Below are 143,319 nucleotides of genomic sequence, written 5' to 3'. Positions count from 1 at the left end.
GGAGTCGGTCGACCGGGAGGCCAAGTTGACGGACGAGGTCTCCCGACTTATGGCCGAACTAAAGTCGGCCAAGAAGGAGGCCAAGCACAAAGGTCGGGTAGTGCGTCGTCTTCGACGCGAACGGGACGGTGCCACCTCCGAACTCCAAGGGGAACGTGAGCAACTTCGGGCCAGCCTGGGGAAGCTCGCGGAAACCGAAGAGGATTTGTCCATCGCCCAAATCGACGCCGAAATTGCCAGGGCCGAGGCGGAGTTGGCGAAGGAGGAGCTGGCCCACACTGAGGACGAGGCACGGTCGGCGAGGGAGTCGGCCGATCGTGCGGTTGAGGACTTCCGGGCCTCCGACCGGTACAAGGAGGAGATGCTCGAATCGGGCTTCGCCTCCTACCGGGTCGGGTTTGAGGATGGTCGGGATGCCGTCCATGCCTTGTACCCGGAGGTGGACGTCAGTCGAGTCGTCCCGCTGTTCGCCGAGGAAGGAGCCGAAGAAGAAGGAACGGAAGAGATGGCCGACCAGCCGTCGGGAGGCATCGTCGTGGTGGAGGAAGCCGTCCCGGAGCAGGTGCCGACCGAAGTTCCTTTATCGACCGAAGCTCATCTCTCGGCAGCCGATCAATCGTTGCTTATGGCCGATACGTCGATCATCCCTGATCCTCCGTCGGTCGAAGAGATCGATCAGGACGGGTGATCGGCGCTGCCGACTATCTTTATTTTGTCTTTTTTGAAAATACATGTAATCGGGCTTCGGCCCGACTTTGTAATGTTTTTTGATCAATGAGTGAAATTGTCTTCTCTTTTGCTTCTTGTTTGCAATGTTTCTTATCGCTGTAATGTCGAACCCTAGTCGCCAACTTAGAGAAGTCGCCAACTCGGGTAAGTCGGTAGGAGTTAACCGGCTTGCATAGCTCCGAAGTAGCTTGTGTCCCGACTTTAGGTCGGTTCCCAAAAATTGTAGTCGCCGTTCGGGCGCATCTGTCAAGTAGGGAGCCGACCGAACCTAGTGAAGGTTCGGCGGCCGGACCTCCGTAGGTGCACTTAGCCGGTCATCATCCGACGCAGTGTCGGGGAAATGATAGTAAGTCGGGTTTCGCGTCTTTTGACAGACGGTGGCAAGCCGAGTGTCGTTCAGCCGGTCGTAGGTCGGTCGGCGAGTGGTGGGTGCGACTAAGGTCGCGTCATATGATAGACGGTGGTAAGCCGAATATCCCTCGACCGGCCGTAGCCTGGTCGGAATGTCGCGGCAACAGCCGCGTGGGCTTTTAGCCTTTCTTCGGTTGGGGCCCGATCGATCAGTCGGCCGATGGATATGCCCGAAAATTCGACCGTAGAAGGAGTATAAACTCCCGTCATCGTAGATGCATCGGTCCGTGTAAGGGGCCGATGTGTCATCGGTGCCAGGTCCGCGTCGATGCGTCGGGGCTGAGCGCCGATCAGTAGTCGAAGGGTTAGAACTCCGATTTTTCAAACCGAACTTGTATTTACAGAATTCACTGGTAATACAGCTTCAAGTTGTCGGCGTTCCAAGTCCGGGGAATGGGCTTCCCCTCAAGGGTCTCCAGCCGGTAAGCCCTCGGCCCGAAGGTGTCAGCAACCTTGTAGGGTCCTTCCCAGTTGGGAGCCAACTTCCCTTGGTCCAAGGGCTTTGACACCTCCGCCTTCCTCAAGACTAGGTCGCCAGGTTTAAAGAGCTTCGGTCTGACCTTGGCGTTGTAGTACCGGGCGACCCTCTGTCGGTAGGAGGCCATTCGAATTTGAGCCTCATCTCGCAGTTCGGGGAGAAGATCTAGGTCGGCTCTCCGGCTTTCGGAGTTGTCCGGCTCGCGGTACTGCTCGACCCTTGAAGATGGCAGGCCAATCTCGAGCGGGATCATGGCTTCTGTCCCGTAGGCCAAACTGAACGGCGACTCTCCGGTTGGGACGCGGGGGGTCGTTCGGTAAGCCCACAGGACGGAGCCCAGCTCGTCGACCCAGAGGCCCTTGGCTTCGTTCAGTCAGGTCTTGAGTCCATGGAGCAGGGTTCGGTTCGTCACCTCAACCTCGCCGTTGGATTGTGGGTGCCCGACTGAAGTTAGTCGATGACGAATGTGGAACCTGGCGCAGAAGTCCTTGAAGTCTTGGTTGTCGAATTGCCGTCCGTTGTCGGTGATGATGGTGTGCGGCAATCCGAACCTGAAGATGATGGACTTTTGGACGAAGTCCTCCATCTTCCGCTCGGTAATCTGCGCCAAGGGCTCGGCCTCGACCCACTTCGTGAAGTAGTCGATGGCGACAACGATGAACTTCCTTTGGCCCGACGCCGGTGGGAAGGGGCCGAGAATATCGACTCCCCACTGAGCGAAGGGCCACGGAGCGACAATGGGAGCGATTTGGCTGGCCGGTTGGCGCTGAATATTGGCATACTTCTGGCATGGCTCGCACCTTCGGACCAACTCTGCCGCATCCTTCCTCATGGTCGGCCAGTAGTAGCCCTGTCGTAAGACCTTGAAGGCTAAGGACTTGCCCCCCAAGTGATTCCCACAAATTCCTTCGTGAACCTCTCGGAGGGCGTAGTCAGCGTCGGTCGGTCCCAAGCACCTGAGCAGAGGGAGGGAGAACGACCTCTTGTAGAGTCGGCCGTCCATGATCACATATTGCGACGCCGACCATCGGAGTCGCTTGGCCTCCGCGGGATCTTCGGGACTGGTCCCGTCGGACAGGTACCGGACGATCGGGTCCATCCAACTTGGTTCGGATGTTAGCTGCTGCACTTCTTCGACCCGATCGATGCTCGGCTGTTGGAGGTTTTCGACAAACGTCCGACCCAAAGAATCATAGGCCGACGTTGCCAATCTGGAGAGAGCGTCGGCACGGGCGTTCTCCGTCCTGGGGATGTGGGAGATCTCGAAATGCCCGAAGCTGGCCACGAGATCCTTTACCTTCTGAAGATACTTGATCATGGTCGGATCTCGCGCCTCGAAGTCGCCCTTGACCTGCCCCACGATCAGCTGAGAGTCGGAGAATGCCCGGAGGCTGTTGACGCCCAGTTCCTTCGCCATCCTCAAGCCCGCGAGGAGTGCCTCGTATTCGGCTTGATTGTTGGAGGCCTTGAAGTCGAACCGGAGGGCGTATTCGGTGACTACCCCATCCGAATTCGTGAGCAGGAGCCCGGCCCCGCTTCCCTGAGCGTTGGAGGCTCCGTCGATGTGAAGTACCCAGGTGGAGATCGGGTCTGGAAGTATGGTCGGAGCCGTTGCGCGGAGACGGTCAGGGCGAAAATCATCTTTTCCGTCTCCGAGTATCTTGCTTCGGCGCCGTGGAGCACTTTGCTGGTGTAGTAGATGGGCTGATGGGTTCGGCACTCGTTTTCCCGAACGAGCACCGAACTGATCGCCTCAGAAGATGTGGCCAAGTAGAGATACAAGGTCTCCCCGACCTGCGGCTTTACGAGCAGCGGCGGGGAAGCTAAGTACCTCTTCAGGTCTTCAAAGGCCTGTTCGCATTCATCCGACCAAGAGAAACCGTTCGCCTGGCGCAGGGTTTTGAAGAACGGGAGGCACCTTTCAGCTGATCGGGAAATGAATCGGCTAAGAGCGACGATTCTCCCGTTCAGTTGTTGTACCTCCTTCTTGGTGTTCGGATGACGCATGTCGAGGATCGCCTTTATCTTCTCGGGGTTGGCCTCGATCCCTCTCTGAGAAACGAGGAATCCGAGGAACTTCCCCGAGGTCACCCCGAAGGCGCATTTGGTCGGATTGAGCTTCATTCGGTGTCGTCGAAGGGTGCGGAAGGTCTCCTCGAGATCCTGAACATGGTCCGGGATCTGCGTGCTCTTTACCAGCATGTCGTCCACGTACACCTCCATGTTACGCCCGATCTGGTCTTTGAAGACCTTGTTGACGAGTCGCTGGTAGGTGGCACCGGCATTCTTCAATCCAAAGGGCATCACCCGATAACAGTAGAGGCCCTTGGGGGTCACGAACGCGGTGTGCTCCTCGTCTTCAGGCGCCATCCGGATCTGATTGTACCCGACGAAGGCGTCCATGAAGCTGAGCAGTCGAAATCCGGACGTCGCATCCACCAGCTGGTCGATCTTCGGGAGTGGAAAGCTATCCTTCGGGCATGCTCGGTTGAGGTCGGTATAGTCGATGCAGATCCTCCATTTCCCGTTGGCTTTCTTGACCATGACGACATTGGCGAGCCAATCGGGATACGTGGATTCCCGAATGAAGCCTGCTTCGAGCAGCTTGTCCACTTCTTCATCAATGGCCTTCTGCCTTTCTGGGGCGAAGGACCTTTTCTTCTGCCTCACCGGCTTCATTGTCGGGTCGATGTTGAGTCGGTGAGTAATTGTTTCTGAAGGGATGCCCGACATATCCGCTGCCGACCATGCGAATACGTCGGCATTGGCCGTCAGCAGCTCCACCAGTTGGTGGCGTTCGGTGTCGGGCAATTGAGACCCGATCCAAACTTTTCTGTCGGGATTTTCTCCTACCGGGATCGCCTCGAGCTGCTCGGCCGGCGAACCCCGCTCTTCCTCCTCCCGTTGATCCAGTTTGTCGATTGTCAGGGGATCCTTCGTCTCGTCGCTTTGGGCGGAGATTTAGAAGCATCGTCGGGCGAGCTGTTGATCTCCGCGCATCTCCCCGACTCCATTTTTGGTCGGGAATCGTACAAGGAGATGGTACGTCGAGACGATCGCTCTGAGGGCGTTCAGTCCGGGTCGCCCGAGTATGGCATTGTAGGCCGAAGGAACTTGGACGACCGCGAAAATGAGGGAGACCGTGCTTTGCCGTGGTTCGGTACCGACCGTCACGGGCAGGGTGATTTCTCCTTCTGTCGTGACGGTGTCTCCGGCAAAGCCGATCAAGGGCGTGGAGACCCCACTAAGTCGATCAGTCGGTAGTCGCATTCGGGAGAAGGTCGAGTAAAACAAAATATTTGTCGAACTTTCATTATCAACAAAAATTCGTTTTACATCATAATTGGCTATTGTCGCCGACACAACAACAGCGTCGTCGTGGGGAGTCTGGATGCCCCGAACGTCGTCTTCCGAGAAGGTAATCACGTCGTCCGGGCGCGGCTTTTTCGTCGGCTCTCCTCCTGCAGACGTCCCCGGGCCCAGCCGCTTGGAGATCATGTTGATGACTCCGACCGTCGGCTGGTTAGTCGGTGCCTCTTCAGTCGGCTGGGGGCGTCGATCGGCAGTCGGTCGGGTCAGCAGACCCTTTCGGAACTTGCCGAGATACCCCCGGCGGATGAGATTTTCGATCTCATCCTTCAACTGGATGCATCGCTCGGTGTCGTGGCCGTGGCTCCGATGGAACCGGCAGTACTTCCGATGGTCGAGGCCCTTTGCCTTCAGAGGCGGAGGCCGTCGCAGGTATTCTTCCCCTTCGATCTCCATCAAGATCTGCGCACGGGGAGCGGAGAGAGGAGTGTAGGAGTCATACCTGGGACGCACCGACCTCGGAGTCTGTCGGCGGGGTGATTTTTGGATCTGTCGGGGAGGAGAAAGCCGACTATCGGCCGGGGGCCTGCTTGGTTCGGCGGGCTCTCGACCTTTTCTTCGCTTCTCCTTCGGACCCCTGGGCTCGACCAGGTGTCGGTCGGACGCTCCTTCGTCCGCGCGCATATACTTGTATGCGCGCTCCAGTAGCTCGGCGTATGTTCGGGGGAGGGTCTTGTCCAGAGAATAAGTAAATCGGGACGACCTCAGGCCCCGCTTCATGGCTGAAACCGCCATGTCTTCATTGAGGTCCCGGACCTCGAGCGTGGCCGCGTTGAATCGCGCCACGAAGTGTCGGAGCGTCTCGTTTTCCCCCTGCTTGAGGGAGAAAAGGCTATCCGACGTTCGCGGCGGCTTTCGGCTGGTGCTGAAATGGGCCACGAACGAGTGCTCGAGCTGCGCGAAGGAATGGATACTGCCCGATCGAAGACCGGAATACCAAGCCCTGGCAGCCTTGTGAAGTGTAGCGGGGAAGCCGATGCAAAAAAGAGCGTCGGTTGCCCCTTGAATTGTCATGAGAGCTTTATAGCTCTCGAGGTGGTCGACTGGGTCGGTGGAGCCTCGTATGGCTCCACGTTCGGCATTTTGAACCGACTGGGAATCGGCTCATCGAGGACCAGTCGAGAGAGAGGCTGGGCGGTCTGGAAGTCGACGTCGTTCGAAGACTTCTGGCCGTCCATCTGCAGTTGGACGAGCCGACGGTCGATCTCCTCGAACCGTCGCTCGTAGTCGTCCGCTCGTCGATGCTGGGAGACCCCAGGAGTGGAGCCTCCGGAAGACTCTGAAGGAGAGGCCGACGGTGTGCGCGGCCGCTTTTCCTTCCTCGCCCGTTCCAACGGGGAAGGAGAGGGCCGCTGGGACCGTCGGTCGTCGCGCCGAGGTCGACCCTCCTCCTCCCCGTGGGAGCGCTGTCAGGAGCGCTCGCCTGGAGGCGGCAGGGGTCGGCGCGACCGTCGGCGGCTGCTCCTGGAAGGCATAGGTCGGGCCGCCGGTTGCTGCTGGAGGCTTTTGACTGCGTCGGTCAGTACGGTCATCTGCCGTACGATGGCCGCAATCTGGGCCTCCGTAGTCACTGCAGGGCGCGGAGAGCTAGGCTCCGCCGCCGGTGGTGGTGGAGAGGCCTCTTCCCGGCGGGAAGAACGCCTTGCCGACCCAGTGACTCTCGATCGTTGAGCTCTTGTCTTTGTCATGCTGTCCCCTACCTGGCGCGCCAATCTGTTGCGGCCAATCGCCTCGTCGCCCGATCGCCGGGAAGCGTGCACCTGCAAAAGGAAGTCCGCACTGACCGGAGGCGGCTCCGGCGGGGACCCTCCGACGGTCAAGTCAGAGAGGTGACTGGGCAACAGTGAAATGCAGACAGAGAGCTCTGAGAGGGAGAGAGAGAGAGAGGAGCGAGCCTGCGTATGTGGGAGAGACGGGCGGATCGATCCTTTGCACTGTTGCCTTCCCCGGTATATATAGTGGAGCACGGTATGGCGCCGTCATTAATGGCGCGGACAAGTGAGGAACTGTCAACTCACTGTAGGCTGTCAGAGCTGCCGTGAAAACGTCATGTCGCCGTGTAGCCGTCTAATCACCAGGGTTGACCCGGCTCTCGGCGGGACAATGCCCCTAGGTAACTGTGCCGCATGTCCGTGTCACAGCTGACAACGTCTGGCGGCCGTACGGCGGTTGGTGGAGTCGGCCGACCCAAGGTCGGTGGCCAGCAGAGTGGCGTCGGACTCCTCCGTCGGTCGGCGAGCTTCAAGTGGGTCGGCTACCGGACCTCTGGGTTCAGTCGGTCGGGAATGGACCGTGGAATGGCCGTGGTTAGCCGCTGATGGCGTCCGTTGGCCTGTCGCCCGACTTACGATCGGCCAGTCAGAGCCGTTCGTCGGGCCGTCGGTTAGTCGGTCGAGCTGTCAGCCGGTCGGGCCCTCCGATAGTCGGTCGGTTGGTCGGACCGCCAGCCGGTCGGGCCCTCCGATAGTCGGTTGGTCGGTCGGTCGGTATCCCCCAACAGAGTGTCATCTCTTAATAGATGGAAAGAAAAGTGCAGGTTGCTTAGTCCTTTTCTATGAAATAGAAAGCATCCTTTTGTTAGGTAGAACAAAGATGTGCAGAGGACACAATATATTATAATATATATATATATATATATATATATATATATATATATATATATATATATATATATATATATATATATATATATATATATATATATATATATATATATTCGTGAAAGGGAGGCTAAAGTGGAAAGTGGAAACCACCCGCAGAACCTTTGAGATAATTGAAGCATGAGCACTTAAACATAATAAGAAAGATGCACAATATATAACTATTGTAATATGGACATGTTACATTGATATATACAAATAAAATGTTAAAAATACCCATCATTTACTTAGCCTAATGAGCCTATATCTGAATATTTGTTAGTTGGTTGAGCCAAGAACAACCTTTTAATTTACACCAAACTTGGATGGCTCAGGCCATTCTTGTTTTAGGTTGGGCTTAACTCAGATCAATTTGTCTGGATTCCTAGTGGACTACATGATGCACCAAAGCTTTCAATCAACCTCCTTGATCTATGGATGATTGATGACCTCCCAATAACCTTGATGTGTTAGCTAATTATACAAAAGAACTACAACCTTGGTATCCTAATCAGCTAGACTAGTTGGCCATTGAGTGTCCTGATTGATTGACTGCAAGCAATTAATGATATACTTCCAAAGCATAAGACGCTAGCTCTGCTCGATCTTTTAAATCTAATACCGGTCCATAAATATGTAACAATATGCTGTATCAAGGGTGTAGGTATGACCGTTAGAGCTTCACCCTTGCAGCATCGACATTATTGATATCCTTCCATTATTACTATATTATTATTATTATTTTGAGATAAAGAGAGGTTAGAACCATCCATTTTATTGATAGTGTCGTGGGAGGATGGTACCTTTAGTCGCATATTATTTGTGAGTCAAAGGGTACTCTGGCTCATATAGGGATGGGACATTCTTTCCTCTCAGTAAGGCATCTTTTATATAAGACAAAATTATGTGGTACTTGACACGGATCAAAGCAGATAATATTTCGTGCATATGGACATAGAGACCGATCCATCTGAACTCTTGACCGCAACATTATATCTGTTATGAGTCAAAAAAGACTGGTTTATATGGGAATGAAATATTCTCTCCCCCCAATGAGGTATCTTTTATACAGGATAAAATCTTGCAGCACATGATATGAGCCAAAATAGACAATACCTTGTATGTGCGGATGCAAAGACCGATCTTAGAGCTAAGCATGAGTCAGATTCGATCGGATTGAGAGAAAATTTTCATCCAACTGAACCCAATTAGGTTGAAAAAAATTCAACCCGCTGCCGACCGTTTATCATATGTGTATAAACCGTTTGAAATCGAAGTAAACAGTTTGTAGTGGATTCGGATGGATTGTATCGATGTAGGTTCAATATTAATCCAATATTGATTTTAAGTCCAATGTTAGCCTACTTAGGCTTATTTACTTTTTTTGATCAATTTAATACAAAAAAAAGTCCTAACCTTATAAGTTATAAAGTTTGAGCTTATTTTTGAACCTTTACAAAATAAAATAGAAAAAAAAAATTTACTCATCTGAAAGCAATTACATCTGAAAACTTTCACTTTAGAATTATCTTAAATCGATGTGCTTCTATTAACAATTCAAAATCAATATTCTCATGATTTCAAATGGGTGATGCGATGTTTTTTAGAATAAAGTATTGAAATTTGAATGACACCGTCTCAAAATAAAAATGAGTTTGTGAAATACTACATCGATTGGGTTCGGTTTAATATAGGTTAAAAGTGTATAAACTGAATCCAACCGTAAATAATCGATTGTTTACAAACCTCAATCTAATTTCATCCGATTTATATCTTTCAACCAATCGAAACCGATGTTTATTGGATCAAATTAGATGGATTTTTTCGAGTTTCGATTATTTGCTCAGCCCTAACTGATCCATCCAACCCATCTGAGTTTTTGACCGCAACAGATAGATTAAATATTTATAGAACTATAAGAGAACTACATGACTAAATGAGGATCACAAAATATTTTCAAACAATCAAAAAACTTTCTGCATCGACCACATACAACCTAACTTTCTCGAGAAGATTTTAGAATTGCGTTCTTACCAAATCTCCCAATAAATAGTTGGGAGATGTTCTCCCATTATTGCATTGACATTTTTGATGGTGTGAGAATATATTTCTAATCCCATACACTAGCTACCCAAAGCCAACCCACTCAAAGGGAGAAAGTGAGAGAAACAAATGCATCAGTCCGAAAGGCATAAAAGGAAGACAGGATTGGAGCAGTATAATGTTCTCCTTTTGCCCGAGTCCTTTATCCAAATAATTTTTAATTTTTTTTTTATAAAATTAATATATTTTTTAACTTATTTACAAGAATGATGCAAAATCATATAACGCCATTTCAAATGATATTTTTTTGATAGAAAACGCCATTTGAAATGACGTTTCTTCGCTCTAAGTCATCTCCTCCCCCATCCTCCGTGGAATTAAAAGATCCAAAAAAAATCCTTCGTGGAATTAAAGGATCTAAAAAAAAAATCGTAATTTGTAACGGTGCTTCTTTGAAAGCGCCATTTGAAATGGCATTTTCAAAGATGCCAAATGCTGTTTTTTCTGCCCTCTTCGCCCTCTCCAAAAATCCATCTAATGGCAAAAAAAAAAAATGGTTGGTGACTGCACCATACCGTATGGTCTGATTCATGTCGTTTATCTAAAAATTGGTCTGAATTGTGTCGGTTCTCCACCGGCACCTTAACCTCCCTACTTGGATCTTGTATTCTAATAAAATGAAGATGCACATCCCAAGCAACTCCTTCTTTCTCCATGCCTAAATGTACCATCCTCAGAATCTGCACCAGGATCCAATCGGTGAATCATACCACTTGATAGTATCAGGATAGAATCCACCCATCTAAGGTTTGCAGAATTTTTTATTGATTTATTGTTAATTTTAAAATAATTTATAAAAATAATCAGAAGAAAGTCGTCCTATGATAGAGTGACTTTAGGTACCACCTAACCCACCCCTCATGCCATGTGGGAGTGCTCAATCAGTCAGAAAAAGTGCCGATGAATTAGTCAGAAAAATCGTGGTATGAAAAGACGACTCTATAATAGGACGACTCAGAAAGCCACCCTAGGGCGACTTTGTGACACCCTCCCACATATCCTCCCAGCTCTCATCCTCCGGTCGGATCCCAGCTTTATCCTTCAGTTAGATCCAACCAGCTCTTATCCGATCGTCTTTTGATAGGATCCTCTCAGCTCTCCGAGTGATCAGATAGAGCCGCTCTACTATATGGCAACCTACTATTGATGTGCACTCATCTCCAAGATGTCCAACCAGTGCTCGTCATGGATGTGCAATGATATTCTGATGTTCTGATGTGCACTAATGTTCTATGTGCACCGATCTTCTTATTCTTATTCTTATTATTCTTATTGCAATATTCTGATGTACGCTTATGCTTGCATGTTGCAGGCTTCCGTGACTTGGCTCTCGTGACTTGCTTGGCACTCGGATCCGTGACTCAATAGGATGTAGGCGTCTACATCCAAATGTAGCCGCCTATATCTCCACGATTTTAGGCGACTACATCCGCTCCGATTGTAGGCACATTCTTCCACCGCTTTTATATATTTCCAAGTTTGGAATATTGATTCCTATTCATCTTCTTTTCCTTCTTCTTTCTCTTCTATTTCTCTCAGAATTCCTAGCCAAAAATCTCCTTCCCATCTTTTTTTCGGCCAACCTTTAACCTCCTTGCTACTGATGGCTCCAAAGATGCATCTTCCCAATACCAAAAGCAAGTAGAAGTGAAGAAAGCAGCAGAAAGGGAAGGGGGAAGAGAAGCAAGCAAAGCACCATCACCCTCCTCCTTCAAGATCACCTCCTCCGAGAACTCCAGTAAGTGATAAAAATATTCTCTCCAGCCATATTATTAATATGAACTTTTTAAAATCAGATAGATTTGAAATTGCAACTTAATTAAAGCCATGGGATGAAAATTTATCTGCACTCCTGAACAAAAAGAGATTTAGCAATTATGTATCATATAGTTAAATATATCTCATTCAACCTTTCAAAAATGATAATAAAGATTGTGCAAAAAGCTGTGGGTAAGGCACAGACGTCTCTACCTTATGTTTATGCTACTATAATGTTAGCTCATATTTTTAAACATTACAGAGTAAGGATTCTTAAGGATTTTAAAATTAGGTAGAGGTAGCAATTTGTTGAAACTAGTTGGGCACAATTTGTGACTATTTACCATTATGGATCCTAAAAATTTTCTAAGTCAGTAAGCTAGCACCTATATGGAGGGCTATATAAAATATATATTTTCTTAAAATCTGACGGTAATTGATCCTTGGATGTTAGTGAGTTATAAAATAATTTTTAATAAATTTTGAGATCCTTTAATCTATTCGTTTGAAGAAGAAAAAATTTAAAAATTTTGGGTTTGAAAAAAATTTAACTAAAATCCAAGTTTTGACTTTTTATTCTTAACGATTTTAATTTTTTTGATATTTTTATTAATTTCAAACAGGAGTATTTGCTTATGTACATTTATGTTTTAAAATTAATAAAAAATAAAATAACGAAGACATTAACTTAAAATAAAAAAATATAAATAAAACATAGACGCAGACATCCACACAGAGAGTATTATATTAAATTAAAAAAATTAAAAAAAAATGTACCTAAATTGTAGGTGCCTACAATCCAATGTAGGCGCTTACATTAGATTGGAGGCGCCTACAATCCAGGAGTTTTTTTTTAAAATTTTTTTAATTAAATATATATAATGATATTTTATTTAAAAAAAATTACGTGTGGATTGTAGGCGCCTACAATCCACAAATACTTAATTTTTTTTAATAAAATATGATTATATATTTAATTAAAAAATTTTAAAAAAATTAGGACTGTAGCGCCTACCGTCCTAATTTTTTTTAATTTTTTAATTAAATATATATAATCATATTTTATTTAAAAAAATTAAATGTTTGTGGATTGTAGGTGCCTAAAATCCAGATGTACTGGATTGTAGGCACCTGCAATCCATATGTAATTTTTTTATTTTTTTAAATAAAATATCATTATATATTTAATTAAAAAATAAAAAAAAACTCTTGGATTGTAGGCGCCTACAATCCAATGATAGGCGCCTACATTGGATTGTAGGTGCCTATATTGGATTATAGGCGCCTACATTCCAAGCACTTTTTTATGTAGGCGCCTACAATCCACACGTAATTTTTTTTATTTTTTTAAAATAAAATATATAATTAAAAAATTAAAAAAAAGTCCTTGGATTGTAGGCATCTACAATCCAATGTAGGCGCCTACATTGGATTGTAGGTGCCTACAATCCAGATTGTAGGCGCCCACAATCCATGCATTTTTTTTAATTTTTTCAATTTAATATAAATTAATCTTAATTTTTTTAATTTAATATAAATTAATTTCTGTGTCTCTGTCTTATTTATATTTCTTTGTGTGGATGTCTACTTCATCTTATTTATATTTCTTTATTTTAAGTTAATGTCCTCATTATTTTACTCTCTATTAACTTTAAAACATAAATATAAATAAGCAATACCCCCCATTTGAAATCAATAAAAATATCAAAAAAATTAAAATCGTTAAGAATAAGAATTCAAAACTTGGGTTTTAGTTAAAATTTTTTTCAAATCCAAAATTTTTAAAATTTTTCTTCTTCAAACGAATAGATTAAAGTGTCTCAAAATTTATTAAGAATCATTTTATAACTCACTAACATCCAAAGATCAATTGCCACCAATTTTGATTTCAAGAAAATACATATTTTATATAGCCCTTTATATAGGTGCTAGCTTAGTAACTTAGAAAATTTTCAGGATCCATAATGATAAATAGTCACAAATTGTGTCCAACTAGTTTCAACAAATTGCTGCCTCTACTTAATTTTGTTGATTGTTCGCTTAGAATCCTTAAGAATCCTTACTCCAGATATGAGCTAACATCATAGTAGCATAAGCATAAGATAGAGATGTGCCCTACCCACAGCTTCTTACACATCAGAATACTGCAACAAGAATAATAAGAATAAGAATATGAAGATCAGTGCACATAGAACATTAGTGCACATTAGAACATCAATGCACATCCATGACGAGCACTGGTTGGATATTTTGGTTGGACATCCTGAAGATGAGTGCACATCAATAGTAGATCGCCATATAGTAGGGCGGTTCTATCTGATCACCTGGAGAGCTGAGAGGATCCGATCGAAAGACGATCGGATGAGAGCTGGTCGGATCTGACTGGAGGATAGAGCTGGGATCCGACCAGAGGATGAGAGCTGGGAGGACATGTGGGAGGGTGTCACAAAGTCGTCCTAGGACGGCTTTCTGAGTCATCCTATCATAGAGTCGCCTTTTCACACCATGATTTTTCTGATTGATTCAGCACTTTTTCTGACTGATTGAGCACTCCCACATGGTGTGAGGGGTGGGTTAGGTGGTACCTAGGGCGATTTTCTTCCAATTATTTTTATAAATTATTTTAAACTTAATAATAAATCAGTAAAAAATCCTGCAAACGTTAGATGGGTGGATTCTATCATGATATTATCAAGTGGTATGATTCACCGATTGGATCCTGGTGCGGATTTTGGGGATGGTACGTTTAGGTATGGAGGAAGCAGGAGTTGCTTAGGATGTGCATCTTTACTTTATTAGAATACAGGATCTAAGTAGGGATGTTAAGGTGCTGATGGGGAACCGACACAATTCAGATCGATTTTTCGATGAACGACATGAATCAGACCATACGGTATGGTGCAGTCACCAACCGCTCTTTTTTTTTTTTTTGCCATTGGATGGATTTTTGGAGAGACAGAAAAAATACCATTTGGTATCTTTGAAAGCACCATTTGAAATGGCGCTTTTCAAGAAGCGCCATTATAAATGATGATTTTTTTTTCTGGGTCCTTAAATTCCACAGAGGATTTTTTTTTTGGTCGTGGGAGGATTTTTTTTTGGGTCCTTTAATTCCACGGAGAACGAGGGAGGAGATGATGTGAAGATAAGAAGCGCCATTTCAAATGGCGTTTTCTATCAAAAAAACGTCATTTGAAATGGTATTTTATGATTTTACATCATTTTTATAAATAAATTAAAAAATATATTAATTTTATAAAAAAATTTAAAATATTATTTAGATAAAAAACATAAAGTAGGGTAGTAAAGTGAAAGGTCATGTATTGTTGGCTGAATTTTGTTAAGGTCAAAGGTGCTTCTGAAAGTTGGATGGATTTCTGACTTAAGTTCATATGCTTCTCCCTTAACATTGTTTTTCTCCCTCCGGCCCTAAACCCATCTAACCTTCCCATGCATCCCCATTGAAAAGTCCCTTCATAAGCATGTTGCCTTATGGCTGGCCACATGACCATGAAAACTTTCCTAATTATGTTTTGTTCCTAATCCAAATAATACCACCATCCTGATACTCTTTTAGGAGGGTTGGTTCTGTATGAGGCACCAAGTCAGCCTGCTTGTGTTTATGATTAAGTCAATGCCACCTCTTGTGAGGTTGGATTGGTTACAGGACAAGCTCTTACTTTGTTGTTACACATACCGGACTTAACGCATGACCAGTGGTTTTGGTTTAGACTTTAGAGACCTGAAGTTGATAATATATGTTGGGTTTGTCAAGTGTGTTGGGGAATGTAAGCATAGACAAGAGCTTACGGAACCTAACTGTTTAGATATGGCATTAACAAGCGGGCCAGAAAAAAAAAACTGCACAATCCTTTATGGAACTACTTAACTGAAAAAGCATACACATGAAGGCTCTCTGCTGAATAGAAGTTGGGCACATCTTTTTCTTTATGTATAATTTAACCGTGTTCAAAAAATTTTCCTTTTCTTTTCTTTTTTCTGAATGTATTTGTTAAGACAAATGATCATGTAGAGTGCAACTTGAGTGATTTACTTTGAAGAGTATGCTATTTTGGTCTAGTAGATAATGTTACCATAGTATCTGTTATGCTGTTTTACAATGTGTGTGCCATTTCTCTAATTTATTGGAGAGGATGAAATTAAATTCCATCGATCAACAAAGTGATATGAATTTAAATTTACCTTATCCGGTGGTATAATGCATATTAGAGATTATTTTGCTGCAAACAAATGTCGAACAAATATTTTTAAACTCAGATGAGTGTTTATTTGTTTTTTTTTATTATTATTATGGATGTATTCAACTTTGTACTTTCTCTGTACTAAGATTCAATAATTTTAAGTATTATTATTAGTTGACAGCTATCATTTTATCTCCACTTGCTAACCTATAATATAGTCCATAATTTTTGTCATATCGCTCTTAAACATTATTTCTAATAATGCACATGATTGATATCTGAGAGCCTGAGACCACTTAAGTTGCTTGACCTTATTAAGAAATCAAGAGGAACCCTATGTGGACTAGCAGTGATATGCTCTGGTGCAAATTAATGACCGGATGGAGTATTGGAATGGTGACTAAATTTCCTAATTATGCCTGTGAAAGAAAAACTAGTCATGCATGAATGTATATGTTTTATATCTGATTCTTTTTACAAGCAACCTCAATATTTGGTGTTTTTTTCCTAAACAATTTTCTTTTGTTAAGTAGGCGTGATGCTCAACTCTTGTCATTGATAAGTATGGTATGTCTTCGGTTAAACATTTTTATAGGAGATGAATAAGATTGGTACATGTTTTAAGTTTGATTCTTTTTGCAAGCAACCTAAATATTGGCAATTTTTCCTAAATAATTCCCTTTTGCTAAGCACGTCTGATGTTCAACTCTGGCTATTGAAAAGTATGGTATGACTTATTTAAACATGTTTTGTAGGAGATGAATAAGATAGATGCCTACTCGCAAACCAAGGTTGATCCTTAGTTGTTTCTGTCTGGCCTAAAGACTCGCCTTGGGGTAAAAATTCCTTCTAGAATATCTCACCCTTAATTTTATATTGATAATGGGGAAAATTAGGAAATCGAATTGTCTGTAAGCTAGCTGACTCCTTTTCTTTTTCCTCCTCCCAGATTGCATGAAGAATTCTTCTCGTCTTCTGCAGGTAAGGTTTTGAAATACTTCTCATGGTCTGCATGGTTTACGGTGTCACCAGTCACATGCATTATATTTCTGAGACAAATGCAAATAAATTTAAACTGTTGGTTTCGAGTTGTCTAAACTTTCCAATAAGGATTAAATTAACTATTGTTTTTGGCGAAAGAAAAGATGGAGTGAAGAAGAACGTGTGGCAAAATCTCCATGTGGATGCCAAATATATAAATCGCAATCCTTCAATCCTGTATCTTGCAAGACAAATGGCCATAACGAGCAGTTTTGCTCATCTTAATTATTGTCAAATGGAACTGTTTCCTTCAGCCATGTCATTACTGTTCTCAGAATTGGTTAAATGATTCGTGCTTGATGCTGATGTGATGATGTTGACAATGCAGGTAGCAGCAGAATTTGAGTTGAATCCATGGTAGTATAGCATAGTTCGTGGGAGCTACTTCAGACATATAAATGATCTCAATAAATAATGTCGGTGTTTGCAGTTTAGGTATTCGCATACTAGTTGGAGTACCCGTTTGCGGCCTTTGCAATATTGTCATCATGTGGATGTCCTCTTACGTGGTTTGTTGTCTGCGAATGTTCGACAGGTTGCTTGATAAGTAAATAAATAGATGAAACATGTAACCAATAGTTTTAATAAAATTAGACGCAGCTCTATTCTATCATTTCTGATGGGCGTTTGCACTTGTAATCTTCTAGTGTTTTGAGGGAAAGCATGTGGTTCGGAAAGTAGTTTCTGAAATATTTGCACTTATAATCTTCCACTCTTTTTGACGAAGTCTGTCGGAATATTGCCGGCTTGCAGCAGGGCTCATAATTGCATCATTGAGCTGGTACCTGAGATGATGCACAACCTTTACCTGGATCCTTTCAACATTTTAAGATCTTCTATATTTGCTGCGAGCCGCGCCTGACCCCACCCTCTTCCCCACTATTGACTGTTTCCTTTCAACTTTTATTTTCTCCCTCAGATGCCAGTACGAGCGGAGGATTGACGCAGCATCAGTCGGGAATGAACCATTGCTGTATCAGAATTTATTCCGCCACATTATAAGTGGCCAATAAAAAAGTGACCTTAATAGTTTTTAAATTTTCACGGTTGCCATTAACAAGTTTTAATCCGGCAAATCTGGCACAGATATTTCAATTACCTGTGCAAGCGCTGTGGTAACGGGAAACTTAAATGTTTTGCGCTAGTCTCTCTGCTGATAGGCGGTACACTTCGTGAATATTTTACCAAAAATAAAAAAAAAAAAAAAAAAAAGAGTCCGGTTCGGTCCGGGTTCGCCGTAGCTGTCACAAGCGAACCTACCGGCCCGCATATCTCCCGCGGTCCTACTCCTACCTGACTCCACGTTGCTGCCCATCTCCGATGTTATATCTGGCAGGCTTCGTGCTTTTCCTCTACCGTTCGTCCTTTTCTCTCTGGTCCACAGCACAAACCCTTATCTAGAGTTTGTGGTCAACCCAAGGCCATGGCAACGCCGACGACGAGGTGAGTAACTTCCCGAACTCTCCAACGATTCTGTGTTCGGACAAGATTGTTTCTTGGAAGTTTCTCTTTTGATTGCCGAGTTTCTCAGTTCTGATTGATTTCAGTTGGCCTGTCTGTTGAGTCTTTTGTGCTTCTCCTAAAATATTTCGATCGTGCTATATGTCTTAGTTTCTTGAAGGAGGTGCTTCCCCCTGTTCTGGATTCTACTTCCCAGCCACCAACTCTCTTTGATGGGACCACCAGGTAATTAACATATTCTTGTCCACCATATTGCTGATCCTTATCAAATTTATGAGGAATTCTAAGCATTTTGATTTGGATTTAGTACTACTTATCGTTTACCTTTATGATTTTTTCTCCTTTTTCTTTTTTTTTTTTTCCTCCTCCTTGTGGAAGGAAGGCTCTATATGTGTTACACTTGCCCATTTGCGCAACGCACCTGGATTACTAGAAACTGTAAGGTATTTCCTTGATTTATGCTACTGAAAGTGATGGAATTCCCTGCTTGTAGAGTCGAAACGTGTTCTTCGTCATGATCACTGGAGATAGGTTTTCCATGATTGTTTTTGAATCGGATGTTGGAATTTTTTATAGGTGTCTTCTCTTTTATGCTTTTTTTTTTAAAAGAAAAACTGCTGTTATGGGAAGCAGGGACTGCAGGAAAAGATCAAGTTGGTTCCAATTGATCTGCAAAATAGGCCAGCATGGTACAAGGAGAAGGTTTACCCCCCAAATAAGGTTCGATGCTTCAATATCATGTGCTTTAATACTGTAGTGTTTCATGAAACTTATGTCTGATAAATGACTTATGCCTCTGATGTAAAACATAAATTACGTGTTGAAATTCTTGAACATAGCTTTTTGCAATTTCCCATCTGCATAAATAAAATTTTATTCATCATTGGTAAAATGATGTGACCAGTTTCATTGATAATTGTTTCCTTTTCAAGATTAATAGCTCAACAGAATGCAATTTCCAAGCTCTGCAAAGGTTAATTGGGTTACATCACGGTCAACCTGGAAATATGTTTACGTATACTAATTAAAATGTCAACATTGGTACACAGGTACCCTCTTTGGAGCATAATAATGAAGTCAAAGGAGAGAGTTTGGATTTGATAAAATATATTGATGCTCATTTTGAGGGCCCTGCATTGCTTCCTGATGTAAGTGATAACCGATACTGATCTTGGCAGCAGCCACTTTAGTGATAAGTTTGCTTATTGCGTGATCTGAAATTTGTAGGATCCTGCAAAGCGGCTGTTTGCTGAGGAGCTGTTCTCTTACGCTGATTCTCTTAACAAAATTATGTTCACTGCATTATCCTCGAAAGAAGATGTGGGTGATGAAGTTGGTGAGATAGAACTCTTGTAAACCTTTATACACGTATTCCTGCAATGAGAATTCAAATGGTTATTGCTGCATGTTGATTTGCTTAAGCCTGTGTTATTAGGTGCTGCCCTCGATAAAGTAGAAGATGCCCTTTCCAAATTTGATGATGGTCCTTTCTTCCTTGGCCAATTTAGTCTGGTAGGTAACAAATCCTTCGTTAGATTTTTTCCCTTTGAGCTCCTGATTGGTGGCATTCTCTTCGTATTTATCCAAAGAAAAAAAAAAAAAAAACATAAAAGGCTGCTATGTCTTCATAAAAAGAATGTTTTCTGGCAATATCCTTAAACTATATAAAACTGGCTTAATTTCCCAATTTTTCAATTCCAAAATAACCCCAATCAAATAACTGTAATTAGCTTTCCTTAAAAGGTTCAAAGTATACTAGACTCCTACAAAAGAATGGATTCTAATATTGTTAAACTTTGAGAAGGATAATCACTCCAATGAGATTTCTTTCTTAAAAGATTTAAAACATGTTACACTTCTATAAACAAAGGGATTCTGACATTGCTTGACTTTTGAGGATAAGAAATGGACAACTAGATACAGTATGCAAGAAAGGACCATTCATGCTGACTTCTGAACCAATAGTTCAGAGAAAGCATGAACCAATAGATGAAGGTCAGATATAATACATTGGAAGGAAAAAAATTATGAATCAATCATTTTCAGCTATTTTTAGAATTTAAATTTTTATTTAATTATCCTAGATATAGAACCTTGAGCAACCGCATGCATCTGCACTTGCATTATAAGTATTCTTTAAATAAAAGAAAAGGTGACGTGATTCATTTTCCATTAGAGACAATCAGAAAGGTCTAGAAAAGTCTAGCAAATTTTAGGTTTGGAAATTGTTGACTCGAGAATCTTTTCCATGCTATAGTATCATAATTAGTGATTTATTTACCACTTCTGATTGATCAGCTGTGACTGCAACTAAGATATGTCACTTGACATTGAAAGCCTGGTGATTATTTGTTTATTTGTCTATTCTTTTCATTTTATAATCCAGTGATGATATTGTAACTTTTGGACATGTTATACAAGGCTATATTCACATTTTTTACCTTTTCCCTTTGATGTATTCTAAAATTTGATTTTTGGCTAAAATTTACTTTTTAGGTTGATATTGCATATGCTCCTTTTATGGAAAGGTATCAGATTCTCTTTTCAGATGTAAAAAACTATGACATCACCAAAGGAAGGCCCAAACTGGCATTATGGTTTGAGGTAACAAAAATTCATGCCAAGTGTAATGCTTATGTTATGGTGCTATTTTCAGGTCTTTCTTGTCATGTTAAAATTTGTGATGATGGTATGATATTACATTCTAGTGAACTGTGACATGCGACAAGCCATGAGTTTCTATGTGGTAATTAGTTGCCTCCAATGGAGTTCAACATAAAAATATGAATGCATTATTTAACCTTCTGTTTGGTACGAAGGATGGATTAAAGAAACGATGGATAAAAGAGGAAGGATGGATGAGGGAGAGGATGAATGGATCATCCATCCATCATTTCATATGTTTGGTGAAACATGGAAGGATAGATAAACATGATTCTCTTCTCTATTTGGTACATGAGAAATGAAGGGATGATGGATGATATTTATATAATATTTTTACTAGATTATTTTTTGATAAAAATATTATTATTATAAATTTATAATATTTATTTATACTAAAAAAGTAAACAATATATAAACTTATAATGATTATAATCTATAATTATATAAATAACTAATTAATTGAAAATTTAATTGAATAGTTAATTAATATTATACAAATGGTTAATTAGAATAGTAAAAAAATAAAAAAATAGAAGATAATTATAATTATCGATATTATGTACTAAAATTAAAATAATTAGTAATAAAATTTAATAGTATATGATTAATATTATATAAAAAATATATATAAATAATATAAATAAAAAAGTGAAGAAATATTATAGTTTTGTCAAAAAATTACTAAGGGATAATTTTGTCAATGCAAAATCCATTCATCAATGCTCCATCCATTCTTTCTTGCATCCCTTTAATTTGGAAGGATGTAAATTGGTAGGTCGGATGGATAGATAACTCATTCTTTTTCATCCATCCTTTCCGTGGCTTTTTAAACCAAACAGTGGATGGAGGTCATCCATCCACCCTCTCATGACCCCAACCAAATATAGGGTCAGAGGGTTTGTGAAAATTCAAGCACTGAATATCCTTTCTCTTGTATACCCTCTCATTCACTTTCTATTCTTTCCCATTTAAGTCATCATATTGGGATGTTTTTCATTTTGAAAGACTTATGTCAATCTACCCACTTACCCAAACCAATTTCTACTAGTCCAAAGGCTTTAATTATGGTAATCTTTTGTTATAAATATAAAATTTTGGAAACCATTGCTAATCTAAATGATGGTCATGGAGTTGTGCCATTATCTTTCAGTCTGGTAGTGTCATAGCTAGTGCACATGAGACTGATGTCATAGTACGTCTCCAACCTTTGCCTATGATTACGCTACCTTGTTAGAGAAATTGAATGGTGTATGAAATCAACTGGGAGATTAGGTAGTGTTCTTCCAACATTCTTTTGATCAATGTGTTCTTCCAACAATTAGCACAGAATATCTCTGTCCAGCTGATTTGATAGAGAATACTGATGTTGTCAGATATCCAATATATGTAGGGGAACAGAAGGCGTGTAGAAGGAAATATGGTATAATTTGACTATCTGATGAGTGAGCATACAGACTATCTTATGGACTTCTATCACTTTATTCTTATTTTACCATCCTAGACAGGTTATTCAGAAATATTTGTTTTATGTTTCAATTTCTTCCAATTTTATTCTAATCAACCTTGCCCTTTAAACATTCTATGAGTATATTATTTGGTTAATGAGGATTTTTAAAGCTGACCCCGAATTGTTGGAATAAGCTGGATGGTTATGATTATGGTTTTTTACTGATTGTGTTGCTCAATCATTGTTACAGTGGACATTTATTGTTAACTTCAACTAAGCATTATTTTAGGAGTTGAACAAGATTGATGCATATGTACAAACCCGGCGTGATCCTCAGGAGCTACTTGCTCACACAAGAAGCGGCTTGGGGTAAAACCTCTCTATAGTATCTCATTTTTTGTTTAAATTCATGTATTCAAGAAATTAGGCTTGTTGTTTCAAAGTTGGATAATTCTTTTTTATTTCCTCTAGCAGATTGCATGAAGATTTCCTCTTTTGCAGTTAATAAGGTAAACTTCAGCTTCCATTCTATCTGCATGGAATTTGTGTATGTTATGTGAAGACTCTTTCATATGTATGACTGCATATATGGAGACAACATCGACCTGGATATGTTTCGATTTTCCAAGAAATTGTAACTTTCTTTAGTGCAAAAACAAAAAGAAAAGAAGAAGGAGAGTAGAAAAAAATGTCTCCGAGCATCTTCATGTGCAAGCCAAAACATAGAACAATGTTACAAATCTACAAATAGGTGCCATGTTTAATTTTATCGTGATTAATTTCTGTTAATTGTGATAACCAGCTCCTTATCTCTGTAACTATAATGCCAGTCTTTAACATTAAAATTGCTGCTTACTTTTTCTCATGGTTGACTTTACAGTCCTTGCCTGACATTGATGTGACCTTGATGCTTGTAGGTAGCACGTATGTAACTTTATATATGGTTCGTGGGGGTGATTGCAGAAGCACCAGTGTTATCTTTATATCAGCCTATGCTTGTTATAAAGTGTAGCCCTAAGTATTGCTTGATATGGATAAGACTTTGGTTTGTGCGAAAAATTTGTTGCCTACTATTAATCAGTGGAACAGATGTGTATCTTTACTGTGAATAAGAGTGCGCTTTCTACTATTATAGATTTTGTTTCTTGTGCATATTTTCTGCTGGGCTGAGTTCTTTCCCTCATCTGCCAGTTAGATGAAAAATGAAGTTAATTTTCACAATGCATGATAGAGGATTGCCATTAGAAAAAATATGCTAGCATGTTACACTGCCTTATATTAATGGGTGGAAGGATCGAACCGTGAAACATTATGTATTCTTTTCACTGGTATTTCTGTTAATAGGGCTTGGTAAAAAACATCAAAAACAATAATACTGACATTTTGTGTTTATGTTGATTGATTAAGTTCTCAAGCCTATATCAGTGGCCTTGATTAAAAATAGATCGTGGAATATAAATGGCTTTTGGTGCCGATGAGATATGTTTGGTTGTTGCCAGGCATTTCCAGGGAAAACACAGCATCGATTGCACGTCTTACAGATGAAACTGTAGGCAGGATGCATGGCAGAAAGCTTGACCTATGTTAACCCAAAATGGTGTCGACGATGAGCATTCGACCTAGCCTGCTATCCATCCACTACGTTGGAGTTGGACATCATCAAATATTTCTTGCCTTCACTTTAGTAAGAGATCCTACCAATTTGGAGCAACTATATACCATTTAAATTCATCTTAAGTCTGCCGTATCTCTATAGTTTAGATGACAGTAGTAGCAACTTACGAATATGCAGCATGTCATTGCCCAATTTGATGCTTGTACACCACTGATTTTTTGATGGTCATGGAAGAACATAGGTGACTCTCCCCACAAAATTTTCCATATGGTTCCATTCTATTAATTTTGATGCACACAATGGCATGCCAGACGTCCCTCCTTCCATTGGCATGGGTGATGGACTATGCCATCACTTTACGTACTGTAGATTTTTGAATGGTAAGCATTCTCGAAGGTATTTCCAATGCTCAACAAAGAAAAAAATCATGCAAACCAAATGCAGGAGTAGAAATGTTAGTCCATTGGTAACTGGTCTTATAATTGGCTTGTTCTAGTTCTGACGTGCTAAACCCACCAAGTGCCCGTTCCATAGAAAATTCCTACATCATGAGAATTATATATACTCCCATCCATCCCGCAATGGTCGGACGCCCAACTAAGCTAACACCACACAGCAATTGCAGTCTTAATCGCCACCTACCTCGTTAACTGCCCAACTAACTTCGTCAATGAAGGAACAAAAAATAAAAGAAAAAAAAAAAAAAACATTCAAGAAAGAAAAGGAGAAGAAATTCACCACCCTGCCTTCCCCTCTAAATCTTGTAATGGTCACCATTCTTCCAGTGTTAGCAACCAGTTGATCTCCATTCCTCTCCAAAGGCAGCAGGATGGGCCATGACTCTGAGAAGAAGTCATCATTAGCTCATGATCAATTTACCAGCAGCGGCCGAGGCTTCCGAAACCTCATTGCATGCAGCTTCGTCCTCCTCTTCATCAGCTACATTCTCCACTCCTCTAATTATCTCCTGACCAACAAAACAACAGAATGCTCCACCAACTTCTCCACTGCCATATCTCTATCTGTCGAAAACGCCACGACAAGTATTGACATTCCAAAAGAACAATCCCAAATCCTACTGGAAGAACAAGAACTGGTGGCAGAAGAAGAACAAGAAGAAGAAGAAGAAGAGACTGGTCTCAAGCACATTGTCTTTTGCATTGCTGCCTCTTCTCGCTTATGGAATCAAAGGAAGGAATACATCAAGCAGTGGTGGAGGCCTGGAGTGACCAGGGGAGTGGTTTGGCTCGACAAGCCGGTGAAAACTTGGAGCAACAAGGACTCCCACAGATCAAGATCTCCAGCGACACGTCCAAATTCCCCTACAAACATGCCATGGAAGTCGATCAGCTTTGAGGCTATCGAGGATCGTTTCAGAGACTTTGAGGCTGAAGATGGACAATGCAAGGTGGTTTGTGATGGGCGACGATGACACGGTGTTCATCGTGGAAAATGTGGTGAGGGTGCTGAGGAAGTATGATCATAAGCAGTTGTATTACATTGGCAGCTCGTCGGAGAGCCATGTGCAGAACATATTGTTCTCATATGGGATGGCATACGGTGGTGGGGGATTTGCAATCAGCTATCCATTGGCAGTGGAGTTGGAGAAGATGCAGGATCGTTGCATGCAGAGATATGCTGGCTTGTACGGCAGTGATGATCGAATTCATGCCTGCATGGCGGAGCTCGGAGTGCCACTCACCAGGGAAGCAGGATTTCATCAGGTACCACTAGAAGTACACCCGAAAGCATGAAGATGGTTTTACTCTTTAGCAAAGAATCTTTCAATCAAATTTAAATGAGTCTCCTGGAATCCAAGTTAGAGAGTTGAGGAAATCTCTGAAGTAGAATGGCATTTGTAGTAGATGATTGGTTTAATTCTAAGCCTCAAGATGTCAAAACTATAACTTATCATCTGAACATATAAGAGGATCTGAAACTGAACATTGTCTGAGTATCAACCTTGCATGACTGAAACAATTTCTTTGTAGTTATTAAAATTCTACACTAGATAGATGATCCTAAATAGCTTCACCTTTTTCTTCCAGTTGAAAAGACCAAAAATTAACAAGCTTGGAAAGCAAGAGAGATCACTAAGCATGTTGCCGCTATTCTAGATCAGAGGAAAGAGAGTCATAGGTTAGTATGTACCTTGTCATAAAATTATTTTTTATACAGTATAGCTGAATTTGTTGGTTAGGCAATGATAAAGCTTGCTGTAAACTGTATAAAAACTAGAAGATATCAGCCTGTTTCGCATTCAATTATGAAGAACTCTAAAAGCCATCCATGTTCTTGATTTGGTCTACTACTTTTCATCCTAAGGATTTTCAAAGTTGCTTATGAGTTATTCTGCATCATTTCATAAACAGATGGGATTAAATTGGCATTCTGTACCAAGACTAGACTTCATAGAAACAAGCAGTAGAAAGTAGAAGCATAACCACAGGCACATTGGCACACTAAACATTTGTATTCTGTTTGTCAGAATGAAGACATAAGAAAAGAGAGATAAATCGAAGACAGACATTGTAATTGCATTTGAATTAGGAATTATATTATCAATGCATATGACAGGAATTCAAATCTCATTATCCAACTATGTATATTTACATTAGAAGTTCCAGGATTGGTAACATCTGCCTCCTCTGTGCAGTATGATGTGTATGGGGACCTCCTGGGACTGCTAGCTGCTCACCCGGTGGCACCACTTGTATCGTTACACCACCTCGATGTGGTAGAACCAATATTCCCTGGTATGAAGCGAGCCAAGGCCATCCAGCATCTCCTACAGTCTGCTAATCTTGATTCAGCCAGCATCATGCAGCAGTCCATCTGCTATGACAAGAAGCACTCGTGGTCGATCTCGGTGTCGTGGGGCTATGCCATCCAGGTCTCAAGGGGCCTCATGTCACCCCGAGAGCTCATAACCCCTGCAAGGACATTCTTGAATTGGTACAAGAGAGCTGATTACTTTGCTTACTCTTTTAACACTAGACCAGTTGCAAGGCACCCCTGTCAGCATCCCTTCACTTACTACATAAGCAGCGTTCGCTATGACAATTCTAGGAAGCAGATCATAAGCAACTACTCCCGGCAAAGACGGACATACTCTTGTCGATGGAAGATGCCTTCACCTGAAACTATCAACAACATTATAGTTTTTAAGAAGCCTGATCCCCTTCGGTGGAAACAGGCAAGTGATGCAGCCATTACATCCCTGCTTCTCAGCTTCTTTCAGTATTAAAATAACATTACTTTAGAATTATAGAAATTAAGATTGATATACAGATAACACCAATGCTAAAGCTCACATGATGCTAATTGTCTATTACTACAGTCGCCAAGAAGAGATTGTTGCAAAGTGTTGACTTCTGGAAGGAGATCTACCATGCACATATTAGTCAGCAAATGCCAACCTGATGAGCATCCGGAACTGTAGAATAATAGTAAGAGAATTGTATAATTTTATGATTTTTTCTGGCTTAGTATCTGATTGAATTATTGGATTGTAGCACAACTAGAAGTTTTGCTTTTACCAACCTAATGAATGTTTTTAAGTATAAAGACCCTGAAGGAAATCATTCTGGCATGATGAAGCATGCAGATATATCATGAAAATTACTGCTTGCAGACTTGCGTCCAAAAATAAATAAAAATAATTATTTGAGCTGTTTGAATTGTTACTGCATGTGTTCATGAAAATTACTGCCGCGTTCGTGATATGAAATTTGGAGCTTTATAACAAGTACCCTTCAGACCGTCAGGCAATATCCATGACCAGACTTTGTATTTATCTACAAAGGAATAGTCATGTTTCGTACGCCCACTCTATTGCAATGGAAGATGCTGCCACTTCCCCTGATGCAACCATTTTAGCGGAATTCAAGTCAACCAACTTAGAAGGGTGAGAATTCCTCTCTCTTCCCGAGGGGAATGAAAAGCTTCATGTTGCATTTTGCAAAACAAACTATAGCCAGTTCAAAAATACTTACTACATGCACACTTGCAGGATAAAACCCAAATATGTTAAGACTGCAACAGGCTCTCTCTCTCTCTCTCCCTCTCTCTTCTTTTGACAAAAGCTGCTTCCCCATATCTCAAATTCTTTTAGCTGAATGAAAGAATTTGTCATATTTTCCATCAATGTGTAGGATATATCAATGGAACAAAGTATTTCATGGATAAAGTAATAAAAGCACCTGAACATCTCTAAGATGGAGAATTATGTTGAGACCGACCTAAACTTCTCGCTTAGAAAGAGAGAGTTGTCATCTTCCAAACTTGTTAAATCCTACTGGTACAGCAAACATGTAAATCCAGCACAATCGAAATGTAAACCAGGATCTTAGGAGCAAGGTACCACCTTAAAAATAGTCGTGACACTGATACAGGGATTATAACATAGTTACATATGTGAACTATCATCTCTGTCCTGATGTAAATGGTAAAGGAGTTGCTACCCAGTGCAAGTGCTTGTTCTCCTATGAAATACTTTTTCTCACGCCATGGAAAGCGGAGGGTCAGCCCCTTTAGCATTGTAATCGGTGGCATAAACTTGTCCATATTCGCCTTTAGGATCCTTCTCATCCAGGTAATCACCTCTGGCATTGAGGGTCAGCATCTGGCAGACAAGCCACATGAGGACTGCATCAAGGGAAAGGAAGGCAGCACCACCAAAGAGGCCAGTCTTGGCAGTGGGGCACTGTGTTTTAAGATCATGGTGAATGTTGTGTACACGGTTAAGGCCTTCAGTGATGGTTGCCCACATCATCATCCCCATTGCTAGAGCAGACAAGATCCTGATTGCACAATACTTCCAGATCAGAAAGAATCATAACCACAGCTATCATATCTGACAGGTAAAAATTTAAAAAAAGAATAATAATAGAATATCATGAATTCATGATAACATGAGCATTCTAGGAAAGAAGGTGAAATGAAAACACCAAAGGCCAAAATGAATCTGCTCATAAATCATTGATGCTTACTCAGCTTTGAGGCCACCAGATTCAGCATAACAACTTCAGGATGCTAGTTAAGCAGTCTTATAAGAAAACAACAACACAATAATGAAGAAAATAAAACAGACAAACACCATTACAGTCTCTCATTTCTAGGAGCTAAATTGTCCAACAAGACAAAAAAAAGGTAATGGCATTTGGTACATGTAATTGGCATATAAAATGCAGGAGATAAATTTAAGACATGTACAGAACTCAGAATGGAATGCATTAAGTTGGTAGATTCTCAAAAATATGCAGACAATTAATATGAAAACTGACACTAGGATTAATTGGTTAAAACAATCAAACAGTTAAAACTTTACGCTTCCATCAGTGATACCACTAGTATCTGTATAGCCGAATAAGGTATTTTGTATAAATTTGAGTCAATATTCAGATTCTATGTTTCTTGCACTTTGTGTAAGAATGGACCAGCAGTAGCACCAAAAGCTGGCGAAGAAAACTTACTCTGCAATAACAAAGAAAACAACCAATGGAGTGCTGCGGAACAAAGCCTGCTGTGGAACAGACTTCCCTTTGTATGGAAAATAGACAGCTACATGACCCACGATAACTGCTAAAAAGAGCATGACAACAGAAAAACTTCCCAGCGCGATTGTTGGATCACTAGAAAACTTGCAGATGACTACACCCTTTCCTACAATTGGGGTTCCATATGGAGGCTGTATGAACAAAGAAGCAATAGTATAACAATCCATTAAAACTTGATAACAGACAAAAATCAATGAACAGATACATGCTACAAAACATGGAACTGATAGTTCTTTGAAATAATTTTTTTCTACAATAATTATCTATAACATAGGAAAAGCTCAACAGGACAGTTAGTAGAGCACAAAAGGAGACAATAGAAAGAAACTAGTTTAAAACAAAAGGAAAAATGAACAGATGAAAGATATTAGAAGCTCCAAGTTGAGTGGTTGTAAAGAGTTTAATGCAGATGCATTTTATCAACCTGGAATATCAACCATGAGATGCCCGTAGTCAGTCCCTAAAGTGTCAGATCAAGATTTTCATTAAAGCTCGGAACAGACTGACCACATCATACCATAAAAGAGAGTTTAAAGTCAACGAGCGAGCTTAGTAAATTACATTGTTTCCTAGTATTCTATTAACCAGAGAGACAACAGTTATAGCAAGAAACATAAATTCATCACACTGTGCAATTGTTTGACTCAGCAACAGAACTTATGTATCTAAAATTATACTTCCATCATTTTGAGTGTGACTATTCATTTCTGTGTGTATGTAAAGAAATTTTAGATTTTTGTACATCCTGGAGTATCTCCATAACAAGCATAATTATAAAAAATCACAGCTCTAGTAGCTATAATGTCAATGTCTACAAGCAGTCAAATTTCACCCGTGAGAAATTCACTAAAATTAGCCAAATAAGGTAGAAGAACGATAAACCTTTTTATTTTCTGCAACTACACCAAATATGAAGGAGAGGGCCCCAAAGGAGGAGACAGTAAGAGCAATTTTCAAGGTTTGGTTTAAAGCCATTGCTCCAGAGGATAACAAAACAATACTCAAATAGAGCCCCTGAAAAAAAAAAAAAAATACAGAGTTATCAAGAATTCTATGGTTCGTAATTCAATCAATAGGGAAGAAAATCAGTGATATCATATTATCAAACAAAAATACGAATAATTTTTATCTTGAAAAAAAGCACCCAACAACCAAAGTAGTTATGCATCATCCCACTATCAAAATCATACAGTAGCATCTTTCCAACATATGAGGACATCCAGTAATTATATGCATTTCTTTCCAATGGTTTTGTCATAGTGAAATTTTAAATGGGTGCAGTGTTTGTTTGAATGAGTCACGCAAAATGTAGAGTTTGTTCCAAACGATATTCACAACGGCAGGAGATCATCAAAATGTTCAAGTCCGACAATTTTCTCAGGTCACAGCTGGATTCTGCCATAACCTCATCAATCCACTAGAAAAGTTTAATCTTTCGCCCCTGGGGACACAAAAAAGGTAAAAAGAACGTTTTTTTCTTTCCAACTTTAGCTGAAGTTATGACTTATGAGAGTGTTTGTTTCCAATACAATATGGAAAAGAAAAAGCTGGACTGATCAATCAAGGGAGCGCAAGTATCAAAGCTGACTCAAAGAGACCGCTGATAAACCACAACAAAGACTTACCAAACCTGTCCAAAACTCTATGAAGTCAATTTCTCGATCTAAACCAAAAAAAACAAGAGGAGACAGTCTGTCGATAATCATCAGAAAACCATGAATTCTAGGAACATAAGTGAGAAAGAAACCTAAAAACAGATCGATCCGAAAAACAAAGAAACCCCGAATTGCCCCAATCAAAAGAAAAGGGTGTATTACCACCACGAGTACGAGCCAAATCCTAGTAATAGATGACGAGAAAAAACAGGTGGAGATTCCTAAGCTCTTACCTCTCCGATTCTTCACCCAAGAATTGGAGCAGGAAAGGGTTGAGAAGAATAAAAATGGACGGGCTTCGGACTCTTCTTATCCCAGTAGACCAGCAATCAGGGATAATTTCGTAGATAAAGAGAAATGAGGGTTTTTTTTTTTTTTCGGAGAACATGGAAGGAATCGCCGGAAGGGCCGCCTTACAATACCGCCTACACCAGATCTGGATTCCCTACGCCGTTGACTTCCTCCCACCTATCCCTTGCTAGTATTGTGCACGTGCAATGCACGTGACTTGGAAGAGTCCAAGATACTAAAATTAAAAATAAAACAGTGTGAATATCAGAAAAATATTAAAATAGTAAAGTGGAAATTAAGATGGAATCCAAGCTGGGTATTGTCTGATAAATAGTGGAGTCCAAACTGGGTTTAAGAGTTGATGGAAAAAGATTCATTATAATAATAAGAAGATAAGTTGCAATAAAAATAACTAAATTGCACTGATTTAAGCCCTTCTTCCAATCACGTACATGTTCTTGACCGTTAGATTGATAGACTTAATATTCTAATCTAGTGCTGTACATGGTATTACATGGTGATTAGAGTCGGAGTACATTGGATGAACGGCAAAATGAAATAGATTTTTCGCTTTATTTCGTTGGGCATCAAAAAAGCTGTCATCGATCTAAATAATACTACAGCTCTTATGCCGTATTTGGTTGGGGTCATGAAAGAGTGGATGGATGGGATTGAAAGGTTGGATGGCCTCCATTCATCATTTGGTTCAAAAAGTTACAGAAAAGATGGATGAAAAAGATGGATTGTCCATCCACTCTGATTTACCATTTTGCATCCTCCCAAATTGGGAGGATGAAGGAAAGATGGATGGAGCATTGAATGATGATTTTAATATTGAAAAATTATCTCTCATTAATTTTTTTGATAAAAATATAATACTACTTTTTCATTAATATTATTTATATATATTTTTATATATACTATTAATTGTATACTATTAATTTTATTAATTATTATTTTAATTTTAATATATAATTTCTATAATTATAATTAAATAATTAGATTATCTTTTTTTCTCTATTTATTTATTATTTTAAATTAACTATTTATTAATATTAATTAACTGTTTAAATTAAATTATAAATTAGTTAGTTATTTATATAATTAATTTATGAAATCATGTATTAAATTAAATATTTATATAATTTTTAATATAATTTTAGATTATAAAAATTATAAGTTTATAGATTTTTTACTTCTTTAATATAAATAAGTATTATAAATTGATAATAATATTAATTTTATTAAAAGGTAGTTTTGTAAAATATCATCCATCTTTTTCTTATTTCTGCTATTTCAAATAGAATAGAGAATTATTTCCATCCATCCTTTCATATTTTACCAAATATATGAGAGGATGGATAGAAAATCCATTCATCCTTTTCTCTATTCATTTTTTCTCCTCCGTCCATCCTTTTTATAATCCATCCTTCGTACTAAACAAAGGGTTAACATAGTAATAATTAATCCTCTACTATCACATCCTAGAAACATAGTACTAGTCATTAATGGGTCATTGGTTTGTCAAACATCAAAATCTTATCTGTGATTAGAGGAAGTTAGTGGAAAGGCACTTCTTAAATTTTGGACCTTTCATGCTGTATCCCATTAAATCCCAAAAAAATTACATAAATTAAATTATTTTTTGATATTCCTTATTTTCCATCTTAACTTATCTTTTCACTATTTAGGAAAAAGCTATCCTCTAAGATCAAAGATAGAAATTATTGATTAGTGGGACTTATACAAACAAATAATGGTGATTAAACTTAACTGGTGAAAAATTATAAAATATAAAATATAAAATTTTTGTAAAAGATGAATAAAGAACTAGAGATAAATCTCCAACTCTACTTTCAACTCAAGAGCAACTCTCCAAATGAGTTTTATGTAAAAGTATCTACTCATTCCAAACATAAGTTAAAAATAACTATCTATTTTTAGTTGAAATTATTCTTATATCCTTATACCCTTTAAAATATTGCAGTATTACATTATCATAGTACGGTATTTCTTTACAATAAGATAATATTACATTATATTAGTATAGTATTCTTTTATAATAATACAGTACTGTTTTATTATATTATATTATATAGTATGTTTTATAATAAAATAGTATTACATCATATTAGTGTAGTATTTCTTTACAATAAGATAGTATTACATTATCATAGTATAATATTTTTTTATTATAGTATTACTTTACAATAATGCAGTGTTGCTTTATAATAATGTAATATAACTTTATAATAGTATAGTATTACTTTATAATAGCATAATGTTATTTTTATTATAGTATAGTATTATTTTATAATAGTATAATATTATTTTATAATAGTATACTATTATTTTATAACTGCAAGGATAATTCGATCATTCCATCCTATTTGAGTAGTTGCTTTAAGTTATGTTTCAAATGAAAGAATTTTTTATTTGAAATTAAAATGGATAGCTATTTTTAAGTTTAAATTTAATTAGATATTTTCCATTAATTTTTCTGAAGATGAAAGTTTACTTGGAGGTTATTTTTGTTTTATTGTAAGGGAGGGGAAAGTAGTAATGCAATATTTATTAGAGTACAGATAAGAAAACAGAGGTAGGGATGAAATTAGATTTAGATGGTTGAAATTTTCCGAACGTCACGTCGAGCAGGGCTATGAGAGCGCTTATAGAATGCGGCAAATTTTCTTCCAATAACAACCTTATCACTGACTTTGTATGCAATCTTTGCCTCCAGTAGAGGTTTTCAATCTCCTCCATGAAATAGATATCCATTCATGAATAAAATAAAATAATTTTTCTGATTAGGATATTCAGCTCACACTAATACAATATGAATGCATCTAATAAATCTGAAAATAAAATACCATGGAAGCCGGTCTTTTTAGGCCAGCAACTGGACAATGTGATTTTTAAAACTCTCAACCAATAGTTTTGTAAACTTTGAATACTTCACCTTCAATGATGGATAGGGATGTGGTACACATCTTTCCTAGGATCCGAAGAGTATTTGTTGCCTTGTTTTGGAGTACTACAGGAAAAGAGACCTTGTGATCAGTAGCATCAAAGAGGTAAAATTGGAGGAAGGGACTCTTATGGTCACGTCCAGAAGAGATTGTTATGTTGGTCGCCCCCTCCCTTCTTTTTTAATAACAAAAAAAAAAAAAAAAATTGAAAAATATATAATAATCAACTGCAGTCATTTGAGAGGTTGGTTTAAAGATACTTCGAGCAGTGACCGTCCGTGATAAAGATATCCAGTAGATGGGTTACTATATTGCCTGTCGACGTCTTAGCATGCAGCCATTCATCTTTTCCTAGTCTCTTCCTTTGAGATAGTGGATCTTCTCCATACGTTGGTTCTCTCAATCAGCATTCTTTATTATATTTTTCATTTTTAAAATTTCGTCATAAGAAAACAAACAATAAAATCTATGTTTTATGGTGGAAATATAACTTGATATCGGATAGGGACAATGAACGTAGTTTAGGGTGCCAAAGGCCTTGGTTCTTCATCCTTTCAAATAGAATTCACTCTGGTTGTTCATGTCCTTTTCTTTTCTTTTCTTTTCTTTTCTTTTTGTTTCCCTAAAATCCAGTTATTCACACAATACTCCATGGAAGTCATGACGTTGAATTGGTGCAGCCATGTTGCTCATAAGCAAGGCAATGTTGTTTCCAGTGTAACTTCTGACGCAATATTTCTGGCTTATTTAGAAATGAAACCAGCATATGTTAGGCCATCAACTTGGTAGTCTGATTAAGAAAATTACTTTGATACTTTTTCATCAACCTCACCAGATGATTGCATTACCGTCTTTTGACCCAAATTTGTGAGGATTGTTGGAAGTCAATCTTGAGCAAACTAGATTTTGTGTGGCCCTTTAGATGTTATGTCAGAAATAGGATTTATCTTTTATGGAGTGTCATCTCTTAATAGATGGAAAGAAAAGTGCAGGTTGCTTAGTCCTTTTCTATGAAATAGAAAGCATCCTTTTGTTAGGTAGAACAAAGATGTGCAGAGGACACAATATATTATAATATATATATATATATAATATATATATATTATATTATATTTTTATTTATTTATTTCGTGAAAGGAGGCTAAAGTGGAAAGTGGAAACCACCCGCAGAACCTTTGAGATAATTGAAGCATGAGCACTTAAACATAATAAGAAAGATGCACAATATATAACTATTGTAATATGGACATGTTACATTGATATATACAAATAAAATGTTAAAAATACCCATCATTTACTTAGCCTAATGAGCCTATATCTGAATATTTGTTAGTTGGTTGAGCCAAGAACAACCTTTTAATTTACACCAAACTTGGATGGCTCAGCCATTCTTGTTTTAGGTTGGGCTTAACTCAGATCAATTTGTCTGGATTCCTAGTAGACTGCATGATGCCCCAAAGCTTTCAATCAACCTCCTTGATGTATGGATGATTGATGACCTCCCAATAACCTTGATGTGTTATCTAATTATACAAAAGAACTACAACCTTGGTATGCTAATCAGCTAGACTAGTTGGCCATTGAGTGTCCTGATTGATTGACTGTAAGCAATTAATGATATACTTCCAAGCATAAGACGCTAGCTCTGCTCGATCTTTTAAATCTAATACCGGCCATAAATATGTAACAATATGCTATACCAAGGGTCTAGGTGTGACCGTTAGAGCTTCACCCTGCGGCATCGACATTATTGGTATCTTTCATTATTATTATTATTATTATTATTATTATTATTATTATTATTATTATTATTATTATTATTATTATTTTGAGATAGAGAGAGATTAAAACCATCCATTTTATTGATAGCATTGTGGGAGGATAGTACCTTTAGTCACATATTATTTGTGAGTCAAAGGGTACTTTGACTCATATAGAGATGAGACATTCTCTTCTCTCGATAAGGCACCTTTTATATAAGACAAAACTATGTGGTACTTGACACGGGTCAAAGCAAATAATATTTCGTGCATATGGACATAGAGACCGATCCATTCGAGCCATCCGAGCTCTTGATCGCAACATTACATCTGTTATGAGTCAAAAAAAACTATGGTTTATATGAGAGTGGGATATTCTCTCCCCCCAATGAGATGTCTTTTACACAGGATAAAATATTGCAGGACATGATACGAGCCAAAACGGACAACACCTTGCATGTGCGGATGCAAAGACCGATCTTAGGGTTGAACACGAGTCGGATTCGATCAGATTGAGAGAAAAATTTCATCCAACCGAATTCAATTAGGTTGAAAAAAATTCAACCTGCTGCTGACCGTTTATCATATGTGTATAAACCATTTGAAATCGAAGTAAATAGTTGGTAGTGGATTCGGATGGATTGTATCGATGTAGGTTCAATATTAATCCAATATTGATTTTAAGTCTAGCGTTAGCCTACTTAGACTTATTTACTTTTTTTTTATCGATTTAATACAAAAAAAATATCCTAATCTTATAAGTTATAAAGTTTGAGCTTATTTTTGAACCTCTACAAAATAAAACAGAAAAAAAGAAGATTTACTCATCTGAAAACAATTACATCTGAAACTTTCATTTTAGAATTATCTCAAATCGATGTGCTTTTATTAACAGTTCAATATCAATATTCTCATGAATTCAAATGGGTGATGCGATATTTTTAAAATAAAATATTAGAATTTGACTAACACCATCTCAAAATGAAAGTGAGTTTGTGAAATACTATATCGGTTGGTTCGGTTTAATATAGGTTAAAAAGTAGGAACTGAATCCAACCGTAAATAATCGATTTTTTACAAACTCAATCTAATTCCATCCGATTTATGCCTTTAACCAATCGAAACCGATATTTATTGGATCAAATTAGATGAATTTTTTCGAGTTTCGATTATTTGCTAATCTTAACTGATCCATCCAACCCATCTGAGTTTTTGACTGCAACAGATAGATTAAATATTTATAGAACTATAAGAGAACTACGTGACTGAATGAGGATCACAAAATATTTTCAAACAATCAAAAACTTTCGGCATCGACCACATACAACCTAACTTTCTCAAGAAGATTTAGAACTGCGTTCTTACCAAATCCCCCGATAAATAGTTGGGAGATGTTCTCCCATTATGGTATTGACATTTTTGATGGTGTGGGAATATATTTCTGATCCCATACACTAGCTACCCAAAGCCAACCACTCCAAGGGAGAAAGTGGGAGAAACAAACGCATCGGTCCGAAAGGCATAAAAGGAAGACAGGATTGGAGCAGTATAATGCTCTCCTTTTCCCCATCGCAGTGAGCCCAAGGACAAGACCACTTTGGGAAGCAGTGGAAGTGAAGCACAAGCGGCAGCATCGCCACCTGGAGTGTGACCTAAGCCAAACTTCCCTCAAAACCCCCACTACCTTGGCTCACTTGCCACCGTAGTACTCCGCTACTCCTATTCCCTTTATCGACGCTGCCATTTGGGCGTCACATATGACATCTTATGCAGGGTGGCAGGAGGCATGAATGATGGGTTCGTTATATGTGGAGGCCTTTCTCCATGGGTGATTTGACTTACCGATGGGATGGCAATGCAGTTTGGCACAGTAGTATATCAGATGATGCACGGCTGAGATTAGCTGTTCCTTTCCCTTGATGGCACGGCACCCATCACACAATAATTGGGAGCTCAGATTTGGAGCAGCTGGGTGGTTCTCTAAAGGCATGGCATGGATCTCGTACTCGGTGCATACTGTGATGAAGCTTTTATCATTCCTCCAAACGTGGCATCAGGATACCAACAAACCTGATACAGAGAAAACTACCAGGCAGTCATACAAAGACGTCCCCTTCTAAATAAATAAATATACGAATATGGGCATGGGTATGAATGCGCATACAAAACCAGCATTTTATATATAGTTTCCACAACATTGTTGGTAACTTCATAATGGTAATAGTTAGGGAATCTTGGATTTGCTTGGCATGATTCATAGCTGTCTGTCATGACTCGTAGCTCCATCTCATTGACTTTTTTGAGAGCAAATATGCTTTCACATGAACAATGGAATCCACTTATATGAAACTTTTAACTCATGCTTGTGGTGTCTTTTTGGGCGTGCTCATCCAAATTCATTGAATGTCATGATTGAATAATAAGAATCATTATTATCTATTGTGAGGAGCTATATACAGATATGTATTTAGTCCCATATTGTTAGTATACTCGAAAGATCTTGAATATTCAAAAAAATTTAATAATAATTTTTTCTTAATTTTTTTAATAAAATTTTGCATCATTACAAATAGTATCAAAGCAGATCCAAATCATACCTGCATTTGATAAGAAGGTGATGTAGTATGGCTCTTTTTGGGGCTAACCATAAGCTATAGGCCAATTGTGTTATTTGCGAATGGAGACCAATTATGATTTAGTCTCGTGGCATGATGAGAATGCTAAGGTTTAAAAGGGAAAGCATGTGAGATTCATAGTAAAGCATTTTTAATCCCATATTGATTATGTGGGTGAGTCCTAGTTATCACATCTATACTTATAGCTGTACTATAGAGACTAGTTGCATCTATAGTTTATAGCTAAGATACAATCTTAAAGTTAATATAACCAATACCATTTTGAAATTTAGAGTTTGAATCAATTTAATGGCACAAACACTAATAAAATTACAAAATCCAAAGCTTAAACAATTGTAAAATAATATAATCACTATCATTGCATTGAACCAGGTTATGTGAACAATAGTGATCCATTACCAAAAAAAAAAAACAATAGTGGAAATCAATTTATCATGGGAAGCTTCTGATAGCAGAAAACAAGTTTGGTGCTGGGCTTCCATGCGTTCACAATATAACACATATGTTGTTACGTTCTTCAGTAATCTAAGACCTCGAGACCTAAACCACACATATATGTACATAAAACTTTCCCTTAGTCTTGCTTCTCTTAATCAGACACCTATAACTAGGTCTTTGTTCTAGACCTTTCATATCATGAATTCCCCAAACATTGCATTGCTTTTAACTCGTGATTGGGTTGGCGTGGAAACCAGCAAAAAGTGGACACAGCGGCGAGCACTGGACTCGTGATCATAGCATGGCTGCGGGACCCGTTCGGAGACGCTTTGAGCTCGTAAAGCGATGGTCCCCCCAATAGCATGTGCTTGGGGCCCACCTACCTTCACGTGATATCATTTTGGCGCCACACAGAAGCTATCCCCTCCTACTCCCTTGTCCATGCCCGCCCCCCCCCTTAACCGCTACCAAGATCTCGGTGCAATCTCTCTCCAACACATTGGACCACGGTTTGAGAGATTTTGGATGGGTCCTAGTTACATCTTTCACTCAAAAGGATGGTTCATCTTCTACAATGTCGATCATTAAATTAGATTTTATACAAATTTTAGAGCACTCTAAACTTATTTGTTTGGCTTTTTGGCACAGATCTCTGGATGATCGTTGTGCAATCCAATGGTGAATTCTATTGAAGGAAGATGAATTTTTTTTTTCCATCCCAATCCATTTTGGACATCTCCTATGACAATAAAAAGTAGGATTCTAATAATAAACCACTGTTGTCTAATTTGCGTAGCCAATAATTAGATATAAGAAAAAATAATTATTCGACATATTTATTATGCCTCTGAATAAAATGATAAATTTAATTAAATTTAAATATCTAGGCCAGCTATTTATATATAGATAATAGTTTATTTTTCTTATTATTCACTATTAAATTCGACATATTCAATATAGATGAAAAAATATTAATATATATGGATGACTGTGATTTTAATCGAAGAGATGGCATGAAATGGAGTCGACAAGTGATAAGGGAAAAACCACTTCTATGACGTGCTTCATGTGAGGAGTGGCCATACAAAAGCCAAACGTCAATATCATACACACTAAAAAATAGTTTTGTGATAATAATTAATACTAATATGATAAGGGCCAATTTTATTTCCAAATATATGCATGCTTGACTGCACTATATAAATAGCAATCTTAAAGAGGTCTAATTTTCACTTATAACAGTGCAATTCATAGCTTCCAACGAAGTAGGTAAAACTCTCTTTACGACAACAACGATAGCGAGTTCTTGTCTTCCAACTCAAGCGACCGAGCACCCTCGTTCTCTTAATTGTTAGGCTTTTTGATGCTTTGCAAACCTTTGGTCCTCCAAAAGCTTCCACCTTCCCATGTGGTGACAAATGCTAGCATAACCACCGAACGGGGAAACGTTTGGTGCGTGTGGAGGGGACGTATGGGCTGCCCTGCTCATAAAGCTGGCCACAAACTGTCCATGGCATTACGTAAAGAAGGGTGGGGACGTGAACGAGAAATATTTGATCCCGAGCTAAATGCGTGGAGACATGTTTAGGTATATACTGTGTTGCTTATTTCCTTTGTAATGGTTGTTGGGGACGGAATTAAGCCAAGGGACTTGAAACTCTGGTGTTTTGTCTCCCAAACAGCAGGTGGGTATGTTTCTGGCATAGGGTAGTCCTCAAGGGAACTAGCTGTCTTCCATGTTATAGCTCCCTTCCTATCTAACCAATTTGCTGGTTGGTTAGGCTAAGGAGGTGGGGCTTGGATCCAATATTATCATCTTTTCGCCAACATGATATTAAGTGCATGGTTTGCATGCTCATGAGTGGAAAAGTTATCGACTTTATGTAGCCAAGGCAAATTCAAATACAACTTGGATAAAAGATTGCAGCACTGTTGCTGAAATTAATGGCCTTCATTTAGATGTATACTCTTGAAAAATGTTTGTACAGCAAAAAAAATTTAATATAAAATTTTAAGACTTGAGATGCACGAGGATGGAAACTTGTAATGATCTATTTTACTATTAAATAAAACATTTGATAGTTAGCATGGAAGGGTAGAAATGAGAATAAATAACTAGGATGGATTATGGAAATCTAGACTTGCAAATATATGGGACAAATTCTATCATTCAAAAGGTGTGATTCTTTTGAATTCAATATCATCCAGCAATACCCATTTATGTTTAATTATGTCATTCCTTCTAGGTGAAAAAAGTTAAACCTGTTAGAGAGCAACCTTCCATGGAGAGAAGATCTCGAGCAATCCCGTTATTTTATCTCATTAAATAGTGTTTGGTCATGGGCTTTTTTCATATGTTTAGGTATGCTCACTTTCAAAAATGTAAATTAGGATCTATAAATAGAATGTGAATTAAAAATATCCATACGAATAAATATTTTTTCATGAAAACTGGTGGTATTTGAGATTGTGAGCAAATGGAGAAGGAGAAAATTATACTTACTAGTTGTTGTAATATATATCTTCATCTTTGTACAACGCCGACAAAATTAGAACACAAGCATCTCGACTAATAAATATGCTAATGGATTTACAAAATGAGTATCTTTATAGGGTGCCCATTTCGTACACAAAAAGTTCGCCCAACCACATGGCAACGAGAGATTGGTGCTTTTCATGAGAATTATTGCGATATACCAGGACGGTTGATTGTGTTGTTGCCAGGCCAACATTGTACGCCCGAGTAATATTTTGTGTCAGAAACGGGTGTTTCAAAATACTTTCCTCAGACATTACGGAGGCCTGCCAAAGTAGATAAAGGTAAGCTGGTCTCCAAAAACAAAGTAGAAAAATGAATGGCTAACAGCTTGAAAAAAAAATGCTAATCTTTGCAGAAATGATGCCTTTGTGGATTATTTATGATTCGTATCATGTTGTTTGTCCACTTGCAAGGTTAAAATCTCTGGAATCTGGTTGTTAATTTAACACAACACGGGGATCGACCATGTAGTGTTTGCATACACGGTCCTCTAAATCAAAATGTTCCTTGGAAATTTGAAACAAAAAGACACAGTAGCACTTTTATAACATCTAGCAAGTCCAACGAACATTTAAAAACACAATGAAGTCACTTTTTCAAAGTTCAAATCATTACCCAACCCCTCTTCTATACTTTCTCCTTTCAACTTCTTTGCTTAAATTAATCTTCAATTAATACAAAGTAGTAGGAAAAAGGATTTGGGTTTGGGCCCCACCGTTCTTCTACTATGGTTATTGTCGGATTTTCCACAAAAGCTCCAACGGTCAGATACGGCTCCCTGACGCCGTCAAATTTTTGAACCCCACCGCCTTGAATTGTAACGGCACGGTACTGCTGAAAGTAGTAGCTCTCTCCACTCCTCTGGATTATATCTCCGGTATTTCTCCCCACTCCCTTCTTCTCTTTTTTTCTATCCGAAATATATTTTGTTTTTTTTTTTTTTTAAGTAATCTTTATAATGATCGGAAGCGCCATTAAGATGACTCTATAAAGCAACCAGGAAACGGGCCTCTTCTACCAGAAGTCACCGGCGACTCCTGCGAAGAACGGGATTTGGACATTTCTTCTGGATCCGCAGCGCCGCGCCGATCGCCGATCTCCGACGGCCGGCAGTCGATTCGCTTGGTACTTTCACCTTCCTTGCCTCCTGGTCGTCGTCTCTTCCACATTCTTTTCTCACTTCGTTTTGGCCACTCTTGGCCTTCTTCTGTCTCGCTTATGGTTCCTTGATTTAGTGATTTCATGAAGAGGGATCTGTCTTTTTGTCTAAGTTGCTCGGCTTTCGCTTTTTTTTTTTTTTTGGGTTGGATTTGAGCTGGTGATTGGGGATCTTGGTGTTTGAAATGCATCTCGATTGCTAGATCGGAGACAGGGTTTCTTGGTTGGGTCGATTGAAGTATAGGGTTCAAGAATTGTGGGGTTCTAGTTTGGAGATTGGATGGAAATTTTACTGTGAGTTGTTTCAGTGTTTTGTATGTTGGATATTGCAGGTACTTTTGGGTTTTCTAGTGCTTGTTTGGTTGTTCTTTGAGTTCCGTGGGAATGGATAGCTCGCAGAGGAAAGCGGGGATGATCCCGATGTCCCCTTCTCAGACGCCGAGGTCAAGTGAAAAGCTGGGAAGGGATCTCCGATCCATCGATGGAAATGGGAATTCCAACAGCAAGTATGATAAGGACAAGGGGGTCAATGTTCAAGTCATTCTCCGCTGCAGGTATCCAGAACTGATATGAGAATGGCCAAAAAAAAACACGATCCTTTTTATGTCTTATCTCTTAGTTTTTCTTTCTTTATTCATGTGCGATTTTGGTTGTTCCAGACCTTTGAGTGATGACGAGATGAGGTTGAACACGCCGGTGGTGATATCTTGCAATGAACATCGACGAGAAGTGACTGCTGTTCAGAATATCGCCAACAAGCAGATTGATAGAACCTTTGTCTTTGACAAGGTCTAAAATTTTTACTTTTCATTTATTTCTTCAATGTACCTTTTTTTTTTCTTCTTGTTTGAAATGGAAATTAGGTCAAAGTGTTAAGTAACTTTTAATTCTTTATAGGTTTTTGGCCCAACATCCAAGCAAAAGGATTTATTTGATCAAGCTATCTCTCCCATAGTAAATGAGGTTCTTGAGGGTTATAACTGCACCATTTTTGCCTATGGTCAGACAGGCACTGGAAAAACTTACACAATGGAAGGAGGAGGAAGAAAGACTAAGGTAACTTACGAGGATAATATAGATTAGTCGAAGCCAATGATCTTTCTTCTAGTTTCTAAATTAACTTTAATTTATTTTGTAGAATGAAGAATTTCCAATTGATGCTGGAGTTATTCCAAGGGCTGTCCGAAAAATTTTTGGCATACTCGAGGCGCAGTGTGCTGAATACAATATGAAAGTCACGTTTCTTGAATTGTACAATGAGGAAATAACAGATCTTTTGGCTGCAGATGAGTCAAAATTTTCAGATGACAAGTCCAAAAGGCCCATAGCTCTCATGGAAGATGGGAAGGGGGGTGTTTTTGTGCGAGGACTGGAAGAGGAGATAGTCTATACTGCTGGTGAAATTTACAAAATCTTGGATAAAGGGTCTGCAAAAAGGCGTACTGCAGAGACCTTACTTAACAAGCAGAGCAGCCGATCTCATTCCATATTTTCTATCACAATTCACATAAAGGAGTGTACTCCTGAGGGAGAAGAGATGATCAAATGTGGAAAGCTTAATCTTGTGGATCTTGCTGGGTCAGAAAACATTTCACGATCAGGTGCTAGAGAGGTGTGTAAATTTTTCATCTTCTGCAAGTAGGAATTTCATTGTATGCAGATAAGTATCATCTTTTGAACTCGTTTCTTGCATATCCTAGAAAGTAGAAATGAGGAGCTCAGGTTTGATAGAGTAATTCCTTTCATGAAATTTGATCAGTATGATAGTATGGGAATGACAATGAAGATATTTGCTATTACAGGGAAGAGCAAGGGAAGCTGGAGAGATCAATAAAAGTTTGCTGACTCTTGGTCGTGTTATTAATTCTCTTGTTGAGCACTCTGGCCATGTTCCATACAGGTAATCCCAAATAAAGTACTCTGGTTTCCTCTTCCTGAAAGATGTTAATGAAATGTTGGCTGAGCTTCTCTTTTTTATTTTTTTCCCATTCAGGGATAGCAAGTTGACAAGATTGCTTAGGGATTCCTTGGGAGGCAAAACAAAGACTTGCATTATTGCCACCGTAACACCTTCCATCCACTGTTTGGAAGAGACACTGAGCACCTTAGACTATGCACACCGTGCAAAAAATATCAAGAATAAGCCTGAGGTCATTTTAATTTTGACTTTTTGTGTGCTGTATGAAATTTATCTCCTCAGACAACAATGATTATCTCTAACATTCTTTCACTGTTTTCCAGGTCAATCAGAAGATGTTGAAGTCTGCAATGATCAAGGATTTATACTCTGAAATTGACCGCCTTAAACAAGGTCTGATAGTAGATTTTAGTTTTGTGAATAACTGTTTGTTAATTCTCTCCATGTCAAAGTCTTATGTCCTTAGCTTTTGAACAACTGATTGTTACTTATCCATATCTTATTTAACCTAAAGATTTGACCCCAAATTCTGAATATCATTTAGTCAGCTTGGCCAAAATAATGCGTTCCTCAGTAATTTGTAAACTATGTTATTCTTGTATTGGTTTTCATTAAGAAAAGCTTCGGAAATGAGCTAGCGTGGTAGTTGGGCTGCTTAGTTGGGGGCCATAATCTCCACATCACTCTTGACGCCATATGTTCAAATACAACTGGTTGAATGCACAGCTGCTTTGATAGTCTGACAGGTGGTTGTTTTATGCGAGCAGTCTGCAGATACCCTGGCACTTAGGCTGAGGATAGCTTCTTCACTGAAAGCCCTGGAAGATTGCAAAATAATTAATTAGATATCCATAAATGTACAAAGATAACTAGAAAAATAGAAAAAAAAAACAGGAAGATATCAGCAGGGAAAAAAAGATAAATTAAGGAAAACTTTTCACATTAATTTTGGGAGATATTTTAGTTCAACATGTTCACTGGTAAATTAACAAATTTTCCACTACAAAATATGCAGTAAATTATGTGAACATTAAAAAAAAAAAAGAAAAATTCAAGTGAGTTAACACAAAAAGCTAATGATGCTTCACCAATGTAAAATTAAAAGTGAACAAAAATTGAGTATCAAGAAAACTTGTAAATATTAACTGAGGCATTTGAGCATCAATGAGGACAATAGGAGATAATATTCTTACTGTCTAACATGCATGGAACCCTGAGACATCCAAAAATATAGTCTAAAAATAGCTGATTTGGAGTGCCTAGGCCCAGGTAAGCTGGTTATGTGCTTTCTTCATCGATCCGCTTACTTAGTCCGCCTAGGTTGTTAGGCCCAAAATAGAGCAGTTAAAGGATGGCCTACGGCACTGCTGCCACAAAACTGATGCAGTGACTTTTTTCAGAACAATGGTGATGGGAATGTACCTGGCGCTTGAGTCATCCACTTGAGACTCTCAAGTTTAAAATCAAATAAGCTTTCCAAAATGTTGCTTTTACAAATATATTTTTCATCATTTTAGAGTACTGGTCTTACTGATGGATGAAATTCCTGATTTCTGGTCTCCGACCAGAGGTATATGCTGCAAGAGAGAAGAATGGGATATACATTCCACGGGATCGCTACCTTCATGAAGAAGCTGAGAAGAAGGTTTGTTTGATTGTTTAAATGAAGCTCTCTCTTATTATTCTATGCATGGTATTTTAGCTATGAAATTTCTCTTTTGAATCCTACTGTTTGAAAAATGCCCAAATTATTCTCATGTCTTTATTTAGGCAATGACAGAGAAAATGGAGCGTCTGGAACTTGAGTTGGACTCGAAGGATAAGGTATGTTCTCTAACTTGGCGTTGTATTGCCCTATAACTAAATTTTGATGGTTGCTTGACTCTGTTAATATATGCTCTGTATGCAGCAATTAATTGGTCTCCATGAGCTTTACAATTCTCAACAACTATTGAGTGCAGAATTAAGTGACAAACTTGAGAAGACCCAGGTAAGGACCAGGAAGCCTTCCAACTTTTGTGATAGCCACCTACCACTCCCGGAGATACATCAACTGTATATATTTGTGTTTTCACAACAGAGAAAACTGGAGGACACTGAACATGCATTACTGGACCTGGAAGAAAGATATAAGCAGGCAAATGCCACAATAAAAGAAAAGGAATATTTGATATCTAATCTTCTCAAATCAGGTGAGAAATGTTCCATGGCATTCTCTCCTGCAGCCTATGCCACAGATGTACTCTGCGTCTTTAAATTAGAAGAGGATTCTGTAATTTTTTTGGGCAAAAAGTTAAGCATGTTTATGCATCTTCGTTGCCAACAAAGAGCTGATATTAGTTGGTGCTGTTGCTCTCTAAATTATTACTTGTAACAATTCATACACATTCTCAGCTTTCTGTTCTGCATGCTCCTATGGTTTTCTCCATAGGCTCATCATACCTGCTACTTGTGGGCATATTTCTTTTTCTGATGAACCATGTAGTCGTAGGTCCTTATATGATGAAGCCTATGCAACATCAACCATGAATTGCATTCTTCTGGATATAGCCATATTTCGGACAAGTCCATGCACATCTTACCTGGTTGGAAGCCATATTGCATTGAAAGCATCCCTTCTTTTTCCAATGGAAGCACTTAATAGGTGATGCATTTGAATTTTCTTGCAGAGAAAGCACTTGTAGAGCGTGCATACGAGCTTCGATCAGAACTAGAGAATGCAGCTGCAGATGTTTCTGGCTTGTTTTCTAAAATTGGTTGGTGCCTTTCTTCTCTTTTTCTTAAAAAGGTTTCAGGAGTTGTATTTGTCCTGATTGCTTTAACTGCATGATAATGAATGAAAGATCAGTTTTTCATTACTAACTTGACCATCTCCACAATTGGCTTACAGAACGTAAAGATCAGATAGAGGATGGAAACAGAATCCTTGTGCAGAATTTCCTATCTCAAATAACTCAGCAGCTCGATATCTTGCATAAAACTGTATCAGCTTCTGTGATGCAGCAAGAGAACCAACTAAAAGAAATGGAAGAAGATATGCAATCATTTGTCTCCACAAAGGCCGAGGTAGCACATGCTTGATACAAACTATTACAATTTATCAGTTCTATAAAATTCACATTGTTTACACCTATGCTCGAAATAATTGATGCAAGCATACGAATGCAAGCAACACTCAGATGTGCCACTTTTTTTCTTTTTTTTAAACCATAGGCCACTGAAGAACTCAGAACTCAGGTTGACAAACTAAAATTCACATACGGATCTGGAATTAGAGCATTAAATGATCTAGCAGGAGAACTAGACAAGAATTCTCAGTCGACATTTGGAAAACTGAACTCACAAGTACTGATTCACTCTTCTGCTATGGAAGATGTAAGTATATTTTTACTTTCTAAGTTAGCCTTTTTATCCAAATATTGGCTCCTGTAAGTTTTGGTATTTTCCTTTATTCAGTGTTTCAGGGGAATTGCGTTGGAGGCTGATCGGTTGCTTAATGAACTTCAGAGCAGTCTTTCCATACAAGAGGATAAATTAGCTGCATTTGCACAGCAGCAGCGTGAGGTTAATATCTATGAGGCCTGTAATATTATTCTGCATGTTGTGCTCTGTGCTTGAAGTATCCTTCTATAATCAAATATGTTTATTTTTAACCTACAACAGGGACATCTCAGAGCTGTGGAATCTACACGTTCTATTTCAGTTATTACTTCTAATTTCTTCCACACTCTGGATGTTCATTCATCAAAGTTGAGTAGGATTCTGGAGGAAACACAAACTGTACAAGACCAACAGCTTCATGAGCTTGAGAAAAAGTTTGAGGTAATCATTTGGCTTCATGATCAATTCTTATGTCGGTCACAATTACTAAAGTGTCTTTTATAATCTTTTCTATCTAATTCCTGTTGCACCTCCAGGAATGTGCTGCTAATGAAGAGAAGCAGCTGCTAGAAAAGGTGGCAGAAATGCTAGCAAGTTCAAGTACCAGGAAGAAAAAGCTGGTATACACTCCTTTCTTCTGAATATCAAATACACTTTGTACTTATTTTTCTTATGTCTCTCAAGTCCTGTAACTGAGTGTTCCAAAGTTCAGAACCCACTTTAAACTGGTCCATCGGCCTACAGTTTTGTGATGCCATAATAGATGTGTTTAATAGAAGTTTAATCAAGAAAATGTTATGGCATAACATATGTGCACAGTCGAAAAGTGAATGCTTTACACAAACATAGAAAACATAAAGATGAGTTTCCATATCATAGAAAATTAGTACTGCACGGTTCTTGTTTGAGATAATGAAATACAGTATCTTGAAGTCCTTCTTGAGTTGCGTAAAGACTTTATTTCTGGAATTGTTGGATGTGTCTTCTCTTTAGAATAGAATTTTGGCAACTCCCCAACTGTGTCTGCACAGAGGTTTTTCCTCATTTTTTTTGTTTGAAAACAATTGCACTTCTTACACCACCTTGGGTGTTATCTCTAATTTCTCTTGATTTTTCCTTATAGATCACTTAATAGTTTCTAGAATCTGGACTGCCAAATTTAATTTCATAGCAGCAATTTTTCCGCTAGAACTCCAAGAAAGATGCATCATCTAAAGTTGGAGATGTATCATCTAAAGTTTGACAGATGCACTTGTTGTTTAGGTTCAAACAGCAGTCAATAATCTCCGGGCAAGTGCTGCTGATAGAACGAGTAATTTGCAGAAGGAAATGTCAACTGCTCATGATTTCACCTCTTCGGTTAAAGAACAATGGAAAGTTTACATGGAAGAAACTGAAAACCACTATGTTGAGGATACTGCTGCAGTTGAAAGTGGTAGATGTTGCTTGCAAGAAGGTTTTCAACAATGGTAAGAGTGACTGCACAACTGCATTTGCATCTTTGTTGAACCATTAACTGATACTTCTGTGCAACTCTGGTAAGCGTTATCATACTTTTATTTCTGAAAATATAATGTGCAGCATGGAGAGAGCAAAAATGGGTTCACAACAGTGGAAAAATGCTCAAAATTCACTGCTAAGCCTTGGAAAAGGAAATGTAGCATCAGTAGATTCAATTGTCAGGTAATCCAAATTCCCAGTTATTGGAACTTGTCAGGACATAGACCTAGCTGTAGATTCCGGTAATTGAATGTTAATCATCAATATCTAAGTGCATTCATTGATCTGCCCATATAGGAGCGGAATGGAAGCCAATCAGCTCTTATGTGCCAAGTTGTCATCTGCTGCCTCAACTACTCTTGAAGATGTCAATATTGCAAATAAGGGTCTACTTTCCTCCATTGACTGTAAGTTTTTATTGTTTTTATTTACATGTGTGTTATCTTTTTATTTGGTGAAATACTAAAAAAAAAGAAATTACCATATTTTGGGTGAATAATTCTTGAGAATATTCAAATTTCAGGTTCGTTAAAACTCGATCATGATGCATGTGCAAACATTGATTCTATGCTCATTCCTTGCCATGGGGAGCTTAGGGATTTGAGAAGTGGACACTATCACAGGATTGTTGAGATCACAGAGAATGCAGGGAAGTGTTTAGAAGAAGAATATGTGGTAAGTTACAGCAATATAGTCCATTTGCCTTTGTTAAGTGAGACATTTAATTCCACTGGATGTTAAGCAGTCACAATCCTTCATATTTGAATAGGTGGATGAACCATCTTGTTCAACGCCAAAGAGACGATCAATTAATCTGCCTAGCATGGCATCCATTGAGGAGCTGAGAACTCCGGATTTTGAAGAGCTTCTGAAGTCATTCTGGGAGGCGAGGTCTGCTTTCAAGCAGGCAAATGGGGATGTAAAACATTATTCTGGGGCGTATCAGTCTCAAGCACAGGCCTTGAGAGATGCAAGAGTTCCTCTCACTGCAAAAAATTAAGAGTACACTAGTTCCACTTGATGCGATACTAGTTCCACCTGATGCGATGCTAGTGCCAGATGTTAAATTCATGTACAGAAGTTAAACTTTCTAATCTTTAGGTATGTAAGCATTTTTATTTCATTCATTATCCCATTTGTGGAGGGATTTGTCCTCCCAGACTGAATTGCTTGTAAATGTCAGGAAAGAAGATCTGTTGCATGATTATATACATGTAATGGATCTATCCCCCACAGATCCAGTTTGAGTTTTCCTTGTCTATTTTTTTTATTCGTTTGAGATTCATAAATGTCTGGGAACTGTAAATAAGAATTGGAGTGGTATCTGCATTTTGATAATCAGATTGCTGGATCGTTTAGTAACATTGTGGTTTGTCTTTACAGAGGTAGCTATGTCACATTGTCACAGGATTACAGACTTGCATTCTCTGATATTCAAATGTCCACATGAAGTGGACATTTGAGCAATCAAGCTATTATATTGAGGTAGCTATGTCACATTGACTACTCCCCAACTTACAGATATTCAAATGTCTTTGCGGAGGTAGCTATGTCACATTGACTACCCAACTTTACAGAGGTAGCTATGTCACGTGAAGTGGACATTCTCTGATATTCTCTGATATTCAAATGTCTTTACAGAGGTAGCTATGTCACATAGACTACTCCCCAACCCTTTTTTTTTTTTTTTTGAGCAATCAAGCTATTATATTTTGTGAAAAATAGCTTTTCGTTTTTTTGTCAAAAAACAATGCACTGTAGCCATCGCAACGCCCCTAAAAGCGTACCATGAAGTAGCCCAAACATTCATCTGCCAGCTTTCTACTGTTACCGGACATTCATCTTTCCGAAAGGTGGCTGAAACGAATGTTTCAGTAAGACTCTGACAACAGCTATTTTGTCAAAGCATTTCCCGTTCCTCTTCCATTTCAGGCGCTCAAATACTACATCCGTCAAAATGGAAGCACATAAAACTACCCCGAATACCATCCCGACGAGCCTTGAAAATTATAAAAAGGCTGGAATCCTGGATTAAAAGTTCAATGATCACTGTTTTTGACATATCAAAGTGTAGCATCATCCCAGAGAGGGACAGGTTTTGGAAACAAGAATGGTGATTCAGCCTAGGCCCCTTCTCTGATTAAAAGCTATTGCCAAGGCCTTACTCCCAACATAGGAACATTTTCTCCAGATAGAACAAAGCATTAGCGATTAGCATAGTGTCACTACACTGGTTTTCCAGTTATATGGAAGAACGAAATGCACATTAGAGACCCCAGAGTCAGATGATCCCACAATACCGAACGAAATTACATAATTCTGCAGAGAGTCAAATCTTTGGTTTTGCTGGGGGTATGTTAGACCAATATGACAAATCCAAGAAATAAAATTGCCTGTCCTTAACCTTGCATCTTCCTTTTTGGTTTGCAAAAAATATTGACACAGACTAGAAACAATATCTCAGAAGCGTTTATAATCTTTAATAGCTAACACCTGTCAAACGGTGACATTCAAGGCAACCACTTAATCTGTGATGATGCAGCTCTTGAGGTAGAAGAAACTCAATTAATTTCACACATATAAACCCTGGAACATAATGCTGCTTCTTCATATACCATTGAAAAGTGAGAATTTTGACAAACATATAAAAAGAGGCCAAAAAAAAAAAAAAAATCTGTCGATGTCCATCGTTTTTCACTCTACTCTTTTGGGCCCCTCTTGAGGGCCTGACAAAGTTCAACAAACTTTTGCACCCATCCTCCAAGCTGAAAGAATGGAAGTGTTTCCAGATGGGATAAATATTTTTTTTTCGAAGCATTAAGGATTCATTGAGACGTAGAAAACCTCCAAGCCTCAACAATTGCACTACATATGTTACGGTGTTGCAAGGGAATATACATGTAGGGCCCCCACCTTGAATATGCATGTCTCCCAATGAGCCAAATAGTGAAAATGTATATTTTTGTGGCCATATTCACCCCACAATTGAAACTTGAAGCAAGCCAGTAGTGCAAAGTATACTTGATGGCCTTCACACCTGTGAAAATTGAGCCCATTATAAACATTGTTAATAGTTGCATGGAAAATGTAAAGAAGCATAAACAGGATAAACCCTACATGTGAACAGAGGGAAAAAAGGATTGGGAAAAAAAAAAAAAAAAGAGCCAAGTGCAACATGAAAAAAAATGAATTAAAAGAAAAAGAGAGAACTTTATCATTTTCTGTAAGAGATCAACACCATATTAGGGATGGACATTGCACTTTTCTAAATAAAACTAGACTATTTTTTGGAGCAACAAACTGTATTTTGACTTTGATGACCATATTTTTACTCTTCCTGGATTCAGCTCTCCTGTCAGCTCCTCTTCTGAGCATAATTTTTGCTGAACAGCATCAACCTGGAAACTAACAAAAATTATCAAAGCCAGCAAATGCACATTGCTATGTAGCCATAGCCAATGAGCTTCTCTCTTTCTGGATCTGAGCTGTAAAATTTTGGTAACTTGGAGCTTAGCTACATCCCCTGAACTAAAATGTGCACAAACAACTAAGCTGAGGAACATTGGCCTGAGGTCATCCTAAAGCAAATTTCAATAAAGTATTTCAAAATTGAAAAGTCTAATTTTCCTAATGTAGCATAAATACGCAAATACCATCTTCCACTTAGCTCTTTATCTAATTAATTCTTGCCTCAGAATTTAGTCCCCTATGTCACATTGTCTCTCTTTCCCTCTACCCATAGATCCTTACAAGACCTAGGACTTTGAGGGCTGCACCTCCTTGGCATGAACTCAAAGTTTGTAAGCAGAGGTAGGTGACCCAAACTTGAAACTACCCTTCTCATTTTCACAGCAGGCCCTTCTCCCTCCAGAGTTCTCTCGGCCAAAAATTTAACAGCATAGGTTCGCATAAGTAATGAAATGCATGATAAAACATTATAACTTTCAAAGATCATACACTCATATGTAAAGCTGACAATATATGGAAGAAATGAGTCAAGTTGCCTATGACTAAATTTTCACCAACTGGCACTTAATGCTAGCTAAAAGAAGGCTAACGACACCCTAGATGACATAGTTAACAGACCTTCACAAAGAGTTCATTCGGTGTTTAAAGGATATCATCCAGGCACCCTTCTGTATGTTCTTGTAATATCTATCCTAATTGTGGGCTCTCCTTTCCAGACTTTAACTCAGATTTATTGAAAAGATAAAACTAGGTGACACAAAAGTAAAGGAAATGAAGAACTTATAATTAGAAGGCTCTCTAATGTCTCTGATGATATAATCCACCAAATAAAATTACTCTCCCCTGCCGCAATTTCCATCAGCTTGTAAAAGAAACCAACTTGCAAAAAATATCTTGTAGTCTCATTTTGCCTAAGCCCGATTACAGCATAAATAGAGGAAGATAGTAACGGGTATTACACCCAACACATTCACTTTGTTTTTTTCTGTAGACCGCAAAATAATCAATCAATTTCAACTGCACTGAGGACATCTGACAGATAGATTGTCATCTCTCAGATAACCTCTCCTTGCTGATCAGGTTACTATGAGGTCCCTGCAAAATCTATTTTAACCATAAGCCACACTCCTTGAATCACACGGCAAAACAATAAGACATGCTTGACAGTTTCCTGTTTCAGAGAATTATAATCTGCATATAGATGGTCACACAATAAACCACTTTTCACTTCTCATCATCAAGCAAGGATTTATGTACTTTCCAACCACATATTTTGGCTTTGATTGACTATATCAACTAGAGACTTATTTACACTCTATAGTTATAAAAAAATTGTATGATATTATTTTTCCAAGTCAAAAAGTGTCAATATTCTAGTCCATGGCATCTCTACATTTTTAAGCATCCTGTCTCAAAGATCCCCACAAACAAAAACCTGATAAGGAACAACCACATCACCAGCCATGAAGTTGCTCACTGGATCCAGTATCGATTTCTATCAAAATTTCATATGCACAATTCAATATTACCTCACTAGATTGCAGAAAAACACCATCACTGTTGGATCTTCCAATTAACAGACTACTAGCTTAACGATATGCATATGTGAGCACATAAGAACTACTTGTGGGGAGTTGAAGCTAACCAAGTCAACATTATCAGCATGATTAGCATGATCTAAATTACCATGAAGAAAAGAAAACATTGAAAAAGAGCATCATGAAAAAATGGTTGAAGAAGATGAAGAGAGTGTAAAAATACTAGCAGAAAAAGCAAGGAAGAAACACACAAGCATAAAATGCAAAAGTCGTTGGACATGAAATGAAATAGCCAGGCATGTAAGTTGGAAGCTTAGATAATGACATTACCCAAAAAAACAAGGGAAAATTAGAATAAACAGTGCTTTATGTAATTGAGATGGAAAGATGAAAGAAGCTTCTCACATGAAGAGTTAGGTCAACATTAACATCGTAAGTGTTTACTTCATGGTAGATGGGATTGTATTTCTCATAATCAACTGACAAAACTAGATTGGGAATCCCTAAAGGAAGCAGAAGGGAAAAAGACTTGAGTTCATCCATTTCAAAAATTCCAAATCCCCCCATACAGATTCAAAAGGTTGATGAGGTGAATGACAAAGGAATTACCTTTTATTATGATGGACATTTTAGAGGTAATTATCCCATTCAGCATATGTCAGACTATTGATGAAAATCAGCATATGAAAGGTACTTATGCAAAACCAGCTATCTAGTATTTACAGGAAATTGAAAAAAAAAAAAAGCATGATCAATGTTGCCAACCCTAATAATAATAATAATCTCTCTTGCTATTTCTGAAGGAAGCAGCAAGCTAGAGAATTCATGGAGTTTGCTTTGTTCATGCATATGTCAAGGAGATCAAAGTAAGAAGTTCAGACTAAGTTAGTTACATACCTTTGTTTCCTAAACAAAAACGTAAATAGCAAAAACAAAGCAAGGAGTCCAATTTCTGGGAATTCTCCTTTGTTAGACCTACAAGTCCACAAGACTTTCTGCAAGGGTGATCAAAGCAGGTTTTACATAATGCTATCGGCCTAACAAAAGAAGGCATAAATTTTATTATTTTGATATCTAATTTTGATTTCACAGGGCAACATCCACTAGAAAGGGAAACACTAATATACAAACTGCAAGCATCTTTTATCACACAGACCATGTTACGTAGGTCCAGATTAGCCTCTAAAAGAACACTTTGACAGTCTCCCAACTCATCAAATGATATTCAGCACACTCTCACCCCATTGTCTTTCTAATAATCAATTTATCTGAAAGTAGAAGTAAAATCTGGAACAAATATGAACTTAAATGCTAAGTTTCATATTCTATGGATGATAAGAAAGAAAGGTCAAAAAGAAAACCAAGTAAGAATGCTCTGTCTTGTACAGTGAATCCTTGCTTTTCATAATATATTTAAGTAGATTGGAACTTCAAAGCATGTACTAAATTCGGATGAAACAAATCTTTGATAAATAGGCATGTTCATGCAAGGTTTCAGGATTAATATGGCATACTCAAGAAATCTAAGTTCACATCAAAAGAAACTAACCCAGAATTTGAACCTGTAAAACAGATTACTTTCAGTAACAGAGAAAAATAAGATGATGATTTCAATAATGCATGATAAGATATATTTCATTATTTTATAGGACCTAAATGTAGCAAGGTAAGCCCTTTCCTGATACTGCAGAAAAGTTTGTGACTACAATCAGAGGATAAATGAACACACAAATTTTCAATAACAGTATATGGTTTCTAGCCATGCATAAAAGGACGAAAGAAAAAATAATTTCTGATCTGTGAAAGAGTTTGACAATGGCAAGTTACTGAACCCTGCTTCTAGACATATAAATACTTATTAGACCTTCAAAATAAAAAAAAAACCAACAAAATCACATTCACTGACACAGAGCAAAATAGTGTATCCTACAACACTTACAAAAACACAGACCAAAATGATAAGTTAAATAAAAGAAGAAATGGGTTGCCTAAGACAAAAGCTGGAGAACTAGGTTTTGACCTTCAGACATACGAAGAGGTTGGCATTTGGAGGAAGCAAACAACAATAATGAGAATGCAGTCATAACATGTAGCGAAGATCCATTATGAATATGAAATTCTAACAGGTTGATAAAAATTGCTTATGTACATTGACAACTCTATTTTGTTTGATTAAAAAAAAAATTGAACATTAACTTTGATGACACCAGAAAGTAAAGTGTTGCCCCAATTCCACTTTTCTGAGATCATTTGCATGTCAATTTACATCTTGCAGTCATAGTTATATATGTCAAGGTGAAGATGTGAGAGATTTCAGCAACTTCAGAATCACCATCGAGTTGCAGGTGTTAAGACCACAGGGCGTAGATGTCAACAATAGGTAATCCAACTCAAATGAGTACCTCTAATAGTTACCTAAGCTTATCTCTAATGACTCCTAAGCAGTTCAGCAATAAACTTCTCAAGATACTAGAAGGCTGCCCAAGGCAGCAGATAACACAAAACAGATAATACAAAAGAATTGAGACCTAAGAGGTGACGTAGTTGTGCAGCTTCTATCCTGCACCAGTAACTTAACTGCCTTTGTATCCTGAGAGGCTTGTTGTCCCCATTTATACCGTCCCAAGTCATCTATCACCTTCCCATAGGGGCTTGGAAGCCCGATCTCATCCTTGCCTACAGTACTAGCAGAGAAGTACATGAGATCATGGTCTCAGGATCAGCAAGTTGACCAGGGCAGGAAGATGTTGGCAAAGTGACCTTGATTAATTTTCAATTTCCTCTATATAGTGGAGATCATGTTATGGCATTTAAACGCTCTAGTACAGCAGTCACAATATTTTTTTACTACACCTTCAATTGGGAAAATGTTGAACTGAGTAGTGAAATGGGTAGGACTTCCCAACATCTTCAGCGATATCTTCTCTTTATCTCAGATCTTTATATTCCCTCATCCCATCTCCTCGTTTCCAACTCCATCCAATCATGGCAACCAAAAGATATTCAGTCTCAGACGACCTGATATGATAAGATTGGATAGGAATTGAGAATTCAAATATCCCCTTAATGATGGCATATGTTTCATGAGTTTTTTCATATGTATACATGTTTAGTTCCCTGCAATGAAGAACTCAATCAGATGCTCATGTATTACTTGTAAAGGTCTCTGCACAAGTCCAGAACAAGTTGCACATGCAAGCATTAAAATAAAATATTCAAATTAGACGAGTTTAACTTCAGCATGCAAAGCATCAAGCCCGAAAATGATGTTGAGTAGCACCATGTTTACTTAACACAAATTTTCTCAAGAATTCCTGCTGCCTGTTCTATCTTTCAGCAAAGGTCCAGTGCATCTTGTTTCTTTCTTATTTCCTGAACTTGATTTAAATATATAAATGTAGCAGACATCATAATCTTAGCCATCCATAATCTTTTATGTCCAAATATCAGAAGAAAGAATTTGAAAGACAGACTGCCAGATGTAAATTAACTATATTAGGGTTCACTGCAGTCCTTTAGATAACACAGACAGGTCCACAAATGCAGTGACAAGGAAGAAAACCACAAGAACAGACATCCAAATCAGTCAACACCGCATCTTTTTTACAAAATCATAGTTAAAAAAGTTATAGAAAAATAACAGAGTGATGCAATTATCAGCAAGCAGCATGTAGAAGTACTGATTAGCCAGCACATGTAAATTCATGGACTTTACCTAGATCTGTTCTGCAATGAACACATAGTTATTGATTATGGACCATCCATTCTTCAAAACAACCCTGTACTCATGAGCCCAACTGGCTTTTCTCTGCTAAAAGCTTCATCATCAAAATCTTCATTTGTGGAGTTCTCTTGACATAGCATTTTGTCTTCCCGGAGGGGATTCATCCCAAGAGCCTCCCAACTCAGTGAACTGCCTTGGTTCCTGGTACCTGGCTTAGAATCAACAAAAGACTGGATGTTCTCCATATCAGGCCTCGAATCATTATAAACAAGTTCAGATGTCTCCCCTGCTTTGATGGATGATGGCTCAATATTAGGATCAGGATCATAATCATAGCCGGCAGTAGAACCACCTACATTTGGATCTCCAGTTGCATGATAGCTTCCATCATTAACTGCTCCCATTTCTGATTGATCTGTAGCATCTTTTCTTTGCCTTTTCCATTTCTTAGTGGAAGAGGTACCATCATCCTCAAAATCTTCCTCCTCCCTGTCTCTATGCAGATAAACCCACAATTTTCTATCACCATCAAACTGTACACAAGGATCACGTTCATAATGCAACCGGTCTAGGGCCCCACTAACAACTTGGTTAACTTGTGCATCAGAGACATCTTCAACAATATATTGTGAGTCCCTAATAAGAGTACAAACATCTGCTCTAGTTCCAATACTCCCAGGCAATCTGGCAGCTGCATCACGTACAAGACAAAGAATAGTAACATGAGGTGGGCGATCAGGCTTAAGCATAAAATGATCCCGAGCTTTGGATGTTGGCTTTCCACCACCTCTTCTTAGCGGAGCAACAATAGATTTTTTCCCATCAGAGGCACTGTAGGAAAAGGCCCGATCTGGAATAGAATATCTTAAAAGCTCCTCTTTACGGAAATATGCCCTCATTTCATCAGAGCTTGGGCTTATAGTACTTAGACTCTTCTGGGCTCTTAAATCTTTGAACCTTTCCTTCTCATCCAAGTTTGACAGTATTGATATTGGAGGTGCTGGAAGGCTTCCTATTTGCTGAAGGGTCTCCTGACCAGATTTTAGCCAATTAGCAAATGCATCAACCAACTTCACCAGCATCTTATGGGGAATACCCCAAGCTTCAGCAGAAGTCTCCTCTTCAACAGCATCACTATCAGATGAACCAGCAATAACGGGACCAACCCACATCCAGCTTTTGTTTGATTTCTCATAGAATACAAGCACCTTCCAACCCTTTGCTCCTAAAGGTGCTGTTTTAGATGAAAATATTTTTAGCACTCCACGGACTAAATCCTGAAGTGGCTCCTGTGTTTCGAGAATGCACGGATCTCCTGGATTTGATCTAACCCGATTAACAATCTCTTGAACTGTAAGAGAAGGTAAATTATTCTGACCAGCGTGCTCCAAAGTATGTCCATCCATTTTCTCATGAGAATGGGGCATCTGTGTGCCATTGGCCACTTGACGCAAATTGCTCTGCTCTCCTCTCATTAGTTTTGGTCTACCATCATTCTTTTCATGATGCTTTGCCATCACTGCAGAATCTTCTGTATTAGGAGTAATCATTGCTTTCCGGACAGCTGAAAGAAGATGTATGATGGAAAATGAAAAACCAGTGTGAATTGTAGGTGTGATCAGGGTAAATGGTTTCTTTTGCAACTTTCCCTCTGGCCCTACATCTGCTGTTCCTTTATCTAGAATGGTTGGCTCAGGAGTTGCCACGGTCAGACAATCAGATGCAGCATCTGCTTTTCTTTTTCCCTTCTTCTTCATGACACTCTGGTCATCGATCTGCTGCTTTGGACTAGAATGTTGGTAAAGAGGTTCATCTGGCTTGTCAACATACATACGTTCAGGCTTCACTTTCGGCTTCTTCTTCACAGTGTTGCACCCTAACAAGGACATGTTTGATCTTTCATGACAATCAGCCTCAGCATCAGTAGGTTGATTTCTGTTCCCTGATTTGTTGACTTGCATCCGGCCACCCGGTAACTTGGAACCTCCATCCAAATTCTCCTCCTGCTCATCCAACATGCCACTGCCATAATCACGCAAGTAATTTGGCTGAGGTGAAGAATTGTCCAGATCAATCATTCCTATATGCTTTTTCTCTGTATTATAAGTCTTCGGCAATGGCGGTTGTAACCTCTCTTTAGATTGTGGCACTTGGCCCTTCTTCAGCAATTTAACATCATTCAAGTAATTGGGGTCATTTGTTTTACCTTTCTCCTTCCCTTTTGTACGGTAGGGTTCTTCTTCTCGTGTATAAATGCTTGTGGCTCCATCAGGAAAATGGGAATATGCTTTTTTGTCCATCTTTGCAAGCTTGTTGGCCTTTTTTGAATCATACAATGATTTGATGACTCCTGGGCGATGGACCTCTACATCACCACTTAAATGCCCCAACTTCCTCACTGAAGGATCAATACCTCCATCTTCCTCAACCTGGTCTGATGAATCAGATTCTGTCTCCTCACTCTGAGCATACATGGTAGCACCTCTTGCATAGCCCATACTCATTTCCTCATACCGAGCAGACTTATTTTTTATCTTCCCTTGTAATGTTTTGGCTCTAAGATCAGAGAGGAAGCATGAGTCATCCATCTGTGCTGGAATAGTTTTATAAGACTTGACTTTTGAATCATACCCAGCTTTACTTTTGCCAATTTTATACTCGTCCGCAACTTTCCATTTCTTGCCTCTATCCACAGAAATGGCTTCAAGCATTTTCTTATGCCGAAAGGGCTGACTGCCAGCTAACCGGTCAACCTGACTTCCTTTCAGTGCTTGATTATAAGGCCGCTCTCTAGCAGGATGTGCCCACTCTTCGGTATACTTAGCTTTCTTTATGGTTTCAAGAGACTGATGATTGTAAGAAGCTATAGTGACCACCTGATCAGAATTCCTGCTCCTACCTTGATAATAAGACAACCCATCATAACCTTCAGGGACATCATCATCAAATATACCTCTGCCATATCTTTTTAGTAATTCCTGCTTTCCAGGTTTCAGCAAATTAGCCCTGGCCGGTGCATTTCCACGAACTGCATTCCAGTCTCCCTGCAAGCCCATCTCATAACCTTGCTCCTCCAAATCATCCTCATCACCACTCATCTGATGTCTAGCCCTTTGGGAATTACCCAAATCATACCCTGCAACCTGATCCAGCCGTGGAAGAGCTAAGAGCGTCTTGGGTGGTCTAGTCTTTGCCTCCACACTATGCTTAGCAGCAGAAGGATACTGACCCGCCACTCCAAAGTACTCCTTTGGCGCAGAGACTTTGGGAGCAGCAACCTTCAACACCCCTTTGGAGTTCTCTTTCCCAAAATTCATCTGCTCCATTGGCATGCCACTCCCATGAGATAATATATCAAAGGAAGGCCTTGATGGCAGCACTGCCCGCCGATCCATCTTAAACCTTCTAGTCCAGTGATGATCACCAGAATCTCCACTTTCTGAATCTGTCTCAGACCCCATTTCTCCGTCCCTCTCATAATGCAAAGGCCTCTGGCTCCTCAGGATATTCAACAGCCGAAGCCTTTCTTCGATGCCATACCCTCCACAGTTCTGCCAAGCATCCCTTATCCGAATAAGGCTTCCTACCATAGCATTCTGATACTTGCGCAGGTGATGGTAGTGCTCCCGCCTCTGTAAGAAGTTCACACCCCGGCGGTAAAGAACAATTCTTGGGTCGCAAAGCCCACCCTTCAGCCGATTGAAGAGCTCAACCAGCGGGTTCCCAAAGTGGAAGTTTTGTCCCGAGAAGAGCTCCTTGAGAGTCCGGCCAAACGTCTCCTGGTCCATATCAGGGAGGTACTCAGCCAACGCGAACCGCTCCTCCTCCGTAAGGCACTCGTTCCAGGTCTCCAGCGAGAGGACCGCCCCCAAGTCGGGAAATTCGTAGAGCTCCAGCGGGATGCTACAGCTCTGGTTACCCACTTGGCAAAACTCGGTCCCGGCCTCCCCAACCTCGGAGATATCAAGCTCGTCGGATCCCATCCCAGAGTCCACATCCGAGACATCGGAGACATCCGTGTCCGACGCCGAGCTCCGAGTCCGGACCTCGTCGTCGTCGTCCTCGCTCGACACACTGCCCCGACTCCCCGGCGAGGAATCGCCGTCCAACCTCGAAACCTTAAAGCTATTCTTCACAATCGCCATGGCGCCCCAAGAAAACACAAACCCACCACGGACTCCTCAATATCGGCGACCAACAACACCCCCAAAAACAAAAAAACCTAAAAAGACGAAAAAAATAACGGAAAAAAAGGATCAAACAAAGAAACCCTAACTTCGATCGAGAGCAAAAAGAAGAGAGTGAGAAGGAAGAGACGTACCAGTAGGAAGAAGCGAGGGATGCCGCCGTCAAAATCGAAGGATTCGACCAGGTCTTTCGGTATTTGTGGAAACCCTAAAAGGCCATAGCGGAGAAGGAGAGAAGCGTGGGGGCGGTTATTTATAGAGGGGGTTGAGATGGGGGAAGGGGAAGGGTGGGCGAAGAAGACGACGAGGACGTGGACGCGCGTGGGTCGTCGGATGGAGCGAAGGAGAAGGTTCCCGGTTAGATAAAAAGTGTAATGAAGGGAGAGAGAGAGAAAGAAGGGGGGCAGAGTTGGGAAATAAATAAATTAGAGGGGAAAAGGGCAATTCGAGAAAGAGAGGGAGAGAAGGGCGGAAGAGAGAGAAAGAGACAGGGGGAAGGCGTGTTCGCAGGGGAAGGGAAAGAGGAGATGCATGGGACGTGGGACGGAGACCCAGCACCGAAACCGAGACGTGTTAGCGATATAACGTTTCGGGTTCGGTAACGGGGCGGGTTTGGTCTATACCCTACAGCGAGGATTGGGAAATATAGCCGTTGGATTTGGAGATGATGATCGTAATAAGGGGAGTAATTTAGATCTGGACCGTTGGTCGTTGTGGCCTTAGGCCCCGTCGGGCCTGCGTTTGAGCTCACGCGGAAAACTCAGTCAAATAGTATTCACACTAGTCCATGCCACGACGTGTATGGTTCGACGAGGATTTCTTTTATATGTATGCGGATAAACCCAGAAGCAAATAAAATAACAGAGCATATTTTGTACTTATTAATTATCAAAGAAGTTAAAGAGATATACCGATAAACCCAAAAAACAAAAAACAGTTTGAAGAGGAAGAATGCACACTGAAGCGATAGAGGTGGGGTTTACATTGGGCCAGACAGCCTTAGAGAAGCAAGTAGATTAAGGATGACAATAAGTTGGGTGTGGATCAGATAAGTCATTATCCATAACCATCCGGTGCTTGCATCAAGATAGCACAGAGCGGATAGAATCTTGAGATGGAGCCAATTGGATAGAGCAGATCGGATAAAAATATATTTATTTATTTATTTATTTTTATTTTGTAGAGAGTATTTATAAAAAATTATATATATACAGATTTTATCATTACCTATATCCACTTTAGATTCACAGCAAGTCAAGTAAAATCCAACCTATTAAGGTTGAATCAAGTCTAGCAAACGATAGAACGGAGTAAATTATCATCCCTAAAATAGATGGATGGAATTCAGACTCGAGCTTGTGATCAGAGGTTAAACATAATTAAAAGTATTTAAGGATGGATCAAATCAGGCTTTGCGAAGAGAGGCCTACAGGCCTTGACTTCCGAGTGTCCATGCATGCGCGCGTGCACATATTCAGGCGCCAAAGATCATGAAATCTGCATTCATTTATGAGGTCAGAAAAATACCAATCCAGTGGGCTAGACTGCTAATGTAACTACATCGAAGGAGGTCTAATCTATGCCCAAGACATGTAGCTTAAGAAGCATCAGATCAAAATTTCAATACATGCAGGGAGTTGGGCTTGGCTCAAGCTAGGAGCCCGACCTGTGAAGTACGAAACACAATACGACTCATTAATCAAAGAGAAATTTTTTATCCACCACCACCGATGAAGAAAAAACATACTGCTTCATCGGATTGGACCACATAGCACAATGAATAACGGAACTGGCATTTAATGCAGCTCGATTTTTTTTTAAAAAAAAATTCTCGATGAAAATATCATTTCCTTCAAATATGACATCATGATAATCAACAGAATGTTATAACAAGACATCATAACAATCAATAGAATATCATAAAAAATAACAAGATATTATAATAATGATATGATATCCTTTTATATCCTATGACATCCTTTTACATCCTATGAACAATTATTGGGATGTCATAAAAAATAATATGACATCATAATAATAGTATGATATCCTTTTGCATCCTATGATATCTTTTTGCATCCTTTGAACAATTATCGAAAAATAATATTACTGATCTAAAATATCATATCAAATAATAAAATATCATAATATTATTTGAGATGTCATTTTACTCAATAGAAAGTCATATACGATATTAGAAAGTAATAATAAATTTTTTTTTGATTCTATAATATCCTTAATAATATATATGACTTCCTGTACTTCTATATGATATCCTCCCGTTGGTTATTATAACTTCATCAAAAAAAGATTTTAAAAAAAAAAAATCTGAACAAAGACTCTCTCGGAATCAATATTTCGAACCCACATAGGCTACAAAGTCCGACTCCTTGGATAGCTCCGTACAGCCGACCCATGTCAATCCAGGCCCATTACAAGTGATTGGGACCTTAAAACATCATGGCGATATATTAACGAGACAAGGCATGTGTGGTAGCTGTTTCGCTAGGAAAAGAAAATCCCGAGCGAGGGTAACATCAACTAGGAAGGACCTCTAGGAGACATATATCGAAAGTTATAGGTTATGAGAAAAAGAAATAAATGATCCCAAAATTAGAAAGGTTCTTTTGGAAGAATATAGCCACTGATCCAGCAATAGAACAACTCTTGCTCCTTATCAGATTCTTCCATTGATCACAACTTTGTCTCAAGAAGAAGGCTAACTCAACCACCACTTTGCAAAAATAATCATCTAGATAAATACAACCGTGTTAGATGTATGAATGGTTATAATTCCAAAAACGCGGAACTATGAATCCTTCACTGATAGTGATAAACGCAATATAATTGAAACAAATATGTTGTCAGAGTCTCTCTTCATATGTTATTCAATATAGAGGAAAGAGTGCATCTCGCAAAATGAGAATGGCTATCATTTGCAGAAATAAAATATCAAAGTGCTTCCTAACACATGGTAAACGAATGTTGGGCAGCATGCAGCATGCAGTAGTACGAGCTAACCACATTGAACCAAACTCTCACAGATCAAAGTCAAACTTGATCCAGCTATAGCAAATGCTTCCGCATACTATGTATGCAATAGAAGCTAATGCTTCCATATCAAATGTAGTACAGGGAAGGGCTGGGCCTGATCAATGGAATCCAATCAAAGTATGTCAGAGAGCTATTTGGACTAGGTTTTCAGGTTTCACCACAAGCAATCTGCAAGTATTTTATCTTCAGCAGTCATTACGATGTAGGCTTTCATAACCTTGGAATACCGCAATATTTTGATGCTTAGAAAGTCTCGAGACTTCCCCATCCACATAGAAGCAAAACAACTACACATAATTAAATCAGCTAACACAACCAACCTAAAGAGGGAAGGCAGCAAAAACAACCCTTCCGGAGGAATGTAAGAGAAATTTCCACATAGTTGTGCACAGGAATCAATTACCCATGTCATCTTCACGATTCTCCACCCAAGGGTAGTGAGACACCAGAACCACATTTAATTTAAGCTTTACCGACACAGTAGTGCCTCCAATTTAATGCCTGTGAGATTTTTATGAGAGCATATCAAGAAATCAGCAATCCTGCATACACCTGACCTAGATCGCTATAACATTGGATAAAGAAATAGATGTTTAAATATCCACTTTATTGTATCACATAGGTGGAAAAATAGATATCTCAATCTCTACATTCTACAATAGCATCTTTTGATTAGCTCTAGCAAAGTATTATAACATCATATCTTTACCTCTCTAGCAAATTATTATACCTATCATATCTTTACCTCCAAAAAATTAATCTTACAAAGGCAGCCCAGATGGCCTGGATATTTACGTTCAGACACTGGGAACAATTAGTTGGACCTGAGCAACGCAGCCTTTCAAACTAGACAAACTATACAATTAGTAGTATAGGGACACAAAAAAATAATTATTTGTTTGAAGAATAATAATCTACTTTTTTTTTGCAAATTATTTACTTTATTTAACAGTAAAACAATAACTTGCAAACTAAGTTTTTTTTCATCTTTGGTTGATTAAAAAAAAAATCTTCTACATAATTTATAAAACCAACTGAATGTAAAATAATACAATGAAAGAATAAACGTAATTTAATTCAATAAATGTTCTCATGCATGATTGGGCATTTGTGTACAGACTTGCACCACATACCTTCAAATAAATAATCATCTTTTATTAATTATGCTGCCATTTTATATGTTCCCATATAAAAAATATTAGTAGTTGGTGATTTGACATTTAGTAAAAAGGAAAACAAATAATGATAAAGTAATGATATAATTAACTATATGATTATTCAAAAAATCAACATCGAAATTTAAATTTAAAAATACTAAACGCACTCCACATATGCTTGTGAATTCTTCTATTAAAATCAAACTTTTGTACCACACTCATGAAGCTTAATGAATAGTGATTGATATGATCCTGCTATAATCATTCCCCATCCTAATAAATATATCACACTCATCAATCATTTATAGATTTTGCATAAAAAGTCCATTTAATTATTGATTTTGCAACAAAAAGCCTTTTTTTGTGCAAAATGATACACCTTTAGGGGTCTTCCGATAATTTGGCCCATATATCTAAGCATGATATGAGTGGCAGTCTAACCAAATATGCATTGAATTTTTAAAATATATGCATTGGTTATTCAACAAATGCATGTGAAAGCTCAAAAAATGTGTATGCATGTCTTATACTTGGACCCAACGGAAAATTTGTTTGGAACTTCTATAAATGTATCATTTTAGACGCAACGGAAAATTTGTTTGGAACTTCTATAAATGTATCATTTTGTATAAAAAAGAAAAATGAAAATCCCTTCTCTTAAAAAATCCATAATTAAGTGGATTTTTATGCAAATTCACCAACTCTTTTCTTCTAGACAAAGAAATAATAGAATTGCACGTTCCTCAATTGAATCTATGTGTATCAACGTAATAAAATATTATGTCATTGGACTGTTTATGGTAGTGTGTGCTTACATGCCAACATTTGGTATCAGCGAAAAGTAAGCATACTTGTGAAAATTCAATCTATATTCACTCTTTAATAATTAACCAAGAAAGATAAAAGTAGAAAAATTAAAATAAAATGTCCTTATCGATTTCACTAAATCATATCCATCCATTTAAATTAATGCCACTGATTATCCACATATGTACCATATATAAAAGTGGGAAGAGTATTTTAAAATAACAGTCAACTATAGTTTCTCTGGAGGCTTCTCAACATGTTTTAATATGGTAAAAGAATTTCAATAACTATTATAATTTAGTTCCAATCTTCTTATAGCAACCATTATATAAAATAAAGAATACAGCCATTAATTGACATTTCAGTATTTATTAAACACATTTCCCTTTTTCATGTAAATAAAATAATTTTACAACTAAAATATTGTTTTTACATATAGTTATTTGTTATTAACAGTCGTTATTTTCTAGTATAACAGTTTATATACCTTGTTTTATTAATATTATACAATATATATCTTTTTTTTTAAATAGTATATGATAGACTCTTTTCCACAAATCTGGTATCATCCAGAACCAGAGACCCTTGATGTGCTAGACTAACGTGAAAAAAGATCAACAACATCCTTTTAGCATACACCCTAGTGGACAATGTTAGGATGAGTGACTTTTTTAAGACTTCTGACATACCATAGAAGAAACTCAAAAGACGAACCTAGACCATATTTCCACATCGATTAAAGAGAATGAAGGAAGATAAAACTAATAAATAATTAGAACTCCAGCCAGACTGAAAGAATTGGATAGGATGAAAGCATTGGGAAGGGAACATTCCTTTCCTGCTTTCATATATGATGTACAGGTATTCTTTGCTTAAAATGTCAAACCAGGCCACCTTGGATATGGAAATCAAGGTCCAAGTTATCCCTAGAAGGTGCAATGATAATAGGTAGTTACTATTGAAAGCGCAAGTTATCCCAGAAGGTCTAACATATCCCTAGTTAGACTTGAAAGTGCAATAATAATGGGCAGTGAACTTCTATGACACTAAACAAAGTTTCAAACACACCATTTTGTCAACCTCTATTCAAAATAAAAACACTCAAAACTTCACATATAGACCTTTCAGTGCATAAACTACAAACTAAGGTATGTCATACTTTACCGAACTGAACAGTACCAGACGTATCGTACCGTACCAATTTGATACCAATATATAGTATGAGGGGCGTATTAATACGTAGTACGCCGAACTGGCTCCGTACCAACACAATAACGGGGTGGCACTAGTATGGATCTTGATACCGAGATAGCATACCTTACTACAAACTTTAAAAATGAAGACAATATTTTACTCATCAGGTTCAAAATATGTGCCAGTGTCATTTATTTCATAATAAAGGATCTCTTAACAATATTTACTCCAAGAAGAAAATTTTGTGAAGACATCAATGTCTAGGAAATGAAACTATTCCTCATCAAAGAGGAAGAAGAAAGATGCAAGAAAAAACATATAAGAAAGATGCACATAATGTCAAGGTAAAAGGTCCAGAAAGGGTCAGATTGTTTTGTAGAAAGAATATCTTTTGAATGATTCTCACTTCTCTGAAAATTCTTGGTAAGTACTCTCTCAAATTAAACCTACTTTTCCAACATTTGGCTTAGCTGTCTAGGGTGATTGAAGTAGCATCAGTGTAAAATCAATACTGACTGAAATACAACTAGCCAAATTTTAGTCAAATAATGTACTTCTTTTTTACATGATTTTTTTGGGATATTTTTTATATGAATTTAAATTATGCATCTCATGCATCAAAATAGATGCATGTAGCAATAAAAATATAAGTTCTTCAAACAGCTATGTGTGAATCCCACTGCCGATTTGTTTCACCCTCATACTTGACCACCTTCACAAATTACGGGAATCTGCAAACCTTGTGTACTCCCAACACTAACGCAAACATCATGTGGTAACAAAATTTTGAATATATATTTATTCTATAAACCATCCATGTATAGCATTGTGCCTGACTCCCCCTTCTGTCCCCATGTGCTCACAAATTTCCTTAATCTAGGCACCCACCAAAACAAAGAACATTGTTCAATTTGGTACCACTAATATATCCAAGTAAACAGAGGCACTCCCACCACCAGCAGTCACACTCAGCAGACTCAAGCCAAAATTGATCTAACATTCCCCTGTTAGATCAAGATAGATTCCGGATTAAGCAGAATTTGATATATACATTATTCTTACTAGTCTAGACATAATATTTATAGCTTTTCCATTAGAACCTTATCAAGCACTGATGTTGGAAGTCCTGAGTATTAAAGCAGAACTAGCATTGAAATTTGAATGTATCGATCTAGCATTTGAATGCACAAAGTCAATAGATGGTACCTCTAGCTTAGTGAAATTGCTCTAACCATGGCAGCTTTCTTCTAATCAACTCATTTCCATCAGTCATCCAATTGCATCAGGCTTTAATACTTTATATTACTGTTTTGCAATTTCTGTAAATCAAAGCATGAGAACTTGCGGTTCATGGACCACTCCAATGACTTGAAAATACTTATCAGACAAGCCAGACATATCCAGCATAGATTGCTAAGAAGAGATCCGATCATATTTATTCCAGGGCGCAACATAACATTGACATATGATATCTCGCTTTTCAACACCCAAACACTTTCAATGCCTCATCATAAAACAAAATATCACAGAATCTGTTTTCATGCATTCTTTGCTAGATCACCTCCACACATCACAACCTCGAGGTCAAAAGTACATCAACCTCAGTAACTTGAGTCAATAAATTTCTCAGTTATTGCCCCTAGTACCGTGCTCAAAAGTTGAATCTTTTGAAACAAACTCAATTTTTTAACTTGGATGACTTGAGATTGCAGGTTCTTGAAAGAAATTAGTAGACAATCCTAGTTTATTTATTGGGCTTGTTCAAGTTCAAGCTTTAAACAACAAACAAAGACTCTAAGCCCATCAAGAAAATACATGGTTTAGTTTAAGTTCAGTTCGATTTACATGAAGTCAAACGACATATAAAATGACAAGGTTAAGTTACGCTGGAAAAAGGAAAGAGAATTTTTTTTCTATTTCGTAAACATAGAGTATATTGTTGAACCAAATTTGAGAGGAAATAAATCATCAGAGTTTCATCTTCACAAGGTGTTTGAATTTTGATTCTGCCATGAGTTAATAAAAGTATATTAATCTTACAAAACTTTTAATAATCCAACAACTGTCCATAAACTATCTATTATACTTCTGAATGTTGCTGAACGTTGAAATTTCATTAATCTGCTTCCTGGATACTCTGATATTATTCCTTTTAAGCAAGAAAGTTTGACAATTTGCAGACTCTCTTTAGATTTCTCACTAAACAAAAGGAGTTTTATCCCAGCCATACTAATCACTCAGTCTTACTTTAACATTTGAGATAGAGGAATCTAATCTGTTCTATGAAGCTCAGTTACCAGCAATCCTAGTTGGGACTGGGATTAAATTGACATTGTACACAAAACAACTGACTCGCTCAAGAAAATTGTGGTCGTAGAAATTCAACAAAGTGATGTGAAATTGTGAAGTCTTAGACACCTAACCAAGCAGTGCACCATGGAATAGTGTTAATAATCTTCAGATAAACTATGAAACATCACGATATGAAAAGGAACTCATTGAAGATTCGGGAAATTATGCTACAACAAGACAAATAACACTAGCAAAGAATCAAATTTTCTTACCTTGGGAGGCCACTGGCAAAATTATAAAGATCCATGAGAAAAAGCTGGCCATGACTTCATTTCTTTAAAGAATTCATCTGGAAATCATCATCTAATTCGAAAAAGTGCCAGCTTGTATCATGAAAAGCCTTAAAAAACCCACCTTCTTCCTCCTCTTTCACCTCCCCCGACGCCTCCACCTCCCCCTTCTCCTCCATCTCCACTTCCCTCACGTACCTCCTCACCCCAAGAATGTGTTTTGACGCCGCCTCCATCGCCACGCTCCCATTACTCCAGACCACCTCCTCCACGTACTTTTCATACGCAGCGAAGCTGTTCCCCAGCACCACCATCCGATTCAACATCGACGGCCTCCAATTGGCCTCCAGCAGGGCATCATACAGGGCCGCCTCGCAGTGAGGCATGTAGAACAGCGTCGGCACCGTCGCCTCCCTTCTCCCCTGCTCGTCCACCGGGACCACTGTACAACCCAGCGCCCTCACCACAGCGCACTCGGTGGCCGACAGGACCGGGTCGAACAAGTCTACCGACGCCACGGTCGGGCCGAGCTCCCGCCGGAGGAGGACAGCAAGAGCGAGCTGGAGGCGCGGAGGGTCGTAGGACTCGATGCTCCCGATGCCGTAGACCACCATCTGAAACTCCCTTCCAGAGCCCAAAACCCTAGCGAGGCCGTTCCGGATCTGGGCGCCCCGCAACCGGGAGAGAAAGCGCTGGTAGTATCGGGAGCTCTGAAGTCGTCGGATGGCGGCTTGCATCCTTTGGAGGAGCTTGGATTCCCTCGCCGGCTCGATGACGGAATCGATCGGAGTCCATGGCGATGAAGCCGTCGGAGTTAGGGCTAGGGTTTTGATTTGGGGGCGAGTGGGGTCGGGGAGGGGTCCCTCTGCCGCTGTTTGCCGCGGCGGCGACGGGAGACGACGGTCCAGTCGCCGGCAGGATTAGGATTTGGTGCTTTGGTGGCCGGGGCGGCGTCCATGGAAGACGAAGGAAAGAAAACAGGGAAGAGCAGAGCGGCGGAAGGGGCCGATTTCTTGGGGATTTTCGATCACCTCCGCTCCGGCCGGTACTGGCGGCCGGTCAGAGGAGGTTAATCTTGGCCGTCCAATAGATGTTTCGGCTGTGCGAACAAATTCGAGGGAAGACACAGAGATGCGATCTGTATGATAATACAAATCACGTGGTTTTGTGGACGGCTATGATCACGAGTTGTCACGCCAAATGTAGAGATATATTGTTTTATATTAAAATATAGCAGAAAAATACAATAAACAAGTATTATTGCAGGTTTTCTTGAGAAAACTCCATCGTCACAGGAAGATTTGGAGCTTAAATTACTCCATATTACATCTTGTTCAACAAAGAATAATACGAGTGATATGCCAAAGGACCACTAATAATTTCAAAAATGACCAATTTGTAATATCCTACGAATTTGAAGGTTAAAAGATCAATGGTCTCTTCCATCTCTTTTATTTTTTATTTTTAATTGCTTGATGAACTTATAAGTTCTATACCATACCTAGGGGTGGAAATAGATCAGGTCAGGCCAAGCTTTGGCTTAAACAGGCCAGACTAGTTAGACCAGACCTGTATTGTAAAATACTAGCCTGAGCTGGCTTGTTGGACTGGTTCAGACTTAAAATGAGGCTCGATCTGGCCTGTTTTGCAAAATAAAAAAATCTGACCTAGCCTGAAGGCCTATTTAAAAAGACTCTTCCATCTTTTTGATTCTCGAAAGGACTAAGATAATTGGATATTGATGGGTAAGATCAATAATTAATTAATTATATATATTAATAAAATAATAATTTAATTAAAATATATATATATATAATTTATACAGGCCAGCCTGTAGGCTTTCAGGCCAGGCTTTAGAATTTTAGGTCTGACCTATTTATTTAAACAGACCTTTTTAAAAGTCTATACCTGACTTATTTAGATAAATAGGTCAGGCTAGGTCAGACTGACAGCAGGTTAGGTCGTAGGCCCTGACAAGCCGCCTGGCTTATTTTCATCCCTAACCATACCTTTCACCTATATCGGACACTATTTAGATGGCACACCGGATATCTAGATATGACTAATTTTTTTAGACATTGTACATTTGATTTTTTTTTTTCTTGATAAGAGACATTGTACATTTGATTGCTAAAAAATACTAACACAAGAAACCTGTCTCATTCCTTAAAATCAGAAAAGGCCAACTTATGTGCTCAAAGAAAGAAAAGGAAAGAAAAGAAAAGGTCTATCACGGTAAATCTTGTGATAGACGAGAAAATTATGCATTTAAAAGTTGGTACAAATGCGATCTATCTACCATACACATGGTAGGATGAAAGCTCGATGAACACATTTTCTTGCAACTGCATAAAATTGATACATGTGCTTGAATTATAACAAATCCCCATGCCTGTATCAGAACAGCATGTCACCTTATGTCTCATGGATATCCTTGACACATCATGCTAGCTTTTCTATATTTGGCAGGATCCAAACAAAAACGAGTTTGTCATCCTGTTACTCATATTATACTTAATGCTTGTACACATGAGCAAAAACCTCATCGTGCAGCAACTTGAAAGGTTAATTCGTCTGAGCAAAGTGTAAGATCTTGATAAAATCAACTAGTTGCTCGTTGTTCAAGAAAATTAATCCAACCTGCCATGACATCACAAACCATCAGTTCCTCAATGGAACAATGCACAACAAGGTGTGGATGGGGTTCTTCTCAAGTCAAATGCATGATCAGTACTGTACCAGCGAGACCATGCGGCGTTTGATGGATGGAGCAATGGCAGCCAAGCATCAATACGGATGCCAAATCTGACACCCACACATAAATGCAGCGTGCTACAATAAGTCTTGTCCTCAAAGACTATTGGGTACTCTCCACTAGTTAAGTGTACATATATACCACCATTAAACAATCAGCAGAAGAGATCACAGGATGAACAGTCCCATACTCCCATGCATGCAAGTTTCCTGGTTCCCCATCAATGGAATTCCTTACGAACTGTTAGTGTTGACCGTGGATGAGCATGTACATGGTGATGCAAATGGCAGTGGAAAGCATTCGTTTTGTTTCCCTCCGGCTTTGCTCATAGACATGCACGCGTGTTTTTATGACGAAAGAAAAGGTTCACTTCACTACGTGGAAGCATGTATTTAGTTCGTCTCCTGTAACACACGGGCTCATGACGACGACGGCCAGCTTTGGTTGTCCTCAGCCAAAGGAGCATTCCATACACCCAGGTCAACGGAAGACTGTGGAACCGTCATCACAAGGTAAGGCGGCCCATCCTTTATCTCTGTCTCGGAGATTATAATATCACTTAATCTGAAAATGGACGTCTTGTCATGTTTGAGATTGTTTTTTATTATTATTTCAGTTCTTTATAAAATCATGTAGCTACGAAGATTTTGGATTTAGGTGTGGTGCTTTCCCACTGCTGTCGTCTGCTTTGATTCCCTTTCGTTCTTTATATTTCTTCTTTTGATTCGCATCTTTCTTTTCATTTTAGTATCTAGCTGCAGGTATTACTTCTTGTATGTACCTTGGAAGGAGGGGAGAGTCTATCAAAAAGGAAACAAAAAAAAAAAAAAAAAGGAAGAGAGAGAGGATGGATCACTCGGAATGTTATCGGTAAAGACAAGATGACAAGAGGCGTGGCAATAAGAGCAAGAACTGAGATATACCAGGAGATGGTAGGTGGATAGGACTGGGAGAGAGAGGAGGAGGAGGAGGGTGGCGTGTGGGAGAGGGGAATGAGATGATTTAAGAGATGATGGGGGACAGGTCACATCACGGGATCCATCCGTATACTGTAGCTTTCTCTGATGCTAATGGTACAGGCTTCCTCGAAGTAGGAGACAGGGCAGGATCTCTCAACGATCTTTCCCCTGTGTTCACCTGAGCTCTAGCCGCTCTGCAATGGAATGCTTCATGCATGCAGAGCCAAGCGCCGTGTTTGTCTCTCTGGCGTATGATGAAAGATAAGTATCTTGCATGCAAATCCCTGAGCAGATAAAATTTTTATATTTACGTATAACCACGCTTCTTAGAATCTCAAAAAATATTTATATGCAACTAAGATTGTAAATAAGTCAGATTGACCTGTGACTCGACTTAGTCCAATCTATATAGATTCGATATGATCTATTTTAAAGAATCCATCGGATCAGATCGAATTCTAAAATTGAATCCGTTCAATATTCTGGATCGAGATTGGATTTACTGAATTAAGATCTGATCCGATCTGAATTCAGTATTAAATTCAATATGTAAACTATAGAGCAAATAGAATAGGATTACAATTCCAAATGCTATTATAGCATCATTATTTTTTATATAATTTTATTCAATTTGATTGTGAGATTTTGAGAAATTACTTATAAATTAATAACTAAGGTAAAGTAATATTTTTTTTAATTATAAACTTTGTATATGTTAGTTTATCAGATGAACCGAGTCTGACTAGAATTTGGTTTCGAACCGGATTGAAATTTTTTAGATTGAGATCAAATTATGTATGGATCCGATCCGATCCGACCCAAATGATCTAATGGGATAGATTTTTTGATCATGAACTCGATCCGATCCGATCCGATTTTCAATTAAATTAGGTCTGGATCTAACATTAGGATCCAATCAAGGAACCGGATCGAATTCATATCACTCATGATCCGATCCAGCCCGACCTATTTGTACCCCTACATGAAACTGCCGTAAATTTTCATATTTACATCTTGAGTCAAAATCAATGCTTGTGGGACCTCGATTCAAATGGAATCAGGTTAATTTAGGTAACTACCTAGGAACCAATATCATGTTAAACTAGTTTTTTTGGGGTAAATTGTTGAACTAGTTTAAATTAAACAAGAAGCAGCATCGAGTTATTCCACAAAAAATGTACTAACTCATTTGATAGGATATGAACTTTAACATATATTTGTTACACTTCTAATTGAGCCATTTCAGACCCAATTGTTTCACTTCCAACGAAGGGTAGCAGCACAAAACAACTACTTGTATAAATGGTGGGCTAGGTACAGGACATCTATGTTTTTCTAGATTCTTTTTTCCGCTAAAAAACATGTGACATGCATGTGTTGAATGTAATTAGTTTAAGAAGAAAGATGGGAATTAGTAGCCAACTTGTATTTCAAGACACACATATGTTGACAATGTTGATTCACCCAGGCATAGCAACATAATGCCATCATTATAGCTACTAAATTTGACTAACGCTGGTCATATATCAAAACTAAATAGATGGATGACAAATCTTGTATCAGTCTCAATCCACACTAACCTAGAGGACTCTAAGATTTCAGCTGGACGTTCAACTCAAGATGTCCATTGGCAATAGCTAATTTGGCTCATGGAAGTGGCACATAGTTTAAAGTGAGTTGCATGCATCTCGGTGTTGAAAAGATGACATTAAAGATGTAACACAACATTCTAGCTCATTAGAAATGCCATCATAATTTGCATCCACAACACTTGACCTACACATTGGGACCAATACCTACATCAAACATAGCCTCTTTATATGGTGAAAAATTTTAGTTGGACAAGATCCACCGCTAAGGTGGTGGACTGATCAGTCCAACTAAGACGTATTTGTGCGTGTTAGTCCATGATTGGGCCGATCCACTGCTGAGTCATCGGATATCAATAATCTTTTTTTTTCTTAATATTATTATCTTAACATAACAAAATAATATTAATGCTCCAAGTAGATTATGTACTCTAATTTTATTTTTCTCCGATCGACCCATACTGGTGCAACCGTACAAATGTCATTTGTGTGGGTAGGTTGGACACTGCTGTCACCACCAGAGAAATAAGCAAGATTCAATATTAATTATCATGAGGCATAAGATTTATATATCAAAAATCTACCTCTAAAGAAATCATCCGGAATTCCCTTGCAAAGCAAAAGCTTCCTCGACTGTCAAAAAAAGAAGAGAGAAAGAAAGAATAACGAAAAGTAAAGCTTCATACACACAATAAATACCTGCCAATGACTAATAACTCTTGTACCATCTGCACGAACAGAGAAAGATATATAGAAGGCGTGCAATGAAGAGTGCCGAGCCAGAAAGGAAATTCATCATAAATGACATAATTAAGTCATTAACGGGCAAATTGAAGGAGAGGTAAAGAGATGCAATATTGCTAATTAACTTAATTCACATGCTTCTGTTTATCTCTTTTGGTCCATTAAAATATATTATATCTGTAAAAACCGGGAAAAATCATGCAAAATTTGTTTTGTTTGCAAGGTAATTAAATTAAGTAGGGCCCTTCAAGTCTGTTGACTCCTATAACTAATTGATGGTGTAAATTTATTACTTGAAGAGAATGTGGTGCTCTTGGATTCCAAAGAATAATATGTAGATACATTCCTTAATTTCCTCTTTCGAATTTGTTCTGTTTCCGCTAGCTGCTATATTGACATGTTATCTTCCAGCAAACATCTACTTGAATTGCCATGATGTTGCAAAATCGGCCACATGATTGTCTTCTCTAAAGATGTGGGATGCTTTGAATATTCCCATGTTCTCTTTGAAGCATGTAGTTAGAAAAGCAATTCTACGCACATGCACACTTAATTACAGCCTTTCATGCATGAGCACATATGGTCATGCGCAATTAACACTGTATAGGATGCTAATTATAAGAGTGGTGGAATTGGAGGGCTGGCTTGCCTCACCCATATGATCATAGATACTGATGTGTCAGTGTGTCAAGGGTCGTCGGAGGTATCGCCTCAGACCCCACGAAGTATTGTCCGCTCTGAAACGACGTGTGTCCGCTACTGGGGACCACAGCTGCCGCCCCTCACGATTTTGTCCTTCGATCTAAGTGGCAGACAAAAGACACCTCATGAGGAAATGCGTGCTTGTATCCCACTTAAGCACATGACACTCCAGAGTGTGCTCGTATCCCCCACGGCCTACCCACAACACAGCCTCCCACTCTGGAGAGGGCATGTATTGGGATAGGGAGCGGGTGCCCCCTACCTGGCGCGCCACTGATGTGTCAGTGTGTCAAGGATCGTCGGAGACATCACCTCGGATCCCATGAAGTATTATCCGCTCTGAGACGGCGTGTGCCCGCTACTGAAGATCACAGCCGTCGCCCCTCACGATTTTATCCTTCGGCCTAAGTGGCAGACAAAAGGTGTCTCGTGAGGAAATGCGTGCTCGTATCCCACTTAAGCACATGACACTTCAGAGTGTGTCCGATGTAGGACTATTAAGGATAGGTCTCCTCATAGCCTATCCATAATAGATACGTATGAAAATTTTGTAGGTAGTATTCATAAGAGTGTTTATGCACACTACGTGCAGATATTTACCGGCCAAAGCATCCCAAATGAAGAGTTTAAGTTTTTGTTTGACGACGCACTTAAGAGATTTATGCTAAGCTGAGATGGCAAGAACTTCATTGTCCAATGGCATTTTTCATAATTGTCAACAAGAAATAACATAATATTAAAAAAAATGCACAACATTCTCAGCGGCAGCCCCTAAATCCGTACCTTACATCAAGCTTCTTTTTTTTGGTACAGATTACATCAAGCTTCTTTCCTTCCCTAGATACCCTCTCTAGTCCACCAATTATTTAATAATAATAGTAAATATTTTTATGCTTCGATTCTCTTCACATTTGGTCAACTTTTCTCCAATGCTCTATCAAATCATACATGCATACGTCATTTTGTCTCAGTTTGTAACAAAAACAAGTACCTTCTGAACCGAAATCTCCACTTAGAAGTCTCCAATCTGGGTTGTTCTTTCGGTGCATCAAGCAATGAAGACAAGGCGATAGCTAGCTGTTAAGGACGCAAAGGCCCATTGGGAAGAGGGACCACTTTGTGAACTGCCCTTTTTATCAAAGACCAGCTGAAAAATATGCACCAAGTCTTAGCAAAAAAATATGCACCAATCCCTTGCTCAAAAAGAAGATATACATCGAAGAGGCCAAGTTAACGTGACATCCCATGAGAGGACAAAGTTGTCCTTTTTCCTACCTAGCCTATTCTGGCATGATACGTGACTAGACGTTTAGATTCACATATTGGCTATTGCTAGCCAGCCACCTTCAAGTTCTAGGCTTCAAACCCTAACCCTTTCCTAGTTCATGTTAGATTCCACTAGGGTCTTCACTCTTCTTCTGTTCATTTTGGGAGTTTGCACCCTATGACCCTATCTATATATATCTTCTTCTTTCTTGCGAATTTGATGCATGACAGAAGCTCCATAGGCATCAAGCTCGGATGTCCATGTTGGAGATTTGGTGCATGCATGGTATAACTCTCGGATATCCATGCTTAAGGGACCATATCCAAATGACAAAGGTGCCTTCATTATATTTGCTTCAACCACTCAAAGACCCAACCGTAGCTTAGCCCAGCGCTTTGGAACCATTAATTCTTCGCACAAGGGAGGTCGATTGTCCCAGGCCATTTTCTTGGTAAAGAAAAAAAAAATGACCATTTGACATGTACCCACATTATAGGAACTAGCTAGTGGCCATTTGACACGTACCCACATTATAGGAACTTGCTAGTGGCATGCAGGCATAGACTAGAGAAAGGTCGGGCATTGATGACATGTGCTTTCAATTCAAGATCGAGGAAATAATGAGTCAATTCAAAGGATAAATGATACCCTATATGGCATGCATCATCACAACTGTTCGTTCCTGTGGTGTGCAATTATGCAGTGCATCCAATGCAATGCAGGATATAATTGCCGTGCAAAAGAGGCATTGGATGTTGGGAAAGTTGGATCTAAATGGAGTTGATTGAAGATTTTTCAAATATGAGGTGATGAATGGTTGCCCCATCCATTTTAACCTCACAAATTGCTCATTATTGACGGCCAAGGTGGTGTGGAATGGAACGTTTTATGATAAATAGGTAGTTGCATTGTAATGTTACAGGACGTTCCTTCCTGATGACTGACATAACTGCTGTAGTTGTGCTGCATCAGACAAGATGCAATTTTGCCTTCAAAAGAACAGTCATTGTGGCCAATAATTAGTTATTGGGGATCACTGTAGTGCAATTTAGTTGGTGTCCTCTGTCGAGTATAAATTGACAAACAGATAGGCTGTGTGTGATTTCAACTTCAAGTCAAATAATTTATTTTTGTGTTTTTTTTTTTTTTTTTTTTTTGGTGTGCAAGAGAGCGCGAGCATGCCATGTGAATGTCAAAATTATTATGCTTTTATGATTGCTTTTGTTCTCGGGAAGAGAGTCCATTCATTCCTGGGTCCCAATGGACGGGGCTACCTCACGGAGCAGGACGTAGGTCAAATTACATCTACGTCCTCAAATTTGGAAATCTAGAGTTTTTTTTTTTTTTTTAATGCAATATATAAAAATTCACCTACAATCACAAACGTAAAATTTATCATAAATTCTCATTATTTAACTAATTTGAGTTCCAGTGCATCAACAGAAATATCAATATATCTTGTCAGTGGAATGAAATCTTTCATTTCCATAAAATTACTAAAATATTTTTTTTTTTTCATTTTATTAGCTGGAGTGCAACCGGCTGACTCAACTAGTTTAGCTCCAAAGAATACCGTATGTGTTTTAGAAATAAACTAATTTATTATCAAAATAAGGATGTATGAATGAATTAACAATGATAAACTGAAAAGTTAAAATTTATGATATTTGGTGGGTTCAAATAATTTGAAAGTTCTGCTAACATCAATAACATTCTTATTATTTCTCTACGTATGCATTTTGTTATATATATATTAGGTTGATTTATTTGACAATTTATAGTTGAGCTTGGTATTGCTACCACAATCATGATTAAAGATGATTTCTAAGTACCAGACAAAAGACTCCATTACAATTGCAATTTCAATTAATGTGAATTTCAAGCAGCATTTTTATTCTCAGAGAGAGAGAGAGAGAGAGAGAGAATCTAAAGGGGTGCTGGCTGGGTTCGACTTTGGTTGAATGATGCAGGCATCATCACCTTATAATTTACTTCCCAACTGAAATGGTAGACAGGAAGACGTGTGACAAGCTGCGTGTCATTCCCCCTCTTCAATGACACTTCTACCAACCAAACACTCCACAGAACAGATGTGATATCTCCCGAATTCCTTCTCCCCCTCCTCTCTCTCTCTCTCTCTCTCTATATATATATACATATATCTGACCAGTTTTAAACGCAAAAAAAAGGAAAAGCTTTTATATGGATAAAAAAGAAAAGTTAAAAAAAGTAAAAACAAAGTCGCAAAACCATTGACAGTTTGACACCCCAATTCAATGCCCTTCTCAGAACAACATCAGCATGACAGTACTTCCTTCCCTTCTCATCCCCAACTTTTTATACACCACCCACTTTGCTCCTCCCCCATTCTCCACACATCCCTTTTGTCTCTTGTCCCCCTCCTTCTCTCTCCTTTCCATTTGCCATCCTCCCTCATGCACCCAAAAGCTAGTAGGACACCCAGAAAGAGACAAGGCTAGGAGAAAAAGCAAGAGATAGAGAGAGCGAAAGATGCCTCAGGCTCCTTCAACAAGGTGGTGCCCAACCCCAGAGCAACTGATGATACTGGAAGAGATGTATAGGAGTGGAGTGCGGACTCCCACTGCTTCTCAGATACAGCAGATAACGGCCCACCTCTCCTATTACGGGAGGATTGAGGGAAAGAACGTGTTCTACTGGTTCCAGAACCACAAGGCCAGGGACCGGCAGAAGCTCCGGAGGAGACTCAGCAGGCACCACCACCTTCTCTTCTCCTGCTCCCACCCACACTCTCTCCACCGCTTTCAGGAAACCTTCCATCCTCCGCCACTTCCTCCTCCCCCTCCTCCTCCTCCTCTTCCATTCCACCACCAGACCCTACCTCACTTCCTCCACCACGTCCCCGTCAACTCCTCCTCCTCCTCCACTCTTTGTCATTGTTTCTCGGTAGGTAAATTTTTTTCCTACTCTTAACCAACTGCATGATGCTAAAACTAACACTAACACTGGCTACAATAAGTAGGCTAGCTTGTTCATATCTTTCTATAGTTATTGTTAGTTTATATATGACTTCTTGGACATGGTTATGGTTTATATCTTAATTTAGTGAGTCTCGTCGATGGTGTCACGTCAATGTGGTTTTTTTCTGTTGGACTCTTGGGTTGTCTTTATTTAGATACTAGAATATGGTACTCTTAATTCATGACTAGCTACTTTTAGCAAGATCTTAGAAGTAGAAGCAAAGTTTGTTTGTGGAGTTCCGTTTGACAAGACAGGGGTGATGGTTGTGGTAATTGTGGTTCGTGTCAAGCATTACCCTTTTCTTTCCGAGAAAGCCGTCTGGCATTGCCTTATCTACCTCATAGACCTTTTGTCACTTTTGCTTGGGTGGAAGACTTCTTCATATCTTTTGTGGATTTCGCTCACTATGTGCATTTCTTCTATTTGTTATTTGATTTTAGGGTTTCTGACACTACAATTAATGTAGTGCGCAACTTCATGCCCAGCATCCTTTAGCAAACTCTCTCATATTGACAACAAGAGGTACTGGTGAACTTGGAATTTATACAATACTTTTTTGACAAAATGGAGTAAAGAATACATGTGCTACTTATGATTCATATCCAACATGTCCTGTCCCATGGCTAGACGTTCAAAAGTTAATGTGGAGCTTAGTATCATATAGTTCTTTCATCCAACATTTAATTATTTCCAACTAATATTATTTGATAACCGAAATGGATGTAAGAGTATATCAGCATAACTTGACTATTTTATGTATGTTAATGTAGGCAGTTTTGAACACATATCAATACTATATAAATGGTGGGAGCAGCCCAAATCACTTAAGAGAAGCAAACCTAGATAGAATCTATACTATATATCTTTTCTAACTTAAATTAGCTAGTCACTGTTCTTGTTGGTGTTGTGGTGTAGGGAGGAGGCTCCCAAGTGGCAAACCAAGGACTAAATTTGCTCTGCAAACTGGAGACTGGAGGACGAGAAGAAACCCCAACGAGGGCACATAACATGGAGTATGGGTATGAATGGATGGCGAAGATGGATGGAGGCTCAGCCGTTCCACTGTGTTGCCGGCCTCTCAAGACTCTGGACCTCTTTCCCACCAAGAGCACTGGGCTCAAGGATGAGGGCAGCACCAGCAAGTCTTCCTCATGCTCAACGTCCACAAACTTGTCTCCATAGCTGATGGCTGGCCTCTCTAACGGGCTAGATGCCTATCCACCTATATATATATATATATATGGGCCTATCTAATATATATGTATCTCTGGATCTTTTCCTATGGCTTCTTTTCTTCTGCTGGTGATGCTAAGGCTGTTGTATGGTCTAGTAGAGAAGCTACTTGGGTAACTCAGTTCTGCATTCTGCATGCACTGTTCCCCTTCTGTTTAATTTCTTTTCCAAATTAGAGTCCATGGAACTCTTGGTTGGGGTCTCTGTTGCTTTCCACTCTTTTTTCTTTGGATTTGGATTTTCTGCTCTCATCTCTGTCTCTTGTTTCTAAAAGCTGCCAGGCCCTACATCAGTACTTGGAAGACTTGTTAATATCAGCCTTTAATGGTTTTAAGACCAGTCAATCAGACACCGTCTCTCTCTCTCTCTAGAGAGAGAGAGAGAAAGAGGTAGGACCTGAGGCCAAATGGTGTAGTAGACAAGACGGGGTCTTGGGAGTTGGGGTAATGGGCTGCCATTCTGTGTTTGGGATTGCGTAATGGCAGCCTTAATTTTTCAACTAGCGAGCAAAAGGTGTATAGAAAAAGTTGGGGAGAAAAGGGACCTCAGCAGGCCAAGATCCGATGATAATAGGGTTACAAAATTACGCGCATTTCACACTTAGCTTATAATGGCAAAAAGCCTCGAAAGAAAAAAAAAAAAAAATTTGTCTTTTTTTCGCTCTTGATCGATCCTCGGCTGCTTACTGGTTTCTAAATCTTCCATCAATCGTAGGTTTATTTGAAATCATTATTTTTTATTTTTTTTTTAAATAAAATTATATCCAGAAGCACATATATGTAAAACTTAATTATCAAGCAATAATTATTTTTAAAAATATATTTTTAAAAATTAATCATGTTGGATAATGGTGTTTGTGGTTGGATTTTTAGTATTTATGAATTGATTTAGATTTCAGTCTAATGAGAATGTTAGAGTTTAAACGAGAACGTATGTAAGGATTCATATGAAACTATGTTTAGTTCTATATCAACTATGTATTGAATAGATTTTAGATATTTATACATAGTCAAAGAATCTAAATAAAATTTTTTAATTATTTTTTTCAAATAATTTTAGATTATTATAAAAATATATAAAAAGTTAAAATAGATGCCACTCTTATGAGAGTGGCATATTTCTGGATACATTTTCATCAATATCATTTGCATCGGAGTGAATGACTTGTTGTCCCTTCATGAGGGAGGGATTGATAATTATAATTCATCTAGTTAGATTGAGTGGTGATTTGGAGGTGGACCTAAAATAATTAATTATGTATATAATAAAAAATACAGAACAATGTTCTCTGCGAGTTGTTTTCATGAATATTACATTTTGAAATATCATTCTCATGGATCATGGATGCAGTGTTTCATGTAAATGTTGCTCTCCTATTGCATGTATATGTCTGCATGCATCCACATGGATATACACACGTGCCTAAAATTCTCAGGTCTCTTTCCTCCTTTTGCCATCCTCTTGGTAACATTCTTTAGAAATATTATCACAACCTTCATCATCACCCATGCCTCCCTTTACCATCCTTATATTCTCATCTTTAGTGGCATCATCATCCATGTTGGTGATTTCCATCTCTTCAATGCTTGCTCATCAACGGCGACATTCTCTATTAACCCATTAGCAGACCATCACAATCATTTGCTGGTACTTATTTTTTCACTATGGAAAACTTGGATAAGATTGATCAGATTTGGGCTCAGATTTGATTAGATCAAAATTAAACAATGATGATTTTATATTGATGATCCGAACCATTAGATGTGATCTACTATCTCAAAACTATTTGCATACCAAAAATAATATGATTTGAAGACCTCTAGTCTATGCATCAAACGATCAAAAAACACATCTAATTCAATTTTATTTAGACCGTCCAATTTTTGACTACTCGATGCATAGGGTAGGAGTCTCCAAATCATATAATTTTCTGTATACAAATAGTTTTGAGGCAGTAGATCATATTCAACGATTTGGATCATTGATGTAGGATTTTTATTATAGAGTTTTGATCCGATCCAAATCTGATCAACCTAATTATAGCCCAGCTCTTTTTCATCATGGGCCTGTTGTATATCTATGATATAAATATTAATATCACACCATTGGACTAGATAAAAGAAAAAAATGTTCACCGAATGGTACGAAGGATGTAGGCGAAAATGCACTATAAAAAATGCCACTCATGTAAGAGTCAACTAGTGATATCCTCATTAAATTGTTTTTTTTTTATATGTAAATTTTATTTCCTTTTCTCCAAAATAATTTTCATACACATTAAAATCCTATCTTTTTACCAAGTCTTGGATATAATAACTAATGATCATGGATAAACCATGGACAATTATCCCTTCATTATTGGGTAGAGTCATGTGGAAACACGTGCAAGTCCATTTCATAAGCTAGTAGCTACCTATATTTTGCAATGGACAAGTAGCTGCAATTAAACAATCAAAATTCTCGTGTTGCTGATTAGTGGATGCAGCAGTATGGTACAAAAGGAAGAAAAGCAACCAAATGCAATGAGAGTCTAGTGAGGCAGCAAGTAAAACCATGGGCCTTCTCTGGGGCTTTATTTTGGTCTGAGGAGCATCCCTATATTGATGAGAAGAAATCTTCGTATCAGGAAATATCAATTTCCTTTATTATGAATTTATGATAAACTGACCCCTTAATTAGCATAATTCAATTCAATAAACCGTAGTCATTTCTTGGTCTTTATTTTGGTACGAGGAGAATTACTATACATTGATGAGAGAGAAAATTTATAAAGGGAAATATTAAAATCCTTTATTATGATATAGCGACTCCATAATTAGCATAGCTCATGCCTGCTAGAGTGGTTAAAGTATTTAAATTCTCCCAAAATTTAATAACAATAAAGAACCAATCTAGATGTGTTTCTTGCCTGTCAAACAAGGCTTAACCCTTTTGTTGTTATTAAAGATGGCATGTGACAAGAAAAGAAACCCTGCTGATAGAACTTAGTAAACATTACTACTTTGCATCAACTCTCCATCCCAGTATAGATCTGGTGCAGAGCGTAATAACTCGTGATGATTTCCTGAGTGACTAAGTCATGCACCATTAATTATTGGAGCCCTCCGGATTTCCATACAATCGTTTCAGCTAGGAATAAATGATACTAAATTCTATTCATATGTCTTTACTTTGGCACAGAAATTTTTCTTCTCTTTGTTGCCCTTTTATTTCTTCTCTATCAAGCCTTATCTCTGTATATCACCTGCTTGTTGCTAGGCAAGGACATTCTTGGTCTTGAACTACTGGTGCCATCCTTATATCATCCCAGTTCGCAAAGAAAAAGAAATCTCACCATCATTCTTGTGGACCATTGGAAGGAAGAGCATGAACTAACCTTGCTTTCAAAATGACTAAAAATTCGACATCAAAATGGAAGTTTTTAGCTTTGCATGGAAGCTAACCCATGTCCTGTATCTCAGTGTCTCCTTTTTTTTTTTTTTTTGGATTCATACTCTAAATCTTTATTGTGCACATATAGCAAAATTAACATTGGATAATCTATCTGGTGCTTGCTTTTGATAACCCATTAAGCCAACAATTCATGCAACTTGTTCCACTTAATCATGCATAAGACATATGCACTGGATGATAGGTGACAAGCTTATGGTAACTTTGAATCGTGTTTGCTGCCAAAGACTCTCCTTGGATGCCGAATCCCAAATGGAGTAACCTCGGCCTCGCAATTGTCGATCCCATGCCAGACTCGACGAGGAAGGAACCTTCGAAAATAGAATGAGTTAGAGGACAGCTTGGCTGCACCTGTCACTACCACTTGAGCTTGACCAGGCCTCCAATCATCATCACCTCTATGCTTCAGATAGAAGTAGCAAACTTGTGAATGGATGCACTTGCCAGTGATCTTGAACACATCAATTGAGCATTCTTGAAATGGTACTCTTGGCACATCATCGAGCACCATTGGACCTAACTCATCGACCCATTTTGTGTGTTTGGTTTTGAGATGACGTACTAAGATATCTGTCGAGTTCGAGTCACCGAATCTTAAGCTTACTTGGTCTGCTGTGCCTGCCCCTTTGGTACATGTAGTTTCAATTAAGATCGTGTAATTACAACTATCCTGTAAAAGAATGTAAGAACTGTCAATGAGCATGATTGGAGCGAATTTTTCTGTATTATTATTGTGCAAACTACATGAAAAGAGCTCGCACAAACGGGGTTCATATGAAATCATACTAAATAACAGCTATTTTGATTTGCTATAGTCCCTGAAATTTAGTCTAATATTCTAAAAATTAAATTATTATTTTATTTAAATAATATGATTTAGATCATAATGCCATGAATGATAATATTACCATAAAATCATATAATGGTCACAATGCCAATTATTTAGACAATCATCTCTTAAAAGTTAAGCATCGATATTATTTATAAATCTATTTTAGTTAATCATATTCAGAATCATATGACACAAATAAAAGATATATTTTTAGAAATTCTGCAGTGCCTTCATTTTACCATCGTGAGCCATTATGTACCACAAAATTACCGATAACAGTTTGTAGGATAAACCAAAATGAGATAGTTATCCACCATCCTCTTTGGGGTTTTTTTCCTGAGAAAAAAGTTGTGTTTAATATTTTAAATTATAAGGCCCCAATAGGTTTCCCAACTTTGGTGACAAGTCGGCAAACAAGACCGATTGTTACAAATAAATAAAGCCGGCAACAGGTGCAGAATTCTTTGGTAAAAGGACCACATCTTTTTGCCGACTTTAGGGGTAAGAAGCAACTGAAGCATACCCACCTTTGTGGAGTCGCGCGACACCGACCCTCCGCTACGCTTCTCCAAATCCGCCTCCAAAGTAGCGGCAGCGGTACTCAAAAAGAGAACGAGGAGGAGCAAGAGGAGTCCGCCCCCGCCAGCGGCACCACCGAACCCGAATTGCGCCACCCCTCTACTCCTCTCCATCTCTTCCCCTTCCTCTCTCTCGCTCGCCCTCTTCTTATATTACGCCCTCTCCCCGCTCTCTCTCTCTCTCTCTCTCTCTCTCTCTCTCTCTCTCTCTCTCTCTCTCTCTGTGTCTATGTTCCCTTCCTTCATGGCATCATAAAGAGGCGATTCGATTCGATCTGGTATGCTTTTCTCCGCTCAGTTCTTCCTTTTCTTCTTGGATCTTCGCCTTTTCTTTAGAAAAATGTGATTTTTATGCTGATCAGATTGTTTGCTTGATGGAGAACTGATCCTTTATCTCAGTCTGGTGTCTTGTTTGCCCATTCTTTTGGTTATTTTAAATCATTATGTTAATATTAAATCTAAAAGTAGGATAACCCGTGCTTAGGGTTTTGGGATCTCTTTTTTCTGGGCATTTATTCTTAGTAAGGAGCGGAACAAAGAGGCGGAATCCCTAATTTGATGTCTATAGAACAATTGCTTTTAGTATTAGCGGCTTTTCTTGCGGTTATCACCGCTGTTGCAGTGAAATGTTCTCAATTAACGAGTTTGTAGACACATATTAATAATTAGATTAAGAAATATGGGATTGGTTTTTCTAATCATGAAATCTAGCAGAAAAAATTCACTGTTTTGAGTGATGTATCAATCAGGTATTTGGCTTCTATCAAGAACCTTACGAAGTTTAATAAGTTTTCCATAGGATTTGTAGGTCCATTTTCTGATTGGATGCAAGTTTTAATGCAATGTTTCATCATCGAGGTCCTTTTTATGCTTTTCTATTGTACACACAAAAAGGATGACAATTTTGGGCGAGATCAGTTGTTGGTTATCCTAGTTTAGTTTCTATTAGTGGTGGATTTCATGATTAAGTTCACTTGAAGTGTTTTCCCCCTAACTTTTTTTTCCTTTTGTCATGTGTCTTATTTTGCTTTCTATAGGTGGTGTATCTTTGCTTCCTAGTCCCTCCAGATTTTTCATATTTTTGCTGCAAGGTATAATTTGCTCATTCAGGGCTGAATTCTGGGCAAATTTTCTTTTCAGTGGACTGGGTTGAATGTAGGTGATAATCATCAAGGAAAGGATTTAGATGGTTTCACTGACAATGAGGAATTATAAAAGCCTTTGTGCTGTGTTTTCCCAAAATTTGAAGAAAACAATAAGGTTCTGGATTTTTCCCCACATTTTTCTATTTTAATGCATCATTCGTGGATTCCATGGCTTTCAGTTATATTTCAGGGCTTGAGAATTTGTTTGTATGATCAATGGTTCTATTGTTTCTTGATGTTCAGAGTCACTATTATCACCAAAAACCAGAGTGTCCGAGTAAAATAATCAGGAAATGACCATTCCATTCCAAGACAGGATAACCTTTTATCTCACGCCACCTACGGCATATAAAGCGGTGTATCTTATTCTTCTCAAAAATTGCATGAATTTGATAGCAAGTTTGTGAAAAAATCATCTTCCTTTGATAGAGTGTCCTTGAGATAAGAACTGTTATCATGAATCACCTGTTTGGTGTTTTGGAAACTACGTCTAGATAGAACTGTAAAAGATTTGTCAGCATGAAAGAATTTACTGGTAGTCTTTTAGATGAACCTGCTGTCGTACTTTTTTTCATCATATATTGTCCCTACTTGGTAGTTTGCATATCAGAATCTTCCTTGTCAATTGTTCCTACTTCCTTAAGCTGTGCCAATGGCACAGATTGATATGGAGAACAGATGTAGCATGTTCTATGGTGCATCAATATACGTAAACAGCAGCCAGAAAAAAATATATGTGAGTTTCTCAGAGGTTTTTCCACATATTATTAGGAGTTGTAGCCTCAGGAGAGGTTGGTGAATAACCTTAAATTAGGCATTTGACATTCTAGGAATTATAATAGCTGGTGAATCTTTGCAAGTCATATTTTCATGAATCTGAATCTATCAATTGGATCTTTCAATAATTCATTTTTTTTGGATGGTAATGACAACTAAGTTACTTATTTTGATTTCATTCTTCCTGTAATGAGGGAATTCCTTGCACCTTCAAAAGTAGTTCTTTTTGCTAGTTGAAGTTTGGAGTTCAGCAATCTGCTCTTCTCCTTGGTTTTTTTGCAATTTCATCTGTCATTATGGAATTTATTTGCCTTCTAATAACCATGTTGTGTTTTAGTAGGCTAGGCTTCACAGCATTACCATTGGAGAGATGATATCTCCCACTTCTTTTGTATTTCTACCTTTATCATGCTACCATGGGATTTCTTATGTATTTTTTATAATTATACTTTGTTTATTTGTCTGCAACCCCTCAGGAACACATGAAGCAATGAGACATATATAATAAGATGGAAAGGTTGGAGATAATTTGTTGGCGATTATCTTTCTCCATTAAAAGTAAATTCATTTGGGAGATGATGTTGTATGATGATTGGTTGAACAGGAAAAAACCTAGTAATGTTTGCCAGGACAGGATGGTTAAACTCTAAAATTTTTGGAATGTAAAACAAATTTTGGAAAAATACTCTTGTGGTATTATGTTAGGACTCCCTCAATCTTGTTTTCTCAAGAACTTCGCTAGTTATAAAGTGGGACCTCTATGAGAGGTTTTAGTTTCAAATAGTGCTAAACTGTTAATATAAATTTGTAATATCTGACATAGAACAAAAGAATTCTGAGGTTTTTTCTGTTCCTTTGCTTCATTAGCCTTTCCATTATAAAATATTAAAGATTTATGAAGTACTACATGATCTGCTAATATATGATTGTCAGACAACAAAACGGAGTAGCACTGAGTACTAAAACACTATAATTCTGCATTGATGCTATCTATTTCTTATATTCTTCAACCGTGTTTGGTACTTTCTGCTCAATACACCAGATAATGATCATCTCAATTTTTTGAATATCTTATGCTTCGTTTGTAGCAATAGATTCTCTCTGTTGTGAATCATCGCAAATGAAACAAATCATGATACTTGTCTCTTTTCTTACGGACTGCAGGGTAGTTTGAGATGGGAATAATCAAGAACAGTTTCTCATTTTTACTGGGAACTGGTTGTGGTATATACATTGCTCAGAATTATAATATCCCTAACATAAAGAAACTTGCATATACATGGCTTGATAGGGCAAAGCAAGTTGAAGAGACTTACAGGAAGCGTAAAAAGAAAGGTGAAGACTAGTAGTTGTTGTATAATCTTTTTATGCTCATGGCATCACAAATATCAGAGGAGAGATGGGTAACCAAGGAAATATCACATGAATAATGTAGCGCAAAACTGAAATGCTTGCTGCAGCAATCACATAAAGTGGTCAAGCCTGTAACTGCAAGTGATATTCTTATAATTATCATAATTTTTTTTGTTGTGAGTTGCTTAAATTTCAAATTTATGGATACACTTATGATGGATGCTGCACTATTCGTTTGGTAATTATTGTGCCATGTTATTGTTGAACAATATTTCATCTGTTCCGAATGATTTGGCTAATTCATGAGCATATAAGAAATTTGCTTGCTGAGACTGGGAATAGAAGATGATTCTGCCAGGGATGCCTTACAGTGATTTGCTACACTTAGAGACATTTGGCCGAAAGATGGAAAGAGAGACGAAAGTGTGGTGAAGCACATCCTAGCAATTATGTGAGAACTACTTTATGAACTGCTGCATCAGGTATTCCTTCTAATTTATCCCAGCAAAGAACACATGGATCGGCTCAGGAAGTGCTAAAACACATCACATAGGCAACGCATGACCCATGTAACAAAAACAACCTGTGATAGCTCGGCCCGGCCCATGTAACAAAGCCCAAAAAAAAAAGAAAAAAAAAGAAAAGAAAACAGAGGAGAAGACTCTCTTTGGGAGTCTTCTTCCTCCTCTCGCCGGCTCCCAATCGGAGTCGGAAACGAGCTCCCTCCGGCTCTATTTAAGGAGGAGATCTCTCTTCTCTCCCTTCCACCAAAGATCATAAGCTTAGTCGGCGGCAATCGTCGGAAAATCACCGTGGAAGATCCGTCCCTGTGCCCGTCCAATTGCTCGCGGGAAAAGCTTTGCCGGCGTCGGAGGTAAGCCTCCTCCCCTTCCTCTCTTCTTCCCTTTTTTTTCCATGCCTGTGTACATGCTCGCCGGCGACCGGAGTCGTCGAATTTAGTTGCGGAAGAACCTCTATATTTTTACCGTTTTTCTTTGATTTTCGGTGTCGGTGGTCACCGCCGACCACCGATTTGGCTCTCCTAGTGTCGTTGAGTCGCCCCTCTCTTGCCGACGGTCGCCCCACGCCGGTTGCACCGTCGGCCGGCCAGCCAACAGGGGATTGAGAGATCCCCTGTTTCGGCCCAAAGGAAGCTCGAGAAGAAGAAAAAAAAGGAGGAGGAAAAGAAAAGAAAAAGAAAAGAAAAGAAAAAGAAAAAAAAAAAAAAAGAAAAATAAAATAATAATAATAAAAAGGATTTTCTCTCCTTCTCTTTCGTGAAGAAAAAGAAAAAAAAAAGAAAGAGAGAAAGAAAAGAAGAAAAAAATAAAATAAATTAATTAATAATAATATAAATAATAAAATATGAGAAAGATAGTTTCTCTCTCTTTCCTCTCTTTTTTCAGACTGAACTAGTATTTTCTCTCTCTAAAATTGAACTTTCTCTCTCTACTTTCTCTCTCCAGAATCCTCTCTAGATTATTTTTCTCTCCTAAGATTTTTAGAATTTTGAGAAGAATGATGATGAACTTAAATGATCCTCGTGATGGATTTTTGATCTGTGATCGTCGGACGGTACACCGACATCCACTTTGATCAGATCAGGTATTTTAAGATTCTATTTTTTTATGATTTTATTGAATTATCCACATGATAATTTGAGCATGATTTGATCTGATCGATCGGATTTATTGAATCATATTGTCTGAAAAATTCAAGATGAGTTTTCTCTCTCTAGAATTTCTCTCTCTAGAATTTTCTCTCTCTAAAATATTCTCTCTCTTGATTGATTCTCTCTCTAAAAAGGTTAGTGAATGAAGAAATTTTTTTAATAGTCATGATCTGATTCTAATGAAGAACTCTGATCCATGATTGTCAGACAGTGTACTGGCACCCATCTTGATCAGACTATGAATCTTTAGATTTGATCATCCATGATCCCGACTTAATCATGATTTGATCATGTTGATTTCATCACTTGAGATATTGGACCAATCGTAATGTTGGATTGTGTCACCTGATTAATTCGAATTATACCTCATGAATCTCTCTCCTCTGATTGTCTCTCTCCACTTGATTTTATGAAATCAATGAAAAAATCTCGGTCCTATCATTCTTATCCGATTTGATCTGATAGTTAAACTTTGGATCGTTTAGGTCCTAATTAGATTTTGATTAGATGAAATTAGATGATCGGACCCAATCTAAACCGTTGAAATATGATATTCGTATTCTTTCTAATTATTGAAATTGATTCTGTATAGGATTGTGGATGTTTGATCATGGGATATCGCGATATGATCTACGAACAGAATTTTTGGAAGAAAATTTATAGAATTATGTGGATTTATTGGAATGCGTTCGAGGTAAGTAATGTTTCACTTTTTCTAGATTTATCGGCAAATTATAATAAATTTTTCTGACATGATTTGTGAAACGATGCATGAATTGGATGAATGGTATTTTGTTATAAAAATATCTTATTTGAAATGTTATGATGAAGCATGATTGAACATATTGATTTCATGATGCATTATATTGATTGATTTCGATACTACATGATTATATATTTTATTATCGAAATTAGAATATAAATATGATTTATGAAGAATTATGATATAAGAAATATTATGAATTGACAACCTGACTATGTAAAGGACCCTGCCAATGGAGGCATATACGTTGGCAATTGATTTTTCTGAGGGTTTACGTCATCAGAGAGACCAGAAACCGCAGACCAGGTTCGAAGGACTTTGCTGCAGATGATTCGCAGCTCACCGCAAGAAGATACGCGGTGTTATGACCCTGCCACAGGAAAAATATGGTCATAGCTCATGGTTGACGAAAAGAATTGAAGAACAAAAGAAATTGAAATCTCGAAAGAAATTTAATTTTCGAAAAAAAAATAAATTTGGCATGAATTATATTGCATAATTGAAAATTGATTTCGAATTGATGAACTCTATATGCTTATTTTCTATAAATGATTATTTACTTAAATGCTGATGAAACCGTTGAAAAGTGATCATTGCTTATGGGCTGTCTAGCTCATTACCTCTTATTTTACTGTTTTTACAGATGTTGAGGAATTAAGATGATACAAGATATGAATGGAAGAGTGATCAGAAGCAGAATTCCATACTTTTATTTTCGGTTGAAAGGCTTATTGAATTTGATGTAAAGCTATGAATCTTTGTTGAATTTATTAAGATATTAAAGAAGAAATTTAGATCGTTATGTTTTGGATTTAAATTATTATCTAATTATTCGCTGTTATTTTAGGATAGCATGATAAGATCCTTGCATGCTTATGGGAAGAGTTTTCTATGAGTATGCGGCGGTTGCCATGACCCTCGATTCACAATCTCGGGTCGGGGGTGTAAATTAATATGGTATCAGAGCATAAGTAGATGAATTATGAAACATATAATCAGATATAGAATGGGTGTAAGTGATAGACACTAGGGACATTATGGTGTAGATCTTTGATGATTGTAGTGGGAGAAATCTTTATAACTTTTGGTTAAATATTGAGATTATGTATGAAAGGATCACAAGAGATTATGATATATAGAATTTGAAATATGATGGATGATCTATTGATCATGATATGATTAGTTAGATTTTCATTGAAAGTAATTACAAAAGGATTGACATAAAAATTTTATTGTGCATTATAATTATTAATTTGATCATTGGTTATTCAAGTGAATCGTAAGTTCAAATTCGATGTGAGAATAATACTATGATATTACTTTAGTTGAGAAGTTGACTATTATTGGCAAGATAAAGATTTGATAATAAAATATTGTTCCAGAATGGGCTAAGAAAGTTTTTTTTATGATATTGATTGGAATATTTATCGAAAGTGAACTTGGTATGTGGATTGTATATAAAGTGGCATATCAGGATGAATGTATATTTGAGATATTACAAAGAAACCTATTTCTTATTGATGAAATCGATTATGAGATTGTAGAATATTCATCATACTGAAATCTTTAATCATCATCCTTAGATCTAGATAATAGATTTTATTATGTCTCTTGGAGACTACATGATGTGTATGAAATTTAATTTAAAGATTTTGTATCTAAGTTGATCAAAGATTTTCTGATATTATTGTTAGGTTGTTAATGAAAAATTGATATCTTTAGATTAAGATAAAAGATCTGATTTATATTTATTTTAGATTATGGGACCCATGTGAAATTTGTCATTTAAAATTTTGAATTTAGAAATTGATATGGAGTTCCTTTGCTTTTGTTAACGAGGTCCCTAATTGAATTTACTATTAAATGGAGATTTGATTTTTTTGAAGCTTGTATGATTGTTATGAAAGGATATTTGATAGATATTGAAGATCCTGACGATAGAAATTTTTTTAAAAAAAATAATGATTTGAAATTTTATATATTCTGATTATGTCCAAATTTGGTGGAGCATCGAAGGATTTTTTTCTTCATTAATTTGACTTATAAGGATTTTTGGTTTGAAAATTATCGAATTGAATTGATATGAGAATTAAGATTTGATTCATATTGATTATAGTAAATCTATATGATGGTTTAAATATGATATTGGACTCAAGGGTTAATCAAGATATTATACACCAGTAAAAGTATGAATGAGAATCGAAAGTTAATCTTTGACTTCAATTGAAATTTAAAATTTTAGATCTTTTCTATTGATAAGATAAAGAAATAATTTGATCAAATTTTTTTTTGGTGAATCTATGAAATTTTGATTGTTAGATCAGAGTGCGCAGTGGAAGCATGGTAATCTGGATTACTTTGAGTAAGTTAGGAATGTTGACTCTTTGAGTTAAAGAATTATGATAGATATATGGTTTGATACAAAAAATTTATTGATATTAGAAAGAATAATATTTTAAAATTTTAAATTATTTTAGATATCCTAATTGATTTTTAAAAGTAGTGCTTCCACCTATTATGCTACAAAAATAATTAGCATCCTAATTCTAGGATGAGTGGACTTTTGATTTTAGATTTAGAATATTTAGAGATAAATTTTCTCTATCCTAGAATTAAATTTTATAATTCTCTATTTATTAGAAAGAATTTGAGATTGTTTATCGAATAATGATTTCGATCTTAGATTATTATACTCAAATATTTATCTCCAGGGTATAATAAAATTTGAAGTTTGGACTCTTTTGATTATTATTATTTCTCTGACTAAATAAAAAAAATTGAGGTTATCTATTGATATTGACGATTGTTCTACAAAAGATGGATTGGAGTTATTTATAATTTAATTTGATAATGAATCGATTAATTAAGAGTAGTGAATGTTTAGATAAAGCAAATTGATATACTTACTTAGAATAGAGACATTGATTTTGATTATAAGAAAACTATAGTTTTGATTTAGATCAATTTTTGAGTTATTGATTTTTATTATGGAATGACTTAATGATAAAATTTGCTTCAAAAATTAGAATATTTAAGAGTTTGAGGATTTGAGTAAGAAAATTTCGATGATTAGAAATAGTGATATTGATTCAATCAACAATAGTGATATTGATCTTTATGAAATGACTAAATGATAAAGTTACATTGAGAATTAAAATATCAAAAGTTCGAGAATGAGATTGAAATGATAAATCTTCAACCTTTGAAAGTACGAATAAGAGAAAATATTTTTGAATTTTGATTGATTAGGATATCATCAAATGATTCATAGAAGTATGTTTTTCTATCTTATGATGGGTTGAAATTAAGAGTGGTTAATATTTAAAATAAAAAAATAAATAAATAAATAATGATGATGAATGAAGTTCTTATGCAAGAATAGAGACATTGACCTTCTTCTATTCATAGGAGATAGATTTGATTTTAATTTGAGTCATGAGATATTGAACATTAATTTTTACAGGGAATGAGATCATAATTTCGAAATCTTGAAACATTGAAAATCTTTGAGATGTTGATCTTGATAAATAAGAAAATGAATGATTCTGTTTCAGATCGATATTAATGTTTGACTTTTTTCTTATGAAATGATTTAAGAATGAATTTATATCAAGAATTAGAATATTAAAATATTTGTGGATGAGATTCAAGTAAGAAACTATGAAGGCTCAAGCAAGAAAAATTTCGAGGACGAAATTTCTTTTAGAGGAGAAAAATGTGATAGCTCGGCCCGACCCATGTAACAAAGCCCAAAAAAAAAAAAAAAGAAAAGAAAATAGGGAGAAGACTCTCGAAGGGAGTCTTCTTCCTCCTCTCACCAGCTTCCAATCGGAGTCGGAAACGAGCTCCCTCGGCTCTATTTAAGGAGGAGATCCCTCCTCTCTCCCTTCCACCAAAGATCATAAGCTTAGTCGGCGGCAATCGTCGGAAAACCATCGCGAAAAACCCGTCCCTGTGCCCGTCCAATTGCTCACCGGAAAGCTTCGCCGACATCGAGGTAAGCCTCCTCCCTTCCTCTCTTCTCCCCTTTTCTTCCCATGCCTGTGTACATGCTCGCCGGCGACCGGAGTCGCCGGATTTTGTTGCGGAAGAACCTCTATATTTTTACCATTTTTCTTTGATTTTCGATGCCGGTGGTCACCGCCGACCACCGGTTTGGCTCTCCTAGTGTCGTTGAGTTGCCTCCCTCCTGCAGACGGCCGTCCCACGCCGGTTGCACCATCAGTCGGCCAGCCAATAGGGGATTGAGAGATCCCCTGTTTCGGCCCAAAGGAAGCTCAGGAAGAAGAAAAGAAGAAGAAGAAGGAAAAGAAAAGAAAAAGAAAAGAAAAGAAAAAAAAAGAAAAAGGAAAAAAAAAGAAAGAAGAAAAATAAATAATAATAATATAATAATAATAAAAAGGATTTTCTCTCTTCTCTTTTTCGTGAAGAAAAAAAAAAAAGAAAGAGAGAAAGAAAAGAAGAAAGAAAAATAAAATAAATTAATTAATAAATAATGATATAAATAATAAAATATGAGAAAAGAGTTTCTCTCTCTTCCCTCTCTTTTTTCAGACTGAACTAGTATTTTCTCTCTCTAGAATTGAACTTTCTCTCTCTACTTTTCTCTCCTCTCTAGATTATTTCTCTCTCCTAAGGTTTCTAAAATTTTGAGAAGAATGATGATGAATTTAAATGATCCTCGTGATGGACTTTTGATCTGTGATCGGCGGACGGTACACCGACATCCATTTTGATTAGATCAGGTATTTTAAGATTCTATTTTTTTATGATTTTATTGAATTATCCACATGATAATCTGAGTATGATTTGATCTGATCGATCGGATTTATTGAATCATATTGTCTGAAAAATTCAAGATGAGTTTTTCTCTCTAAATATTCTCTCTCTTGATTGATTCTCTCTAAAATATTCTCTCTCTTGATTGATTCTCTCTCTAAAAAAGTTAGTGAATGAAAAAATTTTTTTTAATAGTCCTGATCTGATTCTAATAAAGAATCCTGATCCATGTTGTCAGACAGCGTACTGGTACCCACCTTGATCAGACAATGAATTTTTAGATTTGATCATCCATGATCCCGACTTAATCATGATTTGATCGTGTTGATTTCATCACTTGAGATATTGGACCAATCGTAATGTTGGATTGTGTCACCTGATTAATTCGAATTATACCTCATGAATTCTTTCTCCTCTGATTGTCTCTCTCCACTTGATTTTATGAAATCAATGAAGAAACCTCGGTCCTATCACTTCTTATTCGATTTGATCTGATAGTCAAACTTTAGATCATTTAGGTCCTAATTAGATTTTGATTAGATGAAATTAGATGATCGGACCCAATCTAAACCGTTGAAATATGATATTCGTATTCTTTCTAATTATTGAAATTGATTCTGTATAGAATTGTGGATGTTTGATCATGGGATATCGCGATATGATCTACGAACAGAATTTTTGAAAAAAATTTATAGAATTATGTGGATTTATTGAAATACGTTCAAGGTAAGTAATGTTTCACTTTTTCTAGATTTATCGATAAATTATAATGAATTTTTCTGACATGATTTATGAAACGATGCATGAATTGGATGAATGGTATTTTGTTATGAAAATATCTTATTTGAAATGTTATGATGAAGCATGATTGAACATATTGATTTCATGATGCATTATATTGATTGATTTCGATACTACATGATTATATGTTTTATTATCGAAATTAGAATATGAAATATGATTTATGAAGAATTATGATATAAGAAATATTATGAATTAACAACCTGACTATATAAAGGACCCTGCCAATGGGGGCATATACGTTGGCAATTGATTTGTCCTGAGGGTTTACGTCGCCAGAGAGACCAACGACAAACCGTCAGAGAGACCAGCGGCTCCGAAGGACTTTGCTGCCAGATGATTCGCAGCTCACCGCAAGAAGATACGCGGTGTTATGACTCTACCATAGGAAAAATGTGGTCATAGCTCATGGTTGACGAAAAGAATTGAAGAACAAAAGAAATTGAAATCTCAAAAGAAATTTGAATTTTCGAAAAAGAAATGAATTTGGCATGAATTATATTGCATAATTGGAAATTGATTTCGAATTGATGAACTCTATATGTTTATTTTCTATAAATAATTATTTACTTAAATGCCTGATGAAACATGTTGAAAAGTGATAATTGCTTACTGGGCTGTCTAGCTCATTACATTTTATTTTACTGTTTTTACAGATGTTGAGGAATTAAGATGATACAAGATATGAATGAAAGAGTGATCAGAAGTAGAATCTCCATATTTTTATTTTCGGTTGAAAGGCTTATTGAATTTGATGTAAAGCCTATGAACCTTTGTTGAATTTATTAAGATATTAAAGAAGAAATTTAGATCGTTATGTTTTAGATTTAAATTATTATCTAATTATTTCATTATTATTTTAGGATAGCATGATAAGATGCCTTGCATGCTTATGGGAAGAGTTTTCTATAAGTATAGGACGGTTGCTATGATCTTTGATTCATAATTTCAGATCAAGAATGTGATATAATCATACCATCTCTGATCGTCCCAACTGAAGTAACTATGGCGATCAACGAGATGGGAGGGGCTGTGGCAGGTAACGACACCACAGGGCGGCCAGAGGCAAGTGAGAAAAGAAATATCTGGCCAGATATAACCTTATGCGAAATGGAATGGAGGCAAAAAAATATATATATATTTAATATGTATATGAATCTATTATATGTAAAATTACGAATGATGGAAAGAAAGCATGAGCGATGTTCAATGGACTAGCGATTAATCCATGAGGGGATGGAAGGAGGGTCAACAAAATGTAATCGGCTAAATAATATTTTGTTCGGGAAGATGCCAATCCAGTCCGGAAACGGCCAAAAGGCCTCGTCCTTACTCCGGATGCCGTATTCCCGAATGCCGTACCCTCGGTTTGGTCTCCACTGCTTTTAATAATGGAGCTCGATTCGGTTTCGACGCCGACCCGCATTTCCCCCTCCCTTGGATATCCCCTTCCCCAGATGAGGTTTCTCGTCCAGTCTCCACTGTCCCCGCAAACACCGTCACGAGGTCCCTGAGAGCACAAATACGAAACCCAACCAACAGCAGCTCGAGAAAACGAGGAGGAGGAGGAGGAGCCTGATTCCGTTCTACTTCGTTGTCCATGTCGTCGTCCGTTCTTTTGCTTTCTATGGATCCTTCCGATCCCTCCTTCTGGAAGGAGTTCCTCGTCGGGATGCTCAAGCCGGCGGCGGCCACGTCGGTGGTTCTGATGGCGGTGGTGCTGTCCTTCTTCCAGAAGCTGGGGCTGGAGGGGGAGATGGTGTATGCGATCGCCAGGGCCTTTCTCCAGCTCTCTGTTATCGGGTTCGTGCTCCAGTTCATCTTTACACAGAAGAATGCCGGGTGGATCATCCTCGCCTACTTGTTCATGGTATGTTTTTTGCTTTTCAACTCATGAATTTTTTTTTTAAAATTTTTTAAGGTGGAATGGATCAGTTAGTTGATGAATTTGGGGCTTCCATTAGTAGGGGCACTGGAGTTCTTGAAATATGGAACTGTAGGGCTAGTTAGCAAAAGATATTTAACGCCAGCCGTGAAAAAGATTCAATTTTGAGGTTTCTATCTTTTTTTTTTTGGGGGTTGGGGGCGGGGTGCTGTGGGCAATTTTAGTTATGTGAATGCTTAATGGGTATGGAATATCTTGTATCGTTTGCTTTTAGAAATGTTTTGATCCTCGAAGTACAATAGTTGTTTGCTTGCATAGTATATCTTCAACGGCAGGGTGGTAAAAGTAGAAACATATTAGGTCTGCCTTGCCTACAATTAAATGTAGATCCAAAATTTTTGATGTGAGATGGACACCATGACGAAGAGGTTTGTGGAATGTAGACAAATAAATGGTTGCAGGTCTCAGAGGAGGCAAAAACCTAAATTGGGAATTCCTATCGCAGTGGAGAAACATATGTTTCGTAAGAAACAGGTCATGTTGGCATGTATACACTAAATTTAAGGAATGCACACCTTGTTCCACTAAAATCCAGGGTCTAAAATAGATCCTCTAAAATTAGAAAGACACTAGGAGATATAAACAGAGAATGATGGTGGACCACAATGACACGACCATCCATAGGTCATGTTATTGTAACTTAAGATAGGCATGTTCTAGCTCCTGATATTCCTGTAAGGTGTTAGGCAATAAGTAACTATTTTGTCAAAAGGAAAATTAAAGCACCTGTGGGTGCAACATGACAGGCAAGGGAGCATCTATGAGGGACTGAAATTCTGAGGATTTTCAGATGCCTGAAAACATCATTATAAGCAAATTCTGTTATTCCGAAGAGCCTGGGATCAGGGAAGCAATGCCCACCACAAATTTCATTCACTTCTATCTTCAAACTGAGCAAATGCCACTTTTTTCATTATCATAGTAACTTTTTCAAGTCTTATCCCCCGTACAATAATTAGTTTCCAAATTGCATTGTTTTCATATGGGAGGCCAAGTATACAACATCCTGAATAGAGAAAATAATTTACTAATGAAACAATACCCTCGCCCACCACCATAACCTCACAAAGCCTTCACTCCGTCATGACAAGTTAGGCTATGAAGGACCATTTTAAATAAGGTGGATCCATAAAAGGACCGAGCAGCGTTACAACCTGCCTTCAACATCATGTGAACCCACCAATGAATTGTCAGTATTCCTGCTTTAGCCCAACCTGGTAGATGGAGAGTAACTACAAAAAAGGATGATCTTTCGACAATTAATTTATGTTGACACACTTATCAGGATTCTTATTATACTTGGCTTCTCTATATCTGAGAAGAGTTGTTTTCGCTTAGCCCTAGTTGTTTTAGATCCATGCTGCACAAGACAGACTTAGATGTAACAGATAGAGCTGTCTTTTCTGGCAGTCTTTTGCTTGCACCTTGCAAATTCTGATCGTGTCAGATTGATTGTATGCTCCTTCCTTTCGTTGAACATCAACTACATTATGGATATGTGTAACCCGCACAGATAATCTGAGATACATCAATGGTGGTGAGGCTAGTATAGATGCTAGAGCATTTATAGATTGTAAAGTCTATAATTTTGAAATCAATGAAGCTAGATCATTTTATGGTATTCCAAAGGAATACCATCTCGTGCCTATGCGTATATGCAGTATAATTTTGTCAAGAGTATATGCACTCTTGCAGCCTGTACATAACTTAGTTAATACAATATTCCTCTGGAGAAATTAGAACCAAATAAAAAAATCTTTAGAATAGGGGTTGTCATTGTCAATCTAGCCTAAGATGACTTTAGGAGTCTTCTAGCTTTAATTATATATCCAAATAAACAAGGTCAGCCATTGTAAACTCCTTGGACATTGCTATCCTTTTGTAAGAGCATTGTCAAATAAAAGCAAACTGCTTATTAGAAAATAGTTTACAGCACATTCATCATCATTGCCAACCCACTAGCAAGACTTGCCTTCAGCCATAACTATAAAACCCAAGCTTATAGCAGAAAGAGATTAAATTTATTAGGGCTCATAAACGAAGTCCAATGTAACAATAATTTTGGAAGATGGCAACTCTGGCATCTCCAATTTGGTAAGCGTTTAAGAAGATTGATGCAACTACATTACCTAGTGGCAAATTCTCTGAACCCTGAAGATCCTTCGCATGTTCTATATTAGATTTAAAATTCAGTACCTTTACCTGTTACTGCTTTTGCATCTGCTTCTTTCTTTTATCAAGCAGAGGTCATAACATAAGCAGAGACATGATCATAGCATTTTACTATGTGGTCAAAATTACCATTTTGATTAGTATGAATATGCTGATACATTGCCATGCATCTCTATGCAGGTATCTGTTGCAGGCTATACAGCAGGTCAACGTGCAAAACATGTTCCTCGTGGAAAGTACATAGCTGGCGTGTCCATTTTGGCAGGAACAGCAGTGACCATGTTCTTGCTCGTTGTACTGAATGTTTTTCCCTTCACTCCACGGTACATTATTCCTGTTGCTGGCATGATGGTAGGTAATGCAATGACTGTGACTGGAGTTACCATGAAAAAGCTCAGAGAAGATCTCAAAATCCAAAAGAACCTGGTTAGTCTCAACTTTCTGATTTCGGATATTGGAAGTCCCCTATGCTAGTTCATTGAATGTTATAATAAATTAAAATTTTCAGTGTGCTATATTTAGTATCTCAATAAAATTTAAAGATCTATGGTTGGTCAAACCATGTTGCATGGCCTCTAAAGAAGATGCCAATTATGAGGTGCGTTAGGCTTTCTCCTGGTTCTGGACTTCTAATACTATCCTAGAAAACAATTTTGAGGAGTCCCATCAAAAGAGCATTAGGCATTCTGATGATATCTCGTGTTCTGATTGTGCATCTAAAATGTCTACTTGATAATTTTATAATATCTTATTATTCATTTTAGCTCCCCTCTTGTAACATTTAAGCCATTCGTCGTGATGTATTGTTAACTTGGCTTTCTTACATATTGTAGCTAACGGTTCTTTGTTCTTTCTTAATAGGTGGAGACAGCACTGGCTCTTGGTGCAACACCACGTCAAGCAACACTTCAGCAGGTGAAGAGATCTCTAATCATTGCATTGTCACCAGTAGTGGACAATGCCAAGACAGTGGGTCTTATATCTCTTCCAGGTGCCATGACTGGTCTTATAATGGGAGGCGCATCACCCTTGGAAGCTATCCAGCTGCAGATAGTTGTCATGAACATGCTTATGGGGGCATCAACAGTTAGCAGCATCTTGTCAACCTACTTGTGCTGGCCTGTGTTTTTCACCAAAGCCTACCAATTGGAACCCAAAGTTTTTACTGCAGATTAATTATTCCTTTTTTTTTTTTTTTGAGAAAAAAAAAGGGAAAGTTATGTAGACTAAGTCCCCATGCACCCCCCTTGCCTCCCCACCATCGACCGTCAACTGTGTTATGATCTGGGATGCAAGCAAATGAGCTTGCTATGGTAAAGTTTCGCTGTGTCTGGCTGTAACTTATTTCTGTCATAGGAAGTTAGGAACATTTTCTTCTTCTGGAGTTTGGAGGAAAACTAAAGCTTCAACTGAAGGTTCCAGTTGTTGTTTCAGAACGCATGCTTGTAGAGCATTTGTTGTGAATGTTATGTCTAACAACACAAGTTTGCAGGAGAAGAGAAATTGCCAATAAATATCTTCCTTATTATCATTTTTGGTGAAAGTAGATCACTATTTTCTGAGAAGAGGTATATGGATTTTGCTGGACCCTGTTATCCCAGTTCTCGTGACTACTATAATAATATTTTTTGATGTGCATGGACCTGGATTATGTGTGCACTATTAATATGTTTGCTAGCCGATTTCATGCATCCATTTGGAGTTAGGGGCATTATGTGGTCCAGTAAAGTTCAAAAGAAGGAATAAAAATAAAAATCTGATGACCTGTTTCCTTGGAAATGAAAATGATCCATCCTCATCCAAGAGAATTATTTTTTTCCCAGGTGTTTTTTTTTTTTTTGCAGAACTTCACAATGGTTGGAACTTGTCAGCCTCTCCAATTTTTCCCGTGCATCATTTGAAGACTCTTTATATTTCTTGAGAAACTTCTCAGTTTCTCCCATTCTTGCGATGCATCATCTTGAGATTTTTTTGTACAAGAGAAGCCTTTTTATTTTTCAATCCTTTTAGATCCAAGTTCTTCGAATGCCTGGCTTTAGTAAGAATTTTTTTCATTAGGAGAAGCAAAACCGGTGCATGCATCAATATATAATGCACCATGCAATCAGTTTAGGGGTATTTGAGAGCATGTAATCTTGATAAGATTATATGTAATTTTGTAATAGATAATCAGAATACATTATTTGTTTCGTCATTTTCACAGATAATGCTGTATTACATATAATACATTATTATCTCAAAAAAAGATAATCTGATTATCTAAAGAGAGGTGGTTATGTAATTATATGTAATTTTGTAACCCAGCAATCTTACAATAAGATAATTTAAGGATCAAAATATCTCTACTAAAATAAATTAAAATATATATTAAATAAATTATAGATAGTTTCAATTTGCAAAAAAAAAAATATATATAATGGATGGTTCCAGCTGGTGATGTTATCGAAAATGGTTGGGTTCTAAAACAAAGTTGTCCCTATAAAAAATAGACAATAATCAATAAGTAAGGATGAAGAAATTTGAAAAAAATAGCTTATATTCAATGTAATCTAAATTATATACCAAACACTGCAACGTAGAATTCTCTGTTATTTTACAACAACATTACTCTACATATCAAACACTGCAATGTAGGATTTTATGTTATTCTATCAGGTAATCACATTTTCTTTACAATCACATTATCATAGCAATATTACCTATGTAATGCGCCAAACGCCCCTGACTCATTTTATAGGTGAATTACTGAAATGAGCACATGATGAATAGATTTTATAAGAATGAATTGAGATGATTGGCACGATGCACGGCCATATATTACATATGATATAAAATATAATTTTCTAATTTTTTCTAAATTTAAGATATTATTAAAATTTTAAAATTAAAAATCGTAATTATAAAATAATGCAATTGTAGAGGCATTAGGATGCTGCTTATGGCTATGCTCTGGTGGCAGACGGCCCGTACGGTAATTTTCGTTCGAGTGAAAATAGGGAGCACCTTAATTGATGTTTAACCGAGGTTATTTTTAATTTTCGAAACGAAGACTCCGGAAAGTTCACACGCTGACGGAGTCCCTTATCAACAGCCTTCCTGATCTGATCCGAGTCGTCCGATCGAAATCCGACGACTCTAATTTCGTTCAAACTTTACCTTATTCTAACGATTTGCAGCTTATCATAATCCCGATCCAGATCAGACGGCCAACAGAGTGAGAAAGACGGTCGGTAAAACGATTGGCCCGGCGGCTAGCATACCGGAGAAGACCTTGGGAGATCTGACCGTCAACTTTCTCTTCCTCTCCACGTATATATTCCCTCCATCCTTTTTATTTTGCGTTCTCTTCTTTCTCCGTCTCCGTCTCCGTCTCCGTCTCCGCCCTCCCTTGCCGAATATTTCTTCACCTCTCGTCATCTCTGGTTCGCCCTCATCGCTATGAAGAGGCCTCGATATCTACTGATCCCTCGCCTCCTCCTCATCTTTTACGTTTTCTTCTGCCGTATTCCTGGTAAAAGAATCGAACCCTCTTCTTTTTATTTTTCTTCAACTGTTTCTTCGCCCCTTTCTTTCTTTATTATTCTATTCCATGCTCCTCTATTGATATACAGTGAGAAAGATCCCGAATCCTATCGTTCGATATAAATTTAAGCGAATTCGATTGATTGCTATTGTTAACTGTAGCACTCTCGTTTCCTACGATTCATAATCTGGTAATGATGGGATTGGGGGGATTAGAGAACGAAGGTTTATTTGTGTTTTCTTTGGAGTAGAGACTGGGGAGTCAGGTCGGCGGATTGGTAGGTTGCAGACATTAAAGCGACCTAAAAGTGCTGGACTTGCTGAAAGAAGAACAATTAGACCAGTCTAGATGGCAGAGTCTATTCGCAGTGGGGTGTTCTTAAATAAGAGATGGGTTCCTACCCAAAAAAAAAAAAAGGATGAGCTTAGATGGCGGTTTTCAGGTAGAAGTGGTAGAAATAGGAGGAGGTAAGGTAGTAGTAAAACACGGGGGAAAGATTGGGAGGCATACCAATCAGGATGAGGTGTGGGCATATCGTATTCACCGAGTTGATAGGTGAGGATTTTCATAGCATATTGTAGGATCTGAAAAGAGGAAATTTGAATTGATGTGGTGGAAAATTGCTGGAAGAAAGTTTCCATTCCAAAATGCTTTTGCCTCCATTCTCGATGTAGGATCTTTGCTGATTTGTTTCTGACCATGCCTTTTCATTGTCAATTGGCAATTGCGGTTTGTGTGAGTCATTAGGCATGTCAGAAGGGACAAGAAAAGCAATAGTTTTTTTAAGAAAGAGGAGGTTATCAAAGTACCACAATTATTATTTGGGACCTTGGGAGATGTAGTCCTTATATGAATAGTAGGACTTGCTTGATTTGCTTTGTTGGTTCAATTGTAATCTTTCTGAAGGAAGTTGGGCAATGCCATTAATGTTATTGCACAAACAGAGGGCAGTATAGTCTACAGGAAATGGATGTAAATATATTTGCTATGCACTGACTTAGGCGATCGTTGAAAGAAATATGTAAAATGTATTTGCTTTGCACCAACTTAAGCAATTGTTTAAAGAAGAATGTTGAAGGAGACAGTTGTCTATGGTCATACTTTGCACTTTTACTATAGTTTTTTTTGTTTTAATATGCTTCCTGGTATGAATTAACATGCTTGATTTCTTTTCATTAAAACATCTAAAGTTTCTGAGGTCTGTTGGGCTTTTGTTAATTCTTCAATCCATTTCAATTTCCAAATTAGTGAATGAAGGTTTTACTTTTGTAGGAATTATGTCAACAAGGCTCGTTACCCTGGGGTCAATTGAACTATATCAAACTCATGATTGGTTTCCTTCCAAACCAACCATTTATTTTTCTTGTCAAGGAGGAAAAAACAGGACAATTTTGCCAGATGTGAGGCAAACAAATATTTTGTACACTTTCAAGGGTGAAGAATCATGGCAGGTTTGTGGCAATTGTGTATTTCAGATATCTCAAAATTTACTGAATCTCTTTAGTTTTCATTTGGGTCATAAAATCAGTATTTAAGTAATATATGGTTTTCAGAAGATAATACCAAAAGGAAGGACAGAGATAAATAGCAAGTATCCATTTCAATTCAACTTTCCGAATCCTTGTATGCTATTAATATTATGCACAAAACTAAAATATAACCTGCCTTTGGTTAATCTGCAATCATATTTTAAAGCAGGAATCTTCTACACTTCTCCTTGAATTACATAAATGATTGTTGTTGGCATGGAATTAATCTCACTTTAATTAAAGTTCAGCTATGCCCTCATTTATATTCGCTGAATGATTCAGTGATGACCTATGTGGAATGTGCTATTATGTTTACTCGTTAAAATCGTTCTTTCATCCACACTGTTAAGCTACATCTAGTCTTTCAGTTTTATTTTATTTTATTTTATTTTAAGTTTCTAGTCATTATTCATGCTTTTAAGCTAGCTTTCTCATAGCTTTTATAGATGGCTTGAACTTTTCTCAAGGTTGCCATTTAGAAGACTGCCCATTTTAATTTTTCCACAGTGAAACTCCAATGCTATGAAAGATCTGTTTCAACAGAGGCTGAATGAAATGTCATGGTTTTGTAAAGTAATGTAGCACCTAACAATGTTGAAACCCAGGCAACTTACTCTAGTCAAGTCCGTAAGTATCTGGACACCTTTTAGAATGCTTACTTCAAAGCTTTTAAGTAGTTTCTTCTTCCATCCTTAGTTATTACAAAGGTCTTTCATGATGCTCAGGTGTTACCTGTGAGGTCCTTACCTTAATGCCATCATTAAGTGTTCAGAACATGTTTCCATTGCAACTTTGTAAAAATCCAACTGTCTTCCTTGATAACCAAAATGATCCGGGCTTATATTTTTCAGTTGGTCGAGACTGGAACTCTTGTCAACTTTCTAAACCCAATTCCCTAGAAAGCAGTTGATCAGGGCAAGCTAGAAGCATCTTTTAGAAACACATTGAGTTGGAGCATGGAAGTATGACTAGCGTTTCCCTGAATTATGATAGTCTAGAGACTTTCATGCTCATCAACTCTCATGCTTTGGGTTTTGGTACATCTGGATATCTATTGGCAAACATATAGATATGCATGGTATAGTTTGATAGTTTTATGAGGAGTGAACTTGAAGGCATGATTTTAAGAAAATGTAGATGTTTACCCTCTAAGAAAGAAATTTCTTGATTTTTCTAAAAAATTCTTTTTGTGGAAGGTGGGGGTTTTTAAAAATGTCCTCAACTCATAGATGCTTTACATTTACATGTAGAATTTCCAATTTAATTTGTACCTGTTTCCATTTGAATGGTAAGTCACTTTGTCTAGATGAAGCCGCTGCCTCTCATGAGTTCTTTTAATATCATCTGGATAGATTTTTATCCTTCAGCTTCAGATCACTATCTTGCTGATGTAGAGCTTCCCACCTTTTTTCAATTGTCTACTCCAAAACTATCATGTATCAAAACTTGGTTTTTCAATGCATTGTCTTAGCATACATTGGAATGTGTCTCAAATGAGGATAAAAGTATTGCTGGCACTAGCACATTCAGCATTGGGTTTGAGAGCTGGCAGGCCTTATGCCCGATATGGCATGGGTTGATAATGGCCGGTATGCCTGATGCTGGCTGCCAGTTCTGGCCCAAAAAGTATTTGCTGGCCAGCACATGACCAGTACTTGAAACCTTTATTTCAAGGCAATTTATGGCCATGTATTATCTTGCTCGCAGCCTCTGACGGAGCTTCCAGTTAACAAATGTAAGCGATGTGGTTTATATGAGGAGGACGTTATAAAATCTGATGACGTTTTCGATGAGTGGGAGCTATGTGCTGATGACTTTGTTGATGGAAAATATTCTCATTTCAAGGACAAGGAATTCAATGCCACATTTATATGCCTCGAGTGCACTGCTTCTGCTGGTGAGTGCAAGATCCACATTTAATTTTTGTCTAAATTTCTGTCTTCTTATTTACTGCTTGCCAATGCTGAAACACTAATAATAATAATATTTATTGCTTAGTTTTCAGCCGAATGTTCTTTCATTTCTTTCTGTTTCTTATTTGTCGTAAACTTAGTCTAGTACTTTTGGATCCATCGATTCTGATAATAACTTAATCAACAGATAATATGATTCCTTTGAATGTAAACTAATATAGAACACTCATTGCTTAGATTACCTAAATAAGTCAGTTGATGGTGTGACTCTGATTATGTGCTAATCATTGTGATTATAGACTCTACTCGATCTGTCAGCTCAGACAGGAAGGCTGTGGTCAAGAAACCGAATGTGGCTTTAGTGGTAATCCTCTGCGTATTGGCTTCTGTTGTAACTGTCATCGGAATGGTGACTGCATATAAACTCTGGCAGAAAAGAAAGAGGGAGCAAGATCAGGCACGATTTCTCAAACTCTTTGAAGAGGGTGATGATATTGAAGATGAATTGGGTATAGGACGTGTAATATAAAAGTAACCTTTGTGGATTTAAAGCTTGTGTAAATATTCTCAGTGATCGAGTATCCAGCATTCGAAATTTTTGTCTATCCTGTGACTTGGCTACCTTGTATTTGTAATATAGATTGCATCTGAGATTCTTCACTTGCAGTAAATCATGAGAAGAAACCTTAAATCTGCTTATATTTGATCTGTTAACATGTCAGCCTTGTAAAGCCAGTCCAAGAGATAACTACTTTTTTTTTATCCCCACCAACTAATCATAAACAAATGACAAAGTCTTGTTAATTATGATTTTGGTTTTGTCAGCCAACATAATTTTCTGGATGGCATGAAATAATGTGACTAACATTAAGAGCTAAGATTTTCATTTGTTAAATGACTAGTGAGACAGATTGGGTAGCAACTTACTGGTAAAGAATCATGGAGTATTCACTATAGCATTTGACCTCTTGGAATAGGCATCAGGCATGCAGGCTAGCAGGCAGCTGTCATCCTCTAGTGTGGCTTAAATGGACAATTAGTTAATTAGGGCAAGTGTTTTCAGGCGCCCCAACTAGAGTAGAAATGAGGGATCAGATCATAGTTGTGCTGTAAAGTCTATTATAATGAATCAAAGGAACAATGAAATGTCTCCAATATCCCAGCACCTTGCTATCTACAGCCTTTAACAAGTCTTACCAACTTCTGGATATACAAGGTGTCAAGGACTAGGCAGGTAAATACTTCTTTTTCTTTAATTATCTTATTCAAACCATCAGAAAACCTTGCTTTCTTAGTTCGCTGGTGGCACCGATTTCAGATTTACCAAGAATCATGTGCCATATCTGCACCCTTTTTCTTCTCCCTTCGCTCAGGAGTATAAATTAATCTCTTACGTGTTCTATCTTCATAGCAGAGTGACACGTACTCATGGAAGAAGTAATCTTAAGCTGTCCATTAAAAGGCCCAAGACTACCAATCAACAAAATGTTGTTTCAACCATAATTATTAAAAAAAAAAAAAAAGGGCCTAAACATGTAAACTCAGAACTATATTTTTGAAACTACTGACATCTACTGGGACACTAACAACCAGTGATATCCCAAAATTAGCCATCTCCATTGGCTCCACTCCCATTCGAGCGAGGCATCAGTAGCAAATATTGTGAATAGAAAGAAACCAAGCATCAAAATTGGACGTCAAAAACAATCCGATTTAAAAGAAAAGGGTACTCTTCTGGTCCTGGTGGATAGATGGATGACCAGAGTGCATCACTCGGGCACCTGATTTAAATTGGATTCGTTTGCATTTTAAGCAATCACTGCTCCAACTACTGGAAAAATGAGGCAGCAATAAAGATTTATGTACAGTAGAAAAAAGGCAGAGCATTTATTTATATAAAGTTCTCTTTATTCACCTATACATAATATAAAGCGCTTATAGGTAGAAAGCAAAGTTCAAGGCAACCGTAAGAAGACAAAGCACAAAGCTTTGTAATACGATCAGCAGAAATTTGATTGGAACTACAACGAAAGGTTCGCTGGCTCAGTCAGCAATCAAACACTACTAGCAATTACTTCCACTTCTTGAACTTCCCTCCGAACATACCCTTCTTCCCTCCAAACATACCATGCTTCCCATGCTTGTGCTTGCCAAACTTCCCATGCTTGAACTTGCCGTGGTGGCCAGGCATGTGCCCATGGTAGGCCCCATGTGGAGCATGATGAGCACCATGAGACATATGGTGCGCCCCATAAGCGGCCGCTGCAGCAGCTGCACCCCCAGCTAGCATCGCTCCCATGTGAGACCCATGGCCTGTAATAGATTTTTGAACCAGTGTTTGTCAAAGAAGTTAAAAGACGTCAAGGATCCAACCTTTTCCAAGTAACCAGGTCGGCAAGGCTCGTATTGTGGAGTAGAAAATAACAAGGAACGCAAGTTGAAGGAGCCTGCGTTCTCAGATGAATGGAGATGATCCTACATGTTTGTGTCACAATTCATAACAAAGAATAACGACCTTATAAAATGAAATAACAGCTTTTTTTAATCATACAGCTGTGTTTGTTAATACTGCTAATGAATGGATAAATGCCCATGATACTGTTAATAAGTAAAAGCGACATTGATCTTGAAAATGACACGACAGTAACAGCCTTGGAGGAATCAGCGTTAATCAAATTCCTTTTCAGATCCCCAAGATTAGATGATCTATAATACTAATAGAGAAAAACTGATGGTTCCATGGATTTTTGTGACTTAAAACGCTAAGACAATCTACCAACATGGAGGATGAACCACAAGCAAGGTCTACAATACAATATTTGGTAATGATACATACCTTGATGTGGAGCAGATGGACCGGGATAACCTGCTTGTGGGTATCCAGCAGGGGGGTACCCATGTGGAGGGTATCCCTGTGGAGGGTACCCTTGAGGATATCCCCCAGGTGCTGGGGGGTAACCTTGAGGTGGGTATGCCCCAGGTGGTGGAGGGTGTCCAGAGTGGTGTCCTGGTGGATAATGTCCATGTGCCAGGTCTGAAAAGAATCCTTTGTCACTGGTGTCTTTCTCACCATGCTTGTCCTTCCCACCTCCCATGTTCTTCACTGAAGTGGATGATGCACAAAACAATTGATAAAACCGGTCATGTTCATTCAAAACATAACCATGTATGAACTTTCTACTCGAGGCTTTCACTCGATAAATATTGGACCAAAATAGTACCATATTGTCCAACAACTAGTTAATAAGCAACTACTGACAGACTTCATCATCACTAATATTTGTTGACAAAGGCACTGAAAAATATTGTGTCGATTATGAGAAAGAATAAGCATTTTTTCCCTTCATAAGTTAAGCCAAGCAGAGTGCACATGAAGCTTGTCAGGCAATGCTAGCTATTTTCAGTAACATCAATATCTCAGAAGGTCCTACACTGCACTTTTTCATATGAATGGCCCCTCTGGAAATTTTTCACGTTGTAATCTTGTAAATTACCATATAAAATGAACTCTTCCTAATAACGATATATACCTACATGTTACGTAAATGGTACAGCTACCAAATGTTAGCAAGTATATAAAAAAAATACCGATAAAAGTGAGAAATTGAAAGCCAGTACTATAGTTAATATGTATTTGCCTTTAATTGTCATTATTTACTAAAGTTGCAATCACAAACAAGAAATAAGTATTAACTCCTGCTTGACCGCTTTCTCACAACTTCACGCCGGATTTCTTGCAGTTAAAGCTAAATAAATCCTGGCCCCTTTCTTGTGATATTTTCCATTTCCTTTGCATGGAACATATCATCTCTATTTGTTTTTGCTTACATTACTTTCTATTCAAGCAAACCTCATGCATTTCTATTAAATAAAATCTTAATCTCACCCTGCATGCAGCAGCATTTTCATCTAGGGAAGTACAGATACAAATATATCTCATGCACACATCTCATGTATGGTTAAAGGGGTTTAATGCCCTTTTCAAGCTTTCGATTAATTTAGGGCCTGTTTGGTACTGTTGTTCCTTTTGTGTTTTATTTTCCTGACAAATTAATAAAATACCATATGGAGATTGATGTTGAACACAGAATATGCACAGAACTTCTGTCATTCCTTGCTTTTTTTTCACTTTTTTTTTTTTGAAAGCAATAAAAATTTGATGCCAAAAGCAATTAAGGTTCTACATACAATTTAAAAATATTAGGCTTTCATGACCCATATTTGTTCAGTGTATTTCAATTTTCTTCTTGGATTTTTGAAAACAAGAAAACAAAAACAAAAATGATAACAAACAGACCCTTAGATTTCTTCTGCTTGGTGATGCGATCTCATCAAATTTGAGTACAGCAAAGGCAAAAATTTTGGTGGTTAAGCAAATGTTTTCAGTTGAATAGCACCACACACTAGGAGGCAATTGAAAAACTCAAATCTAAGTAGCATATCTAAATATGAATTTTTAATGTTGTGAAATTAAAACTCAAGTTGTTTGATATCTAGAAGCCATCTAAATTTCATTATGATAACTTCTAAGACACCGGCTAGAAAATGACACCCATTTAAAGTAAAAGTTTCCACCACTAGTGGCTTTCATCAAAAATCTCAAAATCACATAACTGAATCACTAGCGGGCAGCAACAAAGCATTCCCATGTCACACTATGCCACATAGTTACTAGCATTTTGTAACAGGTGTTTATTGGTACTGACTTAGATCAATATGTACTGATTCGTATTCATTTGATATTGTACGATGTTGATTCATATGTAGATGAAACAAAAACATCACTCAGGCGGGTTCACTTCCTTTCTCTTGCTCTCCCAAAACTCCAAAATCTTATGCAAACCTCTTTTTCTCTGTTAGTATCCATTCAAATTCATATAATGTTGATTCATGCAAATGTAGAGTGCATGAAAAATATCTGTGACACATCTATTCCCCATTCTCAGATGTTAAAAACAGCATAGATTGAATAAAAGGAAAAGGCAGAATTCTATCATATATTAGTGTGCCAACTGCATAATTTCAACAGTTTACAAAACCTTTTCCAGTCAGTGCGTGCTAATTGGTGACACGACGGTATAGTTGAGTACCACATTGGCCCTTGACAAGTAGAAGCATAAAATCTGATTCTTTTATCCTTGGATTTTAGCGAGGGTTAAAGTACTGGAATCAGTAATGCTATTAGTCTAGGCACCAATATGGTATGGACTGGTATGGTACCTTATAGACATGGTATGCCACTATGGCTATGGATGCCGGCACTGCAAAAGTAAAATGAATACCATGTGTATGGTACGTATCAAGGAGCATATTGATACTGATACCTGATTGGCAGAATATGGTACAGCCAGTGTGTACTGGTACTCTAATCCTTTCTAACAGGAGACATCCTACCCCTTGGACAGCTAACCTTTCAACATCTATGACAAAGGCAACCACAACCATTCATTAGAATTCATTAAAAAGAACTATAACAAATTTAAGTATTCACAAATTTAAGTAAGACATTTTAAGTGTGTAATTCAGGTTGAGTGAGATTAACAGGGGCAGCTTCAAATTGCATAAGATTTCAGCATACTTATTGCTGCAGATATCAAGCATAACTATTAGGATGGTTAGCATATATGTTTGTTGCCAACCATTGCAATTGGCCGCTGGGAGATATGAGAAAAACTTGAGCTGAGACTGGTATGGGCCCTAAAAAGGTTTTTAATCCAAAGATACAAGCTTGTTTTTTGTAGTTCAGAATAAGCAGCCTAGTATGGCAGAGCTGTCAATTGCCACATTTTTGTTGATGAAATCAGGATGTACCAACTTTCCAAATAGTTTTTTTTTTTTCACCTTTAGTTTGGTTAGTTTCAGTTTTATCTTGTTCAGGAGTTATATTGTAGTTTCTGTATAGATTACCATCGCTTTTCTTGCAAGAATCCTGAAAGAGTCAGCTGTATATTGATTTGACTACCCATCCTAATCTCATAAAAGCGAGGCAAGCTGATAATGTGATCCAAGAAAATATAATACAGAACGGCCCCAATCTATCCTCTCACCACTTCTAACTTTCTTCCTCCTCATTTTCTCTCCAAGAATTTTCTTAAGTCTGATAATTATGAATCTTTTTCTTCACTGTTTCCCTGTTAAAACATATTTCAAAGCCATACAAATAGACTACCTTTACCCTAATTTTACTTTATAGCTTATTTCCCCTTATTATACCATTAAATTCAATCTTATATCCCCCATTTTTTGCTCTACATAAGATTTACTGCTGCTATCACATGAAACAGTTCCCAAATCCTTCTCAAAACCTTAATCCTTTAATTACTTCACAAAAAGCCTGCAGTTTTAGTTTCATTAATATCCGGATTCAGCAATTTGCAACTTAATCCTACCAAGCCACCAACATGCTGATAACAACTATCCAAAGTCCATTCCTGCCAACATTTCAAAAAGGCAAGACAATTTAAGTCTAAAATATCCAATTGTTTTACACATTATCTTTATTAGATCACTGGTATCGGGGTACATAAACTTTAGCAGTTAGCAAAATTTATTAACAAGCACCCTACAAATACAATTTAACATACATAAACCCACCAAGAATACAATTTAACATACATAAACCCACCAAGAATTCAATCGGGAAATCTATAAATACTAGTTTCCCAGGATTTAAAGTATATTCATATAATTCCAAATACCTTCATATCATTTATTCTTTTTTTTTTTTTTTTAAAAAAGGTTTTTAGAAACTTTGAAACCTGAGAAGGTCGATGATCCAGCTAGAAAGTTCTTTTCCTTGTTATTCTGACATGGAAAATACATTTTATGACTCAATTAATGTATTTAATATATCCCATCAACAAAATATCACTCTGTAATTAAATGACAACCCTGCATAACAAAACAAAGACGTTGGGTCATCATGATTTAGGACAATGTAAACTGTATAATCAAATGTACTTCCAGTGAAACATGCATCGGATATGCTCTATCTAATATAACAATCAGTCATATCCCTTCTGTTATTCCAAATAGTTAGCATCCATCCAACCAAAATTTCTGCCAAATCCAGATAGATCACTCAAACAACCACTAGTTCATGGATTAATATTATAGAGATTGATGCAAGTTGTATTCCTTCCATTGCCTCCTCAACTAGAAGGGAAAAAAGTGATCAATATCTTTGTTTCCACCACAACCAAACATACCTAAAAAGAATGATCTCATCCCACAAAATCTAATAATTCTAGACCATCCAGCAAGCAAGGGTAAGAAAAGAAAATTACATACACTCGGCATGGCTAAAAGAAGTGACACGATATTCCATATATCTAATAATTCAAGACATCATGATAAACGATCCCAAATTTCTACAGGTTGATTTCACCAACAAATATTGCGTTAACCAAGCCAATCAGAAAATTAGGGCAACTTAGTGAACTCATTTGCATTTTCATGTTCATAGCATCATACCGATGAATCGATTCCAGTTTGTGAAAAGGACTCGAGTATGATGTACTGTAAAAGTCTCAGCTCTCCAACAAGAAATCCATCAACTACTAGAACTTTTTTTTTTTTTTTTTTTTTGAGCGAAAGTTGAAGCAATCTTCCAAAAAAATCAGAAAAAACGTAGCAATATACCGATCCCGATTTGGTCTGCAATCTAGTCGATCAACAGACTTAAGAAACGATTATCCGAGAAATAATTAATGAAACAAAAATGTGAAACACACGAAGAAGAGAAGGTTTACCAAGAAGGAGGAAGATCCGAACGACTCGTCGATCGGCGAGGTTGGGTTCGGAAGTGGCGCACGCCGTGTAGGATATAATACGCGTCGATTTCCGGATAGTCCGCGGGTCCCACGTGTAACTGGACACGCGGCACCGTAGCCGTTAAGGATCACGTGTGACGTGGCGGACCACTTTGTTCCCAGCAGTCAAGGAATACGTGGGCACGACGTGTAGGATATAATATCTTGCGTACGCGGACCCAAAATGATGAACGTGGGAACCAGCAGATGGATCGCGGTCGTATCGTTTGCGTGAAACAAGGATTCGCTAACCTTCGCACCCATCCACCGTTGGATCCCGGTCAGAGTGATTTGTACCGCGAGCGCCTGAGCCAGAATTGAAGATGGGCCAAGGTTCAAAAACGAGGAGTGAGATTCTCCAGACCACCGAATTCATGGACCCCGTTCAAAGCACCAGTATTCCAAATTTCTAATGAAAATGGTAGGCGATGATTCCGTAGCATTTTTCTAAGTGAATTTTGTTTTTTTTTTTTCCTTCTTTTTTTTGATTAATGGTGGATGGCCAAAAATTTTTAATTTTCAGACCATCAAATTTGAAAAGTAGCATTTGATATGATGATGTGAATACAACGGATATATGCTCAGTTATATGTTTGCATGTGGTTACGTAGATTCTATATACTTCAAATTTCAAAAGCACAATAAGTTTATATTAATATAGACTTGTCACTCACCCGGTGCATCAATTCTACCAAGGGAAAAAGCATATATTACTTTTTTTTCTTAAAATAATCAGAAAATGTTATCCAAGGGAATCAAGCTTTTTGCATCTGATGTTTCCACACTCAATTGTTAAAAGAAAGATTATCAAACACACCGTAGTGTATCATAGGTATAGTGCTTTCATCGTATCCATTGATACCGTACCATATTATAAATCTATACTGAACTCACCGTAATGAATTATCCCAAATATATCATACTATATCGTTATCAAACCAATACACAATCTCATATAATACTGATAGTCAATATGCCTCACCATCTCATTTTATACATCGATACTGTAACAAAATGATACTGGTATAGAGTTGAATACCGAGATGATGAACCTTTATTTTCTATATTTTAGATTTACTCTCCAATCTAAAGGGATGGCAAGTAAAAGGAATGTAACCACCATCTAAGAGAAATTATTCTCTTACTTGTTCAGATTTTTGTAAACCCCACGAAGAGTTTTTAGTTATCATGAACCATTGGTCAAGTTTTCACTCACTTTGTAAGATCTCCGGTACCATTTTACTGCATGGGTAATCAAAGAACAAATGCACATATAAAATTGGTAAGTTAATAGGTTATAAATAACAACTTTTGATGCCTGATGATTATATAGAAGATACTTCACAGAATACAACAGATTGTGAATCCTAAAGCAGTGAATTATCAAACGGTTCCCGTTCTAGCGTGCGTTTTCACTGGATGCTGATATATTTGCACAGTAATTGGTCAGCCAGGCACATGCAGACTGCAGAACTCGAAGCTCGCCCTTGAGGAGATCTTTTGCCATTTGTCTTCTAATGGAAAGTTGGTTACCAACCCTAGCATTATTCAAAGACTCAAGCACCTATGCCACAGAGATGGAAGAAGAAAAAGGAAAAAAAAATGCCGTGACCAAACCTTTTAATAGTCTGATATACCTGAATGATTGCAGAGATAATTTTTATAAAAAAAATAAAAAAATAAATACATATTTAAAAATAAAATAAAATTTATATTTTTTTTAAAAAAAATAAACGCTTAAGTGCCTCTAAGCATTTGGTTCCAGTGTATAATGTGCCCTAACAAGGTTTGCAAGTGCTGCCACGGTGTGCTCTGTCCCAATTGGAAAGCCAACCTATTTTCTGGGTCAATCCAGGAATGACATTCCATCTGAGGCAGTCCACCATGAAGCAGCCTTAATCTTTAAAAAAAGTAAAATTTAAAAAAAAAAAAATCTAAGCGATGCTGAGTATGCTATCAACAGGGGAGGAGAAAGAAACCAAGGTTTTCAACTTTGAACATGCTTTTGTATTTAGTCAGATGGAAATCATTTGACAAATGGCCGTAAATCTACCGATCTTGGAGATTTAAAGAAGATAATTAAATATAAACCAGTTTTAGTTCATATATTGGTCTTTTTTTTCTTTGTCAACAATATAAAGATATCTGTATACTAAAAGAAAAGCATCTTTAAAAGGGAAGTGAGACTCCTGGCTTCACCCACTACATGTGAGACACATGGCCTCACATCCAGTCAAGCTAGGCATTTTAGTTATATACAGCAGATATTTTAATCAAAATATATGGAAGGTAATCTCTCATAAGAGATAAAACTATCCGATGAGAAACATCTATTTCAGGGTCTGCTGCCATGGATGAATGGAGAAGAAGGAACAAAAGCTAACCCTGTGATAGATGTATGCATGTCAGTGTACAGGAATTTTAACTTTTTTTCTTGATTTGGAATACTTGTTATTTGAAATACATCATAAAAAAACTCTGTCATTTAAAGGCCACTCACACATGCACAAACTATGTAAATATTTTTAGCAATGAATGGTGGTGACCCCATGTTTAGAAGCTACATGTTGATTTTCTTACTACAATTTCTGAAAAAATGCATGAAGCAATTCAATATCAAGAGAATAAAATGCTATTTTTCGCATGAGAATGAAAGGGTTCTCGTGCAGAAAATGGAGTTAGCATCTTCAAATTTTAAAGTTGATCTTCCTGTGGCCAAATTTACAATTGGACAGGGTATAGTTAGCACATTCCTATGTAGACCATCCATGATAAGATGATCGTGGTCATCAGATGCATGGACTCATAATTTTCATCCTCGGCCTACAAACCAAATGGCTGCTAGGGGTAGACTCCAAAGTTCTTGTTAAAAATTTGTTAGTGAACTTCTTAGCCATAGATGCGCACTAAGATTGGTACCTGTGTCAGCTTTTAGAGTGAAAAGTGTTATATATGCAATGACTTTGTAAGCACAGTACTTCTACACACAATTCTTAATTAATGCCCATTAATGGCTAAGAAGTCACTAAACTCAATTATAGGATACTTAGTGAGAAGTGCAAAGTCCCAGATAGGCACATATGAGAACCAGTCAAAAAATTTCAATCTCATATTATAAACTTCACTGGACTTTACCTTGAGAGCAGAATCATAATCCCGAATCATGGGGATAAATAGTGAAAGCAGCATGTGATGAGCCTGAATCTCTCTATCCCTGTCGGTTAAAGTGCGTCGTGCCAATCTGCCATCATCTTCAGCAGCCTCAACAGTCAAAGCTTTCAGTTCTGTATGTGAAAATCCCATCAACCGAAAAAGAATAATATTAAATGCAGTTACATGAATCCTTGTGAAACACTTTGCGGTGACAAAGAAGGATTTCAACCTTCAAGTGAAGTAGCAGATAAAACCCGACAATATGCACGGAGAGCCTGGGGGATGCCTTTTCCCTTTCCACTTGCAGACTTAACCTCCCTAATTACATATACCATTATTTGAATTAAAAATTGAATGTGGTTAACTAATTCTAAGCAAATTAATAGAAAATTATCAACTATATGTTGATCTTGATATGTGTGTGTGTATGTGTAAAGTACGACCTCCAAAATGACCTAGTATAGACTGACAAGGACAGTAAGATAACATGAGCATGCATGTCCAAGGAAAAAGGAGCTGTTACTGTGTCTGCGTAAAATATTCTAATTTTAGGGAGACCTGAATCTACACACATTCTAATGAAATCAAGTGAAGACCTGTCAAGGAAGACTATAAAAGTTTGTATGCCCACCATTCATGGAGCTATTATGGAAATAACAACCGCTTAAACTCCCAAAATCTTCTTCTAGCATGCAATTAATATAATAAACATCTTTAACTTCACCAGCTGCCACTTTTACTAAGAATTCCCTCCTGGTCTAGTATACTTTTCAAAGAGTAAAATCATTGACACATTTTAAGTTAATGTTAATCCAGTTTCTCTGTAACTATCAACTAATTAATCATGGTAGCAAGCACTTTGGTATGACTTGCTTAACTTACTATTGTCAACAAGTAGCCATCTAAGTAGGCCGATGTTTGGATATAATCTTCCAGTAGGCAAGTTTCTGGTAAACTAGCATGATATACAAAGTCTTGGTTTAAGTGGCGGATAGTTGGTTCTTCTCCAATACATGAGCAATTCATAATGAGCAAGCCTCAGCAAACCTCTTTGGTATCATCTTTAGACAGAATGTTTTAACCATTATTGTTATGATACAACAAACAATTCATCATTTATGATAATTTGACTTTGGGATAGAAATAAATGTCATAGTAGGATACTAGGATTTGTACTTGAACCATCTGGTGTGAATTACTATTTTATGCTTACCATTGATCTCCAAGTTCTATATGATAACGCCAAGTCAGCTTTGTATAGGTCTTCGTTCCCCATAAAACTATTGGCACGAGACAAACATTTTCACCTCACCATGGCACTCGGTGGCGTTCTTCATACATATGCACAAACAATATCGATCCCCTTACAACTTGCAAGTTTCACGCTGTGCACCTACCTTTTAACTCTGCCTATTTAGCTCTTGTCATCCAACCACCTCAACATCCTTCAAACGTGCTTAACACCAATTAACCTACAAAAACTCTGTCCAGCTATTTAATAAATTTTAGATGAAAGGCCTTATTAACAGTGTAAAACAAACTCCTTGATTGTAATCTTTCTGCCTGCAGCAATCATGGAACACCCTTAATCACATTTCAGCACCATCTATTTCACTTGAAGTCTACATCATTCCATTTTAAGCATATCTAAATATTATACCATGTATAGGTGAGTTTTCCTTTGCATACAAACTGTAATAATTGTATGTGTTTTTTTTATCTTAAAGTGGTCTGTGAAATAAAAATCTGGAGAGCATAAACTAATACCAACTTGATAACAAAGGAACTCTTTGAACCATTGAAACCACTAGCATCCACGATCCTTGGCAAGCAATGGTTTTGCAGAAGTTCCGATTTAATTTGATACAAAGAGTCATGGAATGGTGCATCCATCAAAATCTGTACCTGAGATTGATTGAAATAACTTCTGTTAAATGAAGGGAAATCTGAGAGCATAGGTACACAAATTGAAAGGCTCAAATAATCTAAATGGAAAAATGTGCAATTTTGATGATCATGGTTATATAAAGCTGATAATGATAGTACAGAAATGCAAAGCATAAGAAATATAGACACTGATGGAGTTAGATCTTAGATATCAAGGAGGATGCAGTTGATATGAAATTTCAACCAATCTTAAGGTAACTCATAAGTTAGAATAAATATGGATAAGCATGGAAGTTTTTCATATGTGGAATTAAAAGGCCAAGCAGTCATCCTTGAAGGTACACCTTTCTTCACCATCAGTAGCTACAACTTCTAGTGTAACTTCTTAATATACAAACGGTTAAATAAATCTCCAATTATGTGGCATAAGAAGTGCAAAAACTCAAAAGTCTCATGGAGACAACTTCATGTAGATATGTCAAATTTCCCTAGAAAGACACACTAAAAATATATCCATCATGTCATTTTCGAGTTGCCCTACCAAAACCAAAACCACCTTATCCCATGTACCCATCACCGGCTTTATTCACAAATGTTTTGTTGTTGTTTTGCAGACTTTGCATCCTTTTCTTTCAATGAATCCATCCAGCTCTACATATGCTAACAAATGTCGAACCTTTTCACCACAAATCATATCCCTTCTTGACTGATGTCATCTTCACCTTTTGATATTCACAGTTCATTTCTTGCTTTTGTTTTGCTACTCCAAGGTCTCCTTTGTAACACTGTCATGTTCTGAATTTTTTAAATAATTGTCCCAATAATATCATCTCTGCTAATGTTACACACATGAAGCAACTAGACAAGCTGCAAATAAACTAATTTCTTATTTGGATGTGATGGTGGCATTTTTTTATGAGATATTTTGCAATCAAAAGCATCAAAAATTAGATTAAATCCACAAGTCCATTGTGTTTTCTTATATAGTAATCAACCAAAATAATTGTGTCATCCAGAAAGAGGCAAAATGAGAAAACTAAAGAATTGTTTGGGGAATCTTTTACTGATATAGCCCCAACTTTGGCATGGAATCTCCTTCTCAGATATCTCCATTCCCTATTTGATATAAGTGCATTGCACTTAATGGTTTCTTCTTGTCATAAACAGGAGTTTGTCACTGATAAACACTTAATTTAAGTCATTTAAAGCAGAAAATTATATTTAATTTATTTTATTTATTAAGAATTTGATGTTTCTTTTTATGTTTTACAGGAAAGATAATCGCCGATACAAAGAGTCCGATTCATAGATCAAAAAGATTCAAGTTTAAAGAAAATTGGACTTAAAATAAAATTAAAATAAAAGAAAGACGCATCCGGTATTATAGAAAATGAAGATACTATGCAAGGAATCCAAAAAGGATATAGATGTCATTGTGAAGAAACAAAAGTTTCTTTTTGGAAGTGGAATAAAAAAAAGGGTAGCGTGAAGTTGTTCCTGGGCACGCGCGTGAGCGGCGCAGACGCACAACGGGCGAGCGCGCGGACGGACGCGCGGGTGTGGGCGCGAGCGCGGGCGGACGCGAGCAGGCGCGCGCACAGTGGGCGCGGCAGCGGGCATGCGGGACGGTGGGTTCGCGGGGAGAATTTGGCATGGCAGACACAGTGGCGAGCAAATTAAAGGAAAAAAAATTTTATTTGGAAATGCTTCAAGTGAAAAATTTTGTATTTTCTTTATCTGTTTGTGATCTTTTCATCTCATCCATCCATTTTTTAGTGATTAGTATTTTCTTTAGTCCCACATCGGAAAACCATGTAAAACTCCTCCCTCCTAACACCTATAAAAAAGCTTTTGTACTCCCATTGGAGGGGGAGCCCAGAAATTCTTCTAGAGCCTTGCATAGAGGAATAGAAAGGGACTACTTCATGAGCAGCTAGGCTAGCAGTCTCGGGAGTGGAGAAGAAATTTTGTAACGACACAGAGATGGTTTATTGTTCTAAACTTTCCTGTATTTCTTTATATGCAATAAAGATTATACTTTTTATTTAAATTGTCATGAGTTCTTTATTTGCTCCCTTTCATATGCTTTTATTTATGCTTTCTTGTTAGATTAATATTAGGAACAACTTTTACTTTCCGGAGACGCGCCGTGATCTACGGATACGGGGCGTGCCGAGGAAAGAAGAATTGTTTACCTAGTACTTTCTGGAGACGCGCCGTGATCTACGGGTACGGGGCGTGCCGAGGAAAGATAGATATTTTTTCTAAGATTAATCACATATATTTAATTAAAAAAGAGATACAACTCTGCTAGTGCGAAATTAATTCAAAACTTCCGAGCTCTTTATTTTCTAATTACATCAATTTTAAGATAATTTATTTTCTAAATCAAATACAATGTTTCTTTCTTTTATTTTGCAATCTCAATTTAGCCCAATGTCCCTGAGGATACGATCTCGACTTATCCTACCTACGTAGTGAGTAGAGTTATTTTTGGTGCTATCAACGACTACGCATCAAATTTTGGCGCCGTTGCCGGGGACCTTGGCACGGTTGAAATAAAAAAAAAAAAAAAAAAATCACTGACATTTCATAACACTTAACTAAAATAGCGTAACCCCAAATATAAAAATTTCTAACTTGATTGGACACCTTGTTTCTTTGCATCTCATCTCCATAATTAACTTTAAGGGTGCAACCCATTAATTAAGATAAGGTGGGGATTTGATCACCCTTCCTTGGCCCACAAATCACTCCCTTGTATTTGCATAACCTAGACCTTAATCTAAAATCAACTAGACGTCAGCCCTAAAAATTTCGAGCTTAATAGGACAAGAAAGCTCTAGAGTTGAACCGAGTGTGGATTGGTTAATTACTCGGTGTCTAAGGCAAGTGGTTAAAGAAAGTGGTTTTCAATTGGTTCCGTTGACTGACCTGGCCAACTCAGTTGGTGTCTAAGGAAAGCAACGAGCAGGGAACCTCCCACATCTTACGCTTATCTGGCCGAATCAGTTAGTCAGTCTTGAGCTTGGAGTGCTCAAAGGCGGTCTTGAAAGTTAGGAGCTGTCTAGATCTAAACCTTAGGATAGAGAGTCTATGTTTGTTTAAGTTGATTGCAATTAATATCTAAACATTAACTAATTTCTCTCTTTTCATAGATTTAAGATTCTTAGGTTATTCTCTTTAAATTTTTTTCATTCTTTTCTCACTTTATTATAAAAATATATATATTATAAAAAGAAAAAATTTTCTGTGTTTGCTCTACAGTATAATTGTAAGGTGTATGCTTGGTCGTAGATCGTTACGACCAGAAATCCAACCTTTTGATCCAGAAATAGAAAGAACCTTTAGAGCCAACAGACGTAAAAATATGGACCGAAATCAGGAGAATGATCCACCCAAGCAACTGAAGGAGCACTTTACTCCTTCCACATATACCTATTCTCCTTGTATTCAAGTGCCCCCTGTGGAGGCCACTCAATATGAAATTAAGTCCAGTATAATCCAAATGCTACCTTCATTTTATGGACTTAGTAATGAGGACCCTTATAAACATCTTGAAGAATTTCTTGAGATATGCTCAACTGTCAAAATTCACAACTTCTCCGATGATGCTCTTAGGTTTAAATTATTCCCTTTCTCACTTAAGGACAAAGCCAAATACTGGCTACATACTTTGGATTCCATGACTATATCAACCTGGGACCAGCTGCAAGGAGAGTTTCTCAAAAAATATTTTTCCATAGAAAAAACTAATCAAATAAGGAAAGCCATAACAAGTTTTTCCCAATTAGATGGAGAAATGTTTCATGAAATATGGGAGAGATTAAAGGACCTTATTAGAAAATGTCCCCACCATGCTGTACCCAAGTGGCAGTTAATTCAATATTTTTATGATGGGCTCTCTGAAAGACATCGACAAATGGTCGATGCATCATGCGGTGGGACATTCATGCTGAAAAGTGAGGATGAGGCATGGCAACTGTTTGAAATTTTAAGTAAAAATTCATTACATCATATGTCTGCCTCTATTAGAGATAAACCCATGTTAAACCCAAAGAGAGGTGGAATATATGAAGTAGGAAATGCCATAGATATCCATCATAAGGTAGATGAATTGTCCCAAAAATTAGATCGTCTTCTAAATACTGGACAATCTCCGATTCCACCTAACCCAATCCAAGAAGTTTGTGCATTGTGTGCAAGTCCGAACCATTTTGTTAGTGAATGCCCAGCCGCACCTCAATTTTCTGAGTTTGTGCATGAGCAGGTTCAACAAGCTCAAGTCCAACAAGCTCGCAGACCAGAAAACGATCCATATTCGAGCACTTATAACCTCGGCTGGAGAAACCATCCAAATTTTTCTTGGAGACCACAATCAGTGGTTGGTCCTGCCACACCTCGATCTCAATATCAGACCCAACATATAGGCATGGACCATACCATCAATTTCAAAATGCTCCTCAACCGTCTACTACTGGTCATAGCTCAGCTTTTGAGGAAAAAGTTCTGAAAGCACTAGAACGATTAGAAGTCAACACTCAGATTCTTAACTCCCACACACAATCCATTGCTAAGCTAGAGACCCAAATAGGTCAACTAGCGACTGCATTCAGTAGGAGGGAAGGAGGAAAATTACCTAACCAACCTGAGAGCAACCCAAGAGGGCAATTTGTGATTGAGAGTTCTAATACCCCAGAAGCTTTTTCTGAACATGCCAAATCAATCATGACTCTGAGAAGTGGGAAGGTCATTGAACACACTAGTAAAACCAATGAGACTGACCCTAAACCTCTAACCGAAGCCAAATCACCCAAGAACAAGGAGGACCTGAAAATAGAGAAGGAATCAACTGCACCGGAATCATCTTACTTGCTTAAAGTCCCATTTTCGGATGCCCTGAAAGCTCCTATTCCTGCAGATAAGAAGGGAGGAAAACTCGATGAGATGTTGGAATTATTTAAGTAAGTCCAAATTAATCTTCCCCTTCTAGACGCAATCAAACAGGTCCCTGCTTATGCCAAATTTTTGAAAGATTTGTGTACCCAAAAACGTAAATCTAGATCACAAATCCCAAAGAAAGTACGCCTCACTGAACAGGCTAGTTCTGTCGTCCAGCATGCCACTCCTCCAAAACTTAAGGACCCAGGAGCCCCCATCATTTCCTGTGTTACAGGAGATTATCATATTGAAAAAGCTCTTCTGGACTTAGGGGCAAGTGTGAATCTTTTACCTAGTTCGGTGTATGAACTTTTTGGATTCGGAGAACTGAAACCCACATCAGTCACACTGCAATTAGCCGACAGATCAATTAAGGAACCACGTAGAATGCTTGAGGATGTCTTGGTCAAAGTAGATGAATTTTACTTTCCAGTTGATTTTCTGATTCTCGACATGGAACTAAGTGGCAACCCCAGACAAATTCCCATTATCTTAGGACGACCCTTCCTAGCTACAGCAAATACATGCATTAATTGTAGGACAGGAGTCATGGACATATCGTTTGGGAATAAGAAATTGAGACTGAATGTGTTTGGTGCTTCCCAAGGACCATCAATGGATAGTTGCTTCGAAGTAGATACACTAGAAGACATTATAGAAGATGCAACACCCACAATTCTAGTACCAGACCCCTTAGGTACTTGCTTGGCTCACTTTGGAGTGTATGACTTTGAGGGATATATGAAAGAAGTTAACACCTTGTTGGATACACCACACGATAAAACCACTCCTCCATGGACAATCAAGTATGAGCCATTGCCCACCTTTTGTTGGTTTTATTGCATATGACGTCTGGCTGAAGACGTTAAACTTAGCACTTTTTGGGAGGCAACCCAAATTTTTTTTATTTTGTTTTAACTGATCTTCATTTTTTAAGAATAAAGGACTGCTCTGTATGGAAGAGTCTGTCAATAAACTTGACATCTGGTTGAAGACGTAAAACTTAGCACTTGTTGGGAGACAACCCAACGATTTCATATTTTTTTTACTTTACTGCAGCTGCAGGAATTTAGAACAAGAGCCTATTAATCAATGAAGCTATCTTCAACTTTCGAAGTAAAATTATCCCAGGTGCACTCTCTCCTTTTATTTTCTTTGCTTTCCTACTCCATTGAGGACAATGTAGATTAAGTTGGGGGGAAAGAAATTAATCAAATCCTCGAGTATAGTCAAATAATTAGTTTTGTGTATCCGAATTTTATTTTGATTAAGAATTAATTAGGCATCCTAAACAATGAATGATTAACGGTCAAGATAATTTTAGAGAAACTGAGGAATAAATTATTAAGAAAACCCAATGAATGGTAGGGTTTAGACTAGACCAAATTTTAGGAGTGATTCTACAACCCTCTTCTTACTGATCTCAATAAAGAATCTGCTTCATGAGAGATTGGGTAGAAAGGTCGAGGTATGCAAAAATTCTTCTTAAAATTTACTAAAAAAAAAAACAAAAAAAAAACAACATTGGTTTCCTACTGAGTAACCGGGCCCTTTCGCCTAAGTAAGCTTGTGGTTCGCGTAAAAAGGTAGGCAATGTTAAAAAAAAAAAAAAAAAAGAAAAAGTAAGGGGATTAAATTGCAAGAAGATAATAAACCTCTTTCCCATTAAGTTAGAGGATTTAAAGAGTAAAGTGGAGAGTTGGTGAAAGAAAAGCTCTTGAAATTTCTTTAGTTAATACTCAGCCACTAGTTGGGTCAAATTGATAATCCAATGAAATATCTCTTTAATGGTCTGACCAGGTATCATCTACCTTTTGGGATGTCTAACCTAACTTTTGATTTAAGACCGAGTCGGTACACAATACTGATATATCTATTTTACTCGAGGACGAGCAAAATTCAAGTTGGGAGATGTGATAAATACTTAATTTAAGTCATTTAAAGTAGAAAATTATATTTAATTTATTTTATTTATTAAGAATTTGATATTTTTTTTTATGTTTTACAGGAAAGGTAATCGCCGATACAAAGAGTCCGATTCATAGATCAAAAAGATTCAAGTTTAAAGAAAATTGGACTTAAAACAAAATTAAAATAAAAGAAAGACGCATCCGGTATTATAGAAAATGAAGATACTATGCAAGGAATCCAAAAAGGATATAGATGTCATTGTGAAGAAACAAAAGTTTCTTTTTGGAAGTGGAATAAAAAAAAGGGTAGCGTGAAGTTATTCCTGGGCGCGCGCGTGAGCGGCGCGGACGCACAGCAGGCGAGCGCGCGGACGGACGCGCGGGCGGACGGACGCGCGGGTGTGGGCGCGAGTGCGGGCGGACGCGAGCAGGCGCGCTCACAGTGGCGAGGCAGCGGGCACGTGGGACGGCGGGTTCGCAGGGAGAATTTGGCATGGCAGACACAGTGGCGAGCAAATTAAAGGAAAAAAATTTTTATTTGAAAATGCTTCAAGTGGAAAATTTTGTATTTTCTTTATCTGTTTGTGATCTTTTCATCTCATCCATCCATTTTTTAGTCATTAGTATTTTCTTTAGTCCCACATCGGAAAATCATATAAAACTCCTCCCTCCTAACACCTATAAAAAGGCTTTTGTACTCCCATTGGAGGGGGAACCCAAAAATTCTTCTAGAGCCTTGCATAGAGGAATAGAAAGGGACTACTTCATGAGCAGCTAGGCTAGCAGTCTCGGGAGTGGAGAAGAAATTTTGTAACGACACAGAGATGGTTTATTGTTCTAAATTTTTCTGTATTTCTTTATATGCAATAAAGATTATGCTTTTTATTTAAATTGTCATGAGTTCTTTATTTGCTCCCTTTCATATGCTTTTATTTATGCTTTCTTGTTAGATTAATATTAGGAACAACTTTTACTTTCCGGAGACGCGCCGTGATCTACGGATACAGGGCGTGCCGAGGATAGAAGAGTTGTTTACCTAGTACTTTCTGGAGACGCGCCGTGATCTACGGGTACGGGGCGTGCCGAGGAAAGATAGGTATTTTTCCTAAGATTAATCGCATATATTTAATTAAAAAAGAGATACAACTCTGCTAGTGCGAAATTAATTCAAAACTCCCGAGCTCTTTATTTTCTAATTACACCAATTTTAAGATAATTTATTTTCTAAATCAAAAACAATGTTTCTTTCTTTTATTTTGCAATCTCAACTTAGCCCAAGGTCCCTGAGGATACGATCTCGACTCATCCTACCTACGTAGTGAGTAAAGTTATTTTTGGTGCTATCAACGACTACGCATCAGTCACCTTCAGGAAAACCTACCTTCAAACCCTCAAGCAAGGGATGTGGCAGGGCACCTTTGAAGACCAAGAAGGAAGACTACCGTGGAATAAGACTCCAATGGGTACACTTCTGTGCCATGGAAAGGGATCACTTTTGTATGATATGTTGGAAAGAAATGGAATCACATCTTTCTAGAAGTTTCATATTCAATCAGGAAGGGCATCTGATCGGTTTGAAAACTTTTCAATAATCTAAAGAATGATGTGAGTATGAGAAGAACTTACGTAACCTGAGATGTGAACCCAAATAACTGAAGAATATCAATCACAGAGACTAGAGCTAATGCCACTCTTCTCAATTACTAAAATATTGTTCAGCCTGTACCTACATTTAGAATGCTCTTATACCCTTATCTCAAAAAACTATTCCAAGTCAAAATAAAAGCCAAGCATGCTCTTCACCTTCTAGGCAAAATTTCAGACAACCGACCATGCAGTTAAACAACCCCAACAATACACTTTCCAAAAAATGAAGCGAAGTTATCCCTGATCTTATCTATGATCCTTTCTGCCTGCTTAATGGCATGCATTTGACTTGATGATAGCTGATATATTTTTAATTTATATAAATGATTGAAGCTGTTTTTCTCCAACAAGAGAACCTTAGCTTCTCCCACAAATTTTCCGCAAATATATGTGCTTCATTTGAAGCCAGAGCATCTTACTTATTACCTTCATAAAGCTTCCTGTACTTTTGTTAGGTAAGTTTCCAGTACTCACTTCTAGGTTTATCTCATCTCATATTTTGATAATCGTCACTCCACAACAGGCATTACATACATGTAATTACTTCTAAAAAAAAATGTCGATGGAAAGACATAAAATGAACTCGAAAAGTTGAATTACCTCCAAAAAGGCATTATTACATACATGTAATTGCAGAATGAACGGCAAGATATATATCATCAATAGTGCAATCAAAAGCTTAATAAAACCTCATGCAGATTAAATCAGGCATGACACATAAGAAGGAACATGCTATAGGTTCGAAGTAAATCTGAATCTCATCTTATCAGATTGCTTAGCATAACAGATGTTTCAACAAGCTAGAATACAACCTGATCATAAGTGTTATATGGAAGAGTAAAACCAAAGTCCAGCAAGAGTGTAGCATTAGAGAACTTCCCATATCTAATCATTACCTGAAAATGAAATCAGGATTTTGTCAAATCCCAATTATAATAAGTATACAGATATATATTCATTCAAAGCCGCAAAGACTCACCAGTACCATAAGAACCAAAAATACAGCCAATTCTCGTACTAACTTAACCCCGTGTGATTATTCCTATACAATTTTCTAAGTATATATAGGCAACATAACAGAACTTCAATGAATAAGCAATATTCGGGAATATGGTGATACAGAGCATGAACACGATGACCGATTGCAGGATACATGATGCTTATAGAAGTGGCAACAAGGATGAATTCATAAAAGCATGATCAGTTGCAGCTCGTCCTATCATGGAACTGGATACCGTCAAGTACGGTGAAATTCCACAGCAGCAACTTGAGATCAAAAATAGTTATAAACATAAGATTAGATGACATGACAGCCTAAAATCCTATCATCATGTTCTATTCCATGAAATCCATTTCTCAACATTGATTAAAAACATAAAGGTAACTAACAATTAGTATAATAATAATCCACAAGTATCACTCAATTAAAACACAAAGCACACTATAGTTTATCAAATGCCACTGCAATGAAATTAGTTTAAATGTGAAACAAAGCAAAGTAAACTAAAGTTGTGCAGAACTACTAAAAATCTTCCTTTGTTTTCTCAGTACCATTGAGAATTTATGACTTATTAGCATATGAAAAAGCAAATAATTGTTTACACCTCCACCAGAATATTAGATGGAAGGCCAAAATAATTTCTGATTCACAGTCTTGTCCCAACACATGCGATGGTGGATTGTGAGATTGGGTGAATTTGGAGGATGAGAACAAAACAAGGGGTGAGTTGTGAAAGGAATGGATAAATCAGTTGCAAGGTGTTCTTTTTTTTCCCCCTTTTTTAGAGCCATGTTTTCTTCTTTTTCTTCCTTTTTTGGTGCTGGAGGGATGAGATTTCTATGTCCCACTGATTGCATCCATAACCAACAAAGACATTCATAAGTGTTTGTTTGGGGCTGCAACAGTCACAGTAAATTCTTGTAATTGTTGAAATGGCGGAAGTGCCACCATGTTTTGTATTTTCTCTGTAAATAAATGTGGGGGCATCCTGCCATCTCTATGGTGAAGCAATCTATTTTGCTTGGGTATTCTGGCCCCATGAACAATAGGAACTTTGTATATGCACACAAAAAAAAGTTGGAAAAAAAAGAAAATCAAACTACCAATAAATGTTCCTTGTTTTTTTTTTTCAAGGGCTAACAGTTAAACATATTGCAAGAAAACTTTCACTTCAAAGGACTAGATCCTGCATGAATGTTGGAGACAAAACAGGATACATATAAAGCAAATGAGGTATTGTACATAAATGGTAAATCTGATGTATCGAAGACCACGCATCACCTTGTTAGTTGATGATGCCTGAAAATATACTAGGATCAGATAAGAGTACTTTCAATAATGAAATCCAAAAGAGAAAGGAATTCAAACAATAGGCACAGGACTAATAAGGCCAAATGACAGGAGCTAAAGATAACAACTAGATGTAATTTTTCACACTCGCTCAAGCCATAATATTATATAGCCTTCTATGAAATTTCTCAACAGCAGAGAACATATAAGCAAAGAAATTTCAAATAGATTCATTCAGATATGCTCTGACCTGTTCGCCAATATCATAATTTTGATCAGCAATAACCTGCATACAACAGTATCACAAATTCGCCATTCAGAAATGAAACATCCAATTTCATATTTTTAAATATACTGACGGTTATAACATATAATTAAGCATAAAATAGAGAGATCAATCATCCACATAATACATAATTATATTGAGGTTGGCTCACACTGGTGAACCATGAAACAATGCAACAGGTTTTATAGTAAGCATGATGCCAGATCATGAATTAGCTCTTTCAAGACTGAGGCACCCAAAAAAAGAAAGAGAATAATCTAGTCCATCTACTTTCAAGGGATGATCATTTAGTGAATTCATTACTTGGTTAAGGATGCAATAAGGATCCTCAGGAACAACGTATGCCATTTTTCTAGATTAATTTTTTTAACTGTCTGGAGTAAAATTTTAGAGAACTTTTGTGACTTTTCTAAGTCACATGACGTCTTTGACATATGCTTAAGATACCATTGAACCACTAAATGGCCCACCTGTTAATTTGCACCTCAGAAAAGTTTACAGTGAAAATAATTGTACTGACATCAATGTTCCACTTCATTGTGTTACCACTTTACGTGGTTCCTTGAATCCTTGCTTGGCATACTCTCAGTGATTGATACTTAATATTTCCGGTAAAAGCACACAGCAAATTAACATTAATTATTACATGGAGTAATGGTGAATTTGTTCATAAAAAGTTTCCTTTAAGGAATGTCCGCTAATGTTTATGCAATGCGAAGCAAATCTTCGATGATTAATTCCTTCCTCGCCCAAACTAGAACTATACAATGGACAACATCATAATTAGATGTACAAAAGAATACTAGAATATTGTTGCGGGCAACACAAACACTAATAGAACCTAGATAATTTCAGATTTTTCCAACACAACATTTCATTTCAAGTGGTGGAATCATGGAAATTTGGTGATAATGCTCCACAGAGATAAGTCCTTTTATCCATAAAACCCCCCTTATTGTGATAATCATAGCATTACTTTCGCATACTCATTGAGGAAAATTAGAATACATGACCAAAGGCTCAATAGCTTATGTTCTTGAGCATCTCCTCCCTTTCACAAACTCCACCAATGAATGCAGTATTCTCTTTTTAAGTTTTAACATGCATTTCACTGATAAAAGATATGTATTAAGAGAAAGGTCATGAATGTGCTTACAGTCTATAAAGTTCAAAGTGCTCAACAACTAAGTGCTCCAAGAAGTAAAAAGAAAAATGACTTGCATGAGTTATTGAGTGGATGTAGAATGGACACAAAAAGTCAAGCCTAGATCTACCTAAGTTTGAACTAAGAAACAAAAAGAAAAAAAATAAGTAATAGTTAGATAATTTTTGTAATCAAGATAATTTGAAGTATCTCCTTTTTATGTTCAAAGCATGTATTTTTTTTCTGTCACCATGGCAAAGCATATTTATCATAAGATATTCTCACATAGCACATCTATACAAGTATAACAGAAGGAAAGCATGCATTGTACAACAAAAGGGAACCGCGCATAGAAATATGTTCAGCCAAATACAAAGTAAGAGAGATGTACCTCAGATATTTTTTTATCTTCATCGCTGAGTAAAATTGCATCAGAAGTGCCATCATGATTGAGAAAATCTGCAAATGGAATCTAAAAGCTACTAATCAGATTGAGAATGTGAAAGAAAGCATACAATAGGTGTAACTTTTTACTAATATGTTTTATCACAAAAAACATACCAAAGATATGCCCTTCGAGGTTGCCCATGCTCGAGATGTAACTGTGAGGTGCCATCAAAATTACTAGTTTACAATTTGAATTTTTTTGGCATCAGATAAATAAAAAGATCACACAAATAACATAGCACTGTAAATTCACAAAGAGCTTGAAAATAACCATACAAAAGTAGAAAAGAAAGATTTTAAAGACTAAATAGACTCATATAGAATGCTTGCTAGTTATAGGTGATGATAGAAAGCCTTGCAAGGTCTAGCTGGAACATACCCAAAGCATATGCATGCATGAAGTCCTCCAAGTGGACATCACCAAAGGTCTGGGGAAAATGTTCCAGAGCCTGGCAAAAAAAGTCAAACATAGTGACTATGACTAACCAAACAGAGAAAGGATATGAACTAGGATGAGAAAGATCATAAATAACTTATGCTTGTCAACTATCTTGTCAATTACTAACAAAGGAGACATAGTGATAGTGAAAAGTAAAATGGCAGTAAACCATGATAGCCTACCACAGACAGATGAATCAATCTTCCAAGTATATGAAGATATTAAAACTAGAAAACTATTCAAAATATTCAAACTACCTTAGGAGTTTACTACATTGTATGAAACCTGTGAAAGTTAAAGAAATCAGTTACCTTTCACAACTTATGAAGTTATAGATGAGCCTGAATGATATGTATGGGTAACAACTAAATACTCTTAGAAAATGAGTAATATTAGCCTTTCTTTTAAAATACAGTGTGAAACCAAAAAAAAAAGGGGGGGTTGGGAAGATGAAGAAACACAAAGTTCTTAAACAATACAATTTTACCCAAAAAAATAGACAGATAGAATCTAGAAGCAACTTTACAACGAAATGCTTGAAGCAACAAACTGATAGTTAACTATCATAGTCGTACAGAACAGAAGAGGCAGATAATTTGTGTCAGAAATGTGTTCTGCAGAAGATTTGGACCACAAATTAAAAGAATATACAACTAGAATATGATATCATGTCAAGTAATTGTAAGAAGGGAAAAGAGTTTGTGGGCAACAATAGACTTGAGCCTTGAAAATTGTTTTAGTGTCATTTATTATGAAGGAAGAATCTTATTCCAGCATCTATACTTTCTAATTGAATGAATAAATGAGCACAAATTGGCTAGCAATCTAAATAAACAGGTTCTTAAGATGATACAAACTGGTCGAAGTGCTGAAAATTCCTTCATGATGTAAGCCTTTTGGTCGAAGGTTTCTTGATACACTGGGCTTGGACGAATCATCTCCAGTTCATCTTTACTCCAGAATATCTGAAACGATTTGAATACAATTTACCATAAGCGCTCCCAAAAATGTCATTTCACTTTAAAAACTTAAACAGAAGCAGTGGCAAAAAAGATGGAAAAAAAAAAGGTACATTGCAAATCAATAAGAGATAACTTTTTAAACATTTATATGTCACCCTATAATGCAGTGTGAAATATAAAGAAGAAAACCATTATAATAATGATGTACATGCATTGTATATTTGTAGTTCTAGGAATCTAGTGGTCTGACTGGGAAAGCTTTCTCCTTTGATGGAATACTATATCTAGAGAGAAGGTTGGCTTCTGGATGAAGGCATAATAGATTTGCAAAACATACATCTGACACTCCTTTGGGATCTCATTGCAATACGACATATGCCTGAATAAAGAAGTAGCACCAAAGTAAATATCAAAGTTATAGAATAAAATCTTCAATTACATCATTCCTTGTTACAAACACATGTGCACACATACATAATCTATATAATCATAATCATAATCAGCTGTCGTTTTTCCAACTATACAAGGTCAGCTTTATGGATCATCATTCACCACATATTCCTATCTAAGGCCACCTTTGATATTATTTCACGTTCTCCATATTGTTCCTCACAACCTCCATCTATGTTAAACTAGATCTTCATCTTACTTTCTATAACCTTCAACATGAACTAAAGCACTTCTCCTTATAAGTATCCTCATATCATCATGGTACATGTCCATACCATCTTAATTGATTTTTCATCACTTTCTCTTAATTTGTGCAACTCTTATAGCTCCTCTAGTATATTCATCTCTTAATATATCCATCCTAGTTTTGCCACACATCCATCATAACATTCTCATTTATGGCAAACTCGATTTGTTTTCATATATTTTCTTTATTACCTAGCACTCTAAGCCATACAACATTGCAAGCCTTACTGTTGTTATATAAAACTTTCCCTTAAATTTCCAAGTTATACATATTCTAGATGCGCCTCTCCACTTCATCCAGTCAGCACTAATTCTATTACATATATCTTCATCTATCTCCTATTTATTTTGTACAATATATCCTAAATAACGAAAGTGATCACTTTGTGGTATCTCTTGCCCATTAATCTTAAATGATATTATGTCTTCATTTATATTCTCATTAAACTTGCATTAAATATATAGATACATATATATTTGATAAGAATAAAAAGGACATCACAAAGTACGAGGCTCCCACTATTGCAGGATCTAGGGAGGATCAAATGCATGCAGCCTTACCCCTACATATGGAGAGGCTGTTTCCATGATCCAAATCCATGGCACTCAATTCAGTGAAACAACTTTATCATTGTGCCAAAGCTCGCCCTCTATATATTTGATAACAACACACACACACACACATATATATATATATATAGAGAGAGAGAGAGAGATTTATGATATTATGTTTCATTCCTATGATCAACTTAAATATGCCATGGTGTGACTCCTAGCAGATATGAAATCCCAACCTATATCACTCACAAACTACAGCTCCACAAAATTCATATCTAACTTTTGACTACCAAGCAAACCAAACTAAGATGAAAGTAAGCACTTGCAGATATCATTAGCATAATCTGGAAATCATCATCATCCAACTCAGTTTCGCTGAGTAATGGAAAACTGATTTCAGGTAGAGAACCAGCTAAAGATAACTTCTTCAAATCTTACAATAAATGATAAATCTTAACATATTGTGGTTTATGACCCTGCAAAAAAAACCCAATGACACCACAGTCCACATATGTGATCGAGATTATGAGATTAAACTTGTTCCTGAAGTTCATCTTTACCAGGACTCAATCCATCCAAAACAAACCCTTCTCTGCAAGCAATCAGTATGGTTAATTTCCTACTTGTATTGACAGAACTTCATCCTCTCCATTTTGCATGAAGTGAAAAAAATCATGCATTCTCCTCATCAATAGTTTATAGTATCGCCTTTTCTTCGGTGGAATTCTATTGCTATTAAACAAGACATCTTGCAGAAATATGTAGAAAGGGAAAATAAAATCAAATGGAGCAGCAAATGTAGTCAACATTCTAAAGCAATAAGCATTGTGGAAACAAACAAATTTGCAATTCCCTTCTGAGTATCTTAGCACTTGTCATTTTCTTTCAACTCAAAATATGTATATGTACCGTGTTATGCATCTCATCCATTTGAGGAAGACAATTAATATATGTCGCCCATCCAGAATTCTGCACAGAAAGAAAAGGACAACAAAATTTGCAGTTGTTTGTGATTCACAGGTATAGCAAATTTAATTTCATGATTGCATGGAGCACAAATTCCTTAACCAATAGATCAAACTTTAGCGAGACTTGATAAGCTCAGGATATATTTCAGGGATTGATACCTGACCCAGTTTCCGCTCTGCTAGAAGAACTGCAGCAAGTCGTGATATATTTCCAACATCATGAACAAGAAACGGCTCAATGTCTGAAGGGAATTTATCTGAAGTCATTTGCTGCATAATTCACAAGCAAGAATGTCCTTCTTGATGCTTCTGAACAACAAAACATACCAACTGCAATATTTATAAAAGTCAATCAGGAACTTACAACATTGTAAGGAACCTTCAAAATACAGTCCCCAGCTTGAATGCATTTTGATGCAAACAATGATCTGCAATTGGAAAACAGCCATTTTGTGAAGCTGGCATTTAGCGATAAAGCTTGAACACAGAATGTATTTCAAAATAGCAAGAAAATAGTACTCTAAGTAAGATGCTTGTGAGGAAGCTAAAGAAACAGGCAAGCTGAGTAAATATTATTTCTTTAGAAGAAACCTGCCATAGACAGAATTTCCAATTGATAGCATGGAGGATATCTCAACACCCGCCTTTTTCTGCAACCATGACAAGAACTCATTGCTTTCGTTTTTTAACTGGCAGTCCTGAAAAGGATTGGAGAAAAGGAAAATCAGAAAAAACTTTCCACATAATGCAAACAGAGATCTTTACGTTTTGAATAGTTTATCACAAAGAATCATACTCTTTTTAAAACATAGTGATTCAGAACATATCTTCAGGACACAAGCATGAGAATCAACAAATGACTCACAAGTTGTAGTCAGTAACTTATTCAAACCACACAAGTTTGAGGGAAAAAAATACTGCAGCAAAAGAGATTAAATATAGATGAGCATTTGCAGCACACCTAAAAGGGGAAAAAACGGTGGTTGAGATGCAAGGAGATGGAAAGGGCACAATTAGGAGAGCAGAAAATATAACCCCAAAAAATTTAATAGTTACTTTATAAAAATTATAAAGAGGGATTCAGGTTTGCAAGATAGCTTTTAATAGGTATTTTCAGTAATACATCATTTTGTATGCAAGATACTTGACTCCTTTTTGGGAGTTACAACCACATAAGGAGACAAATTCTTCACAAAAATGAAAAGAAATATTTCAGTCAAGAAATCTATACAACAGATTTATGGTTTGTTTACACAACTGTCATATGTTCTACCTTTTTATGAATTTGTACGTTTAGTGTAGATGGATGTCGATACCAGATATTGACGGCATTGTCACATATATTTTCATTCATTTAAAATGATGAAGCGACAACATCCTTAAACCCAAAGACTACGCAGAAAATCAACAAATTGAGTCACGACATCATAGTTTGTTACTCATATACTTTTTGTTTCTGACCAATGTCAACCATATTGATATCTCGGATGTGGACCCTCGTCTTTGGGGGTTTACATTACATTATCTAATCGAAATAACGGCATGCTATGCATCACGGGATATAAGACTGACAGAACTATAACTGAAGGATCACAAATAAACACAATCCAGTGATTTTGTCAACTGTTCTTGAATTTTAAGTCGAATGATGTATAAGTACCCCAAGATCAAGAAACTGTCAATTCTGTCTTCTTCTAGTCAGAAAATTCGTGTTGCAGGATAGCTGTGAGATCACATTCCCAGTTTTCTACCCAATTAAAGATTACGAAGAAGGTTGGGTTATTGCTATCTCTTAATAAAAAGATTCAGTTCCCAAAACAAACAAAAGAAATCTAGGTGTAGCAAAAGCAAGAACGAGAAGAAGAAGAAAAATAGAAAGACCGATGAAACGAACCTTCGAGGCGGCGGCGGCGGCGGCGGCGGCGGAATGGGAAAGCTTGCAGTGAGGGCACGAAGGCGGAGAGAGCGGGAAAGGGAGGAACAGGTGAGAGTGGAGATGAGCGATTCGAGACCCGAACCGCATTCGCGTTCAGGTGGTATCGCGGCCGGGAGAAACTCGCAGAGTCGTCGCGAACTGAGAGAGAACGAGCGATGGCGTGAGATTTATAAACCTCATCCATCCATCCTGTCACCCCCCAACCAAACAAAGCGTTGGGGATGGGCAACCTGTAGGGGTCCGGGTTAACCGACTCCGCACGCGGCTTATTCCCAGCACGTGCGCCACATTGTCGTAGCCGCTCATTTTTATATAATAATATAAGATGTACGCTTGATGAATGGATCTCGTGGAACGAGTGATTTTAATTGGTGACATATACGTCCAAATGATGCATATGTTATAGGGAATAATTTCTCCGAATCATAATGGATAGTGTCAAGCATAAACAACCATTTCTCTCTCTCAACCAGTACAGGAGTTATAATGCTAAGCTGTTGGTCCATCTTGTATGATTTGAAATTTTGATTTTTAAAATTTTAAAATAGTAATTATCATAGTAGTAACATTGAAAAAAAATTCGATCAGAAAAATAATGATTATCATAGCATCAAGATATCATAAAATAACAAAAAAATAATAATATTTTTATCCAAATTATGGTTAAAAAGAAAAATAATGATTTTTCGAATGCCAATAATTTTTTTAGATAAAACTAGTAAAAAAAATTTTTTTAAAATATTATATTTTTAAAATGATAGAATAAATGAACTAAAAATATTATTATTTCTATTATACGTTAACTATTGCACTGATATAACAACCAAAAAGTTCTCATTATTATCGTGTATAATATAAGTATCCCCTTCAAATTCATAATAGTCACTGTAATTAATGCCTTATAGCCTTTATGTTAGGTCATGGATTGAAGTTGCCGGATGAGTGAAGCAATAGCCTTTTATATGACATTCTATATTATTTTAATATTTTTTTAGTATAAATGATTTGGAGTCTGTTGGTGCATTAAACCGTCTCCAAAGCACGTGGCATCATCATACGAGATCAAAAGGACATCGATCTTAAGGCATCGGATCCCCGCATAGCAACTTATCTGTAAATTAAATTCAGATCGATGTTTTATCGATCTGTATAAAAAATATCCTTATGCTCTCCAGACGACTCTTCTGATAGAAATATTCAGATCGGATATATGTCGACCTGAACCTTAGTCTTCTCTATATTAGAATGTTACGGCATCCTTATTCACCCCGGCCTTCTATCGAGGTGAATTATTCTTATGACATACTTGGCTATTCTCTAAATGCTCGCAGT

At 37.6% G+C, this 143,319-nt stretch overlaps 11 protein-coding genes, 1 long non-coding RNA gene and 2 other non-coding genes across 20 annotated transcripts; 7 read left to right on the top strand and 7 right to left on the bottom strand.

Annotated features, from left to right (window-relative positions):
• Positions 1 to 18,032: 18,032 nt before the first annotated feature.
• On the top strand, positions 18,033 to 23,431 carry LOC140857888 (protein IN2-1 homolog B-like). Its single transcript, XM_073257211.1, has 11 exons — positions 18,033 to 18,173; positions 18,342 to 18,416; positions 18,574 to 18,634; positions 18,825 to 18,911; positions 19,241 to 19,339; positions 19,419 to 19,527; positions 19,627 to 19,703; positions 20,688 to 20,795; positions 22,592 to 22,671; positions 22,774 to 22,811; positions 23,220 to 23,431. Exons 1-10 carry the CDS (start codon positions 18,154 to 18,156, stop codon positions 22,805 to 22,807), a joined length of 750 nt encoding a protein of 249 aa, XP_073113312.1. The 5' UTR covers positions 18,033 to 18,153; the 3' UTR covers positions 22,808 to 22,811; positions 23,220 to 23,431.
• A 1,315-nt stretch (positions 23,432 to 24,746) lies between these two features.
• Positions 24,747 to 27,374, top strand: LOC105044557 (uncharacterized). The gene is made up of 3 exons (XR_012141238.1): positions 24,747 to 25,641; positions 26,574 to 27,113; positions 27,258 to 27,374. It is a non-coding gene; the product is annotated as an uncharacterized protein (transcript).
• Positions 27,375 to 28,265: 891 nt separating this feature from the next.
• On the bottom strand, positions 28,266 to 31,518 carry LOC105044533 (uncharacterized). The gene is made up of 4 exons (XM_010922467.4): positions 31,364 to 31,518; positions 30,358 to 30,489; positions 29,392 to 29,606; positions 28,266 to 28,719 (listed from the first exon to the last, which is right to left on the bottom strand). Exons 2-4 carry the CDS (start codon positions 30,448 to 30,450, stop codon positions 28,419 to 28,421), a joined length of 609 nt encoding a protein of 202 aa, XP_010920769.1. The 5' UTR covers positions 30,451 to 30,489; positions 31,364 to 31,518; the 3' UTR covers positions 28,266 to 28,418.
• Positions 31,519 to 42,685: 11,167 nt separating this feature from the next.
• On the top strand, positions 42,686 to 51,084 carry LOC105044532 (kinesin-like protein KIN-5A). Its single transcript, XM_010922466.4, has 23 exons — positions 42,686 to 42,888; positions 43,254 to 43,475; positions 43,581 to 43,710; positions 43,819 to 43,977; positions 44,060 to 44,533; positions 44,724 to 44,821; positions 44,915 to 45,071; positions 45,163 to 45,232; positions 46,408 to 46,484; positions 46,610 to 46,663; positions 46,749 to 46,829; positions 46,920 to 47,031; positions 47,509 to 47,595; positions 47,730 to 47,905; positions 48,053 to 48,214; positions 48,296 to 48,403; positions 48,503 to 48,661; positions 48,757 to 48,840; positions 49,484 to 49,689; positions 49,802 to 49,903; positions 50,018 to 50,127; positions 50,244 to 50,395; positions 50,490 to 51,084. The coding sequence occupies exons 2-23, from the start codon at positions 43,306 to 43,308 to the stop codon at positions 50,718 to 50,720; spliced, it is 3,159 nt and encodes a 1,052-aa protein (XP_010920768.1). The 5' UTR covers positions 42,686 to 42,888; positions 43,254 to 43,305; the 3' UTR covers positions 50,721 to 51,084.
• Positions 51,085 to 52,307: 1,223 nt separating this feature from the next.
• Positions 52,308 to 63,793, bottom strand: LOC105044531 (uncharacterized). The gene is made up of 3 exons (XM_073257210.1): positions 62,772 to 63,793; positions 58,442 to 62,672; positions 52,308 to 52,757 (listed from the first exon to the last, which is right to left on the bottom strand). The coding sequence occupies exon 2, from the start codon at positions 62,593 to 62,595 to the stop codon at positions 58,495 to 58,497; it is 4,101 nt and encodes a 1,366-aa protein (XP_073113311.1). The 5' UTR covers positions 62,596 to 62,672; positions 62,772 to 63,793; the 3' UTR covers positions 52,308 to 52,757; positions 58,442 to 58,494.
• A 1,913-nt stretch (positions 63,794 to 65,706) lies between these two features.
• LOC105044530 (protein SENSITIVITY TO RED LIGHT REDUCED 1) lies at positions 65,707 to 72,547 on the bottom strand. The gene is given in 3 exon segments (XM_010922464.4): positions 65,707 to 66,192; positions 71,414 to 72,299; positions 72,302 to 72,547. Coding segments are annotated over 2 exon segments (918 nt in total). The 5' UTR covers positions 72,390 to 72,547; the 3' UTR covers positions 65,707 to 66,192; positions 71,414 to 71,469.
• Positions 72,548 to 81,875: 9,328 nt separating this feature from the next.
• On the top strand, positions 81,876 to 83,731 carry LOC140857733 (WUSCHEL-related homeobox 3-like). The gene is made up of 2 exons (XM_073256929.1): positions 81,876 to 82,372; positions 83,363 to 83,731. Exons 1-2 carry the CDS (start codon positions 81,959 to 81,961, stop codon positions 83,627 to 83,629), a joined length of 681 nt encoding a protein of 226 aa, XP_073113030.1. The 5' UTR covers positions 81,876 to 81,958; the 3' UTR covers positions 83,630 to 83,731.
• Positions 83,732 to 87,159: 3,428 nt separating this feature from the next.
• LOC105044528 (embryo-specific protein ATS3A) lies at positions 87,160 to 88,654 on the bottom strand. The gene is made up of 2 exons (XM_010922463.3): positions 88,490 to 88,654; positions 87,160 to 87,800 (listed from the first exon to the last, which is right to left on the bottom strand). The coding sequence occupies exons 1-2, from the start codon at positions 88,652 to 88,654 to the stop codon at positions 87,324 to 87,326; spliced, it is 642 nt and encodes a 213-aa protein (XP_010920765.2). The 3' UTR covers positions 87,160 to 87,323.
• A 61-nt stretch (positions 88,655 to 88,715) lies between these two features.
• On the top strand, positions 88,716 to 92,012 carry LOC140857887 (uncharacterized). The gene is made up of 2 exons (XR_012141327.1): positions 88,716 to 88,818; positions 91,627 to 92,012. It is a non-coding gene; the product is annotated as an uncharacterized lncRNA (long non-coding RNA).
• Positions 92,013 to 101,229: 9,217 nt separating this feature from the next.
• On the top strand, positions 101,230 to 105,478 carry LOC105044527 (UPF0014 membrane protein STAR2). Its single transcript, XM_010922461.4, has 3 exons — positions 101,230 to 101,700; positions 104,128 to 104,373; positions 104,809 to 105,478. Exons 1-3 carry the CDS (start codon positions 101,431 to 101,433, stop codon positions 105,121 to 105,123), a joined length of 831 nt encoding a protein of 276 aa, XP_010920763.2. The 5' UTR covers positions 101,230 to 101,430; the 3' UTR covers positions 105,124 to 105,478.
• A 1,726-nt stretch (positions 105,479 to 107,204) lies between these two features.
• Positions 107,205 to 111,611, top strand: LOC105044526 (uncharacterized). The gene is made up of 4 exons (XM_010922460.3): positions 107,205 to 107,458; positions 108,743 to 108,921; positions 110,707 to 110,896; positions 111,212 to 111,611. The coding sequence occupies exons 1-4, from the start codon at positions 107,386 to 107,388 to the stop codon at positions 111,439 to 111,441; spliced, it is 672 nt and encodes a 223-aa protein (XP_010920762.1). The 5' UTR covers positions 107,205 to 107,385; the 3' UTR covers positions 111,442 to 111,611.
• A 1,158-nt stretch (positions 111,612 to 112,769) lies between these two features.
• On the bottom strand, positions 112,770 to 118,810 carry LOC105044523 (uncharacterized). Of its 3 annotated transcripts, XM_010922458.3 has the most exons (4): positions 118,664 to 118,746; positions 116,237 to 116,332; positions 113,749 to 114,015; positions 112,770 to 113,225 (listed from the first exon to the last, which is right to left on the bottom strand). In XM_010922458.3, the coding sequence occupies exons 3-4, from the start codon at positions 114,005 to 114,007 to the stop codon at positions 112,984 to 112,986; spliced, it is 501 nt and encodes a 166-aa protein (XP_010920760.1). In that variant the 5' UTR covers positions 114,008 to 114,015; positions 116,237 to 116,332; positions 118,664 to 118,746; the 3' UTR covers positions 112,770 to 112,983. The 3 variants fall into 3 exon arrangements, with proteins under 3 accessions (XP_010920760.1, XP_010920759.1, XP_029120266.2); XM_010922457.3 differs by lacking the exon at positions 116,237 to 116,332 and having other exon boundaries at positions 118,664 to 118,810; XM_029264433.2 differs by lacking the exons at positions 116,237 to 116,332; positions 118,664 to 118,746 and having other exon boundaries at positions 113,749 to 115,032.
• A 1,162-nt stretch (positions 118,811 to 119,972) lies between these two features.
• On the bottom strand, positions 119,973 to 142,194 carry LOC105044522 (ribulose-1,5 bisphosphate carboxylase/oxygenase large subunit N-methyltransferase, chloroplastic). Of its 5 annotated transcripts, none has more exons than XM_073257206.1 (15): positions 141,946 to 142,194; positions 140,643 to 140,749; positions 140,416 to 140,479; positions 140,211 to 140,321; positions 139,993 to 140,052; positions 137,725 to 137,832; positions 136,808 to 136,877; positions 136,543 to 136,605; positions 136,373 to 136,440; positions 134,802 to 134,837; positions 133,074 to 133,157; positions 123,648 to 123,781; positions 122,106 to 122,194; positions 121,859 to 122,007; positions 119,973 to 120,287 (listed from the first exon to the last, which is right to left on the bottom strand). In XM_073257206.1, the coding sequence occupies exons 1-15, from the start codon at positions 142,072 to 142,074 to the stop codon at positions 120,123 to 120,125; spliced, it is 1,437 nt and encodes a 478-aa protein (XP_073113307.1). In that variant the 5' UTR covers positions 142,075 to 142,194; the 3' UTR covers positions 119,973 to 120,122. The 5 variants fall into 5 exon arrangements, with proteins under 5 accessions (XP_073113307.1, XP_073113308.1, XP_010920758.1 ...); XM_073257207.1 differs by having other exon boundaries at positions 123,648 to 123,775; XM_010922456.3 differs by having other exon boundaries at positions 136,373 to 136,453; positions 136,543 to 136,583.
• On the bottom strand, positions 127,521 to 127,626 carry LOC140858219 (small nucleolar RNA R71). Its single transcript, XR_012141788.1, has one exon. It is a non-coding gene; the product is annotated as a small nucleolar RNA R71 (small nucleolar RNA).
• Positions 142,195 to 143,319: the final 1,125 nt, after the last annotated feature.

This window comes from Elaeis guineensis, chromosome 5, assembly GCF_000442705.2.
Source record: "Elaeis guineensis isolate ETL-2024a chromosome 5, EG11, whole genome shotgun sequence".
NCBI lineage: Eukaryota > Viridiplantae > Streptophyta > Magnoliopsida > Arecales > Arecaceae > Elaeis > Elaeis guineensis.
This window is presented reverse-complemented; position numbering and strand designations above follow the sequence as displayed.

Coding starts and splice junctions, on each gene's coding strand:
- LOC140857888 (XM_073257211.1), top strand. CDS start 18,154: ATGGCAACGCCGACGACGAG. Junction 18,912..19,240: donor AGGTTTACCCCCCAAATAAG/GTTCGATGCTTC, acceptor ATTGGTACACAG/GTACCCTCTTTGGAGCATAA. Junction 19,340..19,418: donor GCCCTGCATTGCTTCCTGAT/GTAAGTGATAAC, acceptor TGAAATTTGTAG/GATCCTGCAAAGCGGCTGTT.
- LOC105044533 (XM_010922467.4), bottom strand. CDS start 30,450: ATGGCTTTAAACCAAACCTTGAAAATTGCTCTTACTGTCTCCTCCTTT. Junction 29,607..30,357: donor TAGTTGCAGAAAATAAAAAG/GTTTATCGTTCT, acceptor TTGTTCATACAG/CCTCCATATGGAACCCCAAT. Junction 28,720..29,391: donor GTTTTCTTTGTTATTGCAGA/GTAAGTTTTCTT, acceptor TTGTGCAATCAG/GATCTTGTCTGCTCTAGCAA.
- LOC105044532 (XM_010922466.4), top strand. CDS start 43,306: ATGGATAGCTCGCAGAGGAAAGCGGGGATGATCCCGATGTCCCCTTCT. Junction 47,032..47,508: donor ATCTAATCTTCTCAAATCAG/GTGAGAAATGTT, acceptor ATTTTCTTGCAG/AGAAAGCACTTGTAGAGCGT. Junction 48,404..48,502: donor TTGCACAGCAGCAGCGTGAG/GTTAATATCTAT, acceptor AACCTACAACAG/GGACATCTCAGAGCTGTGGA.
- LOC105044531 (XM_073257210.1), bottom strand. CDS start 62,595: ATGGCGATTGTGAAGAATAGCTTTAAGGTTTCGAGGTTGGACGGCGAT.
- LOC140857733 (XM_073256929.1), top strand. CDS start 81,959: ATGCCTCAGGCTCCTTCAACAAGGTGGTGCCCAACCCCAGAGCAACTG. Junction 82,373..83,362: donor CTCTTTGTCATTGTTTCTCG/GTAGGTAAATTT, acceptor GTTGTGGTGTAG/GGAGGAGGCTCCCAAGTGGC.
- LOC105044528 (XM_010922463.3), bottom strand. CDS start 88,654: ATGGAGAGGAGTAGAGGGGTGGCGCAATTCGGGTTCGGTGGTGCCGCT. Junction 87,801..88,489: donor TGTCGCGCGACTCCACAAAG/GTGGGTATGCTT, acceptor ATTCTTTTACAG/GATAGTTGTAATTACACGAT.
- LOC105044527 (XM_010922461.4), top strand. CDS start 101,431: ATGTCGTCGTCCGTTCTTTTGCTTTCTATGGATCCTTCCGATCCCTCC. Junction 101,701..104,127: donor TCCTCGCCTACTTGTTCATG/GTATGTTTTTTG, acceptor ATCTCTATGCAG/GTATCTGTTGCAGGCTATAC. Junction 104,374..104,808: donor TCAAAATCCAAAAGAACCTG/GTTAGTCTCAAC, acceptor CTTTCTTAATAG/GTGGAGACAGCACTGGCTCT.
- LOC105044526 (XM_010922460.3), top strand. CDS start 107,386: ATGAAGAGGCCTCGATATCTACTGATCCCTCGCCTCCTCCTCATCTTT. Junction 107,459..108,742: donor TTTCTTCTGCCGTATTCCTG/GTAAAAGAATCG, acceptor TTACTTTTGTAG/GAATTATGTCAACAAGGCTC. Junction 108,922..110,706: donor AGGGTGAAGAATCATGGCAG/GTTTGTGGCAAT, acceptor TCTTGCTCGCAG/CCTCTGACGGAGCTTCCAGT.
- LOC105044523 (XM_029264433.2), bottom strand. CDS start 114,136: ATGGTACTATTTTGGTCCAATATTTATCGAGTGAAAGCCTCGAGTAGA. Junction 113,226..113,748: donor TCCATCTGCTCCACATCAAG/GTATGTATCATT, acceptor AATCTATTACAG/GCCATGGGTCTCACATGGGA.
- LOC105044522 (XM_073257206.1), bottom strand. CDS start 142,074: ATGCGGTTCGGGTCTCGAATCGCTCATCTCCACTCTCACCTGTTCCTC. Junction 136,441..136,542: donor CCTCGAAGGGCATATCTTTG/GTATGTTTTTTG, acceptor TTCCATTTGCAG/ATTTTCTCAATCATGATGGC. Junction 122,195..123,647: donor AAGAGTTCCTTTGTTATCAA/GTTGGTATTAGT, acceptor ATATGTAATTAG/GGAGGTTAAGTCTGCAAGTG.